Below are 132,709 nucleotides of genomic sequence, written 5' to 3'. Positions count from 1 at the left end.
CCAGCCCTGCCACATGATTCTCTGCCCGCAGTGGCAATGATAGCCAATTGGCTGACCATCAGCCAACCTGACCCTGGGCAGAGGTCTCAGAGATTTCCCATCCCATGCCCAGAGCCTCACATCTCAAAGATTCTTACCTGACCTGTGAGAAAACATTGTTTAGTTACATTTCTGCTGTTTAGTCACGTCACACAAATGTTTTTTGTTATTGTACCATTTTCCTTTTATATTTGTTCCTGGTTGCTGGGTGACAAATCTCTTTTTGACTTTTTTTTTGTGAATGGGGGAGATGAGCCGCTAGTGACCAAGATAGGGTTTTGAAGGGGAGGTTGATTGTTTGTTGAGCTGTTCCATGGCACTGAAGATAAGTGAGGAAGAGTGGCATTTGGATCGACTTCTGACATCAGTCATTGGTCAGAGAACCCTCATGAAAACTCACCCAAATGAAAACATTCCCTGGCATTTCACCATGCCATGCCAGTCACTGGAGTGCGCAATGCCCTCATTGTCATCTTTTTGCTGCTCATCTCCTCCTCCAGATGGTTCAAGGATGATCTGAACCATGGATGACCTGTTGCTCCTGCTGCTCTATTCCTGACTGTTAAACAAGGCAGAGTTGAAGGCTATAACATATGGAGACACTGGCTGGTGTGGGCTGTCTGGAACCTCCATGTCAGACTAGGCAGCTGAAGCATGTCAATGATGTTTTCAATGATACATCCCATGGTGAGATTCATTCTCGTGTTATTCGATTACAATGTGGGGTATTCTGATGGGTGTCATGAGCAAAATATACAGTAGGTGTCCCTGACTTGGAAATAGAGCAGGAGTAGACCACGTGCTGCTTTATTCAACTTAAACTCAATCATGACTGAGCTTCCATCTCGATTCCATTAACTTCATGCAGCCACCCTTGTTTCCCCACAGCCACAAGGGAGTGATAGTGGACGTGATCTATTCAGATTTCCAGAAAACCTTTGACAAGGTGCTGCACAGGAGGCTGCTAAGTAAGATAGATCCCATAGTGTTAGGGGCAAGGTACTGGCATGGATTGGTGGAAGACAGAGAGTGAGGATAAAGTGACAAGTGGAGTTCCCAGGGGTCAGTGTTGGGACACAACTATTCATGTTATACTTTAACAATCTGGGCAAAGGGAATTGATGCAAAGTGGAGAATCAGGTAGTGTTGAGGAAGTGGGGAGGCTGCAGAAGGACTTGGACAGGCTGGGAGAGTGGGCAAAGAAGTGGCAGATAGAATGCAATGTGGAGAAGTGTAAGATTGTGCACGTTGGTAGGAAGAATAGAGACATAGACAATTTTGTAAACATGGAAAGGCTTTGAAGATTGAAAACACAAAGGTTCTTAGGATTTCTAATTGAAGATTTGGGGGTTGACACGGTGGCTCAGTGGTTAGCACTGATGCCTCACAGCACCAGGAACTAGGGTTCGATTCCAGCCTCAGGGGACTGTCTGTGTGGAGTTTGCACATTCTTCCTGCGGTAAAAACAAGAACTGCAGATGCTGATAACCAGAGTCGAGATTAGACTGGTGCTAGAAAAGCACAGCAGTTCAGGCAGACATCCGAGGAGCAGTAAAATCAATGTTTCGGGCAAAAGTCCTTCATCAGGAATAGAGGCAGAGTGCCTGAAGGATAGAGAGATAAATGAGAGGACAGTGGGGTTGGGGAGAAAGTAGCATAGAGTACAATGGGTGAGTGGGGGGTGGGGATGAAGGTGATAGGTCAGGGAGGAGGGTGGAGTGGATAGGTGGAAAAGGAGATAGGCAGGTAAGACAAGTCATGGGGACAGTGCTGAGCTGGAAGTTTGGAGCTGGGGTGAGGTGGGGGAAGGGGAAATGAGGAAACTGTTGAAGTCCACATTGATGCCCTGGGGTTGATGTGCTCTGAGACGGAAGATGAGGCGTTCTTCCTTCAGGCGTCTGGTGGTGAGGGAGCAGTGGTGAAGGAGGCCCAGGACCTCCATGTCCTCGGCAGAGTGGGGGAGTTGAAATGTTGGGCCACAGGGCGGTGTGGTTGATTGGTGCGGGTGTCCTGGAGATGTTCCCTAAAGCGCTCTGCTAGGAGACGTCCAGTCTCCCCAAAGTAGAGGAGACCGCATCGGGAGCAACAGATACAATCAATGATATTGGTGGATGTGCAGGTAAAGCTTTGATGGATGTGGAAGGCTCCTTTAGGGCCTTGGATAGAGGTGAGGGAGGAGGTGTGGGCTCAGGTTTTACAGTTCCTGCGGTGGCAGGGGAAAGTGCCAGGACAGGAGGGTGGGTTGTAGGGGGGGCGTGGACCTGACCAGGTAGTCACGGAGGGAACAGTCTTTGTGGAAGGCAGAAAGGGGTGGGGAGGGAAATATATCCCTGGTGGTGGGGTCCGTTTGGAGGTGGCGAAAATGTCAGGGGATGATTTGGTTTATGCGAAGGTTGGTAGGGTGGAAGCTGAGCACCAGGGGCGTTCTGTCCTTGTTATGGTTGGAGAGGTGCGGTCTGAGGGCGGAGGTGTGGGATGTAGGCGAGATGCGTTGGAGGACATCTTTAACCACGTGGGAAGGGAAATTGTGGTTTCTAAAGAAGGAGGCCATCTGGTGTGTTCTGGGGTGGAACTGGTCCTCCTGGGAGCAGATACGGCAGAGGCGGAGGAATTGGGAATATGGGATGGCATTTTTGCAGGAGGTAGGGTGGGAAGAGGTGTAATCCAGGTAGCTGTGGGAGTCGGTGGGTTTGTAAAAAATGTCGGTGTCAAGTCGGTCGTCATTAATGGAGATGGAGAGGTCCAGGAAGGGGAGGGAGGTGTCAGAGATGGTCCAGGTAAATTTAAGGTCAGAGTGGAATGTGTTGGTGAAGTTGATGAATTGTTCAACCTCCTCGTGGGAGCATGAGGTGGCGCCAATGCAATCATCAATGTAGCGGAGGAAGAGGTGGGGTGTGGTGCCGGTGTAATTACGGAAGATGTACTGTTCTACGTAGCCAACAAAGAGACAGGCATAGCTGGGGCCCATATGGGTGCCTATGGCTATCCCTTTGGTCTGGAGGAAGTGGGAGGATTCGAAGGGGAAACTGTTAGGGTGAGGACCAGTTCAGCCAAACGAATGAGAGTGTCGGTGGAAGGGTACTGTTGGGGACGGCGGGAGATGAAGAAACAGAAGGCTTGGAGGCCCTGGTCATGGCAGGTGGAGGTGTAGAGAGATTGGATATCCATGGTGAAGATGAGGCGTTAGGGGCTGTGGAAACAGAAGTCTTGGAAGAGGTGGAGGGTGTGGGTGTTGTCTCGAACATATGTGGGGAGTCCCTGGACTGGGGGGATAGGACAGTGTCAAGGTAGGTAGAAATGAGTTCAGTGGGGCAGGAGCATGCTGAGACAATGGGTCAGCCAGGGTGGTCAGACTTCTGGATCTTGGGAAGGAGGTAGAACCAGCAGTGCGGGGTTCCCGGACTATGAGGTTGGAAGCCGTGGGTGGGAGGTCTCCTGAGGTGATGAGGTTCTGTATGGTCTAGGAGATAATGGTTTGGTGATGGGGGTGGGGTCATGGTCAGGGGGGCGGTAGGAAAAGGTGTCCTCGAGTTGGCGTTTAGCTTCAGCGGCATTCTCCCTGTGTATGTGTGGGTTTCCTTTGGGTGCTCCGGTTTCCTCCCACAATCCAAAGATGTCCAGGTTAGGTGAGTTGGCCATGCTAAATTGCCCATAGTATTCATGGATGTGTAGGTTAGTTGCATTAGTCAGGGGTAACATGTAGAGTAATGGGGTAGGGGAATGGGTCTGGGTGGGTTACTCTTCGAAGGGTTGGTGTGGGCTTGTTGGGCCAATTGGCCTGTTCCCACACTGTAGGGATTCTATGATTCTCTTCAAGTTTCATATAGGTTCAGTTTGAGGTTAGGAAAGCAAATGCAATGTTAGCTTTAATTTCACGAGGGCTCGAATACAAGATCAAGGATATACTGCTGAGGATGTATAAGGTGCTGGCCAGACTGCATTTGAAATATTGTGAGCAGTTTGTGCCCTATATCTAAGGAAGGATATGCTGGAGATTTGCAAGAATGAACCCAGGGCTGAAGACTTTGTCGAACGAGGAGTGGTTGAAGACTTCTGGGTCTATACTTGATGGAGTTTCGAAGGGTGAGGTGGATCTCATTGAAACTTACAGGATGTTGAGAGCCCTTGACAGTGTGAATGAGACAAAGGTGTTTCCACTTGTCGGAGAAGCTATGACCTGAGGGATCCCCCTCAGAATGAAGGGACAACCTTTTAGAATGGAGAAGAGGAGAAATGTCTGCAGCCAGAGAATAGTTAATCTGTGGGACTCATTGCTGCAGAGGGCTGTGGAGGCCAAGTCATTGAGTGGGTTTAAGACAGAGATATGTGGGTTCAAGATTAACAAGGCAAACAAGTGTCACGGACAGAATGGAGTTAAGAAACAGATCAACTGTGATCAATTGTTGAAGCAGCCTTACTTGGTCAAATGGCCTAATTCTGTTTCTTGCTCTTACAGAGAAAGCATCTGCTTGAGAAACCTGTACACAGCTGCAGAAAGATCTCTCGACAGACACACACTAGCTGAAAACCAATGAAGTGGAGTCCTTACCAATTAAGCAATACTTTCTCAGGATGGACTCCTTCTACTCAACCTGTTCATGGATGCTATTACACTCCTTGAGAGCAAGTGGAATTTGAATCAGGACCTCCTGGCCCAGAGGGGTGGAGATGTTGCCACTCTTACATGACCTCCAGTACCTTAGAGTTCCTCAGTGTCTTATGCCCAACCACCTTCAGCTGCTTCATCAATTAACCTCCCCCATTACTAAGGTCAAATGTGAGGATATTCCTTGATGATTGCACAATGTCTTGTACTGTTTATAACGCCTCTGACACTGAAGCAGTCCATGCTCATTTGTAGAAAGACCGGAACTAAATCTAGACTTGGCCTGACAATTGGCAAGTGGCATTCATTACGAATGTGCCAAGCAGTGAATCATTAACAAGAGAGAATAAACCATTTCCAGTTGACATTCAATGAGAGTACCATCATGGAATCTCCCAATACCAACAACCTGAGAATTGTATTTTGGTTAGTCTAGCTTCAGTTGGCTACTGAGTCCTTGATATGTTCAAAACACAATGGCTTAGAATATGGATGGCATAGTGGTTCAGTGGTTAGCACTGTAGCCTCACTATGCAAGGGACCCAGGATCGATTCCAGCCTTGGGTGATTATGTGGAGTTTGCACATTCTGCGTGGGTTTCCTAGCGCAATCCAAAGATGTGCAAGTTAGGCGAATTGCCTATCGTGCTCAGGGATGTATAGGTGCATTAGTCAGGGGTAAACGTAGAGTAATAGGATAGGGGAATGGATCTGGGTGAGTTACTCTTCAGAGGGTCAGTGTGGACTTGTTGGGCCAAATGGCCTGTTTCCACACTGTAGGGATTCTATGTCAATGAATTCTGTACAGCTCTACTTAAAAGTCTCATACTGCTGAAATAATGGTTGTTCTACCTGGTTTCTCAGTCCTCCCACCTCATTATGGAAGGTGTTATTTATACAGTCCCACATGCTAACGTTTATAAGTCCAAATATGACAGTTACCACTGACTAGAACTGAACTGGACTAACCACATAAATACTGTGGCTACAAGAGCAGGTCTAAGGCTGGGAATACTGCAGTGAGTAACTTTACTCCTGACTCCCCAAAGCCTATCCAACATCTACACGATGCAAGTCAGGAGGGTGATGGAATGCTTCCCACTTGCCTGAATGGGTGCAGCTCCAACAACAGTCAAGAAGCTTGACACCATCCAGGAGTAAGCAACCCACTTGACTAGCACCACATCTATAAGCATTCACTCCCTCTACCACCAACACTCAGTGCAGTGGCAAAAATATGGGGATGTGACAGTGGGGGATTTGAAGAATTTTTAACAAGTTTATTTTATTTCAGGTTGTGGGTGTCCCTGGCTGGCTATTTATTACTATCTACAAGATGCACTGCAGAAATTCACCAAAGATCCTCAGACAGCACCTTCCAAACCCACAACCACCCAAAGGGACAAAGCGCAGCAGATACTTTGGGAACACTGCCAACTCCAATTTTCCTCCAAGCCATTTAACATCCTGACTTGGAAATATATTACCGTTTCTTCACTATTGCTGGGTTAAAATCTTAGAATATCCTCCCTAAGGGCATTGTGGGTCAACGTACAGCAGGTGGACTGCAGCAGTTCAAGTAGGCACCTCCCCACCACCTTCTCAAGGGGCAACAGAGCAGCAATAAATACTGTGCTGGCCAGTGCCACCCACATCCTGAGACAAAATAAAGCTGGTAAAAGTTCTGCAAATCTCTCGCTGGCACATCCCCATCTTTACTGGTGCAGTCCCCTTACTCCAACATTTCAATCTGTAGGCAGTGAAGAGGGACTTAAGTGAGGATAACGACTTGAAGGCACAAGTGGTAATCTGGTGAGGCAAGGCCGGTACTGAGTAATGAGTTGTACAGTATTCACTGAAGAGGTATGGTTGACCTGGGTCCTGCACAAAGGAAATTGCAGTAGGGAGTCTGGTAAGGAGGAAGGCTCACATTAAAGTGCCTTATTGACAGGCTACATCGCTGACTTTATCATTTGGCCTAAATTGGTGCACTCTTGCTTCTGAATCACTTCGGATAATATACTCATGTATAATATACAGCAGCAAACTTCCACCAGTAACAACAACTGCTTCCAGCCACAGGAACAGGATACAAAAATAGATTGATGTATACAAGCAGAAATCTGAAATAAAGAGGGAAAATGCTGGGAGGTCAGGCAGCAATCTCTTCAGGCTGACTCCCCTCCAGCAGAACTGGGAAAGTCATACACATGGCTATCCAAATTCAGAGCAGGCATAAGCTTTGCAAATCCTTGAGCCAGCTCCCCCATTCAATAAGATCATCTCCAATCTGCTGATATTTAAAATCCTTCCCCATCCCACTGAATTCAATTCAATGTTGAAATGAATTAAATGGTTGGAAAATGTGACAGGTTATGAACAAGTGAAATAGCCCAGTGGGAAGTGAGGCATGGGGTCAAAGCATAAGAAAGTCTGTGATGGGATAGGTGACAAGAGAAATTAAATGAGATAAGACCTAGTTGTGCAGAGTCAATGTTATCTTTCAATGTGATAACTCACAGCCCTCTAGACTCTGTACTGAGTTCAATCCTTTCAGAATTAAACCATCGTTTGCTTTTCACTGTGCCTGATTCCCTCTCCCCACTCGTGCTTTCAGGTGGCAGGATATCTGTTCTTGACACCTTTGCTTCTTTATGTAGATTCTCAGCTTCATGGGGAATTCTATCATCTCCTTTCTCTAACCTTCTACTCTATTGCACACCCTCCCTTGCATTCTTTTTCCTCATCCTTTTCTTGCGATCACCGTTCAGACTTTTCCCAGTCCTAATGAAAAGTCGAGATGAGACATTAACTCTCTCTCCGCAGATGCTGCCAGACCTGCTGAGAGCTGCTTTCTTTTTAAAATCTCCACCGTAGCATCTTCCATACTATGCACTCATTCATTTCCATCAAATTCTCAGATTGACCTCCAGATCATCTTTCTACTATATCAGGCACAGAGGGCCTGGTGGAATGTCCATTTATTAGGTTCGGGGTTATCGTGACTGACCCCTCAATCAGGGTCCTCAGCACCAACTGCTGAGGGGACAAGACCAAGGGGGAGTGGGGTGGGGGGGTGTTATTCTGACCATCGTCAAGCTGAGTTTCTTTGAGGCTGTTGTCACAATGAGGTTTACATATTTTTAATTAACCCTTTCAGACATGTTATGTCTTAGGAGCAGGTGGGAGGTCTTCTGGTCAAGAAGACCTCCCACCTGCTCCTAAGACATAACTGAAACACAAGAGCCCTTAATACATGGTCAGCTTTTGATACTTTCTAATCAACCCGTTCAGGCATGTTGAAGCAGACAGGACTTGAGCCCAGGCCTTGTGGCTCAGAGGTAGGGACACTACCACTGCATCATAAGACATCTCAAAGCAATGAGTTTTATATTGATTAGTTTGTAGGGCTGATGTCATCTGAGAGCCATGGCGCTATAGCGCCACCTGCTGGAACTCCATGTACACTGTAGTCAGTCCAGCTTTGACATTCATGCTGCTCTAACTCAGAATTTCACCAACTTAGGTTTTAAAAACTCCAATTTAGAGGAGAAAACTTTGATTGTTACATCATGTTGCAAAACAGTGGTCTCTGTATAAGATAGGATTGGTTTCTTCATAATCATTGTCAATTCTTCCTTCGCCCTTCCCTCTGCTGACTTTAATTACCCCTAGCCCCACATTCCCACCCCTCCCCAGCCCCACACTACCCCCTCCCACTCCCTGGCCCCACACTGCCCCCATCCCAGTCCCTAGCCCACACTCCCCCCCACCCCACTCTCTGGCCCCACACTCCCCCCACCCCAATCCCCAGCCCCACACTACCCCAACCCACTCCCTGGCCCCACACTCCCCCCACCGCACTCCCCAGCCCCACACTCCCCCCCAACGCACTCCTCAGCCCCACACTCCCCCCAACCCACTCCCTGCCCAACACTCCCCCCACCTCACTCCCCAGCCCCACAAAGTTCCCACTCACTCCCAGCCCCACACTCCCCCCCACCCACTCCCCAGCCCCACACACCCCCCATCCCACCTCCTGGCCCCACACTGCCCCCATCCCACTCCCCAGCCCCACACACACCCCCACTCACTCCCAGCCCCACACTCCCCCCACCCCACTCCCCAGCCCCATACACTCCCCAGCTCCACACTCCCCACACCCCACTCCCCAGCCCCAGACTCCCCCAGCCCACTCCCCATCCCCACACTACCCCCACCTCACTCCCCACCCCTCCCAGCCCCACACTGCCCCCATCCTTCCCTACTCTCTGTAGTATATCATTCCATTCACTATGATCATATAGCAGGAGCTGCATGCAGCAATGCACAAGGACACTTTGAATTCTTGAAGAAAATAGGTTCCCCACATCAGCTCAGTATGTTTCCTTTTGGAAATGAGTACTTAACATGATTGTAATAACTCCATAAAGGTCAGTATCCCATCTCCATGTCACTCTTTATTTACACATAGAAAGTCCTTGACACTGATCCAGGTCCCTCAGAGCCAGCTCCCTCAGAGCCAGCTCTCAGAGTGAACATAACCTCTGACACTCCTGTTTATATCTGTCAGCCTGATTACCAGCCCCAATCAGGGAACTCACATTCTGAAGTACACCTGGTTGATCTCATTACAATCACTATGTATATGAAAGATTATCAATCTTCCATCTGCACCTTGCGTTTGTAAAGCACTTTTAACTCAGAGAATGTTCCCAAGGCATTTCACAAAACCATGGGATAAGTGGAGTGAGCCAAGTAGGCGAGAGATTCATGGAGATCCACAAGCATTTAATCAAAAAGGTGGCCTTTAAGGAGGAGGGGACAGCCGACAATGGTGGCTCTTTGGGGGAAGAGGTGAGACATTGGAATGAGTTGGTTAAAGGTTGTTCAGGAACTGCAGGTGTGGATGGGAGGATTGCTGAGGCTGATTCTGAGTATGGGGAAATTTCAGTCACATGAGGGGCTGCCAGAACCAAGCTCTTATTTCTCAATCATGAAATTAAAAACCACTCTTAGCTCCCCTGTTTTCAAGGTTCTCCAAAGCCTCTTCTGCTTTGTAGCTGAGGCTGTGAGCAAGCTTTGAAAAAAGTGTGAAGTTTGACAGATTTGTTTTGCAACTCATGACATGAATCACATTTGAGAAAATTGTCATGCCTCCTGCTCAAGAAGTCATGGTACCAAAAAATAATCCCCAAACACAACCTCTCCCAAAACCCAGCCTCTCCCAGCACAATATTCCCTTCCCACACTCACCTCCCAACATGATCTTGACCATATATTTTTAAATTTTTCCATCACTAATCCTGTAATTGCTCTGAGTCAGTTTAAGCCATCACCAATTAATGCAAGATTATGTTTAATCAGGACAGGGTTTCCAAGCTCCTGGGGACAGGAGATGTTGGGGGAGAAGTAACAATTGTTGGTATTTATAAATAATTTGTTTAGAGCTGTTATTATACATTTCTTGAACAGTTGGGATTTGAACATGGACCTGCTGTCTCAGAGGTGGGAACATTACCACAACAGCCCCAGATAAAGAGAGATTTACAAACAGATAAGTGACAGTTTTATCATGATTAAAGGGTGGGGTTTGCATTGTTTTGTGACAGGGTTTCTGGTACATGTGGTGACACCACCACCTGCTGGAGCCCTATGTACACTGCAACTCAGGGATTTCAGATCCTTTCAACAACTTGTGCCAACATTGGGCTGATTCTTTTCTGAACCGAAGACAAGTTGTCTCATTTCCTCTCTGAACTGCGAATCTTCAGTGTAGTTTTACTCAATAACAAGATTTTTTTTCTGGTGGGGGAGGTTTTAGGAATATGGATACAGTGGAACAACAAACTGTTGTGTCTCAGTCCATCAGCCAGTAATAACTGGGACTGAGGTCCCCAGGTCCTGTTCCTTTCTTTACTCAACTAGTTAATACAAACAAAGTACCATTATTGGTGAGGTAATTCCATTGGGGCAATTGTTAGAGGGAGAGGAATTTTCCCCACTGACCCAATGATGCAACTCAAAAGGGAGTCCACAAGGTGGCTCTGGAAGTCACTTCACACACAGAGGGACGTGTTTGTGCTTTCAAGGGTTGGAATACCAACATTATGAACCACAAGTTTGGACTTTGACTGAACACACAAAGGCACAGACTGAAATGAAATTCAGTTTGTTGTTTAATTTATCCTTAACTGTTCTTCTAACTGCGATGGTGAGGCTATCAACTGTGACAACATACTCAGACTGGAATGTTGTCTTCCAGGGCCTTTCTATTGAGATGTAAGATCTCTCAGTCTGAGGTTGAAGGGAGACAGCTGTGCAGTCTGGAACTGGAATCCCTGGGATTAATTCTGGATTCGGACTACAATGATATTGGATGAGCCCTGTCTGACTGATATCTGCTCTGCTTCAAGTGTTTCATTTATAAATCAACTAGGATCAAATCAGAAATTCCTGCAAGGCTCCTAAACAATCATAAAGTTACTGCAGTACGGAAGAATTCCATTTCGCCCATCGAATCCACACCAACCCTCCTACCCAGACCCACTCCCCTAATATTTCTCATGGCTAACCCACCTTGCCTACACACTCTTGGACATTATGGGCAATTTTACATCATCAATCCACTTACCCTACACATCTTTAGACTGTGAGAGGAAACTGGAGCACCCAAAGGAAACCCACGCAGACACAGGGAGAATGTACAAACGCTACACCGGAAGGTGGAATCGAACCCAGGTCCCTGGTGCTATAAGCTACTGAGCTACTGTATCGTCCTATTATGCTGATGATGCAATTCAGTTTGATTCTTTCTGCTTGAATCCCTATAGGTTACCTAATCCCTCAACACAAACGATCAAACTCCTTTGAGTTTGTGATCTGATCGGGATTACCTGTGAAGTGACAAGTCATTGATCATTCAGATATGGAAGTTTGATAATGTCCATCTACAATCTGTATCACCTAACAGAATCAAAGCTGATTAGAAACGTTGATATAGGATACAATTAGTCAGTAATTGTCTTTGAGTGGTCACTTTCCAGATCAGTTTTACAACCTCTTGACAAATGATGCAATATGGGTTGAGTGTAAAGTGGAACAGTGTACATTGGTGTGGAACCTGAGAGAAATCAAAGTGCTTGGAATTTGAGGTTGAAAAGGTACCTGAGAATCTAAAGGTGTATAAATGATCATCTGGACGAACATGAAAATACAAAGAGAGGGAAAGACTTGGTGGAGGCAGGTTCAATTGAGGCAACCCAGAGGGCATAGGATACTGATATGGAAACTCTATTCAGGATTAAAGAAGAGAAATATGAAGTTGCAACTAAGCCACAAAGCCAAGACAGCTAGTACAGGCATGGTGGGCTGAACAGTCTCCTTCAGCACTGTAACACACACCTGTGAATATTTCAAACAGCACACATGAAACTAAGAATCATAGTTTCAAGCTAGCACAAGGTCATTTTTGGATATTTGTAGGATCTTCTGACCCTTGTGACCCCAGATCACAGTAATATGATTAGCTGTCCTCTGATAAGTCCCAACATGCAACGCAGTTCAAGGCAATCATGCATGGGCAATGTCCATCCCCCATAAATGATAAGGAAAAATTCTTAACATGGGAACCTCTCTAACTCTCCCCATCTCTCTGTCCTCCTTGAAGGTCTGTCACTTTGCTGAGATCCTGGCTCTGTCTTCTGAAAAGTTACTCCTTTGGTGAGTTTTGAGAAGATTTGTAGCTCAGGTTGAGGTTCTGGATGTTAGTTTGCTTACTGAGCTGGAAGCTCATCGCTGTACAAGGTTACATCATCAGTGAGCCTCCGGAAGAAGCACTGGTGGTATGGCCTGCTTTCCATTTATATGTTTAGGTTTCCTTGGGTTGGTGATGTAACTTCAAGTTGTGACATCATTTCCTGTGGTGATGTCATTTCCTGTTGAGGTTTTTTTGGGGGGTGTTGTAAATGGGATCCAAGTTAATGTGTTTGTTGATAGAGTTCCGGTTGGAACCCTATACAGACAACAAGCAAAACTTTTGTCATTTACAAAATACCTTACAAGAACTATAACAAACACTACAGGCAGAAAACTAGCCACCAGGATACATGAACATCAACTAGCCACAAAAAACATGACCCACTCTCACTAGTATCCTTACACACAGATGAGGAAAAACACCACTTCGACTGGGACAACTCACCCATCCTAGGACAAGCCAAACAGAGACACGCACGAGAATTCTTAGAGACATGGCATTCTAATCAGAACTCTATCAACAAACATCCTTAGAAAAAAGGAGATTGAGGGGGGACCTGATTGAGGTCTACAAAATCATGAAGGGTATAGACAGAGTAGATAGAGATAAGAATCTAGATTAGAGTGGTGCTGGAAAAGCACAGCGGGCCAGGCAGCATCCAAGGAGCAGGAAAATTGACGTTTGGGGAAAAAGCCCTTCATCATGAATAGAGGCAGGGCGCCTGCATAGTGGAGAGATAAATGCAGTCTGCAGGCACCCTGCCTCTATTTCTGATGAAGGGCTTTTGCCTGAAATGTCAATTTTTCTGCTCCTCGGATGCTACCTGACCTGCTGTGCTTTTCCAGCACCACTCTAATCTAGACTCTGGTTTTCAGCATCTGCAGTCCTTGTTTTTACCTAGATGTAGATAAGCTTTTTCCCAGGGTGAGGGATTCAATAATGAGAGGTCATGCATTCAAGGTGAGAGGGGAAAAGTTTAAAGCAGATACACGCGGAAAGTTCTTTACACAGAGGGTGGTAGATGCCTGGAATGTGTTGCCAGCAGAGGTAGTAGAGGCAGGCACGGTCGAGTCATTTAAGGTGGTTTGGACAGATGCATGTGTAGGTGGGCAGCAGAGGGATACAGATGCTTAGGAATTGGGTGATAGGTTTAGACAGGGGATTTGGATCGGCTCAGGCCTGGAGGGCTGAAGGGCCTGTTTTTGGGCTGTAAATTTTCTATATTCTTTGTTCTTTGTAACCAACGCATTGACTTGGATCCCATTTATCACCCCCTGAGAAAAAGAACAGGATCACCTCAGGAAATGACATCACCACATGAAATGACATCGTCAGCCCAAGGAAACCTAAACGCATAAATAAAAAGCGGGCCATACCACCAGTGCTTCACCGGAGGGGCACCTAGTATGGTGATGAAACATCTGAAAACAAACCTTCCAGCTCAACGAGCAAACTTACATCCAAAGTTATCCCTTTATTTGTGTTTAATAATGTTGCTGTGAAGTGCCTAGAGATGTAGAAGATGCTCTGTATACACACATTGTTTTTATTGCTGTGAAGAGGGTAAACCAGGCATCAGGAGACTACACCAGTGAAATGGGGAATGAGTGGAATGAGTTGAGGCATTCAGGATGTGTGAATAGCAAAGTAAACTGTGGAGAAACAATTCAGGTTGGTTGATCTAGCTTGACAATTTTAATAGGATGGGGGAACTGATTGGATCAATGCATGAAATCCATTAGATGTCATAATTTATTGTTTAAAAAGATGTTCAAGGGGGATTTTCCATAGCCCGCAAGCGATTGAATTCAGATATAAAAGGAAATGTAACGGCAAAGACAGACATCAACTAAGAGACAGGATAGATTCCATGGTCCAGACTGAAATTGAGCAATTAGTTGAAATGGCACACTGGAGGAGTATCCAGAGAACTGGGAGATATAGCAGTGGCAAAGAAAAAATAGCTGAGCTCAAAATCACAAAGCCGTGATGGTATTAAACCCTGGGCTGTTGAAAGAAGTCAGACAGAAGATATCAGAGACTCCAGCCTCACAATTCTTCAATCTTGCCTTGTTCTGTGGAATTGGAAAGCTGCCAGAATAATATCTCTGTTTTAGAAGCGAGAGGATAATTACATAGCTATAGATCACTTATTCTGACTTTTATTGTCTCAGATTCAAATTGCAGACAATTGAATCAGTGACGAATCAGGGATACAGGGGAGTAAGAATTTCTAAAAGGTAAATGCTGCTTGTCAAATTTGATGGGTGTTTTAGAAGCAATGACCATGAGATAAGTGAAACAAAGGCTGCCCACAGATTTGCAGTAAAAGTTCAATTGGGTGTCTTGCAGAACATTTGTTGGAGAAGTTTCGCTCTCAGGTTAAAAAGAGGAATGTCGCTGAGTGGCGAGAGAGCAAGTGAACAGAAAGACAGTTTGTCAAGTGGTCAGATGGTTTGTGAACATGGACAAGTTAACAGAATGGGTAAGAACACGTCAGATGCAATTTGATGTGGAGGGTTGTGGACAGAAAGATAAAATGAGGATGTTGATTATGTGTTTTGTGAACACTGACCCCATTGCGCACACAGGCTGAGACATGCATCTTTAAACTGGAATGTCACATGTTGTAATGTCATGCAACTCTCCTGAGGGTACAGTCCTGTCTGGTCTGAAACCTATTCCATAAACTAACACCGAACAGGCAAAAATGATGTGTAGTTCTGTGGCTGACCCTTAATGGAGCTATAAACTCAGGCAGTAAAATGCCTCCCACAGTGGTGTCTATCAGCTCCTCATGCCAGTCTCAACGCCATTCTCCACCTTCCCCCACTTGGGCCCACTGTGTTACCATCCTGGAAAAGGCAAAGAAGAGAGAAAAAAATACAGGGATAATAAGGAAAAACATACTCCAGAGAATTTGTCTCCCGCAGGAATCAGGGGGGCAAACTCTCGACTGGTCGGAGTCCAGCCCTGGCACATATGAAGATGATTGTGGTTGTTGGAGGTCAGTCATCTCAGCTCCAACATGTCATTGCAGACATTCCTGAGGGTACAAAGAACACAGAACAAAGAACACCAACTCTGTACTGATACATGACACCTTTCTAAACTAAAAGCTTTTTGCCTCGATGTTTTCCGCATCCCTCTATTATTTGCCTATCCATATATCTGCAAATTTACCTGCCTTCCAGGCACTTACCACCTTCTGTGTAAAAGGATTGTCACTCACATTTCCTTTAAACTTGTCCCCTTTTACCTTAAGGCTATGCAAATGAGTATTTGACAATTGTACCCCGGGAGGAAAAAGCTGGCTATCTATGCCTCTCATAATTTTGTGTCCTTGGCCCAAGCACCTTTACCTGCTTCATCAATAACATTCCCTCCATCAGAAGGTCAGAAAAAGGAATGTTCACTAATGATTGCACCATTCATGTCTCCTCAGGTATAGAAGCAGTCCATGTTCAAATGCAACACATTTGTGGGCGGCACGGTGGGTTCAATTCCCGCCTCAGGCGACTGACTGTGTGGAGTTTGCACATTCTCCCCGTGTATGCGTGGGTTTCCTCCGGGTGCTCCGGTTTCCTCCCACAGTCCAAAGATGTGCAGGTCAGGTGAATTGGCCATGCTAAATTGCCCATAGTGTTAGGTAAGGGGTAGATGTAGATGTAGATGTAGGGGTAGGGGTAGGGGTAGGGGTATGGGTGGGTTGTGCTTCGGCGGGGCGGTGTGGACTTGTTGGGCCGAAGGGCCTGTTTCCACACTGTAAGTAATCTAATCTAATCTAACAACCTGGAGGATACTAAAAACTTGATTAGATTACTTACAGTGTGGAAACAGGCCCTTCGGCCCAACAAGTCCACACTGCCCCACCGAAGCGTAACCCACCCATACCCCTACAACTATATCTACATCTACCCCTTACCTAACACTACGGGCAATTTAGCATGGCCAATTCACCTCACCTGCACATCTTTGGACTGTGGGAGGAAACCGGAGCACCCGGAGGAAACCCACGCAGACACGGGGAGAACGTGCAAACTCCACACAGTCAGTCGCCTGAGGTGGGAATTGAACCAGGGTCTCTGGTGCTGTGAGGCAGCAGTGCTAACCACTGTGCCACCGTGCCGCCCACTTGTAGCGAGTAGCAATCGCGCCACGCCAGTACCATGCAACTACAGTCTCCAACTAGAAAGAACCTATCTACCAAAACTTATCGTTTGCCGAGTTATAAAGTCGTGGAAATCTACAGCACAGAAGAAGACCTTTTGGCCCATCACGTCTGGGCGAGACCTAACCACCTAATTATTCTAATCCCATTTTCCAGTACTTGGCCCAAAACCTCATATACCATGACACCATAAATTAATATCTAAACACTTATTAAATGTTTTGAGAATTGCCAACATGCAGTGAGTTCTAGATCCCCAACACCCTTTAATTGAAAAGTAAATTCCTCACATCTCCTTTAAACATTCTGCTCCTCACCCTTAATCTGAGTCACTTGGTCATTGATCCATCAACCAAGGGAAGCAGTCTCTTTCTTTCTACTCTATCTGGGTCCCTCATAAGTTTATTCATCTCAATCATGTCACCTCTCAGTCTCCTCTGTTCTAAAGAACACAACCCGAGACTATACAATCTCTCTTTTTAACTGGAACTCTCTAGTCCAGGCAACATCCTGGTAAATCTCCTGTGTGGTGCAATCACATTTCCCCTATAATGTAGACTTAGTGTTATCACCATCTTTGAATCATCCATAGTCAACATTTTGGGAGGTATCGTAGACCACAAACTGAACTGGGCCTGCCACATGCTGTATTTACAAGACTAGATCAATGACTGCAATGACCTAATGATATTATTGTTAGACTATTAATCCAGAACCTCAATTAATGTTCCGAGGACCCGGGTTTGAATCAAGGCTGATGTTGGAATTTGCAATTAATTTTTTTAAATGTCTGGCATTAACAACGTACTGTTGACCATGAAACAATTGTCAATTTTCATAAAAACCCACCTGGTTTATTAATGCCTTTCAGGGAAGGAAATCTGCCATCCTTACCTGGTCTAGCCTACATGTGACTCCAGACCCAAAGCAATGCAGTTGACTCCCAACTCTCAATTGCCTCTGGGCAATTAAGGATGGGTAATGAATGCTGGCCTAGCCAGTGATGCTCACAGGCTGTGAATGAATAAAAAAATCTGGGAAATCTGAGCAAGTAGCCCACATGTTGATTCCCTAAAAGACTTCCCACTATAAAGAGTCAGGAGTATGATGGAATACTCCTCGGTTGCCTGAATGGTGCAGTTCCAACAACACTTCAAAAGCTTGACATCATCCAGGAAAACACACCTGCCTGATTGGTGCCACATCCACCACTTCCAATATTCATCTCCCACATTAGCAATGCACAGAGGTATGTAATACTTAGGAAATGAAATGCAAGAGTTCACCAAGACTCCTCAGATAGTGCCTTTCAAACTTCCAACTGGAAACACCACCATCTGCAACTTCCCCTTCAAGCACTGTTCCTTCACTGTCACTGGGTTCAAATTCTGGAACTCATCCTTATGGTATTGTGAGTCTACCTACAATTCATGGACTGCTGCATATAATTTAAGAGTGTGTTCTTATGATCCAAATGGATATTACCACTGGATCCCATTCTGAAGTCTGGCTTGAAAGATCAAATTTTCTTTCTTTAATTATGTGTTCACTCGCTGAAACACTGGTATATCGATTTGGTTTTAACAGCAAACAGAAGTTTATAGTTCAGAAGAAGAACAGTTGAATAAACCCAGCTGGTTATATATAATACAATGTGACAGATTTCAAATGTCTCATCACGGGGAACATTGGAAACCTGGGTCAAAGATGTCGCAAAGGTTCAGGGAAACCAGTTATTATCAGAACGATTGGAGAATTCTCGATCTAACTTTCATGCACCATGACTTCCAACCAATGCCTGAGGACATGTACTTTACATCTCACCAGAGTGGCAACAGTGAAGGGTGTTGGCATGATCCCACTGGATGCTAAGAGTCCAAAAGACTGACAACGCTCCGGTCTATGAAGACAGAGCTGTGTATATGTTGAGCCTCTTTGTCTCCCTAATCCAGATATCATGTCATGTCATGGTGGCTTGTTCCTTATTAAATTAGTCCAAGAGTAAGGGCCTGTTCAATTATCAGTGGTGAAGGACAGACCCAATAGTGTGTTTAAATAAGCAGAGGTATTTTCATTACATAACAGATTGTAATTTACTGCACGGGATACACGTTAATATAGCAATAGTTTCAAGTTAACTAACTAGTCAGGTTTCATCATTAAAGACTAGCAGTAGCTGTAGAGAACTTCTCTGTTCTCATCATAATTCTCCACCCAAAGTGTGTGTGACATCACCAGATTAGGGGGAACTTTATGTAACTTTAACTTTCTCAGAGCCATCACATTGTGCAATTCCAAGGTGGTAACTGCTCATTCCTTCATGTAGGAGCCTCACATGAGATATAAAACCACCACTTAGTGGCTAGTACCCTCCATTCGGAGTCAGATCATTGTGGGATCAAATCCTACTTTACAGAACAACAGATAAATTCTCAGCTGGCAGATTATGGCAATACTGAAGGGGTGATGCACCATGGCAGAAGACCATGTAGCAACCCAAGACGACCCAGGAGAAGATCTGCATTCAGATGACACATTGTCTACCTTTTTTGGGGAACATGAAAGATCACACGGCACTATTGTGAAGTACGATGGAGAAGTTCTCACCAGCATTTTCGGCAATATTTTACCTTCAATTAGCATTGCTAAAACAGAACATGGGACCACCATCAGATTGCTGTTTGTGGGATCTTACTGTGTACAAATCAGAACTACGTTTTGTGTATTACAACAGCAACTGCACCTCAAAAGTATGTCATTGGCTGGAGTTCACTTGGGCCCTCATGATGTTGTGAGCAATGCTAAAGAAATACAAATAATTTCCTTGCATGTTCTAAAAGGGAAGTCAGAACCGCTGTGGGCATCGGTGGTGTGGTGGGACTGCTCTCTTTTCAGAATGCAAGTTTGTGACTAACACCTGCCTCTTCTCCCTGCCTTTCATAAATAACTCTTCCATTGCCTCACAAACCCTCATGGGGGTGCTCTCACTCATTGACTTTTGACCGTTTGACTTCATGACCAATTGGCTGTTTGGATGGCTTGAAACACTGCAGTCGTGCAGAGCTTTTCTTCACTGAGGGTCAGCCTAATTGTCAGAAGCCACTTTAAGTACAGGAGAACACCAATGATACTCTAATTTTCTGAGTAAATTTTACAAAATAAATTCCAAGGGCTGTGGTCATCCCTGGCTGGGCCAGTATTTCTTACCCATTACGAGTTGCCCTTGAGAAGGTGGGTTACCTTCCTTAACCACTGCAGTCCATTTAGTGAAAAGACCTGTTCAATGTTGCTTGGGAGAGAGTTCCAGGAATTTGACTCAATGACACTGAAGGTATGACAATATACTTCCAAGTCAGGATGGTGAGTGGCTTTAAACGGAACTTAGAGATGACAGTGCCCTAGTCCTTTGAGATGGGAGGGATCATGAGTTTTAAAAGGTGTTGTCTAAGAACCCTTGGTGAGTACTGAGCAACAACAGAAAACCCAGGCCACAGTCCCTTTAAGGTTTGACTGGTATAATTAACAAGTTAAGAAAGTATGATATACACAGCTCCTTGTCTGGTTTGAGAAGCTGAGAGTGAGGTTAGGAGTGTACTTTCCAAAATGATTTGCCTATTAGTCATTTCTGACGTGTAGTGCTGGGGGAAGGGTGAAGAGACAGCACCATCTGCCATTTATCACCTACACTGGGAGACATAAAACAGTTAACAGGAAATTAACTAATAGTAATGTGATCGAGATAAATGAAAACCAGATTTTTTTATCTGCTGAAATATTGCGAGTGATTGGAGAACAGGAGGGCAGCACACTTTATTTAAGGTAATCCAGCACACTTGGAACCAATTACCCTGAGAATGATTGCAGGCTCAAGAGAGCTGGAAAGGTAGATGCAGGAGCTTCTCACAGTCTCTGTTTGGGTGTCTGAGTGTCTGTGTGTGTGCTGTGGAGTTCAGCCTCTGCTGGAGGACAAAAACAGTCTGATTTACAGCTCTGACCTCCCATAGAACCTTAGAACGCGACACATGCATCCGCGCAGTTGAGTGTTCGAAAAGTGCATCTGGATTCCGCATCAAAGGTTATCTTCTGATTCCCTGACCATTGCTGACGTTGACATTGAGGTTGTAATTCTTTCGCACCAAGTTGGAAAAAGCCCATTGTTTCCCATTATGATCCCCTTTTCCTGGGAGCACTGAGTGCAACATTTGGGTGGGATATGAGAGCTGTTGAGAGTGGATGGTCAGGGAAGAGTTGTTGTGTTAGTTCCGAAGTGACTGGGAAGGGGTTAGGAAGGAGACAGGAGTTTAGTGTTGGGTAGGTTTTGGTGAAACGGCCACATTTCCAAAAACAATAATAAACACTTACCTTTCCACAGGCTATTTTTGCAGCAACAATTGAGCCTCAGAGAACAGTTTGTGAGACCATGGCCATCAACAGCATAAAAAATGGACAGGTTTAAAGGAGCCTCATTCGGTCAGAACTTGAGGATCTGTGTTACACTGTGTTGATGTATATCTTGTTCCATAAATCTGAATGACACAAGTTTCTGTACAAGGGTAGATGCTTTATTATCGGACAGCCAATGGGAGATTCTCAATGTCCCCAAAAGTAGTCATGCATCTACTTGTGGTGACACTTCTCTACAAATCTCTGCTCTACACACAAAGGCATAGTACATAGGAATAACGCAAAAGGTCTATAAGTCACATAGTTGATTGTCATTACATTGTTTAAGATGGACAATTATAATTTTACAAGGCCCAGTGAATGTCAATGTCCTGTGATAATGAGTGAATGGATTACAGGGACTGATTATCGTATTATTCATGATCATGTCATAGAGTCATAGAGAGCCATAGAGATGCACAGCACGGAAACAGACCCTTCAGTCCAACTCATCTATGCTGACCAGATATCCTAACCCAATCTAGTCCCACCTGCCAGCACTCGGCCCATATCCCTCCAACCCTTCCTATTCATATACCCATCCAAATGCCTTTTAAATGTTGTAATTGTACTAGCCTTCATCACTTCCTCTGACAGCTCATTCTGTACACGCACCACCCTCTGCATGAAAACGTTACCCCTTGGGTTTTTTTTATATCTTTCCCCTCTCACCCTAAACCTATGCCCTCTAGTTCTGGACTCCCTGACCCCAGGGAAAAGACCTTGTCTATTTATCCTCTCCATGCCCCTCATAATTTAATAAGCCTCTATTAACGTCATCCCACAACCTCCGACACTCCAGGGAAACCAGCCCCAGCCTATTTAACTTCTCCCTATAGCTCAAATCCTCCAACCCTGGCAGCATCCTTGTAAACTTATTCTGAACCCTTTCACGTTTCACAACATCTTTCCGATAGGAGGGACACCAGAACTGCACGCAACATTCTAACAGTGGTCTAACCAATGTCCTGTACAGCCGCAACATGACCTCCCACCTCCTGTACTGTGTTGATAGGAAGAGATTAAAACAGAAGGGTTTTTCCTGTTCTCAATGGGAGAGTCACATACCTACGCTAATACAGATAATGGGAGCAGGAGGTGGTTTAACATGGTTGTGGCCAAGCCGATCAGTCTTGTCTGGGGAGGACAAGTACCTTTGCCTGAGGCTGCAGAGAATCCACATGTGTGGCTCCAATGGATTCCTTCTCTAAGATTCAGTCAGCCTCCTCCTCCCCACTGAGATGTCCTGTCTGTTCTGTAAGAGGACAGACATGGAATTGATACTGCAGTGAGTCTCTTTGGTAGTGGAATGTTTAACTCTTGAGTCCCCAGTATGTATTGAAAGAGAAGTAAGACATGGAACTGACCCCTTTGTAGCTTTCTAACTTCCTCAGTAGCGTCCCCATCTCTGAGATAGGAGGTTCAGGCTCAAGTCCAACCTGCACTGGAGGTGTGTCATGCCCAAACAGAATGATTAAAAATAGTTCTCAGTCTGAGCTCCATCACAATTCCAGTACAATGGATCCAAGATTATGTCCCATGACACAAAGTTTGGGGAGTGCTATCCTAGTTGCAAAAAAACTCCCCTCCTGCTTCCTTCTGCTATCTCCCCATGGGCTCAATTCTGCAACATTGAGGAGCATCAACGCTGATTGATTTCCCGAGTTCAGGAAACCAGGACAATTGGACCCATTCTGGTGGATACTCACTTCTTGTGGACCTGAGCAATTTCTGAAAATTCCAAGTCCAGAAACAACAGAAAGCCATTACTGGTTTGATGACAGTCTCTGATATTAATTTGGTAGAAGCCTGGCAGCCATTTTAAGGCAATCATCAAATGCCTGCTGCTCTGAGTGAAGTTTCTAGGGGGTAATTTAAGCATCCTTGCAAGCAATGACCTTCTCTCCATCATATGGTTAGAAATAATGATGTGCAATCAATAGTGAACAATGTTCAAAATCATTCGTAACTCCTCAGATACTGAAGTAGCCCATGTTCAATGCAACAAGAGCCGGACAATATCCAGACTAATGCTGACAAGTGGCAAGTGTCATTCATGCAACACAAGAACCGTGGGATGACCATCTCCAATAAAAGAGAATCTAACTATCACCCCATTGATGTTTCAGGCTGGCAGGATGTTACAAGTGGTGTCTACAGTACTGCATACTGTTACACTGTAATATTTTGTGATAAATTCTGTGTCTTATGATCCTGTTCCACTGCTACCTGATGAAGGACCAGCGCTCCCCGAAAGCTAGTGCTTCTAAATAAATCTATTGCGCTATAACTTAGTGTTGGGTGGTTTTTAATTTTGTCCACCCCAGTCCAATACCGGCTCCTGCACATAGGCTTTTGGTGAGACTGCATCCGGAGTAATGTGTACAGTATTGGTCACATTCTTACGGAAGAATGTTAATGCATTGGAAGCAGTTCAGAGAAAGGTTAGTAGATGAACACCTGGAATGGCTAGACAGGCCTGACCAGTATCCTCTGGAGCTTAGAAGAGCCAGAGGTGAGTTAATATATGAGATACTGAGAGGCCTTGAGTGGTTGGATGTGGAAAGGATGTTTTCTCTTGTGGAAAAGTCGAGAGCTAGAGGTCAGAGTTTAAAACTAACAGTTGCTCATTTAAGAAAGAGATGAGGAAAAATTTCTCTCAGAGGATTATGAATCTTTGGAATTTATTTTCTTAAAAGGCAGCGGGTGCGGAATCTTGAACTGTCTTTAATGCAGAGGTGGTTCGATTCTTGTTTATCAAAGAGATACAATATTATTGGGGATACACAGGAGTGTAGAGTTCAGGTTAAAATCAGATCAACCACGATCGTATTTAATGGGGGAGCAGGCTTGATGAGTCAAGTGGACAACTTTTGTCTCTTGTTTGTATGTTCATCCTTGTATGTTCCGACTTAGATTATCCCTGAACTGTAGCTCACAACACAAAAAGGGTTTCAAAGAGCTTAATTAAGTTTTTCTCCAATAACAGAACTTAAGCACATGGGGTCACGTTTACAAATCAAAGATGGCAAAGGGACTTTTTCACTGGGCGTTGAACATGCACGGGTGTAACAAACAACTTCGATACATTTAGCAAAGGAATTTGTCAGACTCTTGTCAATAATTGGATTTCAAGACTATTCAATAAAGACCATGGGAGCACTATGGACTGATAAGCAAGGTGAACTGAACATGTTCCCTGATCTGGAACTGTTACAATGTATATTCAGGGCAGGACAGACAATCTCATGCCACATTCCATACAGTAACAGGTCTGAGATGATTAAGATTAGATTATATTCCCAACAGTATGGAAACAGGCCCTTTGGCCCAACAAGTCCACACCGACCCTCCAAAGAGTAACCCATCCAGACTCATTTCCCTAACCTATATTTACCTCTGACTACTGCACCTAACACTATGGACAATTTAGCATGGCCAATTCACCTAACCTGCACATCTTTGTGATCATGAGAGGAAACTAGAGCACCCGGAGGAAACCCACGCAGACACAGGGAGAGTGTGTAAACTCCACACAGACATTTACCCAAGGCGGGAATCGAACCCTGGTCCCTGGCTCTGTAAAGCAGTAGTGCTAACCACTGAGCCACAGTGCCGTGCCTGAGCCACTGTGCCATCCCTGAGCCACCGTGCCACCTTGCAATAAGCAAGAATGAAAGCAATGTGTGCAACATTTGATGGTGAGACACTTTAATCCAACAGTCAAGTTGAGTTCCCACCACTGGCTGTACAGACTAAGATCATTCAGGATGTATAGTCAGTGTGCTGCCTCTTTGTTCAAGCAACTCCAAGCTGCCCATTCTCTCTCCATAGTTCTGTATCACTGTAATTTTAATTAGCTACCTAGCTCTTCCCTTGAATGATGCAATGGCCTCTATCTCAATCACTCCCTCAAAATGCCTAATGCTCCAACATACATCTGCATAAACATACTTCTCCTAAACTCTCAACTTCCAACCTTTCAATACGCAGGGCAAGTGACTGAAGTGTCAGTGGGGATGCACTTTGGGGCCAGTGATTGTAATTCTATTAGCTTTGAAATAATTCTGTAAAAGGATAGACCTTGTACAAAAGTTAACATTTAAATTGGAGTAAGGCCAATTTTGACAGTATAAGACAGGAACTTTTAAACATTAATTGGAGTAGACTGTTCGCAGGTAAAGAGACGTGCATTAAGTAGGAGGTTGTCAAAAGTGAGATAACGAGAGTTCAGAGGCAGTATGTTCCTGCTTAGAGTGAATGGTAAGCTTTAGGTTTTAGGTTTTATTGTCACGTGTAATCAAGTACAGGAGTAAAGGAGTGCAGTGAAAAGTGTACAAAGTCACCATTTCTACTGACATCTGAGGTAAAAAGTACCTAGGTACAAAATCTAAGATACAAAAATAGAAACATAAAGGAATAAGTTAATAGGATCAACACTATAGTTTTTCTGAATTTAATGTTGAAAAATAAAGAAAGAAAGTGAGAATTTAAACATTACAGTCATTAAGCCATGGGCCTGGAGATGCTCTATACTGGGCTTTCCCCATGAGGGGTCTCTCTGCCTCACACTGGGCAAAGTTCCACCCAGGGCTCACCAGCTGCTACACTGCCAATCGCCATCTGGGCCTCAGACGCTGCCACACTCCATCACTGCCTCCGTGACCAAGCTCTCTCCAGAAGGTAAATTAAAAATAACTTTAAACACAAAAAGAACTACAAAAGAGAGAAAAAAAAAACAGGCTGATAGGAGTAGGGTAAAAACAATGACTGCAGATGCTGGAAACCAGATTCTGGATTAGTGGTGCTGGAAGAGCACAGCAGTTCAGGCAGCATCCGAGGAGCAGCAAAATCGACGTTTCGGGCAAAGGAGTAGGGAACAATGGATCAATATTGAGGCTCTAGTCAAGAATAAGAAGGAGGCATATGTCAGGCATGGACAAGTAGCATCAAGTTAATTTCTTGAAGAGTATAACGGGAGTAGGAGTATTCGAAAAAAGGAATTCAGGAGGGCAAAGATATGAGATAATCTTGGCAGATAAAGTTAAGGAGAAGCCAAAGAGATTCTGCAAGTACATTAAGGATAAAAGGTCAACTAGGGAGAGAATAGGGTCCTTAAAGGTCAACGAGGTCATCCATGTGTGGAACTGCAAGAGATGGGAGAGATTCTAAATGAATATTTTCCATCAGTATTTACTGTGGAGAAAGACATAGAAGCTAGGGAACTCAGGGAAATAAATATCGATGTAATGCAAACAGTTACATTACAGAAAAGGAGGTGCTGGAGATCTTAAAAAACGTAAAAGTGAATACATCTTCAGGGACCCGATCAAGAACATTGTGGGAAGCTAGGGAAGAAATTACAGGACCTTTAGCAGAAGTTTTTGTTTCAACAGTCATGGGTGAGGTGTCAGAGAGTGTCTAATGTTGTGCCTTAATATAAGAAAGGCTGCAAGGGAAAACCTGTGAGTAATAGACCTATGAGTCTGACATCAGTGGTAGGCAAGTAAATGGAGAACATTTGAGAGACAGGATTTACATACATTTGGAGAGACAATAATTGATTAAGGATAGTCAGTACGGCTTTGAGCATGGGAAATCATGTTTTGCAAATTTGAGCTTTTTTTAAAGATGTAACCAAGAAGATGGGTGAGGACTGAGTGATAGATGTTGTCTATACAGACTTTAGTAAGGCCTTTGACAAGGATCCACACTGTAGACTAATTGGTAAAATTAGATCATATGGGATTCAGCAAGAGCTTGCAAATTGGTTTGAAAATTGGCTTGATGGTAGGAGACAGAGGGTGGTGGTGGAGGGTTTTTTTTTTGGATTGGAGGCCTGTGACCAGTGGTGTTCCTGTAGGGATCGGTTCTGGGCCCTCTGCTGATTGTCATTTATATAAACAATTTGGATGAGAATATAGGAAGCGTGGTTTGTGAGATTGTAGATGACATCAAAATTGGTGGTATAGTTGATAATGAAGAAGGCTATCTAAGAGTATAAAAGGATCTTGATCAGTTTGGGCCAATGATCTGAGGAGTGGCATATGAAGTTTAATTTAGATAAATGTGAGGTCTTACATTTGGTAAGCCAAACCAGGATTTGACTTATACAATTAATAGTAGGGCTATGGGAGTGTTGCCAAGCAAAGAGACCTAAGGGTTCAGGTACATAGCTCCTTGAAGAATGGTTAAGAAGATGTTTAGCACACTTGCCTTCATCGCTCAGATAATTGAGTATAAAAGTTAGGGCATCATGTTGTGGTTGTACAGGACATTGATGAAGCCACTTTTGGATACTGCGCCCAATTCTGGCCATCCTACTATAGGAAGGATATTATTAATTTAGTGAAGGTGTAGAAAATAATTACTAGCATGTACTGGGACTGGAGGAGAGCTATAAGGAGAGGCTGGATAAGCTGGAATTTCTTTCACTGGAACGTAGAATGTTGAGGTTTATAGAGGTTTATAAAATCACGAGGAGCATCAATAAGATGAATAGCAAAAGTCTTTTCTCTGGGGTATGGGAGTTCAAAACTATTCGGCACAGTTTTAAGGTGAGAGGAGAAAGGTTTAGAAAGGACCTTTCTAAACCTTTCTAGGCAACGTTTTCACACAGAGTGGTTCACATGTGCAATGAACTGTCAGAAGAAGTGGTAGGTGCAGCTACATTTACAACATTTAAAAGACATTTGAACATGTACATGAACAGGAAATATTTAGAGGGATATAGGCAAAATGCAGGCTAATGGGATTAGATTAGTTTGGGAAACTTAGTCAGCATGGACAAGTTGGACCAAAGGATCTGTTTACATGTTGTATAACTTTATGATTCTATAACCATATGTATGCTGGTAGCAAGAGTTCCAGCATCTAAGTGTTCTTGTTATCATTAGAGTTTCTAAACTCTGGTATGTATCATCCTACATTGTCTACTTTTGATGGATTTCATGTTCTTTTATCATGTGGTACCAATATCTAATTATGACTGACGCATTACTTTGTATAAACATGTCTTCTTTGTTCTTGAACTCCATGGCCCTGTTTATACAATGGAATATACCCACCTATAGTCACATGTTAACAGACTATGTATTAAAACCCCTTGGTCTCCCTGTTCAAATTCTTCAGTGTATCTTAATCCTTCCATTCCTTGTTCTGGCTTCAAAAAGTATGATCTCACACTTATAGACTCATAGACCCTTACAACACAGAAAAAGGCTATTTGTCCATGTTAGTCAACAAAGATCTGATTACACTATTCCCATTTTTCCAGCTTTTGATCCATAGCCCTGGAAACTATAGCAATATCAGTGTGTATCTAAATACTGCTTAAGTGTAAATTGTGTTTATGATTCAACCTAGATTAGAGTAGTGCTGGAAAAGCACAGCAGGTCAGACAGCATCCAAAGAGTAGGAAACTCAACGTTTCAGGCAAAAGCCCCTCGTCAGGAATGAAGCTTCATTCCTGATGAAGGGGTTTTTGCCCAAAACGTCGATTTCTAGACTCTGATTTCCAGCATCTGCAGTCCTCAATTTTGCTTTTACGATTCAACTGCCTTTTCCAGCAATAAATTCCAGATTATTCATTTGAAATTAAATTACATTAAACTCCATCCTCCAGCCTGTCGTGCTGACCTGTCTGCCATTCTGAAGTCCTTTACATTTTTTCACATTGTTTGATACATCATCTTAATTTTATCAGTAAATTCCATTATTGTACACTTTTGATTCCAAGTCCAATTCACCCATGTATTCTTACAATCATACTGGAAAAGTACAATCAAAGTTCAATGCTCTTCATTTTACTTTACTTTCTGAGACTTTTATGGAACACAAGGCTTTTTAAAAAAAGACCATTGTGGACCTAAAGTGGGTGTTACAATCACCTGACAAGTTCACATAGCTTACATGGAATAAGAAAAACTGATTGTATTGGAATTATCATCTTAATTAAAAGGCACTGAAACTCAGAGGGGTTTCAAGAAATTTGCATCTCTTGTTTGACTTACATTTTTTATATTGGAGCTGAAAGATAACCTGCAGAGTTTTGTGACTTGCTTTGAGCAATAAAAGAAAGAGAAAAAGCAACTTGGATTGATAACAGCAAGGATACTGAAACTTCTTCTCACTCGCTGTCCATCTGTCTATCTATCTATCTATCTATCTATCTATCTATCTATCTATCTATCTATCTATCTATCCATCACTTTTCCAAACATCATACACTCTCTCTAACTTGATACACTCTCTAATTTGATCTTAATTTATAGGGATATGTTAACCTCAAGGGGTGGATTATTTGGAATGGAGGTATAAAAACATTTCAATCATCCCCCTTTTTTTCAATAACTATATATTTCCCAACTCACCAGTGCATCATCTCTCGCTAACTACCTCAATCCCTCAGAAAATGTTCTTTTTAATTTATTAATAGGATGTAGGTGCCACTGACTTGGACAACATTTACTGCCCATCACCATTCACTCAGAGGTCAGTTGATAATTAATCCCATTGTTGTGGGCCTGGAGTCACACGAATGACAGACCAGATAAGGATGTCAGACTTCACTCCCTATAGGACATTAGTGAACCAGAATAACAGTGGTTACATGGTTACAATTAGATTAACTTTCTTTTTAAAATTCCTTAATATGAATTCAAATTCCACCATTTGCCATGATGGGATTTGAACCCATGCCACAGAAAATTTGCCAAGGGTGCTGAATTGCTTCTTATTAAATGATGAAGCAAACTCAAAGGGCTGAATGGCCAACTTCTGTCCATTGTTCATATCTTCCATCTTTATGTCTAATATTTCTACCCTAACCCAATTTACTGTCTGTTTTCTATTTCTGTAACTTCTTATTCCCTTATACTATTGCTCATTTGTTGACACTTAAATACAGCTCTCAGAGCCGTCCTTGAATTTGAAAGTTTAGATAATGTTTTTCACTTCTTATCGTGCTGTTCCATTTCACCTTTAAATTTTGCCTGTTTGCCAGTTGCTTCTCCAACACTCACACCCATTATTTATACTCCTTAATTCACCTGAAATAAGGAAAGAATGTTTCTTTCCCATTCAGACATGGATTGGTGCAGAAATTCCCATAGATTCTCCCAGTTTCTGGGTCTCCCTGTTTTTCTGTGGATACAAGTTTGGCAGGTGCTGCCTAAAGATGCCATGGTTTTGTATAAGTGTATGAAAACTACAGACACAAAAAGACTAAATGCTCCATCTCCCCATTTGAATCATTTCAGAGAAAGGGCTCATTCTGTACCCAAATCCATAAAACCTTTCCTTTTTGATCATTAATGGCATTCTGGAACTGGTCAAAGTTTCAAAGCATTCTCTGATGTTTAGGACACTTCATCCTTCTCCATAACCAATATTCAATCCATCACTGCATCATACATCGAGTCATGGAGTCAAACACCACAGGAACAGACCCTTCAGTCCAACTCATCTGAGTCAACCAAGTCCTACTTGCTTGTGTTTGATCTATATTCCCCAAACTTTTCTAATCTATGTACCAGTCCAAATGCCTTTTAAATATTCTAATTATATATGCCTCTACCAATTCCTCTGGCAGCTCATTCCTTACACACATTAGCTGCTGTGTGAAAAAGTCACCCTTCAGGTCCTTTTTAAATCTTCCTCCTCACATTTTAAAAATATGCCCTCTAGTTTTGAACTCCCCCATCCTAGAGAAAAGACCTTTGCTGGTCACCTTATGGAACAGTCAGGACACATTCAAAGAAATTCTCCTTATGACCATAATGTTCTGTTGTCTTCCAGTCTTTTTAAAATATATAAAGTCCTAGTTAATGGACACTAATTATGACAAAACTCTGAAATTACTAAAAAAAATCTAATCCTTGATTTGTCTCAGGTCAGCACGGTGGTTCAGTGCTAAGCACTGCTGCCTCACAGCACCAGCAACCCAGGTTCGGACAATTCCAGCCTCGGACAAGTATGGATTTGAATGTTAACCCCGTGTCTGCATGGGTTTCCTCTAGGTGTTCCAGTTTCCTCCCATAATCCAAAGACGTGCATGTTAAGTGGATTGCCCATGCTAAATTCCCTGTGGTTTCATGGATGTGCGGAATAGGAAATACAGGGAGAGGGTAGAGAGGGGATGCCTTGCGGAGGGTCAGTGTGGATTGGATGGACCGAGTGGCCTGATTCCATAGTGAAGGAATTACATGATAAAACTATGTCAGTATTCAATTTTGTTTGAAAAATGTTCTTGGAGTGTGTGTGATGCTGCAAAAGATGCTGTTTATTTCCCATCCCAAGTTGGCCTGAGGGCATTGCTAATGAACTGCATTGTACAGGAATGGACTCTCCCACAGATAGATCTTTCTCAGCATGATATTAATGTTGGGAATTTTGACAATCCGACAGAATTAATATTCATTTCTATTCCAGTGTCAGTCTGCAAAAACTAATTGAACTAAACTCCAAGTTGCTGTTTATTACATTGAGATTTGAGCGTAAGCCTGGTACTGCTACTCGTTCAGTAGTATAGTCACTGCCCAACATATCGAGTGATAACTGAATGGGGCCAGCTCTCTTTCTCCCTTTCTCTGTCTCCCATGAATATTGTGGAGTTGTGAATCATGCTGCCTGTTTCTCTGTGAGAAGGCACAATTCATCATGTTTCCACTTTAATGTTCAATACTTATTCTATGACTTTCTAATCAACTCAATGTAATAACTCACTCAGAGGGTGATGTCAGAGTGAATTGGAGCATTGGGCCTGTCCCTCTGTGTCTCCATGTCCTTCTGTGTTCTTTATTGCTACACTGCACTCTCTAACTAACAGGAACTTCCTACCCTCTTTCTTTGCCGTCCATTTCCTCAAGTATGTAATTGTTCACTTCTCTTCCTCTGGATCATTCCACCTATCAGACTCAATGCAGATACTGCAGAGAATAGTGAAAGTAATATCAAGCACAAGGCACTTCACCCCAAATTTGTAGCTTAGATCAAACTCTTTCCATTCACTCAGTTGTTTATGACAGAACTGCAGAACCCAGACACATGAAAGAAATGGAAAATGCTCATCAAGTTTGGACCAATGCAAAGAGTTAAGATTTCAGGTTGTGATCTCAACCCACTTGCCATCAACCTGAAATGTTCTATCAGACAGGAAGTTGTGGTAACATTGGGGGTACATTGGAAAAGGACAGAGGGCAGGAAGCAAGTGAAGGGTAAGATAGGAAGTACTCTCTGACAGCATAATTGCAAGTTGTTCCCTTGATCATTGTGGGGCAAACACCTGTTGAACCGAAATGTCAGGGTTGATTCATAACCTTGGCTGCTCCTGTTGCTGATGGAGACTGGCACCTTTGCCTGATAACTGAGTGTATGTATCAATCCTGTCCAATGTCCAAAGCCATGTGTCAAACAGGAAGAAAATAGTCTGCACAATGTTGTGTGTCATCGAACCATATGCCTTTCCTTTGAATAGTGCTTCCACTCATCTTTGAAGAGTTGGATCCTCTTGGCTTTACCTTTTCCCTTGCTGCTCTGTCACGGATCCAGTTGTATACTGCACATGGTTGTGTGTGAGTCTGTCTAGAACTGTGGTTCTCATTGTGAGGGCACATTACACAGTTGTGACATGGCATTCAGAACAAGGGTTATATTGGACTGGAAATGTGAACTCTGTTTCTTCATCGATGCTGCCAGACCTGCTGAGTTCCACCAGCGCTTCCTGTTTTAATTTCAGTTGAGGTGTGGTCTTGGGTCATGCATATAACAGCTACCAGATGTTTGTGGCCATTATGGTGATGATGAGGTTAAGGCTTGACCTGACCTGTGGTTCAGACATAGAGTCAAGACAGCACTTGCAAAGCAAAATAACTGTATTCAGATGAACAGCTTTCTGTCTCTAACATCACAGTCAGAGATGCAGAAAATGGTGTCCAGGGAAGATATTTGTAACACATTAGAGTCGGCCTCTCCTGCGCCAGGAACATCTCAGAGGCGGTCACAGGGGTTGCTGAGTGCCAATGTGGGCTGGTTAAGAGGCCTTAACTTTGAGGTCTGGAATTTTATCGACATGCAGGTGAATATGTGGCCCTTCATCCTTCATACACTCTCAAACCTCCACTTTCTGTTCATGCCAACAATGTAAATTCCAACTCCTCCACTATTATAAACTCACCTCACATACTCGATGACAGCCTGTATACTCCATTTTATCCCCATAGTCCCTTGTAGCTGATATGCCAACTTGCTGCCAAATGATTCTAATTCAATACTTCTCTATTCACCTCCATGGCTTTTATCTTGGCTAACTTAATGCCAACTCTTTCCCCCTACCCACTGTTCTCTGCCATTACACTACCGGTTTCTGGATTAGAGTAGTGCTGGAAAAGCACAGCAGTTCAGGCAGCATCCGAGGAGCAGGAAAATCGACGTTTTGGGCAAAAGCCCTTCATCAGGAATACAGGCAGAGTGCCTGAAGGGTGGAGAGATAAATGAGAGGAGGGTGAGGGTGGGGAGAAAGTAGCATAGAGTACAATAGGTGAGTGGGGGAGGGGATGAAGGTGATAGGTCAGGGAGGAGGGTGGGGTGGACAGGTGATAAAGAAGATAGGCAGGTAGGACAAGTCATGGGGACAGTGCTGAGCTGGAAGTTTGGAACTGGAGTGAGGTGGGGGAAGGGGAAATGAGGAAACTGTTGAAGTCCACATTGATGCCCTGGGGTTGAAGTGTTCCGTGGTGGAAGATGAGGCGCTCTTCCTCCAGGCGTTGGGTGGTGAGGGAGGGGTGCTGAAGGAGGCCCAGGACCTCCATGTCCTTGGCAAAGTGGGAGGGGGAGTTGAAATGTTGGGCCACAGGGCGGTGTGGTTGATTGGTGCGGGTGTCCCAGAGATGTTCCCTAAAGTGCTCTGCTAGGAGGCGTCCAGTCTATCAGTGTCAACTCACTCATATGAGAAGACTTCAGGAATCATGTTGAGATGAAATAAATATAATCATGAAATCTAAATATAAAGTATTCATACCATTCTTCATGGTGTGAAAACATAACCTTGTTCATTAAAATTCATTTATGCATTTAAACCACGTCAAGTACATTATCCTTTGTGAAAACAAACATTGCAGAACAATGTCCTCTCTCCAGTAAAGAATGGGATCTGTTTGATATCAGCTTCTGTTCAAATGGTAGTGTTCTCTATGTGTGACACCTCCCCTGTCGGCAAAACTAGGATTGGTTAGAAATGAGGCCAGAACATTGGGATCTAGAATCCTCTACAAATAGAGAGGCTAACACATGTGTGTTTAAGAATGTGGCAGGTATCATAGAATTTGGGAAAATGTTTGATCTGACTTGGGAATGGCTTGGCAATGATACAAATAAAGAAATGTATTTCCGCACAAATTAACTGATAACACACATAACATGTGCATCACCAATTCAGAATGAGAATTCCTTCTCCTCACTCACTGAGCACTAAAACATACCCAGCTATAATATTACCCCTCAGAGCTAGACATCTTTTGGGTGGCTCAGTGGTTATAGCACTGCTACCTCACAGCGCAAGGGATGCACATTAGATTCCTGCCTCGGGTGACTGTCTGTGTAGAGTTTGCACATTCTCCCAGTGTCTGCGGATGCTCCAGTTCCCTCCCACAATCCAAAGATGTGCAGGTTAGATGGATTGGCCATGCCAAATTGCCCATAGTCAGGGGTAAATGTCTGGGTGGGTTACTCTTCAGGGGGTTGGTGTGGACTTGATGGGTGAAAGGGCCTGTTTCCATATTGTAGGGATTCGCCACTATATGACCAATAACATAAGTTTTATTACATTATATCTATTCATTAACAGGACTATAAGAAATAGGATCAGAAAAAGGGCCACTCAGTCCATCTAATCCGTTCTGTCATTCAATTAGATCATTGCTGATCTGATAATCCTCAACTCCACTTTCTTGCCTTTTCCCCCCAAAACCCCTGATTTCCTTATTGATTAAGAATCTGTCTATCCCAGTCCTGAACAGAATTAACACATCACCCTCAACAACCCTCTGCAGTAAAGAATTCTATAGATTCACTGTGCTCTGGGATATGAAATTCCTCCACATCTCTATCCTAGGACAGCCCTTTATTCTTAGATTATAATCTCTGACCCTAGACATTCCCACAGGGGAAGCAACCTTTCCACATTTACCCTGTCAAGACCAAAAGAATCTTATAAGCTTCAATGAGGTGTCTTCTCATTATTTTAAACTCTAATAAGTACAGATCCAATCTACTTAACTTCTCCTCATAAGACAATCTCTCCATATTCAAGGTCAATCCAGTGAACCTTCCCTGGACTGCCTCCAATGCTAGTATAGCTTCCTTATATAAGGCGATACAAACTGTTCACAGTATTCCAGTTGTGATTGAGATAGTGCCTTGCACAGTTTTAGCAAGACTTCCTCATTTTGGTCATCCTTCTTTTTGAAATAAAGGCCAACATTCCGTTTGCCTTCCTTATTACCTGCTGAACTTGCCAGCTAGCATTTTGTGATTTAAGGACTAGGACTCGCAAATCTCATTGTGCTGCATCTTTCTGCAGTCTTGCTTCAATTAAATAACATTCAGCTCCTCTATTCTTCCGGCCAAAGTGCATAACCTTACATTTTTGAACTTTATATTCCATCTGCTAAGTTTTTGTCCACTCACTTAGCTTACCTATATCCTTCTACAGACTCTTTGTATCTGCTTCACCATTTACATTCCCATCTGCTTTTGTGCCATTGACAAACATGGAAATATTTTATTCACTTTCTTCATCGAAGTCTTTAGTATATATTACAAATAATTATGTCCCTAGCTCTGATTCTCCTGTGGTACTTTACTAGTTTTGGGTTGACATCTTGAAAATACCCCCCTTATCCCAACTCTCTGGTTTTTATTAGTTGGTGAATCCTCTGTCCATGCAAACAACTACCCAAACACCATGGGCTCTTACCTTATTAAATAGCCTTATCAAATGCCTTTTGGATATCCAAATATATATTTTTAATTCACTTTTGGGATATGGTCAGCATTTATTGCCCATCCCTAATTGCCCAAGGTTAGGGTCAGACCAGTTAAAGAAGGCAGTTTCCTGAACAAGATGGCTTTTTACCCAACAACCGACAGTAGTTTTATGGTCATTATTAGACTCTTAATTCCAGACTTACTTTTTAATTGAATTCAAATTCCATCATCTACCCTGGTGCGATTCAAACCAAGGAGCCCAGAAAAATACCTAAGTCTCTGAATTAATAGTCTAGTGATAATTCAATGTGCCCACTGCTTCCCCATGCTCTCACATTCACTGATTCCTCATTATCTATCCTGCCTGTTACCTCCTCAAACAAGAGGGAAAGTGAGGACTGCAGGTGCTGGAGATCAGAGTGTTTCCTGATGAAGAGCACAAAACATTGATTCTCCTGCTCCTCGGTTGCTGCCTGACCAGCTCTGCTTTTCCAGCACCACACTCTTCGACCTCCTCAAACAATCCTAGTAAATTTGTCAGGCACAATTTCTCCTTCAATAAACCATGCCGACTCTGCTTGATCATATTTTGCAGCTCTAAATGGTCTACTGTTATACTCTTTATGAACAAAGAACAAAGAACAACGAAAATTACAGCACAGGAACAGGCCCTTCGGCCCTCCAAGCCTGCGCTGATCCAGATCCTCAATCTAAACCTGTTGCCTATTTTCTAAGGATCTGTATCCCTCTGCTCCCTGCCCATTCATGTATCTGTCTAGATACAACTTAAATGAAGCTATTGTGCCTGCCTCTACCATCTCCACTGGCAACGCTTTCCAGGCACCCTCCACCCTCTGCATAAAGAACTTTCCACGTATATCTCCGCTAAACTTTTCCCCTCTCACCTTGGATTCATGACCCCTAGTAATTGAGTCCCCCACTCTGGGAAAAAGCTTCTTGCTGTCCACCTTGTCTATACTTCTCATGATTTTGTAGGCCTCAATCAGGTCCCCACCACTCCCCCCCCCCCAATCTCCGTCTTTCTAATGAAAATAATGCTAATCTACTCAACCTTTCTTCATAGCTTGCACCCTCCATATCAGGCAACATCCTGGTGAACCTCCTCTGCACCCTATCCAAAGCGTCCACATCCTTTTAGTAATGTGGCAACCAGAACTGTATGCAGTATTCCAAGTGTGGCCGAACCAAAGTCCGATACAATTGTAACATGACCTGCCAGCTCTTATACTCAATACCCCGCCCTATGAAGGAAAGCATGCCTTATGCCTTCTTGACCACTCTATCAACTTGCATTGTCACCTTCAGGGTACAATTGACCTGAACACCCAGATTTCTGTAGACATCAATTTTCCCCGGGGTTTTTACCTTTAGTGTATAGTTTGCTCTTGAATTGGATCTTCCAAAATGCATCACCTCATATTTGCCCAGATTGAAATCCAACTTCCATTTCTCTGTCCAACCGTCTAATCTATCTCTATTCTGCTGCATTCTCTGACAGTCCCCTTCACTCTGCTATTCCTCCAATGTTAGTGTCATCTGCAAACTTGCTAATCAGACCACCTATACCTTCCTCCAGATCATTTATGTATATCACAAACAACAGTGGTCCCAACACAGATCCCTGTGGGACACCACTGGTCACAGTTCTCCATTTTGAGAAACTCCCCTCCACTACCACTGTCTCTTGTTGCCCAACTAGTTCTCTCTATCCATCTAGCTAGTACACCCCTGACCCAATGTGACTTCACTTTCTCCATTACCATGGGCAACCTTAACAAACATCTGACTGAAGTCCATGTATATGACGTCTACAGCCCTTCCCTCACCAATCGACTTTGTCATTTCCTCAAAGAATTCTATTAAGTTGGTAAGACATGACCTTCCCTGCACAAAACCATGTTGCCTATTACTGATATGCCCATTTTCTTCCAAAGGTAAATAGATCCTTTTCCTCAGTATCTTCTCCAGCAGCTTCCCTACCCCTGACATTTACTGTAGACTCTAATATTTACCCAATGACAGATGTTAAACTTGCTGGTCTATAGTCATCTGTTTATTTCCTTTCCATTTTGAATAAGGATGTTACACTTTCCATACCTTTGACACTATTCTAGAATCTAAAGATTTTTGGAAGATTGCTACCAGTGCACCCACACTCTCTGTAGTTACTTCCTTCAATATCCTAGAATGTAGCCCAACAAGTTCAGGGAAAGTATCGACCTTTATTCTCATTAGCTTCCCGAGTCAGTATTCTACAGTGATAGTTATTGTATTTGTATTTTCTCTCTCCCTTTTGTCCCTTGATTATTCAGTAGTTTGTGGATGCTATTAGAATGCTCTGTTGTGAAGAGTAATGCAAAGTATTTATTCAACTCCTCTGTCATTTTTTAGTTTTCCAATATCACTGCCCCCGTAAGGAGCTTATGTTCACTTTGGCTTTTTACTTCTTGTTTATAATTTAATGAAGTTCTCATTGACCATCTTGACATTGCTTGCAAGTGTGTTCAGCGGTCTTGATGTTTTTCGGCAGCAGTTGCAATGGGAGGAGGATCAGCGAGGGCCAGAGGCCCGACAGGAAGGTAAATTTAAACTTACCTCATGTATAGGCAGAGCGCACACTGAGCAGGAGCGGACAAGGGACTGCTGGGTAAGTGACGCTTTATATTTGGGTGGTTGCTTTACCCGAAACACTACTCAGGTAGTGTCACCCACCCGTCCTCCTCCTTATGTGTGCCAGATTGGTAAGGTTTTAATTTTTTTTAATTTTCTGTAGTCTCATGGGGAATTTAGAATAGTGGGAATGGAGGTTAGGGCAGTTGAATGTTCCACCTGTGGGAGGTGAGGGTCACCACTAGTGTCCCTGCTAACTTAGATTAGATTACTTACAGTGTGGAAACAGGCCCTTCAGCCCAACAAGTCCACACCAACCCGCTGAAGCGCACCCACCCAGACCATTCCCCTACATATACCCCTGCACCTAACACTACGGGCAATTTAGCATGGCCAATTCACCTAACCTGCACATCTTTGGACTGTGGGAGGAAACCGGAGCACCCGGAGGAAACCCACGCAGACACAGGGAGAATGTGCAAACTCCACACAGTCAGTCGTCTGAGGCGGGAATTGAACCCAGGTTTCTGGCGCTGTGAGGCAGCCGTGCTAACCACTATGCCACCGTGCCGCCCGTAACTCTATCTGTGGGAACTGTATCCAACTCCAGCTCCTTCAAAACCACTGGAGCTGGAGCTAGATGAACTTCAAACCATTTCGGAGGTGGAGGGAGTCATTGAGAAGAGCTATAGGGGGTAGTCACACCTCAGATACAAGAAGAGGGTAGGCGAAAGTGAGTAGTGCAGATACTGGAGATCAGAGTCAAGATTATAGTGGTGCTGGAAAAACACAGTAGGTCAGGTAGCATCCGAGGAGCAGGAAAATCAATGTTTCGGGCAGGAGCCCTTCATCAGGAATCCAGGAGAGGTTGGATGGGTTACTGTCAGGGGTTGGAAAGGGAACTGGCAGGCAGTGCAGGAATCCCCTGTGGCCGTTCCCCTCAATAGCAAGTATACCGCTTTGGATACTGTTGGGGGGACGACTTACTGGGGTAAGCCATGGGGTACAGGTCTTTGGCACAGAAGGGAATGGGGAAGAGGAGCAGACCATTAGTCATTGGGAGTCCATAGTTAGGGGGACAGATAGGAGGTTCCATGGGAACAAGAGAGATTCGTAGTTGATATGTTGCCTGCCAGGTGCCAGGATTTGTGATGTCTCCAATCGTGTTTTCAGGATCCTATGGGGGGACGGGGGCCAGCCCTAAGTCATTATCCACATAAGCACCAACGACATAGATAGGAAGCGAGATGGGGATTTGAGGCAGAAGTTCAGGGAGCTAGGGTGGAAGCTTAGTGCTAGAACAAACAGAGTTGTTATTAGATTACTTACAGTGTGGAAACAGGCCCTTCAGCCCAACAAGTCCACACCAACCCACCCAGACCCATTCCCCTACATTTACCCCTTCACCTAACACTACGGGAAATTTGGCATGGCCAATTCACCTAACCTGCACATCTTTGTGCTGTGGGAGGAAACCGGAGCACCCGGAGGAAACCCACGCAGACACGGGGAGAACGTGCAAACTCCACACAGTCAGTCGCCTGAGGTGGGAATTGAACCCGGGTCTCTGGCGCTGTGAGGCAGCAGTGCTAACCACTGTGCCACCGTGCCATTCAGTTATCTCTGGTTTGTTGCCCGTGCCACATACTAGTGAATGAGGAACAGGGAGAGAGAGCGGAGTTGAACACGTGGCTACAGGTATTGTGCAGGGGGGAGAGTTTTGAATTCCTGGATAATTGGGTTCTCTCTGGGGAAGGTGGGACCTCTACAAACAGGATGGTCTACACCCGAACCAGAGGGGCACCAATATCCTGCGCGGAGGGGGGGTTGGGGGTGGGGGTGTTGCTAATGCTCTTCAGGAGCGTTTAAACTAATTCAGCAGGGGGATGGGAAGCTGAATTGTAGCTCGAGTAAACAGGATGTTGAGAGTATTGAGAGCAGAAATAAACTTTCAAGGTCATAAGAGAGAACCGGGAAGCAAGAAGTTGGTTTGCAGTGTAGCTACTTCAACGTCAGGAGCATCCAGAATAAGATGGGTGAACTTGCAGCATGGGTTGGTACCTGGGATTTTGATGATGTGGCCATTTCAGAGACATGGCTAGAGGAGGGACAGCAATGGGTGTTGCAGGTTCCGGGATTTAGATGTTTCAGTAAGAACAGAGAAGATGGTAAAAGAGGGGAGGTGTGGCATTGTTAATCAAGGATCTATTACAGTGGCAGAAAGAATGTTTGAGGACTCGTCTACTGAGGTAGTATAGGCTGGGTTTAGAAACAGGAAAGGAGAGGTTACCTTGTTAGGACTTTTCTAAAGGCCTCCAAATAGTTCTAGAGATATCGAGGAAAGGATAGCAAAGATAATTCTCGATACGAGTGAGAGTGACAGGGTTGTTGTTTTGGGGACTTTAACATTCCAAGTATTGACAGGGAATGTGATAGTGCAATTACTTTAGATGGGTCAGTTTTCATCCAATGTGTGCAGGAGGGTACATAGTATGTAGACAGGCCAACAAGGGGCGAGGCCATGTTGGATTTGGTACTGGGTAATGAACCCAGCCAGGTGTTAGATTTGGAGGTAAGTGAACACTTTGGTGATAGAGACCACAATTTTGTTATGTTTACTTTAGCGATAGAAAGAGATAGGTGTATACCACTGGGCAAGCGTTACAGATGGAGGAAAGGCAATTATGAGGCGATTAGGCAAGATTTAGGATGCATAGGATGGGAAAGGAAACTGCGGAGGGTTGGCACAACTGAAATGTGAAGCTTATTCAAGGAATAGCTACTCAGATTCTTTGGGAAGTATGTACCTGTCAGGCAGGGAGTAAATAGTCGAGTGAGGAAGCTGTGGTTTACTAAAGAAGTTGAATTTCTTGTCAAGAGGAGGAAGAAGATTTATGTTAGCATGAGACATACAGGCTCAGTTAGGGCGCTTGAGAGTTTCATGTAGCCAAGAATGACCTAAAGAGAGAGCTAAGAAGAGCCAGGAGGGGACATGAGGTGTCTTTGATGAATAGGATCAGGGAAAACCCTAAGGGTTTCTTTGGTACATCAGGAATAAAAGACTGATGAGAGAAAGATTAGTGCCAATCAAGGATAGCAGTGGGAAGTTGTGTGTGGAGTCCAAGGGGATAGGGGTAGCGCTAAATGAATACTTTTCATCAGTATTCACATTAAAAAAGACAATGTTATCGAGGAGAATACTGAGATACAGGCTACTAGACTAGATGGGATTGAGATTCACAAGGAGGAGGTGTTAGCAATTCTGGAAAGTGTGAAAATAGATAAGTCCCTTGGGCCGGGTGTGATTTATCCTAGGATTGTCTGGGAAGACAGGGAGGAGACTGCCGAGCCTTTGGCTTTAATGTTTATGTCACCATTGTTTATAGGTATAGTGCTGAAAGACTGGAGGATAGCTAATGATGTTCCCTTGTTCACGAAGGGGAGTAGAAACAACCCTAGTAATTATAGACCAGTGAGTCTTACTTCGGTTGTAGATAAAGTGTTGGAAAAGGTTATAAGAGATAGGATTTATTAGCATCTAGAAGTGAATAAGTTGATTAGGGATAGTCAACATGGTTTTGTGAAGAGTCGGTCATGCCTCACAAACCTTATTGAGTTATTTGAGAATGCGACCTAACAGGTGGATGAGGGTAAAGCAGTTGATGTGGTGTATCTGGATTTCAGTAAGGCATTTGATAAGGTTCCCCATGGCAGGCTATTGCACAAAATACTGAGACATGGGATGGAGGGTGATTTAACAGTTTGGATCAGATCTTCTTCAGCTGAAAGAAGACAGAGGGTGGTGGTGTATGATGGGAAATATTCATCCTGGTGTTCAGTTACTCATGATGTATCGCAAGGATCTGTTTTGGGGCCACTGCTGTTTATCATTTTTATAAATGATCTGGAGGAGGACATAGAGGGATGGGTTAGTAAATTTGTGGATGACACTAAAGTTGGTGGAGTTGTAGATAGTCCAGAAGGATGGTTGCAGGTTACAGAGAGACATAGATAAGCTGCAAAGCTGGGCTGAGAGGTGGAAAATGGAGTTTAATGCGGAAAAGTGTGAGGTGATTCACTTTGGAAGGGGTAACAGGAATGCAGAGTACTAGGCTAATGTTCGGATTCTTGGTAGTGCAGATAAATAGAGAGATCTCAGTGTTCATGTACATAGATCCCCTGAAAGTTGTCACCGAGGTTGATAGGGTTGTTCAGAAGGCATGCAGTGTGTTAGCTTTTATCAGTAGAGGGATTGAGTTTTGGAATCATGAGGTCATGCTGCAAATCTCTGGTGTGGCCGCACTTGGAGTGTTACGTACAGTTCTGGTCACCACATTATAGGAAGGATGTGAAATCTTTGGAAAGGGTTCAGAGGAGATTTACTAGGATGTTGCCTGGTATGGTGGGAAGGCCTTATGAGGAAAAGCTGAGGGACTTGAGGCTGTTTACATTAGAGAGAAGAAAGTTGAGAGGTGGCAAAATTGTGACATATAAGATAAGAGGGTTAGATAGGGTGGACAGTGAGAGCTTTTTACCTTGAATGGTGATGGCTAGCATGAGGGGATATAGCTTTAAACTGAGGGGTAATAGATATAGGACAGATGTTAGAGGTAGTTTCTTTACTCAGAGAGGAGTAGGAGTGTGGAACGCACTGCCTGCAACAGTAATCGACTGACCAACTTTAAGGAATTTAAATGGTCATTGGATAGACATATGGAATAGTGTAGGTTAGATGGGCTTCAGATTGGTTTCACAGGTCGGTGCAACATTGAGGGCCGAGAGGCCTGTACTGCGCTGGAATGTTGTCTGTTCTAAGTTTATCCTCAAAGTTTATTTTCTTCCTTTTTCTTGATCATTTTTCATGGACTTTTAAATTTTCTTCAAACATTTGGTTTACCATTTAACTTTGACACATTTTATGTTTTGTTTTTCTTTCAATTTGATGATATCTTTAGCTTCCCTGGTTAACCACAATCATTTTAATTTCTAGGATCCATCTTCCTCACTGTTATATATTGTAGCTATGAGTCATAAACTATTTTCTTGAACATCTGCCATTGTTCAACTGCCTTTTTGGCTAAACTCCTTACTCTGCCTACTCCAGTTAACACAGCCCTCATCCTACATGATTGCCCTGATTTTAGTTTCGCATTGTTGTCTCACGCCCACGTTTCTCACTCTAAAACTGAATGCTATATTATGACACGTTATGGTCACTGTTCTCTCTGGCATCATTTACTCTGAGGTCATTTATTGTATCTGCCTTATTATTCAATATTAAATCCAAAATAGCCTGATCATTGGTTGGATCCACAGCATATTGTTCCAGGAAACTGTCCCAGATGTATTCTCTGAATACTTCCACATGGTTCTTTCTGCCAATTTGATTTTCCAAAAATTATATGAATATTAATTATATGAAATTGACATCACCCATAATTTAATTACTTCCTTTTTTACAAGCCCTCATTGTCTCTTGATTTAATCTCTGCCCCACTGTATAGCTACTATTAGGAGTCCTATAGACTACTCCCTCTAGCAGAGATATGGCCTCGTGGCATTAATGCTAAATTATTAATATAGATAATGTTCTGGCAACTCAGGTTTGAATTCCACAATGGAAGATAATGGAATTTGAATTCTGTTAAACTTAATCTGGAATTAAGAATCAAGTGATGATCTAATGCCATTATTGATTATTGAGGGAAAATCCATCTGATTCACTCATATCCTATTGGAAATAAATCGGTCATCTTTACCTGGTTTAGTCTATATGTGATTCCAGACCGATAACAATGAGAGTGTCTCTTGGAGCATTCTGTTTCACAGCAAAACAAGAACCACTCGACTGTGACTGGACGCAAGACTTACAGACACTCACTATCATAAAGAGAGTCAAGCATACCCGGCAACCAAACTTTGAAGCTGTGATAAGTCTTGGAGATCACCTTTAATGAGGGTGTGGAATTTTGATTTGATTTTTCATGCTGTAATATTATCAATGAGCATTTAGACCAGTAACTAATGTGAAAAGCTCTCAGTGTAATGACTGGGAAAAGGCAAATTCAAATGATTAATTTCTATGTGTTAGTTCATAAATCAGAAATAAGATATTCAGGAGATTTTTTTACTTTATATTCTGCCTGCCTCCATTGCTAAAAGGCCTATAAATTCTTGGCACCAGTATTATGTTCCTTAGCTTCACCTAAACTCACGGTCTTGAAATTCTGACCGAAGATCCTTTTCTTAATTGTCGTAATAATGATGTTGTTCACAAGATCACCCTTTCCTCCTTTCCACATTTTTGATCTGTCCTCAAAGTCTTATTGTCCTTTCCTCTATTCACTCCTTTCTTTTCCTAACACTGCTGAAATCTCTCTCCCACTTCATAGTTCTCCATGGTTCATTCTTTGTCATTCCTGTCTCTCTTACTATGTTGAGCTTCACTGGAACACTGTCAAAAGCCAAAAACATGAAGGTCAGAGTGGCAGCAAAGGTGGAGAATGGAAATGACAGGAGACAGGTGATTCAAGGTCAAACAAGACTGAAGACAGGTGTTCCATTAGACAGTCATCTAGTTTTATCCCATCTTGTCAGTGTAAAAAACACCACATTATGTACAGTAAATGCACCATGCAGAGTCCTCCCTTTAAGTCTTCCCTTTTTAAAGTTGAACTTTAAAATCATTTCTTTTTCAATATCCTCTCACTTCATTTAAAGTGCCATTACCCATTTTGACATCCCTTTCTTTCCACATCACATCTGACATTGATAGGCGTTCCACCAATGACGCCCTCCCAAAGAATCAAGAGCAGCTGTCTTATGTCACCCCACAATGAATCACCAGGTGGGATCCAGGAATCAATCTTAGACTCCTGGCCTCCAGGTTTGGCAGCTAAGGTTGTCTCAATATCATCAAAATCAAAATGGTGTTGAACTTATTTCACAACATAGCCTCAAAAGTGAATTTGTCCATCTTGACTATCTGCTCAATAAAACATACTTAACATGCTTTAACTTTGCTTGTCTTTGTTGAGAGAGGAAAGTAGGAGAGAGAAATGTAATTATTTTTAGGGACAAGAACAAGAAACACAATCTTGTAATGCAAGAGATATCAGCCTCTTCACTCCCAGCTTTGTTCATTCAAGATCTTTTTAGGAGACCTGATCATCCAATCACCCAGAATGTCACTCCAGAGTTCTCTTCAGTCACTGAATCCCCAACATCAACATCCCATAGATTATTATTCACCAGAAACTCAACTGGACCAGTGGCAGAAATATTGCAGATGCAAGAGCAGATCAAAGTCTAGGAATCCTAAATGATGAAACACATAACTGACCTCCTAACATCCCAAAGCCTGTCCACTATCTACAGGGCACAAATCAAAAAGTGTGATGGAATACAGGGCTAGTGCAAGTCCAACAACTCTTCAGAAGTTCAACATCATTTAGAATAACATCTGACTAAAAAAAAATGAACATTCTGGTTAACAATAACCCACAGGATGTAGATAATGCAAGTTTCGGTGATTGTTGTGCCATGAAATGTCAAGAGGAGATGGTTAGGTTCTCACTAGTTGAAGATGCTCACTGCCTAAGATTGTTCTGGCACAAATATTACTTGTCACTTGTTAACCCAAGCCTGGATATTGTCCAAATATTGTTCCATTTGAACATGAGCTGCTTCAGTATCTGTAGAGTCAGGAATGACGCTGAAATTGTGCAATCATTGGTGAATATTCCCACTTCTGCCCTTATGATGGAGGGAAGGTCACTGATAAAGCAGCAAAGGTGGTTGAGCCTAGGACACTATCCTGAGGAACTCCTGCATACATGGCCTGAAGCTGAGATAACTGATCTCCCACAACCACGACCATCTATGTGCCAGCTATGACTCCAACTAGCAGAGTCCTTTCCCCAAAAAACCATTGATTCCAGTTTTGTTAGGGCTCCTTGATGCAGTTGGTCAAATGTGGTGGTGATGTCAAGGGCTATCACTCTCATCTCATTTCAGTAAAAGTAAGTGCTTTGATATATCTTGTGGTTGTGATATGTCAAGCGACCCTGACTGTGAAAGATGGGAGCAGCTATTGTGGCCTCCTGAATTACAGCAAGCAACCAGAAAGATGTTTTCCACAACAGGGAAAAGCATTCACTGTGAGAAATACAGAAAGAACGGCTAAAGCACTGTCAAATGAACATTATTCACCATCAAAGAATAACAAGCTAAGCAATACCTGCCTTAGTTTTTATCAACAATCCAAATGGAGGAAAATAAAATGATATCTGCTTCAAAATGAATCATTGGCTAGGCCAGTCTCTTCAAGGTGATATATTACCAGCTGTGCTCAAAATATCGAGTTCATGTTTCCTGTCAGTGTTTGTGGCTGAAGACAAAAGAGCAGCAGTTTATTAAAAATACTTGAACCTTGTATCTAAACAGCCTCAGAACATCAAAAGCATTTTGGAAAACATAGGCGTCATGAAATCTTGCATAAATAAAAACAGAAGTTGTTGAAAAAGCTCAGCAGGTCTGGCAGCATCTGTGCAGAGAAATCAGAGTTAATGTTTTGGGTCCAGTGACCCTTCCTTAAAGCTTCTGTTAACTTCACAGAAGCTGCCAGACCTGCTGAGCTTTTCCAACAACTTCTGTTTTTGTTTCTGATTTACAGCATCCACAGTTGATTGGATTACTTACAGTGTGGAAACTGGCCCTTCGGCCCAACAAGTCCACACCGACCCTCCGAAGAGCAACCCATCCAGACCCATTCCTCTACATATACCCCTTCACCTAACACTATGGACAATTTAGCATGCCAATTCACTGAACCTGCACATTTTTGGACTGTGGGAGGAAACCAGAGCACCCGGAGGAAACCTGCACAGACACGGGGAGAATGTGCAAACTCCACACAGACAGTTGCCTGAGGCGGGAATTGAACCTGGGTCTCTTGCGCTGTAAGGCAGCAGTGCTAACCACTGTGCCACCATGCTGCAGTTCTTTCAGTTTCTATTAAATCTTTCACATTCGCTGAAGGAAGCAGAACAGGCTTTAGTTTATCATTACAGCTACTTTAATTTCAATTCAATAAGTGCTCTTGTGGTGGCAGTATGCCTACCTCTGAGCCAGGAGGCCTGCTTTAAATTCTCATCTGCTCCAAAGCTGTGTATTACCATCTCTGAACAGGTTGTTTAAAAAATATCTATCTCCCCTCATGGTTGCATTGAAGTATCACCTAGACACATGACTAGCTCCTTGTTGGGATTTAATCCAGAATGATCTGGCTCTCCAACATTTAGTAGAACCTGATGGAATCTCTTTGGAAGTGATGGAAAAAGTGGCAAGGAAGGGAATAATTGAGTGAGTAGACCCTGATAAAGATAACTGTCTCCTTCTCACTTTTTCATTAATGAGGTACTGAGTGAGAAGGGCCATTGGGAGTTTTTCAAACTATCACCAACCAAGGCCCGTAGTGGTCAATTAATGGGTACTGAAGGGCCTCAATTCACGACCCCCCTGACTACCTGTCTTCTCAGCATGTAAGAAAGGCAGCTATTTGACTGACTGGGAAACCAAGACAGCCCACTGGATCATGAGGAGTCCTCAAATTGCCCCAAACTGAGGGTAATCGGAGAGACAGATGGTGGACAAGTGGTGGTCTCTAAAACATCTGAACGGTGGCTTGTCTCTGATCACTGTCGCCCAGCAACCTTTAATCCCTCCCTCATTGGAAACTCCTGACTATCTAAAGACTGATGTTGAGGCATGTGAGGCTCATTCAAATGAGCAGGAGAGAAACAGATTCACGAATAGTGCAATTTCATTCAACTCAAGACCTGGCCCAGATGGAACATCGCTGGGAATCTTCAACGGAATGAGTGGAGAAATAGACAAAGTGCTAGCTAATGCTTTCTTAAGAATCTGTGGGGTAGGTAGTCAAGGATTGGAAACAAATTCTTGTAATCCCAGAACTCAAAAAGCAGAAAGGTATCAAACAGATACAGTCAGTCAGAGTTTTGATAATTACAAGGACAAATTCACAGTTTAATCTAACTGTCCTTTAAGAATGAGGTGTCATTAACAAGTAGTTAGGTTATAACCTCACAAGCTTCCTGAATTGTTTGAATACCCAAGTCAGGCAGACCTGGTTAGGATTTATAACAGAGTTTAGTATTTATTAGAGCAAATGCAACATCTGGAGCTATCTTGATGTGTACACAATTCAAAAGCCCTTTATAATCTTTTCTCGAAAGTTAACTCGTATGCACTATATGCCACATGGAGGCAAACTATATTATCAATATGCATTGATATTGCAGCTTGACCATCATGAATGAGCACTCAGAGAATTGTATTCCCATCTCTGAGGATGACCAATCCCACGGTTATCCTTGCAGATTGCCATGTAACATTTGGTTTCTAATAATACAAAGATCACAGCCGTGGCAACGATTGACATCACCACCCTCTCCCCTTATTGATTCCATTATCTTCATCTTGAATACATTTCACATCTTGGTTTGATGAACAGCCAACAAACAAGCAAAAGTGTTTCAATGGGGAAAGCCTAAACATATCAGCATCATCATGAGCTTTACCTTCTTTACTAGTTTTAGATTAACAGAATGGATGCAGGGGAACTGTGATCATTATTTGGTGAAGCCTATTAGCTTGGAGAAAGTGATGACTGCAGATGCTGGAGATCAGAGCTGAAAATGTGTTGCTGGAAAAGCGCAGCAGGTCAGGCAGCATCCAAGGAGCAGGAGAATCGATGTTTCAGGCATGAGCCCTTCTTCAGGAATGAGGAAAGTGTGCCAAGCAGGCTAAGATAAAAGGTTGGGAGGAGGGACTTGGGGGAGGGGTGTTAGAAATGCGATAGGTGGAAGGAGGTTAAGGCGAGGGCAATTGGCCGGAGTGGGGGTGGGGGAGGAGAGGTCAGGAAGAAGATTGTAGGTTAGGAAGGTGGTGTTGAGTTCGAGGGTTGGGACTGAGACAAAGTGGGGGGAAGGGAAAAGAGGAAACTGGAGAAATCTGAGTTCATCACTTGTGGTTGGAGGGTTCCTAGGCGGAAGATGAGGCGCTCTTCCTCCAGCTGTCTTGTTGCTATGGTCTGGCAATGGAGGAGTCCAAGGACCTGCATGTCCTTGGTGGAGTGGGAGGGGGAGTTGAAGTGTTGAGCCACAGGGTGGTTGGGTTGGTTGGTCCAGGTGTCCCAGAGGTGTTCTCTGAAACGTTCCGCAAGTAGGCGGCCTGTCTCCCTAATATAGAGGAGGCCACATCGGGTGCAGCGGATGCAGTAAATGATGTGTGTGGAGGTGCAGGTGAATTTGTGGCGGATATGGAAGGATCCCTTGGGGCCTTGGAGGGAAATAATGGGGGAGGTGTGGGCACAAGTTTTGCATTTCTTGCGGTTGCAGGGGAAGGTGCCGGGAGTGGAGGTTGGGTTGGTGGGGGGTGTGGACCTGATGAGGGAGTGGTCTTTTTGGAACACTGATAGGGGAGGGGAGGGAAATATATCCCTGGTGGTGGGGTCCGTTTGGATGTGACGGAAATGACGACGGATGATACGATGTATATGGAGGTTGGTAGGGTGGTAGGTGAGGACTAGTGGGGTTCTGTCCTGGTGGCGATTGGAGGGGCGGGGCTCAAGGGCGGAGGAGCGGGAAGTGGAGGAGATGCGTTGGGGAGCATTGTCGACCACGTCTGGGGGGAAATTGCGGTCTTTGAAGAAGGAGGCCATCAGGTTTGTTCGGTATTGGAACTGGTCCTCCTGGGAGCAGATGCGGCAGAGACGAAGGAATTGGGAATATGGGATGGCGTTTTTAAAGAGGGCAGGGTGGGAGGAGGTGTAGTCCAGATAGCTGTGGGAGTCGGTCAGTTTATAGTAAATGTCCGTGTTGATTCGGTCGCCTGAGACAGAAATGGAGAGGTCTAGGAAGGGGAGGGAGGAGTCTGAGACAGTCCAGGTAAATTTGAGGTTGGGGTGGAAGGTGTTAGTGAAGTGGATGAACTGTTCAACCTCCCCATGGGAGCATGAGGCAGCGCCGATACAGTCATCAATGTAGCGGAGGAAAAGGTGGGGGGTGGTGCCCGTGTAGTTGCAGAAGATGGACTGTTCCACATATCCTACGAAGAGGCAGGCATAGCTGGGGCCCTTGCGGGTGCCCATGGCTACTCCTTTGGCTTGGAGGAAGTGGGAGGATTGGAAAGAGAAGTTGTTCAGAGTAAGGACCAGTTCAGTCAGTCGAAGGAGGGTATCAGTGGAAGGGTACTAGTTGGTACGGTGGGAAAGGAAGAAGCGGAGGGCTTTGAGTCCTTCATGATGGGGGATGGAGGTGTACAGGGATTGGATGTCCATGGTGAAGATAAGGCGTTGGGGACCGGGGAAGCGAAAATCATGGAGGAGGTGGAGGGCGTGGGTGGTGTCCCGAATGTAGGTGGGGAGTTCTTGGACTAAGGGGGACAAGGCCGTGTCAAGGTATGCAGAGATGAGTTTGGTGGGGCAGGAGCAGGCTGAGACAATGGGTCAGCCGGGGCAGTCAGGTTTGGTGATTTTGGGCAGGAGGTAGAAACGGGTGGTGCAGGGTTGTGGGACTATGAGGTTGGAGGCGGTGGATGGGAGATCCCCTGAGGTGATGAGGTTATGGATGGTCTGGGAGATGATGGTTTGGTGGTGGGAAGTGGGATCATAGTCAAGGGGGCAGTAGGACGAGGTATCCGTGAGGCTGGCATTTAGCCTCAGAGGTGTAAAGATCGGTGCACCAATTAGCTGTTTGGTCAGGACAGACATTTGAACAAATAGACTCCATGGTGAAATCTAATTGCTGCAGATTTCTCTAGGTTATTATATTGTTAAAATAAACCCAGAGTGAGTGCCTCTGTATGGATAATTTAATCTGCCTACTTTTTCAAAAAAAATTGTTCTATTGAAGCAAAAATGGAAATTGTTGGAGAAACTCAGCAGGTCTGCCAGCATCTTTGAAGAGTAAGCAGAGGACGTTTCAGGTCCAGTGACACTTCTTCTGAACTGACAGCAGGTTGGTATATACACTGAAGACTGGAGGATGAGTGAGGGGAAGAGGGTTATGAGGAGTAGGCAGATAGGTGGTGATGGAACCCAAAGAGAGAGAATGACAGTTAGGCAGCTAAAGGAATGATTGATAGTAAGCCGTGGAAGGAGAAAAGGGGATAATGGAGACCATAAGGTGGTGAAAGTGGATTAGCTGTGGAAAGCAGCCCATATCATATGGGGCCTGGGATGTCAGGGTGAGTCAAGGACATGGAACAAGGTGTTCATGTTCTTAAATTATTGAACTCAAAATTGAGTCCTGAAGGCTGTAGAGTTCCCAAAATGAGGTGAACTGAGCTTCTTTGGAGCACTATAACAAGCCTGAGTCAGCTTTGTTGGCCAGAGAACACAGTAGTTTGTTGAAATGGCAGGAAACTGGAAGTTCAGGGTCATTTTCCTAGAAAGAACGTAGGTGGTCTGCAGAGAAATTGCCTTGTTTGTGTTTCAACTTCCCGGTTGACTGGAGACCATATTGTCAGCAACAAATGCAGTAAACTAGATTGAGAAAAATGCAGATAAATCACTGCTTCACCCAGAAGGTGAGTCTGGGGCCTTGGATAATGAGGAGGGAGGAAATAAACAGGCAGATGTTACACCATCGGCAATTGCATGGGGGGGTGACGTAGAGCTTGGGAAGCTGTTGGGATTGAAGGAGGGGGGAGCGGTCCTGGCAGAATGCTGACAAGGGAGGGGAGGGTAATATGTGTCTGGTGGTGAAATTCCACTGGAGGGAACGGAAATGATAGCGAATCGCCCTTTGCATATAGAGGCTGTTGGGATGGAAAGTGAGGAGACCATATCACTAATTTGGAAGGGAAGAGAGAAGGAGTGACTATAGGAGTTCAGGAAATGGCTGAGCGCCACGGTGGCAGGGAATCTTCAGGGGTTAAGGTAGATTTTTCAGAGGGTCCCGTATGAAAAGTGACAGCATCACAACAGCTGATAAGGACACAGAGAAATTGGGAGAATGGGATCAAGTCACAGGAAGTCCTCACACCTTGTTTCCACAGTTCTTTGTTTTATTTTAGTCTGTTAAAATTTCAGTTTGTTCCTGGGATATGAAATTTAGACTATTTCTAACAACTATCAATTTTAAAACTGCCATTTCAGTACAGGTCGTTTTGTTATAACGCGAGTTTTGTTAATGTAAATTCACTACAACACAATTGATGAACTGGGGACACTGTTTCTAAACCATGAAATTTTAAAGCATATATGGGTTATAATGAGATTCTGGCCCCATTACTTTAAATAGGGCTGCTATTACGTGATTTTTTGATTAGATTAGATTCCCTACAGGGTGGAAACAGACCCTTCGGCCCAACCAGTCCACACCGACCCTCCAACGAGTAACCCACCCAGACCCATTCCCCTCTGAATGATGCACCTAACACTATGGGCAATTTAGCATGGCCAATTCACCTGACCTGCACATCTTTGGTCAGTTGGAGGAAACCCGGAGAAAACCCACACAGACATGGGCAGAATGTGCAAACTCCGCACAGACAGTCACCCGAGGCTCGAAACGAATCTGAGACCCTGGTGCTGTGAGGCAGCAGTGCTAACCACTGAGGCACCGTGTCCCCCCACCCCATGAGAATGGACCACGAAAATGGAATGTTTTTCAGACTGGAGGTCTGTGAAAAGTGGAGTGCTACAAGGATTGGTGCTGGATCCTCTACTTTTTGTGATTTACATAAATGATTTGGATGCGAGCATAAGAGGTACAGTTAGTAAGTTTGCAGATGACACCAACATTGGAGGTGTAGTGGACAGCGAAGAAGGTTACCTCAGATTACAACAGGATTTTGACCAGATGGGCTAATGGGCTGAGAAGTGGCAGATGGAGTTTAATTCAGATAAATGCGAGGTGCTGCATTTTGGGAAAACAAATCTTAGCGGGACTTATACACTTAATGATAAGGTCCTAGGGAGTGTTGCTGAACAAAGAGACCTTGGAGTGCAGGTTCATAGCTCCTTGAAAGTGCAGTTGCAGGTAGATAGAATAGTGAAGAAGGCAATTGGTATGCTTTCCCTTACTGGTCAGAGTATTGAGTACAAGAGTTGGGAGGTCATGTTGTGGCTGTACAGGACATTGGTTAGGCCACTGTTGGAATATTGCGTGCAATTCTGGTCTCCTTCCTATCAGAAAGATGTTGTGAAACTTGAAAGGGTTCAGAAAAGGTTTACAAGGATGTTGCCAGGGTTGGAGAATTTGAGCTATAGGGAGAGGCTGAACAGGCTGGGGCTGTTTTCCCTGGAGCTTCGGAGGCTGAGGGGTGACCTTATAGAGGTTTACAAAATTATGAGGGGCATGGATAGGGTAAATAGGCAAAGTCTTTTCCCTGGTGTTGGGCATAGGTTTAGGGTGAGCGGGGAAAGATATAAAAGAGACCTAAGGGGCAACTTTTTCATGCAGAGGGTGGTACGTGTATGGAATGAGCTGCCAGAGGAAGTGGTGGAGGCTGGCGAAATTGCAACATTTAAAAGGCATTTGGATGGATATATGCATAGGAAGGGATTGGAGGGATATGGGCCGGGTGCTGGCAGGTGGGACTAGATTGGGTTAGGATATCTGGTTGGTATGGATGGGTTGGACGGAAGGGTCTGTTTCCATGCTGTACATCTCTGTGACTCTATGACTCTACTACGTTATAGCAGAACTGACTGTACTGCCTTCTGCTTCTTCAATATCAGCTAACTTTAGGTCAAGTCATTTGCTATAATCCAGCTGACGCTGCGGCTGAACATGTCAGATCCTGAGTGAAACTTGACTTGTTACATCACAATTTTATTCTAACCCTGTAAAACATTTACTGCATGCATTCGTAAAGGGCTGCCAGAACATTTAAATGATAAATACTAAACGATTTATTCAAATAATAATAATAATGCAAATAATAATACAAATATACAAAGTAATTATTTGGTGCGAGACAAAAAGTTGAAAAGATTTCATTTTTGGGGTTAAAGAATAATTAAAATTCACACTATCCTTTTTCACTCAGCAATATCCTTACAAATATTTCAACCGCAGTGAAACATTGGCATAATTTTCACACGTGCTCCTTGCTCAGACTCAGGCCGGTAAAGCTGCAACCAGTTTCCTTTTGATGAATTTCTGCGCAGTCATTAGGTGCGTTTTCTCTTTGTCTCATCCCCAAGCCACATAAAACAAACTGCAAACTTAGTTCTGCTTTAACTTCAGAAGTCTACGTGACTTTCCTGAGTCGAGCTGTCCTTCACTCTCTGGCTTACACCAAGCCACTGATGGACTTTCAGGATTGTTATGCCTTTCTCTGTCATCAGACGTCTCTCCAAACAACAGCACAGTTTTTCTTTCTTCTTTTTTAATGCTCTGAACTGCTCACATCAAGAATATTAAACCTCATTGAATTCCATATCTAAAAAAGACCTTCAGATTTCTGGCACCAACTGAATTATAAGTTGAACAAAACTATTTCTCTTCCTCCTTGATACAAAAACACAAAATATAAAGTCAACTTGAAGTCTTATGTTGTTCTTAATACATTCTTCCTGAAAGACTGACGACACTTCCTAGCATTTGTACACCATTCTCCACAATTTCACAAACTATTAAGACCTGTCACTCAACTTTAATGATGTAACCCATCTTCATCCCTCAGGTCCCTTTGCCCCTTTAGAATTATACCCTGTAATTTATATTTTTACCATCACAATTGATTGCTTCATACTCCTCTTCATAAAGTTTCTTCTGCTACTTGTTCATCTTGGACATCTGCTCATGTCCATTCCTCAAGATTGTTAAGTTCCTCTTCAACCTCTTGCTGTGTTTTCATTTGTGCACTATCTGGAAAGCTGAAGCCAATCTGTTTGACCCTACGTTGCCTAATGAGTGATAAGTTAAAGATTACTAAGTTGAATGGCAGCACCTATCTCCCCAAGACCTCCATCATGCAAGTTTCCAAAGTCAACCATTGCCTCAGCCTGGATACCATGCCCTCTCCATTGGCTCCATCCCCTGTTTTCAGAAATAACTGAGAGCTTGGGTTTTGACCAGGATTACAACATAAATTGGACTGTGTCTGAAAAGAGGAAAACATGTATTTCCAGAACACCTTTCATGATGTTAGCAACATTCTAAACTACTTTCATAACAAATAATGTTGCCCTTTCCAACTATAGTCACTGTTATAATGTAAGAAAAGCAGCAACCAATTTATGCACAGCAAGCTCCCACAGCCAGCAATGAGGCCATCTTTTGGTTGAGAGATAAATATTTGACAGAACACCAAGGATAAGTCCCCTGTGCTTCTCCAAAATAATCACTTGGGATTTTCTTTAGGCACACAAGACTTGATTTAAAATCTCGTCTGAACCTCTGACAGTGTTGTGTTCCCTCAATATCACACTGGAATGTCATTCAGGACTTGCTCTCAAGCCTATAGAACCTGAGGCTTAAAGCCTCAAACTTAGGAGATAGAGGCAGGCTAACAGCACTCATGATAGGAACTCTGTTAACCACTGTGACCAATACCTTCACTTCTACTCCCAAGGTAAAACCTTGCTCCATTGGTTGTCTTGTATTCTCAACTTGAACTTCAACTCTATTACAGATGGTGAAGACAACAGGTATTGCTCTGAATTCTGGACTGCCATCTGATAGAATTTGCCTTCACTTCCTGGGTTTAAAAATGTGTTGCTGGAAAAGCGCAGCAGGTCAGGCAGCATCAAAGAAGAAGGAGAATCGACGTTTCAGGGATCGCTGGGCCAATGATATGCCTTCCTTCCTCGCTATTCCCTACTTCACCATGAAAGTTGTAAGATTTCATAAGATCTTACCAATTAACCTATTATCCGTTAGAAAGAGGTTATTGTCACAAAAAGCATGATCTGTCAAGATTTGAATCTTCCATGCATTGGAACATTTGAACTTCCCTTTCTACCTGTTTCCCTGTGTTTTTTATAAGTAAGCTTTGCTGTATGTCAAACAGAAGTTCCCTATACCAAAAACAGAAATTGCTGGAGCAGCTCAGCAGTTCTGGCAGCATCTGCAGACAGAAAGCAGAGTTAACTTTTCAAATCTGATTTTGGGTTCTGTCCTGAAGCAGAGACAGAATCTGAACCATTAACTCTGCCAGATCTGCTGAGTTTCTGCAGCAATTTCTGCTTTTGTTTCCGATTTCTAGCAGCTACAATTATTTGTTTCATTACAGGAGTTCCCTACGTTGCTTGCATGCCTGTCTTTCCTTGTCTCTAGAGAATGATCACCCACTTCCTTGCCTCTATCTCATTACCATTCATTCATTGCAGGGTATACTGACCTTAAGATCACATCGAAAATTATTGTAAATTATCGTTTGCCAATTTTATTGCCCATTTTATTTTCCAAAATTCAATTTTTCACTCCTTAAAATCACCCGTTCTACAATGTATTAACTGGATTTTCATTATAAATGTGCTTTCTTAAAATCATTTTAAACATCTTATATTCTGGTCATCGTTGCCTAGATGTCCCTCTGCTTTTAGCTTTCTGCTATCCCTGCTCTGGTTTACTCCCTGATATGGAGACAATAATGAATGTTAACCTGGTGGGGTTTCTTTTATGTATTGAGTAAGAATAAAGTCCCATGCAAATAGTAGGATCTCCTTTCCAATTTCTCCCTTTTCTATTTTTCTGTTCAATTAAGATCAGAATGGATGAAATCCTGTGATTATTGTTATTTTATTCTCAATTCCCTAAGTTATTGGCATATTTCTTCCAAAATCTCCCTTACACTATTAGAGAATCTGTACATTAAACTTTTGATCTGTATTACCATTTTCTTCCCGATGCAAGTAGATATTATTTTTGTGCCTAGTGGATACTGCTTGTGGTAATATAAGGTTTGGAAAAAGTGAGGACTGTAAATGAAAGTCACAGAGAAGGTGAAGGGTGTGGGTGGTGTCCCGAATGTATGTGGGGAGTTCCTGGACCAAGGTGTCAAGATATGAGGAAATAATCTTGGTGGGGTAGGAACGGGGGGAGACAATAGGTCAACCGGGACAGTCAGGTTTGTGAATTTTGGGTAAGAGGTAGAACCAGGCAGTGTGAGGTTCCAGGACTATGAGGTTGGAGGCTGTGGATGGGAGATCCCCTGAGGTGATGAGGTTGTCGATGGTCTGAGAGATGTTGGTTTGGTGATGGGAGGTGAGGTCATGATCAAGGGGGCAGAAGGAGGAGATGTCCATGAGTTGGCACCTGGCTTCATCAGTGTAGAGGTCAATGCACCAAACTACTCTTGCTCCTTGGATGCTACCTGACCTGCTGTGCTTTTCCAGTGCCACATTTTTCGACTTGTGGTCGTATAAGCTCTTCCTTAGATCACGAAGAAAATCTAGTAAAGCTTCACCTTTGACCTCTACTGCTATACAGCATCAATTTAGATTCAAGCCACTCAGTAAAACAGAAAGAAAATCATTTTTCCTTATAGAGTCGATTGATTCTTCAATTTTTTCAGGTCCTTCCACACCTCACTCCCCTCTGTTCTCCCTATATTTCTACTCAGACAATGAATTAAACAATTAATCTCAATGCTTAACTATTTGATATATTAAGATCCAAATTATATTCAAAATTAAAACTAGAATCAACAGCAAGATAATATTCTCCTTTTTTTAATTAAAAAATTGAAGTATCCCTGCACAAATATAATAATAAGTAAATTAAATAATTGTTTTCATATTTTTATCTTAATGTACAGCCAATCAGCAACATAGTTAAATATATACGTTTCATATTCCACATAATACAATCAACGTCCCAAATTTCTTTTTTTTTTGAATATTGAAATATACAATGTGCTTAGTTATGAAGTAATCCAAACGAAAATGAACTTATTTTTATTTAACTCCTCCTGTTGCGAAGTGCTTTTCTGAGATATCTTCAGGTCTGCTTTGAGATGAATGCAACACACTTTCAGCAAGAAAGACCTGATTGAGAAATTCCAACCCTTCACTGCTTTTTTGTTTTGTTCAATGTTTTTAGATTTTCAGCAGCAGCAGTATTTTGCCTTTGCACAGCTGCTGCTATACTGTGTGAGTCCAAATGAATGCTCAATATGTCGAGTATCGAAACTTGTATAATATAGGAAGTTCAAGCCTCGCAAGCTCCTATAAATACCAAATTATCTTTGTTTGCAATATTGATTGAGGGATATTGAGCAAAAAACCAGGCCTAGTGATTGTAATGAGGTCATCCAGCTAGACCTAAAAGGATATGAGTTCCTATCTGATCCAATCAGGGAGCCCTGACTGACATAAAAGGAAGAACACCTGGGTTGTTGAGCTCTAGATGTCTGATTCAGTGAGGGGCAGTGCTATTGTCAATGGTTATGCAGTTGTAAATAGTGATTCATGGTGGGATGCCGGCCTCCGAAGAGTTATTTCTCTGAATGTGATCCCTAGGTTTTTCTTTGAATTAGTGATATGAAATCTTGTGCACACACCTGAGCGAACTTTATTTTAAGACAGTGCTTCCCAAGGTGATCCTGTTTAGTGGTATGAAAATTTTTGTTTATGTGTGTATGTATGTTCATGTATGTGTTTCTGATTGCATACGTGTGTGTTTGTTTGTGTTTGTGCATGTGCAGGGGTATGTGTGTGTTAATGCTTGCCTGTTTATGTATGAGTGTGCATGAGTATGTGTCTGTGTAAGAGTACATATGTTAGTGTGCATTTGTGTATATGAGTACATGTGTAAGTGTGTGTGTCGGTGTTTGTGTGCCTTTATGATTAGATTACTTGGATTACTTATAGTGTGGAAACAGGCCCTTCGGCCCAACAAGTCCACTTGAATCTTGTAACTAAACAGCCTCAGAACATCAAAAGCATTTTAGAAAACATAGGCTTCATGAAATCTTGCATAAATAAAAACAGAAGTTGTTGAAAAAGGTCAGCAGGTCTGGCAGCATCTGTGAAGAGAAATCAGAGTTAATGTTTTGGGTCCAGTGACCCTTCCTTAAAGCTTCTGTTAACTTCACAGAAGCTGCCAGACTTGCTGAGCTTTTCCAACAACTCCTGTTTTTGTTTCTGATTTACAGCATCCACAGTTGATTAGATTAGATTAGATTACTTACAATGTGGAAACTGGCCCTTCGGCCCAACAAGTCCACACCGACCCTCCCACCCAGAACCATTCCCCAACATTTATCCTTTCACCTAACACTATGGGGCAATTTAGCATGGCCAATTCACCTAATCTGCACATCTTTGGACTGTGGGAGGAAACCGGAACACCCAGAGGAAACCCATGCAGACAATGTGCAAACTCCATACAGACAGTTGCCTGAGGCAGGAATTGAATCCAGGTCTTTGGCGCTGTGAGGCAACAGTGCTAACCACTGTGCCACCATGCTGTCCGTATCTGTGCATGTGTGTATGTGCGGGTGTGGGTTCCTGTGTGCGTTTATGTGTCTGTGTATGTGTGAGTGTGCCTGAGTGTGTGTGTAAGTTTGTATGTGAGTGCGTATGTGTTTGTGTGTTGTCATTTATGTGTCTCTGTGAATGTGTGTTTGCATGTGTGTTTGTGTGTATGAATTTCTTTTTGTGTATGTGTGTGTTTATGTGTTTGAGAGTAATGTGTGTATTTGTGTGTGTGAGAGAGTTTGTGTACATGTTTCTGAGTGTGTTTGCCTGTGTGAGAGTATATGTGTGTGTGAGCTTGTGTGTGCATGTGTGTGTGCTTGTGTGCGACTTTTTGTGTGTTTTTATGTCTGTGTATGTGCAAGAATCTGTGTGTGTGTGTGTGTGTGTATTTGTGTGTTATCTCTGTGTGTGTGAGTATGTTTGAGTATGTGTGTGTGAATGTTTGTTTGTGTATGTCTGTGTATTGGTGTTTGTGTGTATGTGCACCTGTGTGTGTCTGTGTGTGTGTGTGTGTAGTTATGGTAGGGGTTCGAGAAATGGTGTTGGGAGGTTGCAAGCTGTGAGAGTGGAGTTGGGGGAGATCTCTGGCCGTTGGGGTCAGATTGGAGTCTTTAGATTAGATTAGATTACTTACAGTGTGGAAACAGGCCCTTCGGCCCAACAAGTCCACACCGCCCCGCCGAAGCGCAACCCCTACATCTACCCCTTACCTAACACTACGGGCAATTTAGCATGGCCAATTCACCTGACCTGCACATCTTTGGACTGTGGGAGGAAACCGGAGCACCCGGAGGAAACCCATACAGACACGGGGAGAACGTGCAAACTCCACACAGACAGTCGCCTGAGGCGGGAATTGAACCCAGGTCTCTGGCGCTGTGAGGCAGCAGTGCTAACCACTGTGCTACCGTGCCGCCTGACAACTCTGTTTCAGTAATAGCAAAAACTGAGGATCTGCAGAATGAGCAGCCCCATTCTCTCCCACCATCTACACCAATCGTTCAGGAAGAGAGTGTTAGCTCAATACAACAAGAGATCGATCCTGCTCAGGAGGCTTTGACTGATCATCCGGCATATCAACACTTTCTACAATATATCGAAGCTCGACAGCAGGTTTTATTGTTTAACATTGCCTGCTGCGATGAAATGCTGGAGCAATTGGAACACCTCCTGACTGTCAGTGAGGCAACCTTCTCCAGCTGAAGCTATGAAACAATGTGACAATTGAGACCAAGGGAGTGAACAGTCAGAATTGCTCGAAATTCAAGCTGCCTCAAACGTTGAAAATCCCAGTGGGACTTGTTAACTTGGAGAAGCAAATGAAAAATCCCCTTCATTTCCATCTTCCTGCTTTCAAATGCAGAGATGTCCTCTAGTTGGGTGACTGGTATAATTATCCTTAATAGATAGAACCACTACATGGAAAATATTGCAGTGTTAAGTTTATGGGTGAATTTAGTATCTTCCGTCTAGATTATCATCTCCAAATGCCATTTTTGAAAAAGTTACGACACTCTGCTGTCATTCTGCAGAAAGTTAAAATTTATCACACTCTTACCAGAACTTAGAAAGTTTGTGGTAGCATGGATCATATAAAGCCACAAACTGTAAAGAGAGAAAATTATGAATTTTATTCTTATCGATTATCTCCTATAACCTGTGTAAACTGTATCAATTTCAGTAAGGGATTTGGGTTCATGGATACAATGAAAACAAAAGTGAGGTTTTCTAATAAAGTTAACATTTGAATTCTGATTTCAGTTTTTTTCAATTAGCATTGATTTCTAAAATGGTTGTTATGTTGAAATAGAAGTTTAACCAGATGGAGTCAGGGGTCATTGGTGTGTAGCTGTGGGGGTGAGGCCTTGTGGAGAAGGAGAATGGCTGTCATAACTTGAGTGGAGCTCTATAGAGCTGAAAAATGTGTTGCTTGATTTATTCCCGAAACATCGATTCTCCTGCTCTTTGGATGCTGCCTGACCTGCTGCGCTTTTCCAGCAACACATTTTTCAGCTCTGATCTCCAGTATCTGCAGTCCTTACTTTCTCCTGGAGCTCTATAGAACCCATTGCTGCCTCAGAGCCTGAGGACCCAATATTTCCATGGGAAGCCCTAGTTTAATATATGCTAAGTGTGGCATCTCTGACAGCACAGCTAGGGCTACCAGTCTTGATTGTGTGATTGTTGAGGCAATAAGATGACAAAGGTGCCTCTTACACCCAACCCAATCGAAGGCGCCTGTCACCCCTCCCAGAATGCAGTACTGTGACCAGTCAGCTGGCATATGAGAGCCATCTTACAGACAGGAACATTTAAAGTACCACACAAAACTAGTCATGAATCAAAAAATATGATAGTTTTGTGATATTCTTTATTACAAACTGTGTGTGTCTGCTGTGAATCCTCAATCTATTATCCATTCCCCCTCTCCTGACAGATAGCAAAGTAGTAACTTCTCCAGCTGCATTCTATTTGCAAACGGCTGTTTTCTCTCTCAGTTTCATCTCCACCCCCACCGTTTCCTCCCTTAGTCTGTTCCATTGGCTCGGACCCATCACTTCTGACGTGCGATTCATGCATTCAACACATTTCGAATTTGAATGGAGTCCGATTTTTGAAAACCCTCAGATTAGCAGAGCTGTTGATTTTGATTAAAAATAGGTCGGATATCCTTCTCCAATTAACACCTCATTGCTGTGGTTCCCAGTGTTCCCGAGTCTCCCTGCCCTTCCTGCCATTGTCATGTCCAGTCGAGATATGGCAAACATTTTTCCCTCTGGAACTGTGTGTTTTTGCTTGATTGCTGCTGCCCCAGTAGCTGGTTCAGATAAACACGAGAGAAAGTTGGCTGAACAAATACTGAGCAGAGGGAGATCAGTGACTTAGTTCCCATACTCTCAATCAGCACAATGCAAGTGGTGGAGCCAATGATATAGAGGACCATTGTGTTCCACAGCAGGGAAATTATTTTCCCTATTCCCATGAATTCAGAATCCAATTCATGAGGCTGGGAGAGAGGCCACAACCCTGCCTCTCTCCTGCTCGGACACAACACCAGCTCTCACCTTCCTTAATTCCCAATCTCATCTTCAAACCATTACTCAGGATGCCAGTTTCACCTTGATTTCTGAGGCGCAGAGCTCTGGAATTTCATTCCTACAAGTCATCATTTCGATTTCATTTTCTTATTTTAAGATACTCATCAAAACCTACTATTTTGTCTCACCTTTTGATCATCTGTCCTTATATCTCCTTACATGGCTCAATGTCACATATTGTTTTGCAATAATTCATAATATACTGTAGCAGGCAATCAAAAGGCTGATGGAATGTTGGCACTCATTTCAAGGGGATTGAAGTATAAGAATGGGGAAGTCTGTCTGCAACTGTACAAGATTCCAATGAGACTACATCTGGAGTATTGTGAGCAGTTTTGGTCCTCTTAACTAAGAAAATATATTTCACTGCAGGCAGTTTGGGAACTAGGATGATCCCTGGTACAGAGGGGTTGTCTTAACAGCAAAAGTAGTTTTTTTTTTAATGGGGATTTACAAGGTAAGTTGAAACTTTTCCCTTTATGGGTTATTCTAGGACAAGAGGGCTTACTGTCAGAATAAAAGACTGAGATGAGGAGGAATTTCTTCTCTCAGAGTTGTGAGTCTTTGGAACTTCTTGCAGAGAGCTGGGGCAAAATTCTTGTGGCTGAGATAGATAGATTCTTGATCAGTGGGGGCATCAAGGGTTATGGGACAAACACAGGAAAATGGACATGAGGAATTTCAGATCAGCCACGAATGGCAAAGGCTTGAAGGGCCGAATGGCCTACACCTGCGTCTATTTCTTATGGTCTTCTGGTCTAATGCACCTGTGAAGCTCCTTGGAATGCTTCGCTACATGAAAGATTCTCTCTGAATATGATTGTTGTTGCAACATGCAAAATTTGCCAGTTTAGTTCACATTAGCATCTATTTCTCATTGGCTCAGCCTTATTATCAAATTGAAACATTTTGGGAGTTTTCATCTTATTATCAAGTTGCCAACTGTGAATAGATATCTTCCTGGAGCTTTGTGACATGGTTTCTTGTTTTTAACTGCCAAGCACCACATTCTCAACTATTGGCCACCTCAATAGTGCCTCACTAGCCCAGCCAATTGGAAAGCAGATGCTTCATTACCCAATGAAATGATTTTTGACTCACAGCCATTTGTTTCAAACTTGTGCAATTGATAAATGCTACAAAGGAAAAGAAACAAAATAAAAAATCATTATTGCTGTAATGTTTCTCCATGCAACTTGCTTGAAGCAGTGTTCTGGAGCTTAATTGTTAACCCCTGGAGATATCAGAACCATCCTAGAGTATTAGTAACCTGAGACTGCTATCTCACTTTGAATGGCTCCAGTCAGCCTCAGTCTTCCCATTATAAATTAATTTCTAAATTACCATTTTGATACAATTGCCAAAATATTTCATGACTATGTACCAAAATTCCTATAAATGCCCCTGTTTGGCTGCATATAATGATGGCACAGCACAAAGACCAATTATCTGAAATAAAGTACAAAGAGGGCCATTTTTCCGACATGAATGGAGTTGCAGATTTCAGGAACATTTTCGCAGATTATATCATCATCATCCTATGTTTGAGAGTGAGGATTTATCTGTAGCAAATACATTGAAGTTTCCTACTGACCAAACGAGGAAAATGAAGTAGTCACCAGAATGACTCATTGTTTCTTGATGTTTTTACCAGGCATTCTGTGGTCTCTGGGTCAGACCTCACAATTACAATTGACATGCTTTCCCAACCCCTCTCCAATCAACAACAGTGTCATCAGACATTGCTTTCGGTGTCAAGCTGCCCACTGCATGGATCATTGCAAATGTAGGCAGGTCACTTCATCGATCAGCAGCACTCCCTGTACAAACAGATTCCAGAGTGTTGGGTGTGCGCTCTGTGTTTGCTATTAAGATTTGTAATTTGAAATGTAGTTCCAATAATACCTAATTTTTTTTTAGAAAATTGGATATTAATTTGAAACAGTGGTATGGGAAAATCACAAGCAATGGGATGAGTTTGGGATTGATTCATGGCTATCAGAAGAGAAAGGGGCAGCGTGATTAGTTAGAGATTGATGTAGGCAATAGAGAAAGAAAAAGACAGTGGGTTTAATTTGACAACTGATACAGGGCTACAGGGAAACAGTGCACAACAGGATTACATTGGGATTGATACAAGGTAATAGGGAAAGAAAGTGACAGTGGGATTGGTTTGGGATTGATTCAGGACTACAGGGAGAATAATGAGCAGTGGGATTAGTTTGGGATTACACAGGGCTATAGAGAGCATGCAGGGTAGTAGGATTAAGTTGGGATTGATACAGAGCTATCAGGGACAAGTGGAACAGTGGGATTGGTTTGACATTGATATAGGGTTATAAGGAAACAAGTAGGACAGTGGGGCTGGTTTGGGATTTTTATATGGATGTGCAGGTAGTAGAACTATAATGGATTTGTTCCTGTAAATTGCTGTTAGGTTGACTCAGCTTCCTTTAATAACAATAATTAAGTGTTTTCTGATGCGAAATATAGTCACATGATTGTTTGGTATAGCTTCCAAGCCTTTCCAAAATCCAGCAGCCTCCCCTGTAGGCACTGAGCAAAATTCCATGTGGATAGTGGTTCTGGGGATGCCACTGTTGATAGATCCTCCCTCTTTGTAAATAATGATTAAGAATTTAAAATAGGTTTTACTTAGTAACAAACTATCTAGTTAATTAAATGTACTTTTTTAAAAATTTGAACTTTCTGTTTTAATCCCAAATCTCTGAGTTGTTTTGTTTTGACCTTGATTTTATATAAAATTCAAAATCCCACCTTCTGTCATTGTAACAAACTCAGTATTCTGTGTAGCTTGGACTGTTGATAAGCAGAATAAAGTTACCTTTTAGATTACTTTATATCCGATCAAAAGTGCATTCCTTTGAGAATTTGGGAACATTGACATCACCTTGTTGATTAATATGTTAACTTTTTGACTTGTCTAACTATCAAAGGGTCTTTCTGATACTCAAAGCAATGCTAACACTAAAGGAAAAGCATCTTCTTCATTCAATATCTCTGACCTCACAATTTATTGGATTCCCATGGCAATACTCTGACCAATCAAAGTCACCTTTGCTTGGTCTGAGAATTAAGATTGACAGTTAACTCTTCCTGCTGCATCTCCATGCCAATGATGGATCAACCAATCAACACCTTCCCTTTTTTAAAAACAGTGATTCTTCTTTGGAAGTCTGATTCTTGCATCCTAATTCAAATAAGTATAAGATGAAAATTTTTAATTTTGAGATTCCATTGAGCAAGGTTTAAGTTATAACTTATATCTATCATTTGTGCAGTCTATCTGTTTATAATGAAGATGCTTCACGTTCACCAGGAAACTCTGGGAGTGCTGAGGAGGGTGGGTTTCTGACAGTGCAGTTTCAACACACACTTCATTGGATTAATCCTGGGCTAATTGGCTTAATGTCGAAGGAACATCCCTGTCTTATTATAAAAGCATAACATTGTGCGTGTTGGAAATCTGAAATAAAAACAGAATGTGCAGGAAAAACTGAGCAGATCTGGCAGTCTTTATTGAGAGAGAAACAGAATTCATGTTTTGAGTTGAGACTCTTCTTCAGAATAATTGTTTAGTGAGGTGTTTTTACTACCTGTAAAAGCCAGGAGGAAGCAGAACCAGTAATGAGAAAGAGTTACAATTCTTTGGTAAAGAAGAATATGTATTTGGTTTATAATAAATGAAATGAAAGCAACAAAAATCAAAGATGCTGAAAATAAAGAAACAGCAGAACAGAAATAAAGCAGGTGAATATGGTTTTGGGTGGTTGAACGATCCAACTATAAGAGTCGGCAGGAATGTGAGGGTCACAGAGAATCAGTTACTGTTCTATACAAATCCAGCAAATTATTGCCTGTTTTCTGCAATCTTGATTTGCTAGTGCCTGTCCCACAGCCTAATACTGTTCCACTGTAATTTCAGGCTGACAGGCACAGAACTGAGTAGTAATGAGAATCTGTCCTTGCTTTGAAGACAAGCACAACCTGGCTCCTGCTGTGGAACTTCAAGATTCCCCAGAACAAGTCTATCCTTGGAAAGCTGTGCCCCCACTTTGCCAAAAAGGAAATGCCTAACCTTGCAATTTTCTCATTTAAGATGACAGCTGTCAAAGGTGAGTTGGTTACAAACAATGATTTTTAAAGATGCGCTAGTTGGCCCTTTGTACTACATATGGCAGCTTTGACTCATATCGGACTCTGAATGTTCCATCTGACGGTTAGAGAACCCTCTTTCACCCTACAGTTTGCTTTCGCTGTCACCTGTTCTCCAAGGGGAAGTTTGATGGAGGCATTCTGTAAGGAGAAAACTTGGCTCCACTGTTACATTTCTTAAAAAAAACAGACCCGAACAGATCCAAGAAAGGGAACTTGAGTATACAAAATCATCTTTAACAGTGTGAGGGTAGTTTTCCTTCTTTACACCAGTGCCTTTTTATGCTGCACACTTGCTTTTGAAAATGTTTAACAATACTTTATTATCAAAATAAATAAATTCTTTATAGAACCATAGAAATGATACAGAGCAGAAGGGGCTATTTAGCCCAATTTGTCCATGCCAACCCAGCGACATCCAGATTTCCTTTCTAATTTCATCTTCCTGCACAGAGCCCATATCCCTGCATTTTGCAACACTTAAGGTTCAGATCCAGATAAGTTTTGAAATAATTTAGTGTCTCTGCATCCAACACCAACTCAGGCAGACTTCCCTCCAATGATTCTGTTTAAACTCCCGCTGCCCTAGTACAGTAGCCAATGTTATCAAAACCCCCTCCCAACTCAGTTATACTCTCTCCCACCCTCTTTCATTGGGCAGAAAGTTTGAAAACATGTATCAACAGGTTCAAGAACAAATTATTCCTCACTGTTACCAGACTATTGAATAAACATCTCATATATTAAAGTTGATCTTTCTCTGCACCTTATTTGTAGCTGCAACACTATATGCTGCATTGTGTTCTATTACCTTGATATACACACATAAAGAATGATTTGTCTAGCTAGCATGAAAAACAAAACTTTTCACTGTATCTCGGTACATGTGACAATAATAAAAATCAAATCAAAATCATAAAGGATCACACCATTCCCAGTACCATGCGGCATACCTGTTGCTTATGAGGTTACATTGTTAATGTGATATTAACAACAGAATATGTGAAGCTTAGTTCTATTTGCATCCATTCATGGTCCAGTACTACTGATATCAGGCTGAGGTAACATGAGAGAACTTTGAAGAAGAAGGGGCACCTCAGACTCTGAATTGGAGAGGATCCAACTTGAAACATCACAAAGATTCTCCAAACACAGATAGAGGAGCAAGTCCTGCCATTTGTGATTTAAAAAGAGTTAAAGAGCTAAGAGATTTGCGGCTGGGTATTGGATGTTCCATAGGCGTGAGTTGACAGCAACATGCAGCCATCATTCTGTTGTACAGCGGTTGCTTGATACACAATGCTTGATAGAAATATCCCTCCACTCCGACAGATTCGACACACTGCAGCGAAAAGACATTTCATTTTTTAATTTTTTAATCCACCAGAAAAAAACAACACATATTTCTTGCAAGGCCTAGTTTCAGTCCTAGCATCAAGCATCCTAGCAATGGGTGACTTTGTGACAGTTGCTTGAAACCACACTGTGGGGTGTTAAAGTTCACTTGGCTCATCTTCTTGAATTCTTTCCTGATATTTGTAGAAGCGAGGCTGGCTTCATTTCCAGTCTTTGTATGAACAATTGTGTAACAATATTTTATATTTCTGAAGGAGATAAATTCTGGTTCCCAACTCTATCCTTGATCACAGAGGAAGGATATTATTAAATTAAAAAGGGTGCAAAAAAGGTTTAGAGGATGTTACCTGGACTGGAAGGTTTGAACTATAGAGAAATTCTGGATAGGCTGAAACATTTTGCCTGAAGAAAGGTTACACCCAAAACGTTAACTTGACCAACTCCTGATGCTGTATGGCTTGCTGTGTTCTTCCAGCCTCCTGCTGATCTATTTTTTGTCTTGGAGTTTTGGAGGCTGAGGGGTGACATTATAAGGTAAATAGTAAAGGTCTTTTCCATAGTTCAAAGCAAGAAGACATAGGTTTAAAGTGAGAGGAGAAAGATTTCAAAGGGACCTGAGGTGCAACTTTTTCACGCAGAAGGTGATGCACATATGGAACAAACTGCCAGAGGAAGTAGTAGTGGTTGGTATAATTATAACATTCATACAGGCAAATGAATAAGAAAGGTTCAGATTACATTCCCTACAGTGTGGAAACAGGCCCTTCAGCCCAACAAATCCACACCAACCCTCTGAAGAGTAACCCACCCAGACCCATTTCCCTCTAACCCACCCATACGCCTACATCTACCCCTTACCTAACACTCTGGGCAATTTAGCATGGCCAATTCACCTGACCTGCACATCTTTGGACTGTGGGAGGAAACCGGAGCACCCTGAGGAAACCCATGCAGGAAGAACATGCAAACTCCACACAGACAGTCACCGAAGGCTGGAATTGAAACTGAGTCCCTGGGGTGCTCTGAGGCAGTAGTGCTAACCACTGAAATACCGTGCCTCCCCAGTTAGAGGGCTATGTGACAAATGCTGGTAAGTGGCACTAGTTTAGCTTGGGAAACCTAGTAGGCATGGATGAGTTGGACTGAATAGTTTGTTTCCTTGCTGTATGACTTATGACATAATGCCTCTATGATAGGATTTCCTGGCCTGAGTCATCCACCTTCGCGAAATGCTGCCTCCGAAATGTCTCTAACTGATAAACAAAAGTGTTCCAAACAAATGTTAGTCACGACAAGAGGTTTTGTTCAATGATGCTGCAATCTTCATCTTGGATTGTTTGCAACAGTTTTCTGGAGAATACTGTTCACTGCTGGAGCCCGCAGTACAAGCTGGGAGGGTCGACAGCTCCAGCAGTGAGTGTCTGTGTGGGGTGTAGGAGGCTTCAAGTGTGAAAGCTGGAACCAGACAGAATGAACAAACCCTCATTATATATTCTCAATGAGTCACTGACACTTTCAGAGCAGTAACCATTGCGCTGAGGCCATAGCCTCTAATGTACTGTTATATTGTATCACTGGAGGTGTGTAATTGTAGACAGCAGAGTGCAAGCTGTGATAGATGACTCCAGTACAAATAAGGCAATTAAAGCAGTGGTCAAATAGCAATATGATAGGAAGATAGGAACAAAAATCAGTGATTCAGCTAATCGAGTGTATCCCATCACTCTCTTAGCTGACACAGTGGCTCAGTGGTTAGCACTACTGCCTCATGGCACCAGGGAGCTGATTCTAGCCTCAGGCAACTGTCTGTGTGGAGTTTAAACATTCTTCCCATGTTTGCGTGGGTTTCTTCCAGGTGCTCCCATTTCCTCCCACAGTCCAAAGATGTGCAGGTTAGGAGAACTGGCTGTGCTAAATTGCCCATAAAGCCCAGGGATGTGCAGGCTAGGTGCATTAATCTGGGGTAAATGTAGAGTAATAGGGTACGGGAATGGGTCTGGGTCAGTTACTCTTCAGAGGGTCCGTGTGAAATTGTTAGGCCAAATGGCTTGTTTTCACACTGTAGGGATTCTATGGTTTTATGAGATCCACAGCAATGTGGTTGACTCTTAATGGTCCTCTGAGCAATTAAAGGTGGGCAATAACTGTTCACCGAGCCAGTGATACCCGCATCACATGAAGTAATTTTTAAAAAACTCATCACTGTGGGTCTGGTGTCACATGAACGCAAGGACTGATTAAGGATAGTCAACATGGCTGTGTTCGTGGGAAAGCATGTCTCACGAACTTGATTAAGTCTTTTGAAGAATTAATGAAGAGGATTGATGAGGGCAGAGCAGTGTGTGTGATCTATATGGACTTCAGTAAGGCATTCAACAAAGTTCTTCATGGTAGATTGGCTAGCAAGATTCGATCTCATGGAATACAGGGAGAACTAGCTATTTGGATAAAGAACTGGCTCAAAGGTAGAGGGTGGTGGTGGCAGGCTGCTTTTCAGATGAGAGCCCTGTGACCAACGGTGTGCCACAGTGATCGGTGCTGAGTCCACTACTTTTCATCATTTATATAAGTAACTTGGATGTGATCATGAGAATTATAGTTAGTAAGTTTGCAGATGACACAAAATTGGAGGTGTAGTGGACAGCTAAGAAGGCTACCTCAGATTACAATCGCATCTCTATTAGATGGGCCAATGGGCTAATGAGTGGCAGGTGGAGTTTAATTTAGATAAATGTGAGGTGCTGCATTTTGGAAAAGCAAATCAGAGCAGGACTTACACATTTAATGCGAAGGTCCTAGGGAGTGTTGCTGAACAAAGAGAACTTGGAGTGCAGATTCATAGCTCCTTGAAAGTGGAGTCTCAGATAGGATAGCGAAGAAGGCGTTTGGCATGCTTTTATTTATTGATCAGAGCATTGAGTGTAGGAATTGGGAGGTCATGTTGCAGCTGTACAGACCATTGGTTCGACCACTTTTGGAATATTGTATGCAATTCTGGTGTCCCTCCTAGCAGAAGAATGTTGTAAAACTTGAAAGGATTCAGAAAAGATTTACAAGGAAGTTGCCAGGATTGGAGGATTTGAGCTATAGGGAGAGCCTGAATAGGCTGGGGCTGTTTTCCCTGGAGCATCGGAGATTGAGGGGTGACCTTATAGAGGTTTATGAAATCATGAGGGGCATGGATAGGGTAAATAGGCAAGGTCTTTTCCCTGGGGTGGGGGAGTCCAGAACTAGATGGCTTGGGTTTAGGGTGAGAGGGGAAAAATTTAAAAAGGACTCAAGGGGCAACTTTTCAACTCAGAGAGTGGTATGTGTATAGAATGAGCTGCCAGAGGAAGTGATGGAAGCTGCTATAATTACAACATTTAAAAGTCATCTAGATGGGTATATGAATAGGAAGGGTTTTGCGGGATATGGGCTAAGTGCAAGCAAATAGGACTAGATTAGGTTAGGCTATCTGGTCAACATGAACGAGTTAGAGCAACGTGTTTTCGTGCTGTACATCTCTTTGACTCTATGACTTTATGACTCCATGAGCACAGTGAAATTTGAAATCACAAAACGCCAATATCTAAGTTCAGTAGATCACAGGGAAGGCAAAAGAAAAGTTTTCCTTTATTTCAATGGAAATTGAGTATAAAACTAAGAAAATCTTGCATTAACTCGATCAAACCAAGAATTATGCGAACAGCTTTGATTCCTTCTTGGAGTGAAAACATGCTGGCATTGGAGGCAGTCCAGAGAAAGTTCACTTGGCTGACCCAAGTGAAGGAACTGTCTTATGGAGGAACTGTCTTATGAGGAGATGTTGAGTAGGTTGGGCTTGTACTCATTAGAGTTTGGAACAATAAGAAGCAATTTTATTGAAGGGGCTGCACCTTAGAGGTGGAGAGGTTCTTTCCCCTTGTAGAGACAGTCTAAGACTAAAGGGTCTTAGAGTGAGGACTTGCTTAGTTGAATCAGACATTCCATACAGTCCTTTTCCAGGAACTCATTGCCTGCTCATACTTCTAACTTGATTGTAATGAGATCATAATGTGTTCATTTTGTCCAACTTACAAATCTAATCTTCCCTGTTCTTTCTGCACAATATGACTTTAATGTTTGATGATGCCAACGATCCTGAGTGGCAAACATGAAGGCAGATCCACATATTGTCCACAGCATTGGTAGGAGTAGAAAATAAGGGGTCCATGTCATGTACCGGAGATAGGCATGAGGCATTTGCACATCAGGGACCTATGAAATGTCAGTACAAATTGTCACAAGAGGTAGATTTGCTATTTAGTTGACAGTGAAGCTTTTCCAAGGACTCTGTGGTACTGACCGTTTATTCTGAAAGTAATGTAGCTTAGTCCCATTGTCAACCTTATGATGAGGCTCTGGTCCCAAAACTTATCGTCCCACTGCATCTTATCCTTCCAATACCTGTCTGTTCTTTGGGTTGTGTCACTGTTGTTCTCCCAAAAAGCAAGCAGCTAAAGAGGCAGGGAGAACTAGGATCCTCATAGGGTGCACGGTGAGAATGGAATTGGGAATGAGGGAATTATCCTTCCTTCATTGCATAATGCCTCCGCATGATGAGGGATTTGGAATATGGAAGGTTTTCTCTTTACTCATAGGAATTCTGGAATAAGACAGTTAGCAGACAGAGATGCTCCAGCCTGCTGAGCTGATAGTTAGTTGAAGAGGAGCTGTTGTATTATGGCACAGATCCCAAAATACATGAGCTTTAAGTCAATGACATGATGTCACAACATATAATGTTCTAGTATAAAGGAATAGCACTCACCTGCAGTCTCTACCTCTGTGTAATAGAATTGTACTGAGTCAGCTATATGTGTGCGTATTGTATAACATCAAAAGTCATACAGCCAGACCATGTGGGTACATCTGTGAGATTAAAGCCCCATAAATAATATTGTAAATAAATGTCAGGTATCTGTCTCAAAGAGAATCCAACTTTGTCTGCGTACGTTGTGTGAATGAACATATAGTAAACCACTAACACCATTATGCTCACAGCAATAAGCCCAATCTGGATCCACAGAAGCAACATTCAGTTCAGCTTCATTTTTCAAAGTACAATTTGAAAAGAATCAGGGAGAAGAATTGTGTTCAGTCTTGCAGTTTAAATCGTTCAGGGATCAGTTATATTACATTAGAAACCACAGACTTTCTTGCTTATTAAGCCAGCAGCTGCTCCTGTGTTATGTATTAATAATTGAAAACAATGAAGCTGATCAGCCCATATCCCAGGACCCCAGCAACACAGATTCCTGCTCTGTGTATCCACACCTGAATCCTCCTCTGTGTAGCTCCGATGCATTATCTCCACCTTTAATTCCAAACATTGCTGAGACATAGAGAACGAAGATAACAAATAAATTGGCAGTGAAGAAGGTGGAGCCTGTTGGGACGTGTCTCAGCAACACAGCAATCAGAGCAATTACATTCCCAATGCAGAAACTGAACTCTTAGTCCTGACTGCCAGCAAATGTAAACCAGACCGCGAGTCTGCAAGCATGTGTGCTTTATAAAAAAAACAAGCTGCCTTAGAGAGAGAGAGAGAGAGAGAAAGAGACGTTCATTTTTGTCTAGACTGGAGCTCCTGCTCTTTAAGACTCCCTAACAATAAACAATCTGGGCTACAGGGTCACACAAATGAAATAATAGCTGAGTGGGGTAATTGCCATGGTACCAGGTAGAATCTATCAATGTCACTGGCACCCAACTTGAAGACGAGCCTGAGTAGGTCAGAATGTTTGTAGTTTCATTCAGAGCAGAGTCAGGTTCCCAGTGACTGCGAAAGGTGGAAACTATGAACAGGAATCTTTCACTGAAGCATTTTCTCAGGACTATGAGACTGAAGACCAGTCAGGAAGCATCAGGGATCAGCTGACATCTTAGATCCTATTGGCTACATATCCCACAAGAGTCTGCAATCTCATGTTTGTTAATTTACGTTCCCATTGGAGGTTGAAGGAGTATTAATGTTGCAAGGCAAAGGCAGAAATCTGTTTGTGTGTGTGTGTCTCTGTCTGGGCATGTGCACGTGTGTATGTGCAGGACTTCTCCTTTGTCAGATCAGGGCATTGCTGGGCAAGGCCAGCATTTATTGTCCCCAGTCACTTCACAGGGATATGAAACGTCAGCCACATCTCTGTGGGCCTGAAGTCAGATCTAGGCAGCATGGCAAGGATGGCAGATTACCTTCCCTAAAGCACATCAGTGAGCCAGACAGACTCTTACAACAATCAGTGATAACTTCATGGTCAGTCTTACTGAATTTAAAGTGAAATTCCAGATTGATTAATTTAATTTCTAACAACCGTCATGATGGGATTTGAACTCGTCTCCCTCGATCATGGGTTCAAAGTTGAGAGCGTGGTGTTGGAAAACTCAGCAGGTCAGGCAGCGTCTGAGGAGCAGGAAAATCTATGTTTCAGGCAAAAGCCCTTCATCAGGAAACTTCAAAGGCCAATTGTGCCACTTTTAACACTGTTTGAGCTCTGATGGATTGAAACTGCATGGATAGGTGAGGGCTTTTGCCCGAAACATCGATTTCGCTGCTCGTTGGATGCTGCCTGAACTGCTGTGCTATTCCAGCACCACTAATCCAGTATTTGGTTTTCAGCATCTGCAGTCATTGTTTTTACCTTGCATGGATAGGTGCCCTAACTATATAGAATTTTACAGTACAGAAGGAGGCCGTTTGACCCATCGTGTCAATACTGGTTTGCAAAAAAGCTAATCAGCTGACCGCATTCTCTAGCTCTATCTCCAAACCCCTTGAGATTCACCACTCTCAAATGTATGTTCTCTTTGAAACCTCCTATGGAATCTGCCTCCACCACCCTCCTAGGCAGTCCATTCCAAATCCTAACAACTCTCTGAGTAAAGAAGGTACTCCCCATCTCACTCCTAGCTGTCTTGCTGACAGTCTTGAAATTGTGATCCCCTAGTTACTGACATACCACTTGTGGAATCGGAATAGCCTTCTTTATCACGTACAAACTTCTTCGTCTTTTCAGTGCCGAGGAGGATAAGTCCAATTTCACTAATCTTTCCTCATAGCTAAAATTCCTAAATCCTGGAATCATTCTGTAAATGTCCTTTGCACTCTCTCCAGAGCTTTAACATCCTTCCTTAAAGAAGGAGCCCAGAATTGGACACCATACTCCAAATGTGGTCTGACCAATGATTTGTAGAGATGTAACATCACTTCTTTGCTTTTATACTCAATGCCTCTATTTATAAACCCAAAGGTCTTGGAAGCCTCTGAACAACTGTTTCAACTTGCTAGCCATTTTCAGAGAATTATGCTCATGAATCCTAAGGTCCCTCTTCTCCTGTACTCCTTTCAAAGTTATACTACTGAGCCATGTACCTCCATGTTTCTTCTGCCTCACATTACCTCACATCTTTCTGCATTGAAATTCATCTGCCAGGTGTCTGCCCATTTGACCCCAACTTGCCAATATCCCTCCAAAGTCACTCAGCATCATCCTCACAGCTCACTACTGTCCCTAGCTTACTCTCATTTGTAAATTTAGAGGTTTTGCCCTCAACATCCATCTCCAAATAATTTCTATCGATCAATAAAACAAGGATCCCAACATCAATTCCTGGGGAAACACCACTTTCCACTTGTCTCCAATCTGAGAAATGCTCATTTATACACACTCTTTGCCCCCTGCCTTTTAGCCAATTTCTATTCCATGCTGCCATGGACCCATCAATCCCAACTATTTCTACTTTGCTAACCAACCTGCCATGTGGCACCATATTAAATGTTTTCTGAAAGTCCAAATTTTCAACATCAAGCACTACCATCACCCACAGCCTGTGTCACCTCATCAAAGAACTCAATTAAATTTGTCAGGTATGACCTGCCCTTGACAAAGCTATGTTGACTGTCAAGTACTGGTTAATTTTTTTCTTGCAGTGTATATTTATATTATCATCTATAATGGTCTCCATCAGTTTTGCCACTGTTGATGTCAACCTGAGAGGTCTGTAGTTTCCTGGGTTATCCTTTACCCCTTCCTTAAACAACAGCATCACATTTCCAATCCTCCAGTAGCCCAAGACTAATCCTATATTCAGGGAGGGAAATTTCTGTCAAAGGCTCTGTGATTTGCTCCCTTACCTCTCTCAGCAATCTAGAATAGATCCCAACTGGGCCTGGCAACCTCCCAACCTGGAATATTGCCAGTCATAGAGCCATAGAGTCATAGAGATGTACAGCAGTCTTTTTAGCACCTCTTCTTTATCTATCATGACTTTGCTCAACATCCACATTTTCAACTCAGCCAATATCACCATCTGCTAATTTGGTCAAGACAGAAGCAAAATATTCATTTAGTACCTGTGCCATATCTTTTGCAACAGTGAGCAGTTTACCCTGCCTGTTCCTTATGGATCTCACTCTATCCTTCGCTAATGTTTTACTATTAATAGGTTTGAAGAACATTTTCTTATTTGTTTTAATGCAGTCTACTATCCTCTCCTCATGCTTCCTCGTAGCCTTCCTTATTCCAGCCTTATTCTGTCTGCTAGTTTTGAGTTGTTGTACATAATTTCTGTTGCCATTATTATTCTGGATTGCATCATATATCTCATTTTTCTTCCTCATTTTCTTATCAATGTCTTCAGTCATCCAGGGTACTCTAGCTTTGTTAAACCCTGCACTCATTTCTCATGAGTATATACCCTGGTCTCCCTTTTGAAAGTCTCCTTTTTGTCAGTCACTGTATTGTTACAAAACGTGTTTCCAATCAACCTGACCTTTTAGACGCCTAAAATCTGCCTATTTCCAATCTGAGATCTTAATCCTTCTCTGATTTTTATCCTTTTCTGACTTGATATTGAATCATATTATGTTATGATGCTGTTTCCCAAAAACTCCCCCATTCTGACATTCTGCATTTGGCCTGCCTCATTTCCTCTGACCAGATCCAGCACAACCCCCTCCTTGGTAGGACAGGAAATGAACTGTTCCAGAAAGTTCTCCTGCATACATTGCAAGAAATTTTCCCCTCCATGTACCAAATTCTACCTTTTCCCTTGTCTACCAAAGGTAAATGAAATCACCAACTATTCCAGCCCTACTTGTCCTGCAGATTTTCTATAACCTGCCTGCAAATGCTCCCTTCAATTTCCTCCCAATTATTTAGAGGCCTATAATAAATACCCAAGAAGGTCACCACTCCCTTTCTGTTTCTCACCGTCAACCGTATAGATTCTAATTCAGGAACAGCATCATGTTCAAGGGCTATGATATTGCCTTTGACCAAGACTGTTACACCTCCTCCCTTTGTACCCACACTGTTTCTAGCGAAAGTCTTATAACCCGGGACGTTAAGTATTGAGTCCTATTCTGGCTTGAGGCATGTTCTTGTCAATGCTACTCTGTCATATCCCCTTCCAGCAATTTCTGCTTCAAATTCCTCAATTTGGATTCATAATACTCTGTGCATTTATATGCATACAATTTAATCCTGCCCTTATCTTCTTCTTATCTATTGGAAGGTAATTATTTCCTTCTTCACTGTGAACACACATGCCTTCCCTCACTTCCTTATCCCCATTCCCCATCCTCTCACTTTTGCCCTCATTGATACTTCCAAATCTAGGCCCATTAGTCAACCACTTTCCCTCCATTGGCACTGGTTATACACCATCCCCTTCCAACCTGTTCTCTCATGTCTTGAATCCTTGCACCCGGAAGTCAACAGACTATACAAAATTAATAAGCTTAACTGCAAACAGTTGCTTGACACCAGTTTCTCCATGATCCCCTTCTGAGCTGTGAAGAGTAAGCCAACTTCTTCTAAAATTATCCTCAGTCACTTCTCTATGTGATGCCACTGGGACCATACTCAAGCATCAATGGGCTCATCTCCATCATTGTTCTCTGGTTGAGGATGTAGGCAGACATAATACATCCTAGATATATTCTTGAGTTTTAGGTAAAACGTGCCAAGTCTGCATTTGTTGTCCAGCTCTAGCTGCTCTTGGGAAGAGTTGCCTTTTGGAACCATTGTCGTCGTAGGTGAAGGTGTTTCCCATAGAGATGTTATGTTGCACTTTCCAAGATATTGACCCAATGATGATGAAAAAAATGGTGATATATTTCCAAGCCAGGATGGTGTGTGACTTGAAGGGATTTTCCAACTGACAATGATCTCATTTGTCGATTACCCTTGTACTTGTAGGTATGAGAGAGTGCAGCTGATGGAGGAATGTCTACTCTTGTACTGATGGCCTGAACAGAATCTCTACAAGTGCAAGACAATATAAAAGTGGAGCATACTTAGCTATTCAGTCCTTCAAGCCTGCTCGACCATTCGTTATGATCATAGCTGATCTGTTTATTTTCCTAATTCCATGTCTCCATCTATTCCTAATAACCTTCGCTTCCCTTTGCTTGACAAGAATCCAATTACTTCTGCCTTTACAATATTAAATGACCTCCACCACCTTCTGAGGAAGAGATTCTGAATGTACACAATCCTCTGAAAGGAAACAAAATTCACCTTATTTTAGAATTGCACCGACTTCTGGATTCTCCCACAATAGGGAAAGTCATTTACGCATCCACCTTCTCAAGAACCACTCAGGATCATATACATTTCACTCAAGTTACCCCTTGCTCTTCTAAACTCCAGTGAAAACAAGTCCAGCCTGGTCCATACTTTCCTCAAATGACAACACACTCATTCCAAATATCAAACATCCTCTGAACTACCTCAAATGCATTTATATCTAGAGTAGATTGAAATGAGGAGGAATTTATTCACCCTGAGAGTGGTGAATTCTATGCCACAAAAGATGGTTGAGGCCAAAGCATTATTATCATGAAGGAAGTAGATATTCCTTTAAGGGCTAAATGTATCAAAAAGCATGTGACAAAAGCTAGAACAAGGTACTGAGTTGAATTATCACCCATATTGAACAGCTGAGCAGGTTCAAAAGGCTAAATGGTCCACTCCAGTTCCTATTTTCTATGTTTACCTTACCTTTAATAAGGAGATCAAAACGGCCGTCAGTATTTGAGGTGTCATCTCCCCAATGCACTGTCTACCTGAAGCATAACATCCTTATCTTTACTTCAATTATACTTATGATAAAGGCTAGCATTCCATGAGTCTTCTTAAACACTGCTGTACCTTAATGCTAAGTTTTCTGTGACCCATGCTCTCAAACACCTAGATCCATTGCATCTCAGAGTTCTATAATCATTCTCTATTTAGTTATTATCCTGCTTTCTTGTTCAACCTGTTAAAATAAGCAACTTCACATTTTCCTACATCATACGTTAATCGGCCAGATGTTTGTCTACTCACTTAATTTATCAATATCTGTCTGCAATCTCCTTATATCTCCGTCACAGCATACTTTCCTATCTAACTTCCAGTCATCAAGCTATCATGCCTTCACTCTCCTATTCTAAGTCATTGATGTAAATTTAAAACAGCACAACACCAGCAGAGACTCCTTTCGGTCTCCACTCCTCAAATCCTGCCAATCACAAAATGAATGATATATGCATATTGTCTGTTTTCTGCCATCCAGCCAATCTTCTATCCGTCTTAATACATTATCCCCCATACTGCGAGACCCCACTTGCACGGTAACCTTGTGAAATGTTTCTTGAAAATAGTACATCAATGAGCTCTCTCTTTTCCAAATTACACAGCACTCCTTCAGTCAGTTGGTTAAACAATTGAACCTGCAAACAAGGAATAAGAGTAGACCACTCGCCTGTTCGAACCTGCTCCTCAATCTGATAAGATTACAGCTGATCTGATTTTAACCTCAATTCTATATTCCTACATACCCCGGACAATATTTCATTCCCATGGTCACCAAGAATCTAACTCACTCTGCCTTAAAACTATTGGAAGATTCTGCCTTTTAGAAAGGGAATTCCAAAGACTAACAGCCCTCGAATGGAAAATAAAAGCACATTTCCTCATCTCTGTTTTAAATAAGCACCCGTTTACTTTTAAACTATGACCCCCAGTTCTAGATTCTCCCTTAAGAGGAAACATTCTTTCCACATCCACCCAGCCAAAACCCTTCAGGATCTTACATGTTTCAATTAAGTCACCTCTGACTCCTCCAAACGTTAGAGGATACAGGCTGAGCTCTGTATAGCCTCTCCTCATATGGCAATGCACTCATTCCAAGTATTAGTTTAATAAACCTTCTCTGATCTGCTCCCAAAGCATTAACATCCATCCATAAGCACAGTGACTGTACATGATTTCCTTTTCAGAAAACCACACTGGCTCTTCACAATTACCTAGATGTTTTTCTCAGAGATTTTAATGATTCATTCTAATGTCTCTCCCCTGTGTCAACAGCAGATGAAGCTGATAATGAAATTATGGATTTACATTGGGCAAAACCTAAGCTGGCAATTCATGATGGTTATTTTCGCAAGAGAGCTGGGTTTGTTGATACGGGGCATTTCCTCTGAAAATTCTGTTCTCCCTAGACCTTCAGAAAAACAAAACAGGTGAATGGCTGGCCTCTGGGAAATGTACTGTACTCCCATTGAAATAAAGATCTCATTATAATGCCCCTTTCAGCTCCAGACGAGAATTATGACATGCACCTCTCTTCAAAGTTTGTCTTCAAGGTGACCATCAGATTTCAAAGAGACTGCTTCAACAGGTCAGGAGGTCTCTACACACATCACATCCTGTTATAATATGTGGTGCTCTTCATTGTGTCATGCAATGGGACATCGACATTGTTGCTGAAGAGATGCTGCTTCTGTTTGTTTCAAATCCTAGTTAAATCAACTCAACAAACTCTGAGGTAATTGCTGTGAGAAGCACTGCAGCAGATCTCAGCACTCTAATCTTCTCATCTGTGTCACAAACATGATTAGATTAGATTAGATTAGATTCCCTACAGTGTGGAAACAGGCCCTTCAGCCCAACAGGTCCACACTGACCCTCCGAAGAGAAATCACCTACTTTCCCCTACTCTATATTTACCCTTGACTAATGCAGTATGGGCAATTTAGCATGGCCAATTCGCCTGACCTGCACATCTTTGGAATGTGGGAGGAAACCGTAGAACCTGGAGGAAACTCACGCAGACATGGGGAGAATGTGTAAACTCTCAGTCGCCCAAAGCGGGAATTGAAACTGGGTGCCTGACACTGTGAGGCAGTAGTGATAACCACTGAGCCACTATGCTCCCCTAAATATATAGTTATAATATTGCAGATTTTGTAAAGAAAGCTAATTTGTCTTTAAAATGGATGCAAGGAATCTTACAAAATGGCTCCCATAAGTCCCATGACAACCTTTGTATATCAGTTAGAACTGAAGCTAGATCTCATTTATCTCAAGAAGAAATTGCAATTCAATTATAATTCTAAAGATAAACATAAACTCCCTGATAATGATTTCCCTGGAAATGTGGATATATCTGACTATTGTCACTAACACCTGACAGAATGAGGGCTATACTTTGACTAAAAGATAATAATGGGTGTGTGCCCCAGACTGAGCCTGATCCGACAGTCCTCATACAAATTTACCAGTTTTGGGATAGCAGCCTTTATGAGTTCTAAATTGTATAAAAGTGCAGCTCAGAGCAACTGTTTTATGTGAAGAAACATCTTGTAGCAGTCACTGCTTGTCAACAGCAAGACAGAAGGTGGTTTTCCAGGATTGCTCTCTCAATCCCAGGACCTATTCTGCTCAGTCCACTGTGGAAGCAGCCTTCAACCACAGAGGCCAGTGCATCTGCTGAATCTGATTTGAAATTTTCAAGTCCATCATTTCACAAAGAGAATCTTAAAGCAAGCCAGGCTTGCAACTATGGTAGAGACTGGTCTCCTTTTCATCTTCATATGTGACTTGCATCCTGACTTACATTAAATCTTTGAATCCATATTTTATTTAATAACCTTTACGATTATTACTTAAATAACTTTCAGAAGGAGGAAGATTGGTAATCAGGCAGCTACACAAGCATTCTGGGGATATTGGGTTTGAATCAGACCGTGGTAGATGGTAACATTTGAGTTAGCTAAAAACCTGGAAAAAAAAAGCTTATCTAAAGGTGACCATGCAACTATTGTTGATTGTTGTAAAACCTTAACTAGTTCACTAACGTCCTTTAGAGTAGGAAATCTGCTACCTTACCCGGTCTGGCTTACTCAAGACTCCAGACCTCCAGCAAAGTGGTTGATTCTTAAATGCCCTCTGAAATGGCTTAGCAAACCATTCAGTTCAAAGGCATTTAGGAATGGGCAATAAATATTGGCCCAGCCAGTAACACCCACATTCTATGAACAAACAAATAAACCTGTGTAAGAAACTAATCTTTTACCTTGTTTGAAGGATAAAGATGAGTCACCAATTGTTTAAAATTTTAAAAACTCATAAACTATTGGATAAATTTGAGCCTTTACCAACTCCTCATCATGGTATTCTAAGGATATTCCTGTTGTGTGGTCATAACAATTGCATAATACAATCTACCTTTGATACTGTAGTATATCAAGAAAGGCATTGTGCATTTTGTTATAGATAAAGAGAAACATGTTCTAAAGCCAATTATCCCAGAACATGACAATACATGACATATTCCCTTCAATGTGTCTAAAAAACATTGAGATTTGAAGGATCAGTGGGGAGAAAGATACAAATTGTAGATACAAAAAGTAAGGTTTTCAAATGGATCCCATGAATGTAGTATTCAAATAGTTTTGAATCTTGACACTGCATCATTCACAAAATGCTATTTTAATGTTTATCTAACCTACTTTTCCTAACCAATCTGTTCAGAGATGTCATTTCACATCCCTGGAACAGGTGAGACTTGAACGTAGGCCTCTGAATCCAGAGGTAGGGATTCTACCACTGTGCTATATGAAGGTCCCAGTGCTCTGTTAGATGTTAATGCCTCAACTGAGCAGGAGTTGACCTTAGTTAGTCGCACTGAGCCCTTCAAGAGGCAGAGGTGCAGTGGTGGTGTCCCTACCTCTAAGCCAGGAGGCCCAGGTTAAAGTCCCACCTGCTCTAGAGTAATAACATCTCTGAATCAGATGGTTTAAACAAAACAGCATTTTGGGGAGGCAGGAAATGCCAGTAGCAAAAGTAGACTGCAGCCATGTTCTCTGTTCTGTGTTGGCCTTAAAGGTCAGAAATGGTAAAATAGAGCCACAGTAAAGATAATGTAGACATGGTGTATAGATATATTGTAACTAACAAAAACACACTTTCAGGTCTCATCTCTTTGAACTGGACAGTTGCGCATTGCACCAGTCTGTTCAAGTTTGCCAAATTGCCTTTTGAAAATTGCAGTCTTTCCCTCCCTAGCTCAATAATCACCTCTTAAAGGAGCCTAATTAACTGATTAGGAGGTGAGGGAAATCCACATTCCTGTCCCTGTACCCTCACTGTAAACCGATATTCCCCAGAGATTTCAGAAATCAGAGCAATTCTCTTGAGAGTGGGATTTGTAATTCATGTCTACACCTGACCCTGACACACTAGCAATTGGGATCTGTCACTGGGAAAAATAAATTGTCTAACAATTTAATAGCTCAGGGTTCTCCATTTATCAGGATCAATTGGTAAGTCAGATTTCCTTAGCCCACTGACGTCCTGATTGGTTAACTGAATGTAAGCACTGTTCTCTTTAATATTTATATATCTGCAGCACTCAGTTTGAAAGTTACAGAAAACTGGTATATATCCAATGAGAGTTGGATATGTGAGTAGTTTATATTAGGGGAGTGTTTCTGATAGGGAATATGTGGGAACTTGTATCTGGGACATATATATGGGAGGATTTTATTTGTGGAGGTTATATTGGGGAAGTCTATCTGAGGGGGAATATAAATGTGGGGGGCTAAATCAAAGGAATTTATATGGAGAAGAGTGTATATATGGGGGAGAGTGTATACATTGGGGATTGTATGACGGGATGATATACAAGGGGTGGTTTATATGTGTGACAGTTATATCGGGGAAAACATTTGTGGAGGTTCACATCTGGGAAGTATATATAGGAAGAATGTATATGTGGAGGTTTTATTGGGGTAGTTTATATAAGAGGGAGTGTATATGTGGAGTGATTATTATCAGGAGAGTATATAAGGGGGAATGTATATGTAGGGGTTTATATCAGAGGAGAATATAGGGTGGGGGTGTATAATTGCGGTTTATATTGGAAGCTTTATATCAGGTAATGTATATAGGGGTGTTAAATAGATCAGGACAGGTGCTGAACTATGAAGGAAGACAATGCTTTCACTTGAGAGTAAGATTATTGACAGGATGCAGTCTTTTTGATTCTCCGGTTCCTAATTATTAGCCCTGTGTCCGCGTTGACTCATAGTGCAGATGTGACTATAGGGAGTTCTACATCAGTGTTATGAATATTACAAAGTGTACTTCAGGTCCTGTATTTTAGGGATAGTATAAGTCAGGGTATGTATATTTGGGACTGTGCATATCAAGCCATGCATTTTGGAGACTGTATAGTAGGATATGCATACTAGGGCTGTGACAATCAGTGGAGCAATTGGAGAATCTATATTAGAGGCAGCGTATATTGGGGTGTGCATGTCAGCAGATATAAGGTGAATAAATATCAGGGGTGCATATCGGACTGATATATTGGGGGGGATATATGTCAGGGCTGGGTAGATTATAGGATGCATATTGGAGGATGTATATTGCAGAGGATGTATATCAGGTTATATATTGGGAGGTGTGAGTGCATATCAGCGTGGGTGTATATTGGGGCATGTATTGAGGTGAAAAATGTGTTGCTGGAAAAGTGCAGCAGGTCAGGCAGCATCAAAGGAGCAGGAGAATCGATGTTTCAGGCATAAGCCCTTCTTCAGGAATGTATTGAGGTGGAAATATATCAAGGTATATATTGGGGCTTCCATCTCAATCCACAGACATCACTGCCAGTGACACCAAACCTGCTTTCAGTCAGTCAAATCATCTCTGAATCTGCCAGGAAGTCCATTGCTTCAGGTCCTAATTCTGTCTTACTCTGCTCTCTCACCTTAGTCTAGCTCCAATATTGGAGCATTTTGCAACAGTGGCAAGATGCAGTGGATGGGTTGTTTGGTTACTGATGGTGGACTGTCTGGTTAGTGGGCGTAGGATGAGGTGCTAAAGGATGATTGATTGATTAGTGATTGTGGGATGTGGTGGTTAGGGATGTTTGGTTAGCAGGGGTGGAATGCGGTCGTAAGGGGTGTTTGGTTAATGGGGGATAAGATGTGGTGGTTAGGGGTTTTTGGTTAGTGGGGGATACAATGCGGTGGTTAGGGGTTTTTGGTTAGTGGAGTGGGGTTTGGTGGTTAGGGTGTTTGGTTAGTGGAGTGGGATTCGGTGATTAAGAGTGCCTGGTTAGGAGAGTGAGATTTGATGGTTAGGGGTGTTTGGTTAGTGGAGTGGGGTTCGATGATTAGGGTCCTTGGTTAGGAGAGTGGGATTTGGTGATTAGGGATGTTTGATTAGTGGAGTGGGGTTTGGTAGTTATGGGTATTTGGTTACTGGAATGGGATGCAGTGGTTAGGATTGTTTGGTTAGTGGAATGGGATGCATTGGTTAGGGGTGATTGATTAATGGGAGTAGGATGCAGTGGTTTAGGGGTGTTTGGTTAGTGGATTGGGAAGCGCACAAGTGTAAAGGAAGTCTTCCTGCTTTCACAAAGAATAGACAACATACTGATTGGCCCAATTAGTCCATTCTGGTGTTTCAAGCCGCACAGGAGCCTTTTGCCACACCTTATCATACAACACTATGAACGTCCATGTGAAGCATGTCTTCCTGTCTCTTCCCCTTCTAGCTTCCCCACTGCATGTTTCCTCCATATTCTGGCCTCACTACTACTGATGGTTAGGACAGACAGACCAGTCTGAACAGCCCAGTTACAGAAGGTTAAACTGTGTATCTGCTTCAGATCCAGATCCCAGCTTACATCCCACAGCTCCGAGACAGGGAGCCCTGGGAATCAGGCACAACAGCAAATGGGAAAATCTCCAGGGCAAACGTTCGGGGGGGATAGGGGTTTTGAAATAAAGCAGAAACTGACAATAGAAGTCAGCCAAACCAGTGACAGGTCCAAGAAACAGTGAGGTAATGATGATTTACCATCCTCGCTTTATCGTAGGCAACAGCAGCTTGCGGCTCAAACTGCCAGAGCTAAATGAGGCAGGGTTTTTATCAGATTTGGTGGTGGAACTGAGCCCAGCCTATGTGAGAAGAGTCTGACGAAGACGGTTTCAGATTGGTTCTTCAGAATTCTCAGCCACAGATCCTCCTGGCGTTTGCTGCTGTTGATTTATGTGTTGTGCGCTGTGCAGACAGTTTAATAGCTGTTGGTACCCACAAGACGAGACAGAAGGTTTTGATAAATGTTTTAAACTGAACAAGGCCAGTTATTTGTGGAGAGGTTAGTGCTTGACAAGTTGCATCAATAAACTGCGGGTTATCTTCTGTGTGAACAATGCTCTGTACTGTTTGCTTCATTCAGGATATGATAGAGTATTCTCTTTTTAGTAGGGCTCTGCTACTGACACCTAGGGCACCAATAAGAGTAGCCCCCAGGTCCTGCTCTCTTCCTGCAGTCTCCAACTTTAGCTGTGTCCCCGATGTGGTCAGATCACCATTTTCTCATACAGATGGAGGTTCCAATGATGTTACCCAACTGCCCTAGAAATATTGAGGCTTGTCACAGAATCAGAGGCCCTGGGGAATATCGTTGAACAGAGCGACCCAGGGGTTCACTTACATAGTTCCTTGAAAGTTGTGTCACAAGTAGGCAGGATGGTGAAGAAAGTGTTTAGCTCATTTAGCTCATTTGCCCTTGTTGGTCAGAGCACTGAATGTAGGAGTTGGGACATCATGTTGCAGCTGTACAGAACATTGGTGAGGTCACTTTTGAAATATTGTGAACAGGTCTGGTCGCCTTTGTGTAGGAGGGATATTATTAAACTGGAAAGGGTGCAGAAACGGTTTACCGGGATTTTACCAGATTAGATTAGATTAGATTCGCTACAGTGTGGAAACAGGCCCTTCGGCCCAACAAGTCCACACGAACTCTCCGAAGAGTAACCCACCCATACCCATTTCCCTCTGACTAATGCAGCTAACACCATTTTGGCATGGCCAATTCACCTGACCTGCACATTTTTGGACTGTGGAAGGAAACCGGAGCACACAGAGGAAACTCACGCAGAAGCAGGGAGAATGTGCAAAAACGACACAAGCAATCACCTGAGACTGGAATTGACCCTGGGACCTAGTGCTGTGAGACAGCAGTGCTAACCACTGAACCACTGTGCCACCCAGGACTGGCGGGTTTGAGTTATAAGGAGAGGCTGGATAGAACATAGAATACAGACTAGTACAGCACAGTCCAGGCCATTCAGCCCACAATGTTGTGCTGAGCATTTATCTTAATCTAAGATCAACCTAACCCACACACCACTCAATTTACAACTGTCCATGTGCTTGTCCAAACGTCGCTTAAATGTCCCTAATGTCTCTCACCGTACTACTATCACTGACAGTGCATTCCACGCACCCATCACCCACGCACCCTCCAATCCAGGCAGCATCCTGGTAAATCTCCTGTGCACTCTCTCTAAAGTATCTACATCCTTCCTGTAATGAGGCAACCAGAACTGGACACAATATTCCAAGTGAGGTCTAACCAGAGTTTTATAGAGCTGTTAAATTCAATCCTGCTGTTAATGAAAGCCAAAACACTATACGTCTTCTTAACAACCCTATCAACTTGGGTGGCAACTTTGAGGGATCTATGTATGTGAACCCCAAGAGCTCGCATTTCCTCATGTAAGTGTCAACTGCCTTTAGGTTTCCCTAATCCTTCCTGCCAAGGTTTTTTTGCGCCCCCTCCTGGCTCTCTCAGTCCATTTTTGAGTTCTTTCCTAGCTACCCTATAATCCACTAAAGCTGTGCCAGATACTTGCTTCCACAACCATAAGTAAGCTTCCTTCTTCCTCTTTATGAGAAGCTCCTCTGCTCTTGTCTTCCAAGGATCTTTCACCTTACCAATTCTTTGCCTGTCTCAGTGGGACAAAGTTATCTAAGACACACAAGTGCTCTTTAAACAGCCTCCACATTTCTGTTGTACCTTTCCCGGTGAACAATTGTTCCCAATTTATACTCCACAGCTCCTGTCTAATAGCAGTATAACTTCCCCTCCCCTAATTAAATACTTTCCCATACTGTCTTCTCCTATCCCTCTCCATGGCTATGGTAAGGGTGAGGCAGTGTGGTCACTGTCACTGAAATTCTCCCGGGAGATCTGTCACCTAGCCTAATCGCTGCCAAGTACCAAATCCAATACGGCCTCCCCCTTACTCGGCCTACAAGACCATAAGGCCATAAGAAATAGGAGTGGAAGTAAGGCCATTCGGCCCATCAAGTCCACTCCGCCATTCAATCATGGCTGATGGGCATTTCAATGCCACTTACCCACACTCTCCCCGTAGCCCTGAAGAATTTATCAATCTCTGCCTTGAAGACATTTAATGTTCCGGCCTCCACTGCACTCCGTGGCAGTGAATTCCACAGGCCCACCGCTGAAGAAATGTCTCCTCATTTCCATTTTAGAGTGTCCCCCTCTAATTCTAAGGCTGTGCCCATGAGTCCTAGTATCCCCGCCTGACGGAAACAATTTCCCAGCGCCACCCTTTATAAGCCATGCATTATCTTGTAAGTTTCTACTAGATCTCCCTCTGAATACTAACAAATACAATCCCAGGATCCTCAGCCATTCATCGTACATTAGGTCTATCTACATATTGAGTCAGGAATTCCTCCTGGACACACCTGACAAAATTGGCTCTATCCAGACCATTTGCACTAAGGAGGTTCCAATTAATATTGGGGAAGTTGAATTCGCCCATAATAACTTCTGTGTCTTACAATCTTATACTCCACAACCACCTGATGAAGGAGCAGTGCTCTGAAAGCTCGTGTTTCCAAATAAACCTGTTGGACTATAACCTGGTGTTGTGTGGTTTTTAACTTTGTACATGTCAGTCCAACTCCCGGCATCTCCAAATCAATGACAACTCTGTTACATCTCCATCTTTCCAAGATCTGCTGTGCAATCTGTTCTTCCATCTCTCTGCTGCTATTGGAAGGTCTACAGAAAACACCCGATAAAGTAACTGTTCCTTTCCTGTTACTGACTCCGGCATATACAGACTCAGTAGACAAACTCTCCTCAATAACCTCCTTTTCTGCAGCTGTGATGCACTCTCTAATTAACAATGCTACTCCCCCTCCTCTTTTACCATCCCCCATTTTTTAAAAAAGATCTAAACCGTGGAACATTCAGCAACCATTGCCCCTGTGAAATCCATGTCTCCAAAATGGCCACAACATCATAGTCCAAGTATTGATCCATGCTCTAAGTTCATCACCCTTATTCCTGACAATCCTTGCATTCAAACAGACATACTTTAATCCATCCCTTTGCCCAACAACTTCCTGACAAACTCTCTGCATTCTATTTCTGGCCATTCAACAACTAATTTCTCCTCTGATCTGCAGATCTGGTTTCCATCCCCCTGTCAAACTAGATTCAACCCACTCGAAGTGCTCTAGCAAATTTCTTGCCTAGGACATTGGTGCCCCTCCAGTTTAAGTGCAACCCATCCTTCATGTACAGGTACCACCTTCCCCAGAAGGTACCCCAATGATCTACGCATATAAAGCCCTCCATCCTGCATGGGCCCTGTAGCCATGAGTTTCGCTGCACTCCCTCCCTGTTCCTCACTTCACTGGCATGTAGCACTGGTTGTAGTCCTGAGATTACTAATCTGCCCGTCCTGCTTTTTAGCTTCCAACCTAGCTCTCTGCAATCACTTTTTAAATCCTCCTCCCTTTTCCTAGCTGTGCCCTGGTGCCAATGTGCACCATGACTTCTGGCTGCTCACCCTCCCCCTTCAGAATCTTGTAGACTCGATCAGAGACATCCCGGACCCTGGCACCTGGGAGGCTACATCCCTTTTGGGAGTTCCGTTCGCGACCACAGAATCTCCTGTCCGTTCCTCTAACTAGTGAGTCTTGTAACATTAGCGCTTTTCTATTCTGCCCCGTTCCCTTCTGAGCCACAGAGACAGACTCAGTGTCAGAGACCTGGCCACTCTGGCTTTCCCTGGTATGTCACTTCCCCCCAAGCCTATCCAAAATAAAATACTTATTAATGAAGGGAATGGTCACGGAAGATCCCTACACTGCCTGCCGGTTCCCTTTCTGTCCCCTGACTGTTACCCATCTACCTTTTTCCTGTACCTGAGGTGTGACTACCTCCCTGTAACTCTCCTCAATAACCCCCTCAGCCTCCCGAATGATCCAAAGTTCATCCAGCTCCAGGTTCAGTTTCCTAGCGCTGTTTCCGAGGAGCTGGAGTTGGGCGCACTTCCTGCAGATGAAGTCAGTAGGCGGCATGGACTGTCAACCTCTATGAGTCTCGCAATTCATTCCATATACACACCACCTATTGTGTTGCTCCTAAGGTCCCTTTTATCTTCTCACCTTAAACCTACACAATTGAATTCCCCAATGCTAGGGTAAAGAACTTTGCTATTCACCATATCTATACAACTCATGAGTTCATAAACCTCTATAAGGTCAGCCCTTGACCTCCCTACACTTCAGGGAAAAACGTCCCAGCCTATGGAATTGGAAGTTGAAATGCAAGTAAGTCAGTCTGGAAAACAGAGTAAATATAGGCTAATAAGAAAGAAGTGAGTTTAGCACGACTGAATAGAACACAGTTCAATGTGAGGAAATTGAAAAATAAGACAAGCTAAGGGCCCTTTAGGCATACAGGAATATCACATCATAGCTGTGACCAACATTTGGCTCGAAGACGATCTGTACTGACAGAACATATTCATAGTTTTAAGGTATTCAGCCAAGTTAGAGAGGGGAAGAGGGGATGGAGACACAATATTGATGTTGCAATCAGCAGTATAATATATTAGAAGAATCATTGAATGAGGCCTTATCAGTTGAAGTAAAAAACATAAAGCATGCTGTTGGGTGTGTGCACTTTCAGACACCCCAGACAATTGGGACAACTCGAGGATTAAAGATGTCATCACATTTCAGAGAAGGGTAAAAATAATGAGGCTGTAATAGGAGAGGGTATTAACGACACAAATATTAACAAGAATAGTTTTAGTACAATGTAGGGAGAATAATTCTTAAACTGCATCCAAGAACTTCTTAAATATTTAACTCATATGTAGAAAATCCAACAGGAGAGGCCACTATAATTAAGGAATAAGCCTGGACAAGTGGAAGGTGTATCAGTAGGGGACCATTTTGGAAATAATGACCATAACTCAGTTAAATTGAGGACAGTTATGAGAAACAATAAGAATGATCCAGAATTAAAAATTCCAAATTGATTAAAGGTCAATTTTGCTAAGATAAGATACAATTTGACCCAAGTGGACCAGGTGGCAACTACTTGTAGATAAAACTTTGTCAGAGAACATAGAAGAATACAGCGCAGTACAGGCCCTTCGGCCCTCGATGTTGCGCCGATCAAAGCCCATCTAACCTACACTAACCCACTATCCTCCATATACCTATCCAATGCCCGCTTAAATACCCATAAAGAGGGAGAGTCCACCACTGCTACTGGCAGGGCATTCCATGAACTTACGACTCGCTGAGTGAAGAACCTACCCCTAACATCAGTCCTATATCTACCCCCCCTTAATTTAAAGCTATGCCCCCTTGTAATAGCTGACTCCATACGTGGAAAAAGGTTCTCACTGTCAACCCTATCTAACCCTATCTAAAAAAGAAAAAGGTAGTTAATCAAAGCAAGTGGGATATTTGCCTTTATTAGCTGAGGCATAGAATACAAGATCAGGGAGGTTGTGCTGAAATTGTATCAAGCACTGGCTAGGCCACAAATGGAGTACTGTGTCCAGTTATACTCAGCCCATTATAGAAATTAGGTGATTGCTCTAGATCAGGTACAGAGAAGATACATTTGTTTGATGCCTGGGCCTGGATGGTCTGAGCTATGAGGACCTCCCCTTTCCCAATCTATTTGGATAATAATCCACCTTCCTGTTTTTGCAGCAAAGTGGATAATCTCACATTAAAGCCCATCTCTAGTTGCCTTGAGAAAGTGGTGGTGGGCTACCTCCTTGAATCATTGCAGTCCATGTGTTGTACATAGACCCATGATGCCCTCTGACCTGCTCCTCTAGCCTCATTATTTATATGGTGAGTCCAGTTGAGTTCCTGGTAAATGGTAAGCCCCAGAATGTTGATAGTGGGGTATTCAGTGATGATAATGCAATTAAGTCTCAAGGGACAATGGTTAGATTGTCTCTTATTGGAGATAGAGAAAGTGAGGACTGCAGATGCTGGAGATCAGAGCTGAAAATGTGTTGCTGGAAAAGCGCAGCAGGTCAGGCAGCATCCAAGGAGCAGGAGAACCGACGTTTCGGGCATGAGCCCTTCTTCAGGAATCAGAATTCCTGAAGAAGGGCTCATGCCCGAAACGTCGATTCTCCTGCTCCTTGGATGCTGCCTGAGCTGCTGAGCTTTTCCAGCAACACATTTTCAGCTCTTATTGTAGATGGCCATCATCGAGCATCTGTGTAGATGTTACATGCCACTTGTCAGCCCAAGCCTAGATATTATCCGGGTCTTGTTGCATTGAACACAGACTGCTCAATATCTAATCATAAAGTTATAGAGTCATACAGCACAAGAACAGACCCTTCAGTCCAACTTGTCTAAATATCTTAAACTTAACTTTTTCCATTTGTCTGCATTTGGCCTATAGCACTTTAAACTTTTCCTATTCACGTACCTGTCCAAATGCCTTATCAATGTTGTAATTGTACATGCATCGCCATTTCCTTTGCAGCTCATTCCATGTATGCACCATCCTCTGTGAGCAAAGATTACTCCTCAGGTCCCTTTTAAATCTTTTTCCACTCACCTTAAATCTACACCCTCTAGTTTTGGAAATCCCTGACCTCAGAAAAGACCTTGGCTATTCACCTTATCTATGAGCCTCATGATTTTATAAATCTCTATACGATCACCCCTCAGTCTCTGGTATTCCGGGGAAAAGTCCTAGTTGATCCAGCCTCTCCTTATAGTTCAAACTCTCCAGTCTTGGCAATATCCTTGTAATTTATTTCTGTTCCCTTTCTAGTTTAACCATATCCTTCCAAAGCAGAATTATGTGCAGTATTCTAAAAGTGAAATACTATAATTGTAATTGGAATTCTATAAATGCTATAGAATACAATATTCTGCAATGAAATCTGAGGAATTGCAATTGGTGCAGAAAATTGTGCAATCATTGGCGAACATTCCCACTTCTGACCTTAAAATAGAAGCTAATCTGGCCAGGATGAGGTGAATTTGAGCCACATTCAGAAAGTCAGGTTGAGTTAGTCAGCTTTGTGGAGGTAGTGGGCTCCAGAGAAAGCCAATCAGGTAGTTTAGGCTGAGGTTAGAAACAGGAAAGGAGAGGTCACCCTGTTGGGAGTTTTCCATAGGCCGCGGAACTGTTCCAGGGAAGTAGATGAAAGCATAGCAAAGATGATTCTCGATAGGAGCGAGAGTAACAGGCCTATAATTACCAGGGTCGTTATGGGGTACTTTAACTTCCCCAATACTGACTGGCAATACTATAGTTCAAGTAGTTTAGATGGATCAGTTTTTGTTCAATGTATGCAGGAGGGTTTTCTGACACAGTATGTAGACAGGCCAACGGGGCAATGCCATATTGGGTTTGGTACTGGATAATGAACCTGGCCAGATGTTAGATTTGGAAGTAGGTGAGCACTTTGGTGATAGTGACCACAATTCGTTTATGTTTACCATAGCAATGGGTAGGGATAGGTGCATACCACAGGGAAAGAGGTATAACTGAGGGAAAGGTAATTATGATGCGATTAGACAAGATTTGGGATGCATGGGATGAGGAAGGAAACTGCAGGGGATGGAAACACATGAAATGGGGAGCTTATTCAAGGAACAGCTACTGCAGATCCTTGATAACTGTATACCTATCAGGCAGGGAGGTAGTTGTCGAGAGAGGCAGCAGTGGTTTACTAAAGAAGTTAAAGCTCTTATCAAGAGGAAGAAGAAGGTTTATGTGAGGATGAGGCATGAAGGCTCAGTTAGGGGGCTTGGGAGCTATACGTTAGCCAGAAAAGATCTGAAGAGATTGCTAAGAAGAACCAGGAGGGTTCATGAGAAGTTGTTGGCAGACAGGATCAAGGAAAACCCTAAGAATAGGTACATCAGGAATAAAAGTAGTGTAAGATTAGGGCTAAAACTAGAGTAAGACTAAAACTAGAGTAAGATTAGGGCCAATCAAAAATAGTGGTGGAAAGTTGTGTGTGGAATCTGAGGACATAGTGCTTAATGTCAGTATTCACGTTGGAAAAGGCCAATGTTGGTGAGAATATGGAGATACAGATTACTAGATTAGATGGGATTGCAGTTGATAAAGAGGAGGTTTTAGCAATTTTGGAAGATCTGAAAATAGATAAAATCCCTGGGCCAGATGGGATTTATCCTCGGATTCTATGGGAAGCCAGGGAGGAGATTGCAGAGCTGTTGGCTTTGGTATTTATGTCATCATTGTCAATAGGAATAGTACCAGAAGGCTGGAGGACAGTAAATGTTGCTCCCTTGTTTAAGAAGGGGAGTAGGGACAACCCTGGTAATTATAGGCCAATGAGCCTTACTTTGATTGTGGGTAAGGTGTTGGAAAAGGTTATAAGAGATAGGAATTATGATCATCTGGAAAGGAATAATTTGATTAAGGATAGTCAACACAGTTTTGTGAAGGGTAGGTCATGTCTCACTAACCTTATTGAATTCTTCGAGAAGGTGACAAAACAGGTAGATGAAAGTAAAGTGTTTGATGTGGTATATATGGACTTCAGTAAGGCATTTCATAAGGTTCCACACGGTAGGCTTTTGTACAAAATATGGAGTTTCGGGATTGAAGGATGATTTTGCGGTTTGGATCAGAAATTGGCTAGCTGAAAGAAGACAGAGGGTGGTGGTTGATGAGAAATGTTCATCCTGGAGTTCAGTTACCAGTGGTGTGCTGCAAGGATCTGTTTTGAGGCCACTGCTGTTTGTCATTTTTATAAATGATCTGGATTTGGGCTTAGAAAGATGGGTTAATAAATTTGCAGATGACACTAAGATAGGCAGACTTGTGGATAGTGCCGAAGGATGTTGTGGGTTACAGACAGACATAGATAAGATGCAGAACTGGACTGAGAAATGGCAAATGGAGTTTAATGTGGAAAAGTGTGAGGTATTTCACTTCGGAAGAAGTAACAGGAATGCAGAGTACTGGGTTAGTGGTAAAATTCTTGGCAGTGTAGATGAGCAGAGAGATCTTGGTGTCCTGGTGCATAAATCTCTGAAAGTTGCCACCCAGGTTGGTAGGGTTATTAAGAAGGCATATAGTGTGTTGGCATTTATTAGTAGGGGGATTGAATGTCAGAGCCATGAGGTCATGCTTCAGCTAATGCAAGATACTGGTTAAGGCTGTACCTGGAGTATTGCATACAGTTCTGATCACCACATTATAGAAAGGATGTGGAAGCTTTGGAAAGGGTTTAGAGGTGATTTACTAGGTTGTTATCTTACATGGAGGGAAGGAATTATGAGGAAAGGCTGAGGGAACTGAGGCTGTGTTCATTGGAGAGAAGAAGGTTGAGAGGTGACTTAATCGAGACATATAAGATAATCAAAGGGTTGGACAGTGAGAGCTGTTTTCCTCGGATGGTGAAGGCTAACATGAGAGGACATAGCTTTAAATTGAGGACTAATAGATTTAGGACAGATACAAGGGGTAGTTTCTTTACTCAGAGAGTAGTAGGGGTGTGGAAAGGCCTGCCTGCAACAGTGGTAGACTCGTCGACGTTAAGGGTATTTAAATTGACATTGGACATATATGCAGATAATAATGGAAACGGCATAGGTTAGATGGGCATCAGATTAAGTTCACAGGTCGGCGCAAGGGCCGAAGGGCCTATACTGCGCTGTAACATTCTATGTTCAAGATTGATGTGGTCTTGTTTGTCTTATATACATGAAAATGGAGTTTGACCAGTAGGTCCAGTTCCAAGAATTACTGGGATTTCCCTCCACATGGAGAGTCAGTGGGCAGTAGGGTGTTTTGAGCTTGGGGTAAGGTGGTGTGGAGCAGGGTACAGGGCAGTTGGTCAGTTATACAGCTGCCCAGGAATTACACTCCAATTTCCACCACCATGTTTCGCATGTAAGTTGGTTAGAACTCTCCAACTTCCTCAGTGGTGTGTCTGTAGCTTCTTGAGGATGCTGACATTGGGTCATCTGGGGTGTCCTGCCCCACTGGTTCCTGTAGCAGTGGTGGATCGGGTTGGGGACTATATATGCTCCTGGAGTGACCCTTACCCTCCTCTGACTGAAGCTTGAGGGTATTTACCCTGGATAGTTTTGGGAGTTGCCTCCAGACCCCGACAAGTGTGGGGGGGGGGGGGGGGGCACTCATCCCCTTTGGTGGTTGTAACCCTCTCTGTGCTGATACAGCCTGCGCTGCCCTGTCCCGTGTACTCCTGAGCCGGCTGGAGGTACCCGCTCTGAGCTGTGCAATGACAGCCCGCAAACAGGAAGCTGCTGCTTCAGAGATATACAAAAAGGGAGCGGCAGCTGCATGAAAAACCGCTGCTATTCATCGGTCTCCACTTCATTTTGAAATGATTTCCTGTTACATTGATATTTACACTGCTTCTGCAAAATCAGGCACAGTCTAGAGCACAGCAGGAATCTCATTGCAGACAAATTGATTCATCGCATTTCCCACTTTGATTCCCTGACAGTTTGCTCTGTTCAATATTTCCCTGAATTGTGTTTGAAGGTTGAGTTTTGAAATGGAAATATGTAAAATATACACAAGCACAGGAGGCCATTTTGCCCATCAAACCTGTACCTTCATTCAGCACAACCATGTCAGATGTGATCGCTCCACAGATTCCGACATCTTCCGGCCATAAGCCCTTTTCTCCTTCACAGTCCGCAGCATCTGAAACCAGAATCTCAAGTTCTTACTTGAGTACCAAGGCAAGCTACCGGTCGTGAATGTCAATGCTGCCCAAACTGTAATTGGAGATTTAGGATGACTTTGTAGCAACAAAAAGACAAATTGCTAGAGAAACTCAGCAGGTCTGGCAGCGTCTGTGGAGAGACGACCACAGTTAACGTTTCGAGTATGATCCTCCTGCAGAACTGATTGGAGCTAAGAAAAGCTCTGTAATGGTATATCCGCTGAATTCAGGGTGTGGTGGAATGCGGCTGAACTTGGGGAGGGGAAGGAGGAGAGGATAAGTGGAGATGGAGTTCAGAGAGAGAGAGAGAGAGAGAGAGAGAGAGAATAGCAGCCAGGCAAAGGAATGGATAATGGTGAGCCAAAGAGAACCTAGAGCTGCTAATGGGGACCATTAGTGGGTGACAATGGGTTGTTTATGATGCAAGCGCCCCATAGGATGAAATGTCATTCTTCACATAGATGGGGTGCAAGTCCTGATCCTTGCAGTAGCCCACCAGTAGCTACCTGGAAAAAGATCCATGTATTCCCACTTTCTGTTTCCTGTCCGTCAATCAATTCTTAATCCATGCCAATATCCCATGCGCTTTAACTTTGCCCACTAACCTTTTAGAAAGGATCTTATCAAAGAATTAAGTTCGTGGAAGGTCTGCAAAGCTGTGAACTGTGAACCTTCTATTAAACAACCAGAGTGTCATCAACAGCACTAACTGAAATATTGCAGTTAAGAAAAATAAAATATATTACTGATTAGCCAAATAGTCAACTCACTTTGACTCTCTTTTTAAACAAGTGTTGTATTTAGGTAAGTATGCACTTCATTAGATAGTTTTCGTAAAGCATCAAAACATGAGGCCGTTTCCCAAGTGCACCGGCTGTTCATTACAAACTTGGTTTTTGAGTTCAGGTGATCCAGAAGAACATGTGCACTGTTTGAAACTGGCAGCAAACTAATGAAAGGTTAATTTACAAACAGGAAGATAAGATGTACAAATTTCCTTCTGAAGAATTCTTACAGAAAAACCACGTCAGGGAACTTTAAAATGCTAATGATTAATTCTTTAAATTCTTCTCAGACCTGCAGTTACTTAAGCAAGCTGTTGCAATGATCTGAGACTCAGACCAATGAAAGAATTATTGTGCCACCTCTCTAATTCTTCAGCAAAGTATCTATTTACTGCTTGATGAGGGATGTAGTTGCATTGGAGGAGGTTCAGAAGAGATTCACTAAATTTATTCTAGAGGCAAGGGGTTTGTCTTATGAAAAGAATCATAGAGATGTACAGCACAGAAACAGACCTTTTGGTTCATCTCATCCTTGCTGACCAGTTATCCTAACCTAATTTCGTCCCATTTTGCCAGCACTTGGCCAATATCCCTCTAAACCCTTCCTATTCATATACCCATACAGATGCCTTTTAAATGTTGTAATTGTACCTACCCCCACCACTTTCTCTGGCAGCTCATTCCATACCCGCGCCACCCTCTCTGCAAAAATGACCCTTTAGGACCCTTATAAGTTTTTCCCTCTTATCCTAAACCTACGCCCTCTAGCTCTGGACTCCCCACCCCAGGGAAAAGACATTGTCCATTTACCCTATCCATGCCCCTCATGATTTTATAAACCTCTATAAGGCCACCCCTCACCAGATTAAACTGTTTAGGCCGATACTGTCCAAAGTTTGGAAGAACAAAATGAGATCTAATTGAGGTACATAATATGTTAAAGATAATTGATGGAGTAGATGTAGAGTGGATGTTTTCCCTTATGAGACAAATGAGAATGAGAGGTCATAGTTCTCGATGAAGGGGTGGCAGACTTAAAATAGAGAGGAGGAGAAATTATTTCTCTCAAAGGGTCATGAATCCATGGAATTCGCAACTCCAATGGATGCTGAGACGTTGAATAAATTTAAGGAGGAGATAGATTTTTAATTAGTAATGGGTTGAAAAGTTATGGAAAGAAAGAAGGAAAATGGAGTTATAGTCAGTTTGGGATCAGCCATGACTGTACTGAATGACAGAGCAGGCTTGAGAGGCTGAATTACCTACTCTTGCTCTTCGTTCTTATGTTCCTAAGTTCTTATGACCGAACATATGTCAAATCTGACATAAGAATTTTATATGAATACAACTATGGTTTAATGAAAGACATCACTTCAGTTACTAATATTAATATTAGTGTTTCAAAAACAGACAAACACAGCCAACACAATATCACCCTTTGCATACTCAAAATAATGCAACAAACAGACAAAAGAAAACAGCAAATGCTATCATTATTTCCAAAGTCAGATTAAAAATAGTTGTGATATGGTTGGTGTATTGATGTGCAAATTTGATCCCCGTGGCTGTTCCATGTGTCTGGATGAAGAGCTGGTTGTTAAAAGTGAAGATGTTGAGTGCTATTTGCCCATAGGGAAGTACTTGAGCAGCAGCATTTAAAGGGTCAAGACCACTTAAAAGACAGTATCTAAATGCTGCAACAATGATCTACATCAAGAACTCGCCAGTAGGAACAGCATAGTGTATCTGCATGAAATTATAATACTTTTACATAAATTCATAGTTGGAAATTGTGAAAGATGAATATTTCAAAGGCAAAAATGAATGTAGGCCAGCTATAGTAACCAGCATGTGTGGACCTAATCCTGGAGGTGTCTCACTTACAACTACAACATCAATCCAAGCCAGTTCTCCCCATCTCTAGGACTCCTGGATGAAACTATTGAAAGACAGTAAAAATTACAGAATTTTTAATTCCTCGATGATTTGCTCCCTGGGTTGTTTCACAACTACAACCAGGAGGTAATACAATATCTCCCTTGACAAAATGGCCAACGTTTCATTACATTTGTGATTACTTAACGCACTGCTCCTTCAATTGTGGACCTCTTGACTGTGAAATAGCAAATCTTTAAGAATGTGTCTTTTTAGTAAACATTATACACAGATTCTTTGATAGTTGGTGAGCTACAGAGTTACAGCATCTTCAACTGGAGAGTTGATGATTGATTCCTTATCTTTTTCTTCTAGATTTCAAGAGGCAGAATGATTTTCCTGACGATCATGTGTATCAGGTAAAGATGGTAAACAGCAAGAGCTCCATTATGTAAATCTAACACTTGGATCATCTTACTGAAGTGCAGCATTGTACACCAAGGAGAAATTTTGTCCAGTAACTTTCTAATAGATCCCTGAATTCCCTTAATGGTTCTCTTCCCAAACAATTTGAGTTTTGTCACTAATTGAACTGCAAGCCTTCAATTCCCCCGAGCACCAACATAGGCATAACATCTGGCCCTAATTTGAGAAGCAGTTGATAAAGGCTGCATGATTTATCGAGTCGTTTGTCAATGGAACCAGTTTTGCCTGCACTCATCATATTGTTGAGAACTAAACTTTTGCCCACTCACTTGGCCTATTTAAATTAGCTTTTAGACCAATTATGTCTTTGTCACAACTATTTTCTGATATATTTTGTATTACTAGCAAATTTAGCAACAAGGCATTCCGTCTCTTCAAGCAAAACTAAGCCAGTTATGCCTATACTCTGCTTCCAGTAAGCTAACCAATCCTCTACCCACGCTAATATATTATCTACTATGACAATTGGTGAAAGTTGGTCTATAAATAACTATTTGCCATTGAGTATGATACATATGGGTGTGCCTGTGTTCCAACTCTAAATCACAATACCTAAGATGATAGATGAGAACACAAAGGCTGTGCCAAAGAAGCCATCATCAGTGTCTTGGTGATGCTGAGTTCTGTTTATATAAATAGCAAGATGCAGTCTGAATGACAGAGCTCTTGATGTTGGTGGAAGCAGACATGTAGTATGCAAATAACTAACACTTGCCCCCTTTGGAAATTTACCATCTCCAGCACCAACACCCAATCAGCCTTCAATTAAATAAATCACTGACATATCTGATGGTTAATGCCAATTGTAACATGCTTTCACATGGAAGTAGAGTGAAAATTTATATCCCCTTGCTATGAGTTTTTTTTCTTTAGGAAACAGTTAATTCTCCACTAAACTAATGGGCCTGGATGTCACAGTAATAGGTTCCAATGGTCTGAGAGGACCTTGCTCCCAAGTGACTGCATTATCTGTGGGAAAGCCAGTAAGAGTTGAAAATGAGTGGTCCTTCCTGATGGAATCTTCCTGTTTGTTGGTTCGCTACTGTGAAGGAACAGTCACAAAGGTCACGGTGCAGGGAACTGGGTGGGGAGGGTCAGTGCTTTTGCAGTCTAGCACACTGTGGTCTAGCATTCGCGGGGTTTAGCATCCCGCATTCTAGCACCCTGGAGCCTTGCATTCTGGGTCTAGCTGGTGTTAAGCATCATGTCAGTTAGCATGTCTGTAAGGTTCTTACAAACTGGGGCTCGCAATCTGTGTCTTGCACCCTGGTGTTTAGCATCTGTGATGTAGCATCCTGTGTTCTAGCACCCTAGAATATAACACCCTGGAGTCTGTCTCCCATGCATCTAGCACTCTGAGGTCTAACATCATTCTGTTCTAGAATCATAGACCTAATGTTATATTCCAGAATGTTACACCTTGGGATATTTGACTGTGTTCTAGCATGGAGAACTCTAGCGTCTAGCACCCTGGGCTATATCCTGGAATCATTGCGAAGGAGGAATTTCACAAAACTTGTAATAATTAGTGTCTGTAATCAATTGAATTATTACAGACACTAATAATGTCTTTCACATTTTCTGTGAGGTCTGAATGGTGACAGTGTCATTTTTCATTCTGTCAGGCTCTTGGGGTGAAGAGAGAAAGCTGTGAATACAGCCAGCTCACACCGCACTGCAAAACGAACGCACAGGCTGGAGACTAACAGCACAGAGCCTGCTTACAGCATTCAATTGATCTTCAGTGTGCTTGTTTACCACTGTACAGTCAGTGCTTGAGATGAAGTGTCAAATGCTTTTGGGGAGAAACTGGGGTAGGGTTCTTCCAGACGCATATCTGTCTTTTATTTCCTTTCTGGATGACTATCATATCCCAGTATTCAGTACATTCCTGCTTTAAATGCGTATTGTCTTGCCCTACTCCTTGATTCCTGGCACCGGGAGGCAGCTGTCCAGAATAGAGTAATATTGCGTCATTACCTCAAACCTTCCTCTTCATGTCCCTTCCCAGACCTCAATTCAAAATGAATTTTAATCATTGCATCTAAAAACAGTTTAATTTGTTTTGGAGGGAGTGTTTAAAATTCTGAGAGAAGTGGAAAATGTAGATGTTTTTCTAGGAGGCTGTTGAATAAGGATTCATAAGTTTCCACAGAAGAATGAATAGAGGGACTGAATGGTCAACTTACCCACTGCTGAAAACACCATTAAAGAAAAACAGAATCAGTGAACTATTATGGTGCTAAAGGAAGCCATAAGGCCAATCATGCCTGTACTAGTAGCTCTGTTATTTCACCTGACTATTACCGAGTGTCCATCTCCTGCTTTTCCCCCAAATCCCTGCATGCCACAACAATCCAAAATACCATTCAAAACCTTCTAGAATGCCTCAGCCCTCCTTTGGTATTAATAGAACAAAAAACAGAGATGTGTAAGGGGGGGGGGGGTAGGTGTGTAATGCACCAACATATAACTGGCTATCAATATGGTCTGATATATTTTACTGAGGGAAGTTGAAGAAACCCCTCCCACCCCTGTGGACTGGGTGAGGACTTGCTCATTTGATGTTCTGTTTTATGCTGCTTGGCCACTGGTTCACTATGAATAATATTTTAATGTATAGATATTGTGAATACTGCAATAAATGCTCTGAGACCCCCTTCTTTGAGCTTCCTGTGTGACTCTGTTTCTATCAATCACTAGCAAATTATCAGAAATCCAAACAAAACGTACTGAAGATCAAAAGAAAAACAGCTTTGGATTAGAATTGTTTGTAAGTGGTAAATCCAATGAGAAGGCAAGCTGGGGTCTCTCTGGATTCCGCCTCCAAACCCCCCCTTTCAGCATGAACTTCAGTGAAGATGTGAAGCTGACGTTAGATTGCTCTATCTTAGCTGTGAGTTCTCCAATTGGCTGCAGATAACCAGGCACAGGCCTTAACTGAGTGAAGCCTCGTGTCTGAGATAGGAAGGAGGTGAAGCTGCTTGGTGGGGGTGGGGACGGGGCAGAGGTGTCTGAGTGAGTAGGCGGTGAATTTCTTATCAGATGTTGATTGTGTCTGCTGGGACAGCATTATCCCCCTCTCCAACCCCACCTCTTGTGCTGAGTGTAACTGTCAGTTATCAAAATGATAAAGAGCCAAAAAGAATAAACAAGCCAGGGTTTGATTATTCTCTAGCAGTGTCTGCCCTTTGTGGGTGTACCAGGTGAAGGGGGATTGGGACAAAAAGTATTGCCCCTGCCAGCAGTCAACATAGAGGTGACTGCAGAGAGAGTGCAAGATGTGACTAGCTCTGTCCTATTACTGCAGCATGTAATACTGTTAAGTATGAGCCAATTAGTAATCAGTATTAATAAAGCAGTTTGTGATTCCCACTGATGTAACCTAGATCAGCACAGTCCGATACACCGAAATAAAGGCAAAGTACTGTGAGTGCTGGAAAGCTGGAATAGAAGCAGAGAGTGCTGGAGAAACTCAAATCAACAAGTCACTGTCTGTGAAGAGAGAAACTGAGTTAATATCTTGAATCTGAAATGAATCTGTTTCACAATCATAAAGGAGTAATTGGATGTAAAGTGTTAATTGCTTCCCTAAGGGGCAACTTTTCACACAGAGGGTGGTACGGGTATGGAATGAGCTACCAAAGGAAGTGGTGGAGGCTGGTACAATTGCAACATTTAAGAGGCATCTGGATGGGTATATGAATAGGAAGGGTTTGGGGAGATATGGGCCAGGTGCTGGTAGGTTGGACTAGATTGGGTTGGGATATCTGGTTGGCATGGACGAATTGGACCGAAGGGTCTGTTTCCGTGCGGTACATCTCTATAACTCTGTGACTGCTGAGTTTCTCCAGCATTTTAGGTTGTACAAAATGCATTCTCCCTCTCGAGCTGCCAGAGGAAGTGGTAGAGGTGAGTATTATTATAACATTTAAAAGTAACTTGGACAGGTACGTGTGTAGAAAAGCTTTAAAGGGATATGGGCCAAACACAGGCAAATGAGACTGGTTCAGTTCAGGAAACCTGGTTGGCATGGATGAGTTGGGCCAAGGGGTCAGTTTCCTTGCAGAGACCCTGGTTCTCTACACTTCCCTCTCTCAGCTCCAGACATTGTACTTGTCGCTCCTTCTCCAAACATTTTTTCTCTGTTAAAACTTCATTCACTTATTTGCTAATCTAACCTGCTATATCAAAGACCTTATCCCTTTCTGAATTTTATTCTAGATATTCAACATTGCTGTCTCTTATAAATGGCCCTTAGGAGCAGGTGAGCATCTTCACACTTGCCTTTGTGAAAAGGCATGAACATTCTCTTAATAATATTGACACTTTAGGTAAGAACCATTCAAGGCATATTTTGAAACAACAGGTCATTGATGCTTAAACTGAATTCAGTGACATTTTCTATTGGCAAGTTAAAGATTCTCATTTTTTCTACACAGTCTGGTTCAAAGATTGAAATGGCAATCACTGCACCAAAGAGAGAGAAATAGACTGACCGTAAAATACTGAAGAGATTAGTGCCAGTTGACAGAAACAGGGACGTGGTGCCCTCTGGCAATGATAAAGCTCAAGATAGTCACCCACATAAAACTGTCAAGGATCTTTCTTCCCACTCCGCCAAGGACATGCAGGTCCTTGGCCTCCTCCATCGCCAGACTATGGCAACATGACGCCTTGAGGAAGAGCGCCTCATCTTCTGCCTAGGAACCCTCCAACCACAAGGGATGAATGCAGATTTCTCCAGCTTTCTCATTTCCCCTCCCCCCACCTTTTCTCAGTCCCAACCCTCAGACTCAGCACCGCCTTCTTGACCTGCAATCTTCTTCCTGACCTCTCCGCCCCCATCCCCTCTCCAGCCTATCACACTCCCCTTAACCTCTTTCCACCTATCGTATTCCCAACGCCCCTCCCCCAAGCCCCTCCTCCCTACATTTTATCTTAGCCTGCTTGGCACACCCTCCTCATTCCTGAAGAAGGGCTTATGCCCGAAGCGTCAATTCTCCTGCTCCTTGGATGCTGCCTAACCTGCTGCGCTTTTCCAGCAACACATTTTTAAGCTCTTTCTTCGCAAGGACAGTTCCACAAAGTTACAAAGGAAAATAGTCACAGTCCCACATGAAATCAACAAACCTATCTTTTGACTATTTCCATTTTAAAATATTCATTTTCAGGATATCTATCTTGGCTGGAATGGTTGGTTTCTCTTGTTGGCAGATATTCTGTGATACCAACACAATTGAAGAAGAAGCAGAAGGTGTGAAAGATGGCATGACATTACTGTGAGGAACAGCAGAGGAGTTATTGTCAGCATTCTGGTCGAGCAATATCTGAAGATACATTATTGGTTGCGGGAACTTGCCATGCACAAACTGAGGCTGCGATTCTGAAGCATTCAAAAGAGCACTAGATTATTAATTAGCTACAAATGGTATGCAGGGACATGAAGAGGAGGCAGGAGTTTGATATTAGGTAATAGAACCACTATTGGTGCAATCAGCCAAATGGGATTCTTCTGTACTGTAACAATTCTGTGAGGTTTTCCATGTTCCAATAGTGGCTGCATCACTCATTATACTTCACTGACTGCAAAAACTTGAAAGAACTTGAATAGGATTATTAATCTCTCATTAGTGTCTAACTTATATGTAATTGACAATTTACCTGTACAAAACAAATATTCAATTCGAATTAAGCAGTTTGGCTCAAAGTGAGGCAGTGACGATAGCTGTCTCTGTGATTCTATCAAAAAGCATCTGATGAAAGTGGCTTATCAGTAATTGTGATAAAATCATTCAACGCCTAGACATCTACTTCTAAACCCACCTTTAACTTGTGAAACAGATACTGAGGGGGCCGCTTTGACACACCCTCAGATGCATCTGGCATGTAATTGTCATGATTCTCCGGAGTGAAAGGGTTATACACGTTCTCTGAACATAGAATCATAGAATCCGTACAATATAGAAGCAGGTCATTCAGCCCATCGACACTCCAAAAAGCATCCCAACCAAACCCGCCCACCGCCCCCCCCCCCCCTCCCAACCTATCCCTGTAACCCAATATTTCTACATCCATGTACACTAGGGGCAATTTAGCATGGCCAATCCACCTAGTCTACACATCTTCAGACTGTGGTAAAAAAACTGGAACACCCGAGAAAACCCATGCAGACACGGGGAGAATGTGCAAACTCCACACAACACCAGGTTATAGTCCAACAGGTTTAATTGGAAGCATTAGCTTTTGGAGCGTTGCTCCTTCATCAGCTGGTTGTGAATACACAATTATAAGACACAGAATTTATAGCACAAGTTTACAGTGTGATGTAACTGAAATTATATATTGAAAACTACCTTGATTGTTTGTTAAGTCTCTCATCTGTGAGAATGACTATGTTAGTTTCACTTCTTTCATATGTTAATCACAAAACCTCTTTTAGAAGTTACATTCTCAGGTTAACTTTAACAATTGGTGTCAGCCCAGATAATGTGTTGAAGGTGTTAGCTCCCTGTGTGCTGTTGTCTGTGCCATAATGTTTAGACTGCTAGATGATGACAGGAAGTGAAATCCACGGCAGTGAGAAAGTATAATGTGTGAAAAAAGAATCAATGAGAGAAAAGACAGCGAATGAAGAAAAGTGGGTGGAACATGGTGAAAGTGAAGGAAAGAAATGGAGAAAACCTTGCTTTTGTCAGAGTGCTTCAAACATATGAAAGGTTGAAGATAGGCTGATTGGTGTTTTAAATTTACAAAGTGAAGAATCACAATGGGATCACCAGAAAACCCTCGGAAGGAACAAGCCAGCATTTTCCTCTACACCATTGGCATTGTACTAGATTAGATCTTGGTCAGACAGAAGAAATGACTATATACAAAGACAGTATAAGGATATTTGATAAATATTTCACCCTTAAGAGGAAATCAATTATAGATAGGGAAGAGTTCAACAGGTATGGAAGAGAGTGTTGCTTTATACATGATTCATAATGATCAGCTGAGAATTGTTCTGAACAGGGTTCACTGAACCCAGAATACTCTTCACTGACCCCTACCCAAATCCCCACCCAACATCCTTGGCACTGAAACATCATTTCACTTACCTATCACCCTAACCACCTCAGACCCAACCCAACTTCACTCACTTGTCACCCCAACCACATGACACCCAACCCAACTTCACTTACCTGTCACCCTAACCACCTCACACCTATCCCAATTTCACTCACCTGTCACTCTAACCACCTCAGACCTAACCCAACTTCACTCACCTGTCACCCTAACCACCTCAGACCTAACCCAACTTCACTCACCTGTCACCCTAACCACCTCATTTCTAACACAACATCCTCACCTGTCACCCTAACCACTTCAGACCCAACCCAATTTCTACATCTCATAGGTAGCCACCATATTCAGACACTCATTCCCTCACTTGCCCATTTCACTAACATTCACACTAAACAAACAGCATTCATAACATGATAAAATGTTGCTTTCATTTTGGATCGTGCAAGTCTCAGATAGCATTAAACATCTGAATAATGGCATTCATAAGAGTATTAAGGTAGAACTAATGAGGTTAAACTAAGAAACTTCTTAAAATGTAAAACAATCGCAATGCAGTGGCAGGCATTCAGGAAATATTTATTCCTTCTCAGCAAGGATTTATTCCAGCGAGAAAGTGAGATTTTTTGAGAAGGATTTGTCATCTTTTGGTTAAATAAGAAAGTTGAGGAGATTGAAAAAATACACAATGAAAATTTGTGAAGGATTGGTCAGATTTTAACAACCAGTTAACAAGGCTAAAGAAAGGGAGAGAATGTTGAGTTTGAAAGAAGGTTAATGAGTAATATTAGAATAGATGTTCAGAGTTTCTACAAATATTTACACAGGGGAAGAGTAAACTTAGTGTTGGCCTTCTAAGGAGTATACTGATCTGATAATGGAAAACTAGGAAATACTGAAGGTAAAATATTGCGCATGTTGGAAATTCAAAACAAACAGAGTGAGAATGCTGGAGGGCTGTGCATTCTAATAAAGTGCATACACACTCAAAACTTTACCTCCGTTTTTCTCTCTCCATAGATGCTGCCAGATCTGCTGAGTCTCTTCAGCATGCTTTGTGTTTGTTTGAAATATTGGATGTATTGAGCAGATATGCTGTGCCTGTGTCCACTGAAGATGGTTTCAAAAACGCTCTAAAGATATTTGAAAATCATGAGGTTAGCAGGAAGAAGGACCTCAAAACCATCACTATCACGAGGGAAAAGGTGTTGGGTAAACTAATGGACCTAATGGGTGGTAAATCTTCAGGACCAGAAGCCTTATAACTAGTGCCTTCAAAAAAGTGGCTACTCAGACATTAAATGCATTAGTCATAATTTTCAAAAACTCTAGATTCTGAAAGGGCCCAAGTTGTTTAGAAAATGATCAATTGAAGGCTTTTATTCAAGAATGTATAGAGTCAACATTGGTCATGGAAAAAAATGTTCAAGTCAATTATTAAGGTAGTTTAAGGAGGATTCTTAGAAATACTTATCCGAATAGGCAAAGGCAAGTTGGCTTTGTGAAAGAAAAATCATGTTTAACAAAGAGTTTTTTGAGAAAGTACACACATGTTGGATAAAGGATTAAATATTATGCACTCAGATTTCCATGGCAAAGCTTGCAATACAAGATGATTGACATGTTCTAAGTCATGCGATGCCACAAGGATCAGAGTTGGGCCCTCAACTACTTACAATTTATACTAATGACATGGATATAAGGCTTCAATGTTTGCTCATTTAATTTGCCAATGTGACCAAGAAAGGAAAGTAAGCTATCAAGATGAGGGGGAATCTGCAAAGGGAAATGTGCAGGTTAAGTGACTGTGAAATTTGGTGGATGCAGCGTGCAGATGCAGATTCTATGTATATCATCGGAAATGTGAGGTTGTTCATTTTGACAGGAAGTATAGAAAAGGAATTTATTACGTAAATGGAGAGAGATTGCACAACTCAGTGGTAGAGAGAGATCTGATGTCCTGTCACACGAATCACATAGAGTCAATAATTAGATACAGCAAGTGATTAGGAAAGCACATGTTGGTGCTCATTGTCGGAGAATAGGAGTGTAAATGTACAGAAGTACATGGCCTTGGTGAGACTATATCTGGAGACTCTGTACAGATTTGGATATTTGAAAAAGGAAATAATTACACGAACAACAGTTCACAGAAGGTTCACTGGACTCGTTCCTGGGTAGAGAAGGTTATCCTACGAGGAAGAGTTGAACCAGGACTACGTCTATAGGAGTTTAGAAGTATGAGAGGTGATCTTACTGAAAGGTAAGATTTTGAGGGGTGTAAGACAGTGCATACAGAGTAAATGTTTCCTTTTATGGAGGAGATTAAAAATAAGGAACATAGTTCATGTGTAAGAGTTCTTTCTTTTAAGAAGGAGATAAGGAATTTATTTTTTTCTCTCAGAATCATCAGTATTTGGCATTCTCTTCCCCAGAAAGCAGTGGAGGCTAGATCAATGATTTTACTTTTAAGGCTAAACTAATCAGATATTTGAAACACAAGGGAATCAAGATTATGGGGACAGATAGGAATGCTGAGTTGACATCATAACCAGATCAGCCATGGTGGAGTCAGTGCAAATTGCATACTCCTGCTCCTAAGTTACACATTTCCAGGCATTAGAATATGTCAACTGGTGCCACAAATGTGGGATGTATAACACTTTCTCCTGACTCCACAGTATTGCAATGGAGCTCTCTGAAGGATGCTGCCCTCTGTAATTCTGGTGAAACCAATGTTAGAAAGAAATGTACAGCTATATCTGAGCAAGGGACAGATTGAGCGAAAGGACAGTCTGATGATGATTGTAGTCCTAGAAGCCGTTTGATTAAGTTATGGTGGAACAGTTAATGTGACATACATGTTCATATCAGCATTGGACAAAGCACCATTAATAGAGTTGTTAGCAGGTTTAAAACCCATGAGATTAAAAGAGCAGAGATAACCTAGATGTATAATTGGCCGAGCTGCAGAGGGTGTTACTGAATAGTATAAAAACAAAGTGCAAGAGAAACTCAAGAGTGCTGGCAGCATCTCTGAAGAGAGAAATAGAATTAATGTTTCAAGTCCAATATGACTTCTTTACAACAGCTGCTTCTTCCAAAGAAAACAGCCTGAGGACATGGAGATGAAGTTTAATCCAGAGAAATATGAAGAGACACATTTTGGCCACAATATTGAGGATGATGTAAACTAAATGGGTGCAGTAAGAGAGATATCAGGATCCACATATACAAATCTTTAAAACTTCTCGGCCAGACTGAAGTGGTTGTGTAAATCATAAAAAAATTCTTAACTTTATTAGTTGTAGAATGGAGTACAAGAGCAAGGAGCTTATGTTAAAGTTATATAAGCTTCAAGTGGAACATTGCATTCGGTTCTGGGCACCACACTTTAAAGAAAAATGTCAAGACTTTCAACAAGGTGTAGAGAAGATTTGTTGGTATTATTCCCAGGATGAAGAATATTGTTCATGTGAAAAGGCTGAGGAAGCTAGTGTTGTTTTTCTTCAAACAGAGAATTTACAAGAAAATTTATAATAGAGGCTTTTGAAATCATGGACAGGGTTCATAGACTACTTGAGTCAAAATTATCGCTTGGCAAAAAATCTCATATTCGGGAGCATACCTTTAAGTTGAAGATAAAAAGGTGACATGAGGGAATATTTTTCTACTGATAGTTTTGTTTCTATCTGGAGTGCTCCGAAAGGGTAGTGATGTAGATTCTCCAGGAATCTGGAGAATTGGATGAAGAGAAAGACTTATTGGGCTGTAGGAAAAGAGTAAGAGATTAAAATTAACCAAATAGCCCGGCTATAGAGCCAGCACAGAATTAGTTGGTTGATTAGATTACTTACAGTGTGGAAACAGGCCCTTCGGCCCAACAAGTCCACACCGCACCCACCGAAGCGCAACCCACCCATACCCCTACATCTACACCTTACCTAACACTACGGGCAATCTAGCATGGCCAATTCACCTGACCTGCACATCTTTGGAGTGTGGGAGGAAACCGGAGCACCAGGAGGAAACCCACGCAGACACGGGGAGAATGTGCAAACTCCACACAGAGAGTCGCCTGAGGCGGGAATTGGACCCGGATCTCTGGCGCTGTGAGGCAGCAGTGCTAACCACTGTGCCACCGTGCTGCCCACAAATGGACCTCTTTCTGTGCTGTATCATTCCATAATTTGACATAGAATGAGTTACAAAAACCTTCTTACTGTCTCTCCTTCAAGCTAATTCCTCCTATTCTTTAATTATCCTTCTCCCTCCCCTGTCATTGATGGTGGTGTAATCTACCATCAGGGCGTTGGTAACCTCAGAGTCTGAAATTAATGCTGTTTGGTTACATGTTCAAATCCCACCACAGTAGATGGTGAAATTCAATATCAATCAAAAAGGATATCGAATTAAAAGTTGGTTTAAAGACGACTGTAAAGCCATTGTCAATTTTTGTAAAACAAAACCATCTGGTTCATTAATCCCCTTTAGATAAGGAAATCTGCCACCCTTATATAATTTGACTCCAGACCCACAGCAATGTAGGTAAAAACAATAACTGCAGATGCTGGAAACCAAATACTGGATTAGCTGCTCGTTGGATGCTGCCTGAACTGCTGTGCTCTTCCAGCACCACTAATCCACAGCAATGTAGTTGACTCTTAACTGCCCACTGAAATGGCTTAGATAGTCACTTAATTCAAGGGCAGTTGGAGCAATGCAAAAAAAGCTGGCTTTACCAGTGACATTTACATCCCAGGAAGGAATATAAAATCACAATTCTATCACCTTGATATTTGTCTCTCTTCATGACTCTCCTCTTGGTATTATTTACACCTGTGTCTTTATCTCCACTCCTCTCCCCACATGCTGCATTCCAGTCCTGGTGTGTGTGATAAAGAAGTGTTCTGGATGTCTTTGCCTTCCAGTGTTCAGGTCAAGTCACATATACAGTAGTACCTCGGTTCTACAAATTAGACAGGCAGGGAGTAATTTGCTCGGATAATTGGTTGGTCGGATGATCGATCTGATTGTAAACAAGCAGTAATTTATTAGTGCCAGATATCCGAACATTCCTCGGTTATCCAGCAATGCACGCCATAATGCCATTTAACTGATAACTGAATGCTAAGTTGCCTAATGCAATTTTTACAGGACCTTGAGATCTTGTTCAGTTATTCCAAAATTTGGATAATTGATGTTCAGATAACTGAGGTTCTACTGTATATTGGAGCTATATGGCAGCCTCAGGTCATGAGATATTGAATGAAACGCACCCATGTGAACAAACCGCAGCACAATGAGACAGACCTGATCATGGGGGCTTGGCTTAATTAATGGCTCAGATTTGACAGAATATTGAATAAGTATTTTCTGCGTGCTGTTAGGTGCTGGACTCCATCTGAGTTAAGACCAGATGAGGGATGTCACAGAGGTGGATTGTGTTTTGAAGAATATTCTCAGAGCATAGAGGCATCTCCAGCCCCAGCTCTCCCACTGAATTGATGACTTGTCTGGTTTTCACATGAAAAATCCGAGAATGAGAACTTCTAGTACGAGGAAAAGCCCATGGTGAAAAAGTAATTCTCCTTGAACATCCAGCCATCAATTTATCATCTTCAATCTCTCACCCATTCACCAATCACAATCTTATCTCAAGGTTTTGCACATATTTACAGTCTCAACTTGAATACCTCACAATTTATGCTAGAACTCTATTACACTGTGTGAGAAAGATTCACGTCAATATATGCTTGGCAATTATTATATTGTACTTCCAGGGATTGGAGCCTCTGAATAGACTGGATCTGAAATGTGTCACACACTATATCTGAATGGATTTCATACTGTCAAGAGTGCAGTGCTGGAAAAGCACAGCAGTTCAGGCAACATCTGAGGAGCAGGTGAATCAACATTTGAGGCATAAGCCCTTCATCAGGAATGAGGCTTGTGGATCGGGGCTGAGAGATAAATGGGAGGGAGGGTGGGGTTGGGGGAAGAAGGCTGGGAAAGCGATAGGTGAATGAAGGTGAGGGAGAACATGATAGGTCAGATGGGGGAGTGATAGGCAGGTCCAGATGGTGGTGCCAAGTAGGAGGTTTGGGACTGTGATAATGTTAGGGGGGTGGGGGGGGGAGGGGAGGGGAAGTGGGAATGAGCAAACTTTAGAAATCTACATTTTTCCCAGGATAAAGGTGAGGGAGAAAGGTGATAGGTCAGATCACTCCCCCCTCTGACCTATCACCTTCTCCCTCACCTTCAACCTCAGTGAGTCTCTGTGTCTCATACTGTATCCAACACTACATTCAATATTCACACTTGATTTCAGACCATATATCATGCTGTATCTGACACTGTATACATACAATATCACACTCTTTATCTCACACCCTATCTGAGGCTGCACTTAGCACTGTAGCTCATACCATATGTCACCTTGCAACTCACAAAGTAAGGCACACTGTATCTGACTTCATAACTCACATTGTATCTCACATTCTCTTCGCACTTTGATCTTCCTTTTGAATCATGCTCCTGTTTTTGGATAAGGAATTTTAAAATAAATAGTTTAAAATAAATTGACATCCAGTTGTGAACAGTGGTGGATGATTAAACAACTCACTGGAGGAGGGGGCTCCACAAATACCCCCATCCTCAATGATGGAAGTGCCCAAAACATCAGTGCAAAAGAGAAGACTGAAGCTTTCACAACAATCCAGAAATACCAAGTGAGTGATCCATTTTGGCCCATTCCAGTGGTCTCCAACATTATAGACACCTGTCTTCAGCCAATTCGATTCACTCCATGTGGTATGAAGAAATGGTTGGAGACACTGGATACTGCAAAGGCTATGGGCCCTGACATTCCGGCAATTGTACTGAAGACTTGTGCACCAGAACTTGCTGCTCCTCCAGCCAAGCTATTCCAGCACAGTTACAACAGTGGTATCTGCCCGGCAATGTGGAAAATTGCTGAGGTATTTTCTGTACATGAAAAGCAGGAGAATTCAAACTCAGCCAATTACCATTCCATCATCAATCATCTACTCTTGAACATTGGTAAAGTGATGGAAGGTATCATCAACAGTGATATCAAGCAGCATTAGCTCACCAATTATCTGCTGAATGACACCCAGTTTAGATTCCGCCAGGGTCACTCAGTTCCTGACCCCATTGCAGCCTTGATTCAAACATGGACAAAAGAACTGAATTCCAGAGGTGAGGTGAGAGTGACATCCCTTGACATCAAGGCTGCATTCAACCGAGTGTGCCTTCAAGGACCCCGAGCAAAACTGCAATCAATGAGTATCAGGAGGCAAATTCTCCGGTGGCTGGAGTCATACCTGACACATTGGAAGATAATTATGATTGTTGTAGGTCAGTCATCTCAGCTCCAGGACATCTTTGCAGGAGTTCCTCAGCGCAGTGTCCTAGGTCCAACCATTTTCAGCTGCTTCATCAATGATGTTTACTCCACCATAAGGTCAGAAGTGGGAATGTTTTGCAATGATTGCACAATGTTCAGCACCATTCGCAACTTCTCAGGTACTGAAGCAGTCTATGTTCAAATGCAATTAGATTTCAACAATATCCAGTTACGGGCTAACAAGTAGCAAGTAGCATTCATACCACACAAATGCCAGGCTAAGATCATCACCAATATGGACAATCGAACCACTGCATCTTGACATTCAATGGTGTCACCATCATTGAATCACCCACTATCAACAGCCTGGGGATTATCATTGACCAGAAACTCAACTGGACTCACCACATACACACAGTGGTTACATGAGCAGATCAGAGGCTAAGAGTACTGCACCGAGTAGCCCACCTTTTGATTCTTCAAAGCCTGTCCACCATCTACAAGGCACAAGTCAGGACTGTGATGGAATACTCCCCATTTGCCTGCATGAGTGCAGCTCCAGTAACACTCAAGAAGTTTGACATCATCCAGGACAAAGCAACCTACTTAACTCATTTCCATAAGCACCCACTCCCTCCACCACTGATGCTCAGAAGCAGCAGTAAGTGCTATCTACATGATGCACTGAAAAGATTCACCAAAGATCCTCAGACAGTACCTTCCAAATCCACAACCACTTCTATCTAGAAAGACAAGGGCAGCAGATATATGGGAAAACCACGAACTTCAAGTTTTCTCCAAACCACTCACCATCCTGACTGGAAAATATATAATAGTTCCTTCACTATCCTGGAATGCGCTCCCTAATGGCACTGTGGGTCAACCCACAGCAGGTAGAATGCAGCGGTTCAAGAAGGCAGCCTACCACCAAGGGCAACTAGGGACGGGCAATAAATGCTGGCCAGCCAGTGATGCCAACATTCCACAAATGAATCAATAAAATAAAATTGTTGCACATCATTACCTTTTAGGTTTTGTTAGCTTGTTGCTCTGGAAACTAATTTTGATCGTTAATATTTTTGGAATTTTCTGTGTTCAATCATTGATTACAGTGAATTGTGTCTCAGACTGAGTTTGGAGTTTGGGATTTTACTTTACCAGTGAAAGTTCAGAGGATTGGTGAGAGCAGAGTTGAAAGGGTGAGTGCAGTTAATGCTGTTCAGCTGTATATAGATGTATACATTGTGCCACAACATGGTGGCTCTGTGGTTAGCACTACTGCCTCACAGTGCCAAGGACCTAGGTTCAATTCCAGCATTGGGTGACTGAGTGGAGTTTGCACAGTCTCCCCATGTCTGTGTGGGTTTCTTCTGTGTGCTCCAGTTTCTTCCCACAGTCCAAAGACATGCAGGTTAGCTGGATTGGCCACGCTAATTTACCCAGTATAATAGTGTCCAGAGATATGCAGGCTAGTGGGTTAACCATGGGAAAAGTGGGGATGTGGTGGGTCTGGAGGGGATGCTGTTCAGAGGGTTGGTGTGGACTCAATGGGTCGAATGGCCTGCTTTCACACTTGATGGATTCTATGATTTGCTGTACGATGGATCCTCACCACAGTTCACTTTCAAGAAAGACCCATCCGGTAGATTTGTTGCCATTACCCACTTGACTCATGGGAATCCACAGGGCAACTTAGTCTGTGGGAGAGAATCTAATGAGAAGAGACCCTTGACTGAAACAACACAGTAGTTTATTGCATGACAGCAATTAGATACAGTTACATCAGTATGATAGACATTGTTACCATGAAAGAAAACTTAATGTTAGGTCTTACTCTTTCGAGATCCAAAGCTCCACTACCTGAGTCCCTTTGATAACATCATAATGGTAGCAATTAACGTGCTCCTCAGCATTAACGTTTTCAAGGCCTCATGTCCTGATACAACCTCCCCCAAACTTTTCTCCCATGATCAATATTAATACCTTTGTCTATATAATACATTTACCAGAACCTGATTCTCCCCCAAGTCACAGGACTTCACATATACAAGAGGACTGGATTTGATTATTCTTCTAGAACCTATTCTCTACACATACTTGGAAGATTGAGGGGTCTCTGGAATAAGGACAGTTGTTTTTGATTTTGTTCTTCACAGTGTGAAGTGTGTGAGTTAGATTAGATTAGATTCCCTACAGTGTGGCCCTTCAGCCCAACAAGTCCACACTGACCCGCCGAAGCTTAACCCACCCAGACCCATTCTCCTACATTTACCTCTTCACCAACACTACGGGCAATTTAGCATGGCCAATTCACCTGACCTGCACATTTTTGGATTGTGGGAGGAAACCAGAGCACCCGGAGGAAACCCACACAGACACAGGGAGAATGTGCAAACTCCACACAGAGAGTCACCTGAAGTGGGAATTGAACCCAGGTCTCTGGCGCTGCGAGGCAGCAGTGCTAACTACTGTGCCAACCTGAAGAACTTTTAATTTTTAGGACTTGTTTCATGGAGAATGGTATCCTATTGTCAGCTGCATTTCCTGAATCTGGTGATTTTATGTCAATTTGCTCATTTGGTCAGATGCTTTCATTCTCTGTCTGTGATTGTATTACTGCTGAAAGCAATATGTTCACTTTCTCAGTCAGACTACTGAAGAACAGCCCCTGCCTTGCCATGATCTTTGTCATTGACACTGCCAATTCATCCTGTGGTGGTAACAAAATGAAATGTGCTGCTTGACTTTGCATTTATTTCAGTTGGTATCAGACACAAACCTGCCTTCATGATCTGTTTCTCAAGGTGAGTTGTAGCTTTAAATGACTTCAGCTAAAGATTTCACAATGAGCTCCAGAGGGGTACACTGCTTATTAGCACTCTCATCATTTATCTTTCTCAATCTTAGGAAGGAAATATTTCTTCCCACCCTGTACAGACAGAGGGTTCCATTCTATTATAAAAACAATTCTCCGACACAACACAGTTAATTCCAATGGATTCTGTATTCTGCTTCGGATCTACCATAAGTCTTGAAGTCCTTTGCAAGTTTCTACCAGTCTTCTGGTTACTCTGTAATGAACGTGTCATTGATCAGTTGTTCCCTGATCACTTATTCCATAACTGGCTGTTTATAAGCCAATGGTTCAGGTCAAGACACACAATCATGCTAAAGAGTGAGAATTCTTGATTGCAAAGTAATTACATGTTCTCTTCAATCTAACAGCTCTTTCATTGCAGATTTGCTTGTAGCACACTTAAATGGTATACCTCCTGTCCCTGTAGTTGTATTGTTATACACTGTAATGAGTGTTTCTTACCCACAGTAGACTGGCAGGTACCATTGTGGCAGTCAATCCTGTACGAACCTTAAAAATAGTGAGCTATCCATTGATATTCATTCTTGCTAAAAGGTTAGGTCTGGATTACACATTTCCCCAGGTAATACCTTCAGCCATTTTTCTATTATAGTCTGTTTTACCTCATGAACTTCTTTATGTGAGTAGCTATTTGATTTCTTGATGCTATGTGGCTGTGTCTTACTTCAGTACATTTTCTTAAAGTGACCTAATATTTTGCAGATAAATCATTTTTTTAAAAAAAGTAACTCTACTTGTAAGATTTGTTTGATTCATGGCATTGACGCTGACACTCAGTATCTGCCATTTGGCTTATTCCCTGTGCTGGTTTCTCATGTGCATCTTTGGGGTGTTGGTACCGTAAGAATGGAATAGATTCTGTCGATCCCTTATGATAAGGTTGATCTTCTCCTTTTATGACTGATCTGTGTTGGTTCCGGAATTCTGCTTCATTCACCATCTGAATAGCTTTCTGTAGAGTTAAATCTTCCTTTGACTGCAATAAATCTGACAAAGACTTATCACCAATTCCAACAACAATTCTGTCCCATTAACTTTGACTTTAAAGCTCCATAGTCACATTTTTTCTACTAATCTGTCGGGATCATTAATGTAATTATTTGTGGATTGCCAAAACGCTGAACTCTTGTATTAAAACTTATTCTTTCAAGAACTTACTTCTTTTCTGAAGTTGAAGAAATTACCAAAAACTTACAGAACTTCATAAAGAGTCTCTTTGCTTCTTCTATACTTTTGCAAATATAACCTCATTAACTATAGTTCTTACTGAATGCAGAAACGTATTCATCTTCTGATCTTGTATCTCATTTGGAATCTGTTCTGTACCTTTAGAATAGTTTTCCACATAATGTCCATTTCTGCACTCCATTCAGCCCCTCTCTGAAGTTAAATCTTCCTGGCAATATTAGTTCTACTGCCATTTCTTCCTAACCTTCCCTTCTTTAAAGGATTTTAATCTCACAGTATAACAATGCTGCTGCTCTGTACTGGTGTACTGGAAGCATTCCCTGAATTTCTTTGGTAAACTGGAAGATTCCCATCTTCAGTGATTAAAATATAACAGATTCATATCTCTGTTTTTTTAGCTTCTGTCCATGATTTGTGCTATTATTAGACTTAATCCCATTTCCTTAATAATTGTACAATTTGAATCTCACTGCCTGCAGATGAAATAAACATGTCCTGTTTCTGAATGAATTCTTAATCTCTTGTACTGAATGAATCTCAGCTCTTTGCGGCAGTAAAAGACAAATCCCATTCATTTAATAAATTTCTCTTGATGATTTATGGCACTAATACTTCCCATTGTTTCCTGTTTGTTTCCTGGATGAGTGTCACTGCCTCCAGTGCCAATGTAACTGTTGACCACCTTTATCAAGGTTATGTGTAGAACATAGAACATAGAACATAGAAGAATACAGCGCAGTACAGGCCCTTCAGCCCTCGATGTTGCGCCGATCAAAGCCCACCTAACCTACACTAACCCACTATCCTCCATATACCTATCCAATGCCCGCTTAAATACCCATAAAGGGGGAGAGTCCACTACTGCTACTGGCAGGGCATTCCATGAACTTACGACTCGCTGAGTGAAGAACCTACCCCTAACATCAGTCCTATATCTACCCCCCCTTAATTTAAAGCTATGCCCCCTTAATGGAGAGCTCACTTTTTCTGCAGCCTCAATCATCTGTTAACTTCCTTCTTTCTTTGTATTTTGATGGCTTAGGCTTCTCAACAGTCCCTTTAACATTTTAATTCTGGATTTGCAACATCCTCGAGTCTGTGAATACATTTGAACTTGTTTCTGTGGCCCTTGATTTCCCTTACCGTAGTCATGCCTTATGGTGGCTGTTCACGATTGGCACAGCAATCAAACTGAACTATTAGGACTTTGCTTACTTGTAGCTATTCTGGTCTGCAAACCAACACCTTTTGTTTTCAAAATTTTCCCTTGCTCACCAGGAATTTCAAATTTGCTCTCAGAGCCTTTAATGTCTGTTCATGCTCTGGTCGAACATCAACCTAGGATCATTCCCATGGTCCATTAGCACCTGGTGCAATATGTATCTCTCTAGGAGTGTGTCATACCCACTGTTGTGCATCTCTTGTCAGGTCTGACATTTTTACCATCAACGGTCAATTCTTCCTTCTATAATCTTGTGCAAGCATCTCTTGCACAGGCTTCTTGAAAGATCAGCTCTTTGCCAGCTGTCTATAGCAAAAGCAGATGTTATAAAGCTGATGATTCTTCAGATCTCCATCACTGACGGTCATACAGAGTGATGCCCATTGCTGACACCATGCTATTTGATAGATCTTCACCACAACTCATTATGGTGTAAGATCCAACTGGTAGATTTACTGCCACAATCTATTGACCTAGTACAGATCTTCAAGATCTGATCTATCTATTGTGTGAGGAAGGGAAAACACTTGGCAGTCTAAGAAGAAGTTCTTATCTTAAACAAGTGCAGTTTATTGCATAATATTAATCAATGACAAGTTATGTTGGTATGATGGACACGGCTACTAAAACAATGAGATAATGACTCCTCAGATAACTGTCTGTGTGGAGTTTGCACATTCTCCCTGTGTCTGCGTGGGTTTCCTCCGGGTGCTCCGGTTTCTTCCCACAGTCTGAAAATGTGCAGCTTATGTGAATTGGCCATGCTAAATTGCCCATAGTGTTAGGTGAAGGGATAAATGTAGAGGAATGGGTCTGGGTGGGTTGCTTGCCGGAGGGTTGGTGTGGACTTGTTGGGCCAAAGGGCCTGTTTCCACACTGTAAGTAATCTAAAAGGGGTGGCATGGTGACACAGTGGTTAGCACTGCTGCCTCACAGTGCCAGGGACCCAGGTTCAATTCCTGCCTCGGGCAACTGTCTGTGTGGAGTTTGCACATTCTCTCCGTGTCTGCGTGGGTTTCCTCTGAGTGCTCCGGTTTCCTCCCACAGTCCAAAAATGTGCAGGTTGGGTGAATTCGACATGCTAAATTGCCCGTAGTGTTAGGTGTAGGGGAATGGGTCTGAGTGGGTTGCTGTTCGGAGGGTCAGTGTGGATTTGTTGGGCCTAAGGGCCTGTTTCCACACTGTAAGTAATCTAATCTAAATCTTAAAATTAGATCTTACTTAACCTCACTATAGAAATCGAGGATTTGGGGGAAAAGGCAAGAAAGTGGAGTTGAATATTATCAGATCTACTATGCTTTGATCTCATTAAAGTACAAACCAGGCTCAATGGCCTGAATGGCCTATTTCAGCTCCTATGTCTGATGGTATCCTTCAAGGTCCAAAGTTGTTCTTGCCCTTCTCCCTCCATGTGACATCATTGTATTGGGCAATGCTGAATCTAATCCTTCATCAACCCTTCCAGACTCTTAGCCTTAAAGAACAGCAGGAGGCAATCAGTTCCATTGCTAGCAAGCTAATCTCTTTAGAATCTACGTGACTTATTGTATATAATTAGCCCAGACCTAATTCAAAAACTAATCTTTTATCAAGCAGATCTCTTTTGTGTATGCTTTGTAACCATCAAATAGCAAACATTTCATGTAAAGATGTGTTTCTTCTGTGAAAACCAGTATTATATTAAATACAACAGAATATTGGCACCTCTAGCAAGAAGCAAAAAAAGGATTTAAGGGGTTTTGGATACAGAGACAGAGAGGATTTATAGACGAAGGAGTGAAAGAGTTAGGTTTCACCTCCTCTTAATGGAACAAGAGTCAGTTCCACCATCACAAGAGTTGAGCTGGATTAAGCTCCTCCTGATGAAGTTGTTCTGGTTTTAGCCGGAGGCAGCCGTGTCTTCTGCACATACTGTGGGCACGAACAAAACCAAGCAGTGTAATTTCCTGCCTTCTTCAGATGATGGAAGCCTGAGGCATGGAGACATTCCAGGGCTATCTCACAGGGACATACATTCCACTCTAGAATTCCATCAGCGGCATTTTCATTTCATTCTCAGCTGCCCGGCTCAGTTGCATCCGGGATCATTGGAATTTCTATTAGATTCTCCCCTGCTGTATTATCCGTGTGGAAGCCGTTGGATTAGTGTAGCTCCCTCATGGTCTACTAGGCAAAGAATGACTTTGTTGGGGGTTACTGTCAGTCTGATGTACAGACACCAGTTGCACCACAGCCCTGGCAAAAAGACAATGATGAAAGAACTGCAGGGGGTGGTCTTGACCTTGGTAATTTCATTTCTTCTCATTAAGGTTCAATCTATCATGTTGAAAAATGCCACTTCATCACTTGCAGCTGCCCAATGTTCGTTCCAGACATCCTCAAGAATGACCAATTACAAACCAGTGAACCCTCCCCACACTGCACCAAGTCAACATGAGGACCAGGTTCCACATTGCTATTTCCTGTGTGTCTCTGGATATTTCACATTTCCCTCCAAAGGCCATTCTCATGCTCTCAGAAAGATTGGGATTGGCAGTTTAGTGTCAGTTAAACAGTGGAATTAAGACATTGACGACTTTGAAAAGATTGTGAACCAGAAGTATCAAATGTACACACCTTTAAACAGCTTTCCTAAGTGTCACTGGCAGTGATGTCTGTGGATTGAGACGGAAGCCCCAATATGTAGTGGGCGGCACGGTGGCACAGTGGTTAGCACTGCTGCCTCACAGCGCCAGAGATCCGGGTTCAATTCCCGCCTCAGGCGACTGACTGCATGGAGTTTCCATGCGTGGGTTTCCTCCGGGTGCTCCGGTTTCCTCCCACAGTCCAAAGATGTGCAAGTCAGGTGAATTAGCCACGCTAAATTGCCTGTAGTGTTAGGTAAGGGGTAAATGTATGGGTGGGTTGCGCTTTGGTGGATCAAGTGTGGATTGTTGGGCCGAAGGGCCTGTTTCCACACTGTAATGTAATGTAATCTAATCATATACCTTGATACATTTCCACCTCAATACATTCCTGAAGAAGGGCTTATGCCTGAAACGTTGATTCTCCTGCTCCTTTGATGCTGCCTGACCTGCTGCGCTTTTCCAGCAACACACTTTTCAGCTCTGATCTCCAGCATCTGCAGTCCTCACTTTCTCCCCCTGATGGTGTTGGCCCATAACTGATACCCAGAGTCCATTACAGAGACTGTGGCCAATGCCAAGTGGAGCAGAGGAGGAGGAACAAGAAGGGGAGAGAAAGATAAACTCTATTTCAGTAATATCTTTTAATATATCTAGAAATTCAAAATAGCGCCAGAGCATTGACACTTAACACTTTAAAACATATGACAATGACATATTCAATTTAATTCAATATCAGACCCAGCAGAACAAGAAGGCAATCCCAATCAGACTCAAACCCTCACTAATTTCCCGTCCTGCACCCTCCATTTCTATTTCTCACCTTCCAGAAAGTCAAACTGGTGACCTCTCAATAAGGAAGAGTAAGAAGACATAGTGCTGATTGATAACTAAGCGGATACCCACTTCCTCTGTGTCTGCTATGAAGATGAGCAGGAAAAAGGAAGAATTCACATCTCACTTTGCATGTTCCACAATCTCAAAATGTCCCAAAGTGTATCAAAACTGATGGAGTACTTTCAAAATATAACCACTGTCTTGAAATGAAGAATATGGCAGCCAAATTGTGCACAACAAGATCCCATAAGAAATGATATGATAATGCCCAGATGACCTCCTCCATGAATCAATATTGGCTGAGGGATACATATTAGTTCGAACATCAAGTAGATCTCCTCTGTTTTTCTTCAAGGTAGTATCTCTAACAGCATCTGAAGAGAAACCAGAGGCAGCTTCACTTTTGCATTCCATGAGGAAGATGGCACTTCTGCTGGTGCAAGTGTAAAATCCTTCATCACTTTGGCTAGTCACATAGAAAGTGAAATAATACTGTGAGTTACCTAGTTGAAGACAAGACTATCTGCAGAAAATGTTCAATGGGCATCTATATCCAGTCGATCTGACTACTCCCATATTGGTTTTAGGCAGAGTGCTCATCATGGGACTAATACACTACATCCTGTCTTGAGGTAGATGATGATTGACAGCAGTTTGAGAAATGGCATAAAAGCAAATTACTGCTGATGCTGGAATCTGAAACCAAAATAGAAAATGCTGGAAAATCTCAGCAGGTCTGGCAGCATCTGTAAGGAGAGAAAAGAGCTGACGTTTCAAGTCTGACTGACCCTTTGTCCAGCTTTGACAAAGGGTCAGTTAGACTCGAAATGTCAGCTCTTTTCTCTCCTTACAGATGCTGCCAGACCTGCTGAGATTTTTCAGCATTTTCTCTTTAGGTTTGAGAAATGGCATGTTAGAGGTATACGTTATCAGTGCAGCATTCCCTTTGCACTGCGCTGGACAGTGAACCTAGAGTTTATGCTCAAATCTTTGGTACAAGACTCAAAATCGGAACATTCTGACGCAGAGGTGTGAGTGCTATTATTGAGCCAATGTGCAATGATTAAGAGGTGAAAAGGAAAAATCCAGTTAAATATATAATTCCAATTCTCAGAGCAACACAAGTACAAAAGATTGGGATGTCTGACTGGAATCAATGTTAACTATGCAGATATTTCATAATCTAAACTGTATCCTGAAATGTGTGGATATAAACACACAGAAAACAGTATCCAGATCGCAACCTGGTCCCAGTGATGATTGCAGGATTTCGTTTAATAATAATTGAACTTCCTCTTCACTGATGGCATTAAATTGCATTTAATTTGAAGACCATCTGTTACTCAAACATTCTGTCCCTGGAGAAGGAATGTGTGCACTGCTGCGGTATGTTTCAACCACAGTCCCTGGCGTAGCGAGCCCAAGAGTGCCAGGCAGCACACTGAGATGAGTGCCAGGAGGCAACACTGAGGTGAGTGATTCAGGCACAAACAGAGCAGTCAGTCCCACTAACCTTGTCCACCCTAAACACCTCTTCCTAAAAATTAAATCCAAGTCATGATCAAGCCAAAATGATTTGAACAATGAGTGCAATTGGCAACACCTTCGTGCCCATCACTGTTGCCCTGCTCAATCAGACATGCATCAGGGAACCAGCTGGTTGACCCATCCATTGAGTCAGTAGATGCCCTTGAAATGGCCTATTCATGTTCAGCTAAGAACCACAGTTTGTATTTCACTGTGGGGTGGGGAGGGGAAGTGGAGAGAGTAATGCCCAGACTATATGTCAAGGCAGGCAGATTTAACTTTGTGGCTTTTTGGACTGCAAGGTGGAGGTGGGGTCGGGTGGGGGGTGGGGGGGGGGGGGGGGGTGGTGTGGTGGGGGGTGGTGGGGGGAAGTGAGCGCAAGGGTGAGGAGGCCTTCCCAAATATTTCCATTCCAAAGTTGCCCCATACTAGTCTCTCAACCTCACCATCAAGTTGATGGAATTTGAATTTAATAAACCTCTGGAATTAAGAGTCTGAAGATTATCATGAATCCATTGTTCATTGTCAGAAAAAGGTCATCTCATTCACTAATGCATTTTAGAGAAAGAGACTGCCATCCTGACCTGGGCTGGCCTACCTGGGACTCCAGACCCACAGCAACATGGTTGATTCTTAACTACCCTCTGGGCATTTAGGGATTGGCAATAAATGCTGGCCATCCAGTGATGCCTATGTCCCATGGCTGAATTTAAAAAAAAGAATATTCTTCTTGTGAAATATAGCAAAGAACAAAAGTAGGCCACTCTGCCCTTCAAGTCTCATGGCTGATCTAATTTTAACCTCAAGACTGAGGAATCAGTGGGGGAGCACTTTGGGGCCAGCGACCATAATTCTATTAGTTTTAAAATAGTGATGGAAAAGGATTTAAAGTTAAAGTTCTAAGTTGGAGGAAGGCCAATTTTGATGGTATTAGGGAAGAATTTTCAAAAGCTGATTGGGACAGATGTTCATCGGTAAAGAGACAACTAGAAAATGGGAAGCCTTCAAAATGTGAGTCCAGAGACAGTATGTTCCTGTTAGGATGAAAGGCAAGGCTGGTAGGTGCAGGGAGTACTGGATGACTGAAGAAATTAAGGTTTTTGTTAAGAAAAAGAAGAAAGCGTAAGTCAGACATAGACAGCAGAGATCGAGTGAATCCTGAGAGGAGTATAAAGTCAATAGGAGTGTACTTCAGAGGGAAATTAGGAGTGCAAGAAGGGAACATGAGATAGCTTTGGCAAAGAAAGTTAAGGAGAATCCAAAGAGATTTTATAAACACATTAAGGACAAAAGGGTAACTAGGGAGAGAACGGGGCCCCTCAGTGATCAGCAAAGCAACCCATGCATGAAATGGCAGGAGTGGGGGGAGATATTAAACGAGTATTTTGCATTAATATTTGCTGCGGAGAAAGATAAGGTGACATCTTGAAAAATGTCCATATTACAGAGAAGGAGGTGCTTTATGCCTTAAACTGCATAAAGGTGGATAAATCCCCAGGACCTGATCAGGTGTACCCTAGAACTCTGTGGGAAGCTGGGAAAGTGATTGCTGCGCCCCTTGCTGAGATATTTGTATAATTTAAAATCACAAGTCAGGTGCCAGAAGGCCGAATGTTGGTTAATGTGGTGCCACTATTTAAGAAAGGTGGTCAGGAAAAGCCAGGGAACTATAAACTGATGAGCCTGACATCGGTGGTGGGCAAGTTGTTGGGATTCCTGAGGAACAAGATTTACATGCATTTGGAAGGGCAAGCACTGATTAAGCATGGCTTTGTGCATGGGAAATCATGTCTCACTAACTTACTTGTGTTTTTTGAAGACATAACAAAGAAGACTGATGAGGGCAGAGTGGTGGACGTGATCTATACGGACTTCAGTAAGGCATTCGACAATGTTCCTCATGGTAGACTAGTTAGCAAGATAGATCATATGGAATACAGAGGGGACAAAACATCTGGAAACAGAACTGGCTAAAAGGTAGAAGACAGAGGGTGATGGTGGAGGGTTGTTTATCAGACTGTAGGTCTGTGACCAGTGGAGTGTCACAAGGATCGGTGCCGGGTTCACTGCTTTTCATCATTTGTATAAATGATTTGGATGTGAGCATTGGAGGTATAGTTAGTAAGTTTGCAGATGATACCAAAATTGGAGGTGTAGTGGACAGCGAAGGAGGTTACTCCAGAGTACAATGGGATCTTGATGAGATGGGCCAATGGGCCAAGGAGTGGCAGATGGAGTTTAATTTAGATAAATATGAGGTCTGAATTTTGGAAAGGCAATTCAGGACAGAACATATGCACTTAATTGTAAGGTCCTAGGGAGTGTTGCTGAACAAAGAGACCTTGGAGTGCAGGTTCTTGTTCTTTGAAAGTAGAGTCTCAGGTAGATAGGATAGTGATGAAGGCATTTGGCTAGCTTTTGTTTATTGATCAGAGCATTGAGTATAGGAATTGGGAGCTCATGTTGCGGCTGTATTGGTTAGGTCACTTTTGGAATATAGTGTTCAATTCTGGTCTCCTTCTTACCGGAAGGATGTTTTAAACTCAAAAGGGCTCAGAAACGATTCACAAGAATGTTGCCAGGGTTGGAGGATTTGAGCTATAGAGAGAGGCTAGATCGGCTGGGGCTATTTTCTCTGAAGTGTCGGATGCTGAGGGGTAACCTAATGGAGGTTTATAAAACCATGAGGGGCATGGATAGGATAAATAGACAAAGTCCCTTCCCTGGGGTGGGGGAGTCCAGAACTAGAGAACATAGGTTTAGGGTGAGAGGGGACAAATTTAAAAGGAAGCTAAGGGAGCTAAGAGGCTGATGTATGTATGGAATGAGTTGGCAGAGGAAGTGGTGGAGGCAGATACAATTACACCATTTAAAAGGCATCTGGATAGGTATATGAATGGGAAGGGTTTAGAGGAATACGGGCCAAGTGCCGGCAAATGGGACTAGATTAGGTTGGAATATCTGGTCGACATGGACGAGTTGGACCTGTTTCTGTGGTGTTCATCTCTATGACTCTATTTCTACATTCCTGCAGACCTCCAATAATCTTCCAATGTCTTTTAATCAAGAATCTCTCTACCCTGTTTTAAAAATATTGACAGTTTCTGTATCCAGTGTTGACAGTGTGCTGCTGGAAAAGCACAGCAGGTCAGGCAGCATCTCAGGAGCAGGAGAATTGATGTTTTAGGCATAAGTCCTTCATCAGGAATGAGGCCTTCCGAAACATCCATTTTCCTGTTCCTCAGATGCTGTCTGACCTGCTGTGCTTTTCCAGCACCACACTCTCAACTCTGATCTCCAGCATCTGCAGTCCTCACTTTCGCCTAGATTCTGTATCCACTGCTTTTTGAGAAGGGGAATTTCAAACACTCACAATCCTCTGAGAAAAACATTTCCTCATCTCCGTCTTCAATGCACAACCCTTACTTTTAAACTGGTTCTGGGTTCTCCCACAACAGGAAACATTCTTTCAACATTCACCCAGTCAAGTTCCTCAGGATCTTACTTGTTTCAATTAAGTCACCGCCAACTTTTCTGGTTGCTGAGCATGTTACGGGCATGGTAGGACCTCCTATTAATGGGTCTTAAGGTTGTGCCAATCTTGTCTTACAAAGATATCTCTCATTTATATCAACAGAAACAAGTGAAATAGCATGTAATTGTTCTTTTAAGACTGAAGAAAATCTTTTTTCAAACATTTCAAGGGAAGGTGATTTAAATGCCTTGACAGATCTTTTGATGCTTTCAATGAGTTTACAGACATTTTATTTACACTAGACTTCTAATGATACCAAAGGGTGAGTGAGAGTTTCAAAAATGTTTCCAACATCATATTCAAAACTTAAATTCATTCTTTACCTCTCCTAAAGGACACTCTCCCTCCTTACGTAACCTCCAATATGTTTTATTTTTTTCGAACCAGGACTTAATGAACACAAGTGATGTTTTGGATATCTTGTTCATAAAAGTCAGATCTGATTGAGCTGTGCGCAATGCTTCTATGAACCGTAGACATGCAACTGAGAATCTTGCCCTATTCACTCTCTGTGCAAAAATGGTGGTGGGGTGAATTCAGAAATAGTCTTTTAATCTTCACTAATTCTGGTCTATTGCTCATTGGTCTGGAGCAGACATTCCCAAATAACAGGTTTGGAGCAAACATGTGCAAACACTGTAGTAAATGCTTGAGCTACATAAATGCAACACAACTGAGATCTTTTAGATTTGGATTTATTTACACACTGGTATAGGCTGCATGTATCATTTCTAGCCACAGCCTTAGCCTACGGTGCTACTGTGTAGAGTTGCTGCAGCTCTTGGTCATGTGATGATGTTAAGTACTTGACTCAGCTGCACGTTGAGCTTCTTAAAGGGAGATGACTCTTAATAATAATACAATCCCCTTGTTTTTCCAAAAATAACTCTTGCATGGTAAAAGTGAAACACAAACTTTAAGTAATAGCAAAATTAGTTATACACATATAGGGATTGAAAAATGTACAGGTACAGAAATCTGTACAGGTACAATGCTTATATTACTTCAGTGGTTTGACAACTCTTTCAGGACAAGTTAGGATGTAACTTTCTGGAGGGAAGAATTTCGCCCTTGGCTGTTCTTGGTGTGTAGATGTGCTGTCAATGTGTTCGTTGTTGTCCCATGTTCTGCCACTCTGTCATTGTCTGACTGTATTACTTCAAAGTTAAAAATCACACAACACCAGGTTATAGTCCAACAGGTTTAATTGGAAGCACACTCGCTTTCGGAGCGACGCTCCTTCGTCAGGTGATAGTGGAGGGCTCAATCCTAAGACACAGAATTTATAGCAAAAATTTACAGTGTGATGTAACTGAAATTATACATTGAAAAATACCTTGATTGTCTGTTGAGTCTTTCATCTGTTTGAATACCATGATAGTTTCACTCCTTTCATGTGTAAATCACAATGTCCCATATAACAAAAACAAACACAGAAGTTGCTGGAAAAGCTCAGCAGGTCTGGCAGCATCTGTAAAGAGAAATCAAAGTTAATATTTCAGCACCCTTCTTCTGAGGAAGATCACTGGACTTGAAATGTTAACTCTGATTTCTCTTCATAGATGCTGCCAGACCAGCTGAACCTTTCCAGCAACTTCTGTTTTTGTCCTTGATGTAGGTTCGTCAATCTGTTTCTGGCAAAGTACCTGTTTTCCTTTGTAGATAATGCATCTCGAGATATTGAGCTCATGTCTGTAAAGGCACAAGTATCTGAGAATGTCTGGTCCCTACATAAATTGTGTTAGATCATCCTTTGAAGATACAATTCCTCTAGTCCTGGCTTGTTTGCTGGTTCCAATTTAACTTACCACATTTTGAGCACATTTCCACCTCATTGTCTAACTTGTCAATCCAGGGAAATGTATGCATCCTTGTTCAGGTTTGATCACCAGCTCAGTGTATTCATTATTTTCAGTACGATCGCAGTATCTGCAGTAATTTGCTCCCATACTTTCTGTCACTCTGCCTGTTTATTGACAGATGGGTACATTCTGACTGATAAACTGAATGTGACTACTCTGGAAGCAATATGTTGAAAATGGTGTCTGAAGGGAGTGATTTCCTGAGGTTCCTTGGCTTAATGTAGTGACTGATATCCATGCTTGAAATACAGCTTTGAGAATAATTTAATTATTGTGAATCTGGATTCAACTCCTTAAGTGTTGGAATCTTGTGCAGACCTCTCTTTCCAAAGAGATACAGACTTCTTTGATCTAGATATCCCTGGATTGTGCGATTGTTCTTTATTACTATGAAATGAAACCACATCCTTCATAGTGGATAATGCCACTATTTTTCAAGTCATTAAGCTCACTGTTAAGCTGTTCCCATATATAAATGCGACACTTTTTGGGAGGGTCGATTGTCTTGATCGCAGTTTCTCTGAGGTGCAATGCAGCACTGCCTTTGAAAGATCCTGTTGCATCGATACTGTCTGGGCACCAAGTGATTGGTTTCTTCTGCTGGCATGGATACTTGGTGACTGCATTGGTCATCACAATGTTGAGAGTTGTACAAGCTGGTTGTCCAGGTCTCTTGTGTTTACCAGGTAGAGTATTTGTGATTGGCATGCCAAGCAGGCATAGTTATGTTGCAATCTTAATGTAGCATTCAAGAGGTTGGTTAGTTCAGGTAGCTGGATGGCTGGCTTGTGATGCACAGTGACACCAACAGCATAGGTTCAATTCCTGCACTGCCTGAAGACACCATGATGGTCCTGCCTTGTGAACCTTACATCTAGCCAGATGACCTTCAGGTAAAACTTAACACCAGTCATCTCTCTTTAATGAGGAAGCAGTCCTATGATCCTGTGGTGACTTTATCAATGGAAGCACCTCACCTGTACTCTACTGGCAAATTAGCATGGCCAATCCACCTAACCTGTACATCTTTGGACTGTGGGAGAAAGCGAGAGCACTGGGCGGAAACTCATGCAGAGACAGGGAGAATATACAAACTTCACATAGACTGTAGCCTGAGGGTGGAATTGAACCCAGGTCCATGTGTCAATCTCGGGTTTAAGGTTATGTTTGCCAGTTCTCTGTTGGTAAATGATGCTGATTATGGTAAAACACTTCTGTTCACCTGACTTGGTCCATGCAATGTGCTAACTTTACAACATAGAGAATCTGTTTGTCTGGAGTGAGACTTTGTTACACTTTGAGTCTTGTCTCAGGTATCTCTTGATGTGAACTGTGTGTATCAGTTTATACATATTCAGGGCTCTGGCCCATTCCTTGTTGCAGCTGCTCCCATGCTGTTGCTACCATCCTGCTGAGTCTGTCCTCTGGTTAGTCCCTGTTGTAACTTCTGACTGCAGCTTTGGAACCAGGTTTCTTTCATGTGTGCGCCCAGTGACCTATTGTACCACACATCTTGAATAGGTCCCGGAATTCAAGGCAGCTTCCCTTTGAGATAGACAAAACTTACCACACAGC

General features: G+C 42.6%; 1 long non-coding RNA gene across 1 annotated transcript; it reads left to right on the top strand.

The window, feature by feature from the left end:
• Window positions 1–14,799: 14,799 nt before the first annotated feature.
• On the top strand, window positions 14,800–103,114 carry LOC140494081 (uncharacterized). Its single transcript, XR_011963904.1, has 4 exons — window positions 14,800–14,888; window positions 67,138–67,327; window positions 100,914–100,957; window positions 102,650–103,114. It is a non-coding gene; the product is annotated as an uncharacterized lncRNA (long non-coding RNA).
• The last annotated feature ends 29,595 nt before the right edge of the window (window positions 103,115–132,709 follow it).

The sequence above is a fragment of the Chiloscyllium punctatum genome, chromosome 23 (assembly GCF_047496795.1).
Source record: "Chiloscyllium punctatum isolate Juve2018m chromosome 23, sChiPun1.3, whole genome shotgun sequence".
Lineage (NCBI taxonomy): Eukaryota > Metazoa > Chordata > Chondrichthyes > Orectolobiformes > Hemiscylliidae > Chiloscyllium > Chiloscyllium punctatum.
This window is presented reverse-complemented; position numbering and strand designations above follow the sequence as displayed.